The sequence below is a fragment of the Acartia tonsa genome, chromosome 9, assembly GCF_053477335.1.
Source record: "Acartia tonsa isolate MP-2025a chromosome 9, ASM5347733v1, whole genome shotgun sequence".
Classification (NCBI taxonomy): Eukaryota; Metazoa; Arthropoda; class Copepoda; order Calanoida; family Acartiidae; genus Acartia; species Acartia tonsa.
Genome location: NC_137268.1, coordinates 45748765 through 45886147, shown reverse-complemented (window position 1 = coordinate 45886147; position 137383 = coordinate 45748765). Strand labels below are relative to the sequence as shown.

General features: G+C 31.5%; 6 protein-coding genes and 1 long non-coding RNA gene across 8 annotated transcripts in view; 6 read left to right on the top strand and 1 right to left on the bottom strand.

The window, feature by feature from the left end:
* The first annotated feature begins 16426 nt into the window (after positions 1–16426).
* Positions 16427–35934, top strand: LOC145327909 (facilitated trehalose transporter Tret1-like). The gene is made up of 19 exons (XM_080171440.1): positions 16427–16467; positions 17164–17196; positions 17311–17367; positions 21782–21827; positions 22404–22473; positions 23250–23353; positions 23923–23994; positions 27573–27655; positions 28998–29083; positions 29495–29560; positions 29826–29921; positions 30799–30887; positions 31421–31502; positions 32454–32501; positions 32758–32857; positions 33260–33350; positions 33718–33826; positions 34226–34313; positions 35595–35934. The coding sequence occupies exons 1-19, from the start codon at positions 16435–16437 to the stop codon at positions 35682–35684; spliced, it is 1443 nt and encodes a 480-aa protein (XP_080027566.1). The 5' UTR covers positions 16427–16434; the 3' UTR covers positions 35685–35934.
* Positions 35935–40983: 5049 nt separating this feature from the next.
* On the top strand, positions 40984–68788 carry LOC145327578 (uncharacterized). The gene is made up of 37 exons (XM_080171117.1): positions 40984–41077; positions 41533–41618; positions 41970–42047; positions 42383–42468; positions 43242–43307; positions 43873–43952; positions 44373–44490; positions 45198–45248; positions 45553–45638; positions 46033–46107; positions 50109–50209; positions 50667–50731; positions 51320–51422; positions 52616–52709; positions 53078–53176; positions 53474–53553; positions 54102–54140; positions 54220–54324; positions 54812–54874; positions 55361–55413; positions 55817–55911; positions 56122–56224; positions 56347–56380; positions 56796–56857; positions 57473–57538; positions 61941–62009; positions 62801–62850; positions 63572–63651; positions 64364–64409; positions 64888–64992; positions 65264–65355; positions 65793–65870; positions 66165–66203; positions 67244–67348; positions 67825–67886; positions 68224–68318; positions 68649–68788. Exons 1-37 carry the CDS (start codon positions 41002–41004, stop codon positions 68786–68788), a joined length of 2925 nt encoding a protein of 974 aa, XP_080027243.1. The 5' UTR covers positions 40984–41001.
* Positions 68789–68924: 136 nt separating this feature from the next.
* Positions 68925–69919, top strand: LOC145327577 (uncharacterized). Its single transcript, XR_013882186.1, has 3 exons — positions 68925–68971; positions 69216–69296; positions 69842–69919. It is a non-coding gene; the product is annotated as an uncharacterized LOC145327577 (long non-coding RNA).
* A 156-nt stretch (positions 69920–70075) lies between these two features.
* Positions 70076–80908, top strand: LOC145327576 (uncharacterized). Its single transcript, XM_080171115.1, has 18 exons — positions 70076–70166; positions 70855–70951; positions 71508–71585; positions 72165–72240; positions 72607–72644; positions 73224–73280; positions 74148–74266; positions 74679–74749; positions 75519–75598; positions 75886–75959; positions 76459–76552; positions 77085–77179; positions 77533–77577; positions 78058–78174; positions 78884–78986; positions 79591–79710; positions 80108–80199; positions 80794–80908. The coding sequence occupies exons 1-18, from the start codon at positions 70138–70140 to the stop codon at positions 80906–80908; spliced, it is 1500 nt and encodes a 499-aa protein (XP_080027241.1). The 5' UTR covers positions 70076–70137.
* A 228-nt stretch (positions 80909–81136) lies between these two features.
* Positions 81137–91763, top strand: LOC145327908 (dedicator of cytokinesis protein 3-like). Its single transcript, XM_080171439.1, has 9 exons — positions 81137–81255; positions 82391–82502; positions 82795–82858; positions 83191–83299; positions 84012–84083; positions 87608–87672; positions 89899–89959; positions 90283–90351; positions 91581–91763. The coding sequence occupies exons 1-9, from the start codon at positions 81160–81162 to the stop codon at positions 91647–91649; spliced, it is 717 nt and encodes a 238-aa protein (XP_080027565.1). The 5' UTR covers positions 81137–81159; the 3' UTR covers positions 91650–91763.
* Positions 91764–102677: 10914 nt separating this feature from the next.
* LOC145327907 (uncharacterized) lies at positions 102678–107990 on the bottom strand. Of its 2 annotated transcripts, none has more exons than XM_080171436.1 (6): positions 107959–107990; positions 106133–106215; positions 105548–105623; positions 104349–104411; positions 103896–103967; positions 102678–103554 (listed from the first exon to the last, which is right to left on the bottom strand). In XM_080171436.1, the coding sequence occupies exons 2-6, from the start codon at positions 106186–106188 to the stop codon at positions 103426–103428; spliced, it is 396 nt and encodes a 131-aa protein (XP_080027562.1). In that variant the 5' UTR covers positions 106189–106215; positions 107959–107990; the 3' UTR covers positions 102678–103425. The 2 variants fall into 2 exon arrangements, with proteins under 2 accessions (XP_080027562.1, XP_080027564.1); XM_080171438.1 differs by lacking the exon at positions 107959–107990 and adding an exon at positions 106930–106949.
* A 29133-nt stretch (positions 107991–137123) lies between these two features.
* The window catches only part of LOC145327575 (uncharacterized), a 6099-nt gene continuing 5839 nt past the window's right edge, over positions 137124–137383 (top strand). Inside the window, exon 1 of the mRNA XM_080171114.1 lies at positions 137124–137212. The gene's annotated coding sequence lies outside the window, so the exon portion shown is untranslated. The remainder of the gene's footprint in view (positions 137213–137383) is intronic.

Sequence of the window (137383 nt, the reverse complement as noted above, 5' to 3'; positions counted from 1 at the left end):
TATTTCACCCTCCAAATAGAAATGAAAAAGTTTCATGATTAACTTAAGTTTTTTTTGCTGGACTTGGTTACTACAAAAATTTCATTTTATTTCACAGAATAATAACGAAAACACGTTGTTAAACAGGTATTCAAAGATATTTTAGGAAAGCATTCATTGCAAGAGACCAATTTTGATGATGTTTTTTTATTGACACACTAGCGGCTGCGCCCATACCATCTGTATTATAATGAAGAAAATATAACCTTAAACCATTTTAAGACTTAAATATGATTATAAGACAATTTTCATAAAGTGATTGACATTGCATTCAATATTTTAGGTTAGGTTGGGTTAGTTTAGGGTTCTTATGTCTAAAGTTCTTGGGCTGTGAATTATTGAATCTGCAAAGTTTTTCAAACACGTTTTCTCATTTGAAATAAAATTTTTAAGAACTTTTGTAAATTTTAGATTGTTGATACAAACTATGAATGTAATTTCTAGTGTTCAGTAATTTATTGACCGTCGTCTTATCCTTTAATACCCCTATAGATTAGAAATTACTATTCTTCTGCAGTTTTGATATTCTAATAGTTATTTTTCTATGTAAAATGTTCACGAATGGAGATAAAGAATCAATAGAAAAAGAAATTAAATAAATTACCATAGAATAACAAACACTGTATATTTTATATTTTATTTTTGATTGAGTCAAATTTAAGAACACCTTATCTAAATCTTTGTCTGCGCCGTTCAACCAATTATTTTTAAAATTCCATATCCCTATCCCTGTGGACAAGTAGTAGTGGAGAAGGTTTAATTAAAACTGACGACCGTAAATATTAGCAAATTAAATTTTGAATTCTCCTAGTGGTCGCTGAGACGTTGGGTATCAAGGTTATGTTTTCAGGTGTATATTTTGTGAGGAAAATATTGTCCAGTAAGGCTTCATCAGCACCAATTAAAATCTGCTGGATTAGAACTGGTTCTATTCGGCCACAATTAAAAATCATGTATCATATCGTATTTTATGATATTTTCTTCTTATAATAGTAAGGTTTAGAACCCTGGAGATTGAAGATCAATATAGTGACTTGAAATATATTTCTCGTATTCATTCGAAACCGATTATAATCTGGTGGATTAGAACTGGTTCTCAAAAACTATAAAAAAAAACTGGTTTTATTTTTATAATTGTACATTTATATTCATGGAAAGCTGTTTTTAATATGATGCAAGAAATGACTATTTGCCTCTCCAAAATTAAATTTAAATAAAGTATAGTTGACTGAAATCTTAGCATCAACAGTATTTTTTAACCAATCTCTTCATAAAGTCACCCAAAAAGAAGGCTCTTGAAATCTTGTAATTTCCGAGATTTTCTTGTGGATAGCAGAACTTTACCCAGACAACAAGGTGGGCTGTGAAGCTGGGTTTTGGTGAATAGATTACAAGTTATGCCTTTTCTCTGTGCCTTACATTGGGTCGATTCTTCCCATTTTCAGTTCTGGAATATATGACACGTCGATACGCTCCGTAACAATAGTAACCTGTATTTGTAACCTTGGTATGCGCGCACAGAGATTCAGCCGCCACAAGCCAGTTTAATTTTCAATTACAAAAATATTATTACGATCAATTTCCAATCTTTTTACTTGAAAATATACAAAGGACACCTAAAATTGCCAATAACAAAGCGTAAAGATATATCTAAAGTACTTTAAACTGAATTTGACCTATCTTACATCTTATATTATTAATTTTATTGTGAATTTGAAAGTAAAATAATTTTTTAGTGTATTTTAGATATATTTGAATACTCCTTAATTTTGACTTTTTTATACTGATGTTTTTAACCCATCAAATAATATTACTTTTTGTTTTACTAGCTGCTGCGCCTCTAGCATCTAGGGGCTCTGTATTCTGAGGAGTAAGCAAGCTAGGGTCATGCAATTAGATAGCATAATACTATCCCGGGACCTCTGTGAAGCTTTCCCAGAAAGGATAACTCGATCAAGCATATCACTAGTTATTGAGATCTTAAGGTTCAGATAAAAAAAAATCTTACTACTTTATATAATAGTTATATCTATTTTATAAAAAAAAACAGACGTACTGATTGCTGAAGAAGGCACGCGGATTTTAATTTGCTTATTTGCAAATATTTGTTAGTAGGCATTTTTGCATATTCTACTTAGACTAAAAATGAATCAAGGATGGCAACATCAATTAAATCGAAGCCCTGAAATCATATAATCATAATCCAAAGTTTAAAATTGATAGGACATTTTAACATGCCTAAATTAACGAAAATCACAAACGGCCGGAATGAACATACGTACGGCCCGACGTACATACCCTAAACATAGAAAAGCTTTGCTTTTAAGAATACTGTAAAAAGAAATATATTTAAACTTAAAGAAATACAATGCTTTTTTTCTGTTGAACAAAATATACGTGCAATGTTATATTATGTGCTAAACCACTTTAGTATTATAGATATTACTAGCGGCTACGCCCCTAGAGGCCTCTAGTGGCACTTAAAATGTTTTTTGTTTGTTAAAGTCTCTACGATACCTCTTTATTTTACGTTGAAGTCTCCTGTATTTAAAAAAAAATTCGATTTTTTTGTCATTTCTCTTGGGAGGGTGGTGGTACTCTCCCCCAAAATAGTTATAAACCTTCCCGGGAACCATGATAATCTACTCTGTTAAAGAGAACCCGATCGGTTCAGCGGTTAGCGAGATCCTTCGATACAGACACACAAACAAACATCCTGTTACTTTAGTATAAGGATAGATTATATATGCGCATTGCTTTAAAACATATTTCTGAAAAAAATATTTATATATACGTACAGACATAAGTTCGTATAGACTTGATCTTGAATCAAATAAAATCGTAGGTAAACCTATCTTTTCATAACCACAACTATTTCTCTGTCTGTCAATGTATTTTTAAATAAAACATTTGAAATAAATCTTCTAAAAAAATTTAAGTTAAGCGTCAATTAAAAGGTTTCGTGATTTTTATAGAAATTTCAAATTTGTTGATATTAACAAAATTACTTTTTCTATGACATAAAGTAGTAAAGTTATTTTTCTCAAATAAAATATCTCAAATATGACTGTGTTACTGTTGATTTGATAAATTTCTTTTATCCTATGTTTATAGAATTTTTTTTAAATGACTATATCCTTGGAAATTGTTATGGATTTATTTTTGTGTTCAAGACGACATTCAAAAAATCATCAAAATAAAAAATAAAAACTTAAAACACGGCGGTGTTACTTTGCATAGGGTAATTTTGTTTGGCAAAATTTAGGATTAATTTTTGCTATATATTTGGAATCCCGACTTTGACAAAAAAAATGTTTCTGGAAGGAATATTGATATCCGTGTTTCGCATCTGTGTTATTTGAAGATTTAAATTTTGGAATATGATATTTTAATCCAGTATATTATCTAAATTAGAATAACATCAAGTAACAGTGTTGCAATATTTTAGTTAAATAATTGGAAATTTATAGCACATAAAAGTTTACCATTTAGAGAATTTTAAAAAGAATTTTGTTGAATTTTGTTTTTGACGCAGCCCAAAATACATAACTTTTGCACCACGTCGTCTTCCTGTGACGTCATATTCTCTATTTCTTTGTTAGGGATTTTCTTTGCACAACTTCTCTCATCTCCCTTATTTTATGACGTCACAGAAAGACGACGTGGTGCAAAAGTTATGTATTTTGGGCTTCGTCATGACATCTTTAATAATACTATTAGTATAATTTCTACAGTATAAATATAAAATCCAGACAACTACATAGACCAAAAGGTGGTGACCTACTTTGTCTGCTAGCAAATTGCTTTCTGTTTTGAAGGGACTCGGCTGTGTTTAAATCTCCGACGCTATTAGCTATTAGGCCAAATACAAAATTAGGACTGCTGAATTTGTTGAGTTCTTTAATTATATGGAAGCTTTACAAAAGTCATGCGATGGTTTCTTCCCCTTCCAAATATCCATAATTAACTTTTGTTATTTACTTTTTTGGTTTTGGAGGAACAGCTACAATATGTTCCCAAAAAGTTCTTTATGGTATTGAGTGAGGAGAAATGAGTTGCTCACTTGTAAACTTTCAACAGGGGATATTAAAGGGATAGTGAAGTTTTTTTTATATTTAGTTTTTTAAAATGTTAAAAAAATAAGAAAAAAATTGCCTTGCCAACTTTATTCCAAAATTTACTAAAAAAAGACAAAAACGTTTATTTTTAACATATAATAAAGACAAAATAAATTTTTCCAGTAAAGTTTTATATTTAAAATTAGAATTAGAAATACTTACCCTTAACAATAAGAAATGAGGGAATTTTATCATAATTACAGAACTTCTCATCTCTCAACCATTTTAGGAGGTTTCAAAGTGTGTGTTTTTCGCACATTTTCTTTTACTTAATAAGAATAATTGTAGTTCAGATTTGAAAAAAAAATCAAATAGGGATATAGAATTACTACATAAAACATAATCTTAGAAAAGTTAGACTTAAAACCGCCAAAAACACAAAATTCAAACTTTTTTAGCTACTCTTTGATAACAAAAATAAGATAGAATGGCAGAAACTTTTGGTAAATAAAAAGAAATTATGTGAAAGAAACGAAGTTGCATGTTTCGTGATATTTTCACAGTAGCTTGTCTCCTATTTCTAGCCCCTGTGAGGGGCTCTAACCCTGCAGGGCCAATTGCCTAACCATGAGGGACAATCACCTAACCTAACCTAAATAACCTTTAAAAAGTTACAGTGAAAATACGACGAAACCCACAACTTTGTTTCCTTCACATGACCCAAAATTGTATTTTATTCTAAATTACAATCATTTTAATCTAAATTTTAAAGTTAAACCCGCTAGTCTTAGAAATGTCTACTTTTTTGGTTGGGGAATAGTAGTTTGAAACATATGAAATAGAGACTATACAGACTGCATCTGTTATCTTTAAACAGGAAAAGTACTTAAATTATAAAATAAAGAATAAATGAACTATTTGCTTCACTCCTAGCCTCTATGACTTACCGGTGTGGTCAGAAAATAGATTAAAACTAACCAAAGACATTTCCTTGGCTTCCCTGAAAGGTGCAACATATCAGGAATAAGGTATAACCAACAAGGGAATTAAATCTAAAATAATATTTGGGGGGCAAATGGACAGGTCGTCAATTTTACGATGTGTTGCCCCCCAACGACAGCTGAAAAACACGTATAGGTTTCGTGATTTTTTTCCGAATTAATTTCGTTATTGGCAACATATTCTTAACAGTATTTTTATAACTTAGATCTATGTTTATTTAGCATCTAGGGCTCTTTATTCCAGGGATCGGAAGCCTCACGTAAGCCGCGCATAATAGACTATAAAAGTTTTAAAGATTTTTAATCAATATAATAGATTTGAAATCTGCATAAAATTTTAAGGATTTTTTATAGAATTAGTTTTTTATATAATTCTTTATTTAAAGGCGCAAATACAAATTAAGTTAAATAATTTTGAGATCTGTGATTGGTGGATTGAAAACTATCTGCGCTCTGATTGGAGAAGCTTAAGTGACGTACATCATTCAACCAATTAGAGCGTAGGTAGTTTCCAATCCAGCTATCCTATTGGTCAAAATTTATTAACTTAAATCGTATTTGCGCCTTTAAATAAAGAATTATATAAAAAACGAATTTTATAAAAAATCCTTAAAATTTTATGCAGATTTCAAATCTATTATATTGATTAAAAATCTTTAAAACTTTTATAGTCTAGCGCATAAGCCTCAGTTTTAAACCTGCTTGTGTGCAGAAAAAAAAATTTAAGAAAGAAGGATTGTCTGATATAGAGCCGTTTTATACATCCAGCTGAATTTTATAGTGATAAAATCACGATTTCACTGAGGCTTACACGCGGCTTACGTGAGGCTTCCGATCTCTGCTTTATTCAAAGGGTATGAGGGGGGCAGAAAAATAGCCCAAAACCATGCTAATTATCTAATCTAAAACTAAAGTAAAGTAAAACCATCCCGATGAAGCTTCCTATAAAGGAGAACCCAATCATTTCAGTAGATATTGAAATCTTAAGCTTCAGAGAGAAAAAAAAACTTAGTACTTTATGGAATAGGACTATGAAGATAATGAAAGGATATACTACATATTTTTAAATCTAAAGGCTGGATCCTAGTCTCAGATGGAGTTTAACAACCAAGGATGACAACATCCAAAAAAAGCGAAGCACTGAAACGGTAGGACAAACGGACATTAACACTTGTATAGTGTCAGAACTGAATAATCATAATATAAATGTATAAGAGTCAAAGCAAAATTGTAAGTAAATTTGTTGAAAAACTGCTTGATTCAGGATAATGTTTATGGACATACTTACATTTTTAGGACTTGATTATAGAGTTGCTTCGCTTATTACATTATACTTTGTTGTCCCAGGAATCAATATACCAAAAATCAGATCAATCGGATGATTAGTTCACTTAAAAATTTGTTGTTAAAAAAGTAAAAAAGTAAAAATGTTTAAAATGGACGTACGGACATTTTGGTGATGATTATAGAGTTGCTACGCTTTCTAAATTGTACCTAACTATTAAAGAAATCACCATGCAAAATTTGAAATCGATAGGACAATTCTAACATGCCTAAATTAACGAGAAAAGCTATCCGTTACGGACGTACGGACGGACCGACCCTAATTATAGAAAAGCTTCGCTTTTAGAAATAAAAATACTTATATAAAACCTTTCAATAAGGGGATTGAGGATAATTTTCATAAAGATTGCCTATCTACCATTTGGAAGCAAAATTTTTCATACTGACATAAATCTACCATATCAAATAGGATAAACCACCCTTAGCGTAAAGTGTCACACGTCAATCGGTTGTCTTGGAGGAATAGGGTTCGATTTTCAGACATCAAACATCGTCTTAACTTAAGTCTTTGAATAGAGCATATTTTGTAGGTCTACTGCATATTTGTCATAAATGTGTCTTTTTGGAAAGATTTTTAGAATTTCTTGACGAAAAACATTTTCAATCTATATATTACAATGCTTTCAAAGAAAGGGCTCTTAAACAAGAAGTAGTTTGCATTATAAGAGCACACCATCACAGAAAAAAACAAAATATAGAAAATCATATTAAAAGGTAAAATAAACTATTTACTCCTAACCAACAGAATAGATTTGAAGACATAAAATATTGTTTATAATAAAAATTTAAAAATCTAAACTCAACGCCAGAATTTAAAAAAAAGTATTTTTTATAGATTTTTTAGCTGTCATATAAAATGAATTAATCAACTCGTAATAAACTTCTTGATGGTTTAATTTAGATAAGATTATATTTCATTTAGATATTCTTTTCACCGTATTTTGTTTCATTCAAATTTATTCTTTCACTATAGTTTGTTTCATAAAGGGAATTCGGCGAATTCCCTCAAAGTGGTTAGTCGAGCACAGAACCTCTCTTTTAATTTTGAAATAAATTAAAATTGAGTGGGGGGGGGGGGGGAGTTTTAATTTTATTATTTATTACTTTAGATAAGGTAAAGCTAGGTTTTATTGGGCACTGGGTAGCCCCGCATTGTTAGCGGCTTTGTCTCATCCTCTCGTGGCTCAGAACTAAAAGTTGAGGAAAAAAGCCTAAAACCTCTTGATGCCATGGTAAAAACCAACCCTGATAAAAAGTTCAAAACATCCATTTCCGAAATCTTTTACTTCCAACTTAAAAACCTTACCAAAGACAAGAAATAATTTGTTTGAAATTGATTGCTTTATTAATGGACAAAATAGAATTTAAGAAAGTCTAGGAATACTTTTATTCATTTTCAAATTTCTTTTAAATATGTGTTTAGCTGGATTTAAAGGATTTTTTCCAGATTAACTTGTACCTGGAGGTTTTATATAAATTTCAGGGAGGGAGAGGACAATGGTCGATAAAAGAATAAATACATTTCACTGTTGGACGAAGAATATGATAAGACAATGGAGTTTAATTCTATTGTAGATAAAAATCACTGGTTGAAAAGTATCGCCTATGCAAGTTAGGACTAACCAATCAAGCCTTGATAAAAGTACCCAAAGATTTTTAGCTAGCGATTGAAAGAGCTTGATTATTAAACTTTGGGTACCATAATAATTTACAGTACAATGTCCCCTCCGTCCCTGTTAAAATATACAAGGTTCAGCTACATAAATTTTATTATGGGTCTTTAGATTTTAAATATCAAGAAATGTGTTAGCCTAGGAAAGTTAACTCTTTTAAGTCTTCAAATAATATTTATTTCTTCTAATATAGATTTATAGTTTGTTTAGATTATACCAATTTACGACATGAATTCACATAAAGAATATCTTTCGACCACTAACATTTCTACACTTACATTAGTCTGTTTTCAAAGTATTTCATTTGGGGGAAGAGTAATCTTTTGGCGGGCCATTAATACATATAGCGTAGGTTTAAAACCCATATTTTTAAGAAAAAAATACTGATTTCATATAATTCCATATTATATAGTCGATGACCTAAACATCGTTTTGTTCCATTACATATAACAAACAGAATCGAATTAGAGTTAATTTTACTTTGAAAATATTTAGTATAAGACTATTACAATTACTGTAAAGGACGGGAGAAAATGACATACTAAAGGAATCAAATGTTATAGAGAATATATGTACCAAACAGAATAGCTAAAAATGTATAAAACCTGGGTGCTGAATATTCTCCCTGAATGAGTCAGACATCACTAACTCTAGCTCATGAATGTTAATAAGGGAATATTAAGGAATAAAGGTTGTTCATACAAAACATACAATATTACTCACTAAGAAAAATAGCAATTTAATCAAATATATCTAAAAAGAGTCGCTATTTAATTCTAAAGACAAAGAAATACTATTTTAGTAAAAGATTATTCATTTTAATTGAAGAACTAAGGTTTTGTCTATCCGTTAAGATCTCTCTAACTAATGAACCGATTGAGATCTCCATTATAGGGAAGCTTTACTAAGGTTTTAACTTTTGACGAATTTAACTTCTAACCCCCTAACTTCCCCTGCCCTCTTCATTCAAAAAGTATTTTCAAATGATAAATTTCGTTGTTTTGTGAGATCTTCAAAAAAAAGAAATAAGTGTGAAAATAACTTTGTTTTTTTCCTTTGATGGATTAGACATGCTGCCAAATTTGATGCACAGACTTTACGTAGGAATAAATGGATTATGGGTCCAATAAAGAGAGAGGGGACAAATGGCTGTTTATTACACTAGTCACCGAAGTTTTATTTTTAAAAAAATTTCTTATTCGTTAGCTTAACAACTTTGGGCACTTTGGTAGATTTTGGTTAGTTAACCTGAGTGTTTAAACTTTTAAACCACTTATTATAATCTACAGAAGAGGTGATTTTGTTCATCAACATACAGGATGTACATAAATCTATGGGCCATTGTCTTATCCAAGAAATTTAGCTTCAGACAAGAAACCTTACTACTTTAACTAACACTACTAGCATCTAGGACTCTTCCAAGGGGTAGGATATGGGTAGAAAATAGTCTAAAATCCAAAAGGCTTAAAACTAAAAATAAATTAGCCTGAACTAATCTTAGGACCTATGTAAAGCATCCCTAAAAGGGAGAAATCAATCAGTTCTGTAGTAATCGAAACCTTAAACGTCAGACAAAAAAAAACCTGCTACCTTATGTAATAGGACAGGATGATTCATGGTCCCTATATTCTGTACATCTCGAAGAGCGTTGAATAAACTGATAACATTTATATTTATAGAAATTGCCGGAAAAATATACAGGGTGGCAAAAAATCCTAAAATAAAAAATATCCATATTCCTTTTCCATCAAATTTTGCAAAAACTACTTTTCGTTTAAAGAGTTTGAGTAGGTAAAAAAAACATATAAATATATTTTTTGCTTTTTTGAAATTGAATCCAATAAATATTTTTAGTCACCCTGCACTGTATTTTTATAGACCATATAATATATCCCCGTTACTTAAAACGTAAAAGTTGGTTAAAACTTTTTTAGAACTCTACGTCAATATATGGTTCTTGGGAATTAATTGAAGAAGAAAAAACTCAAATTTTGTTGGCAGATTTTAATATTTTACTTTTAGATTTATTCTATTTTATCATTAAAAAACACTCTTTTTGAATAAAGAGAGACTGTCAACCGAAGATTAATTTTTGCCCTTTAATCGCAAGACTCTTTAAGACATCCATAAATTTAAAGATAATAAAAAAAATAAAGTTTTCATTGAAAGTGTGCTCTAAAGAATAAAGAATATCAAAAATGTTTTTCTTATTACATCTTTGTTTGAACAAAAATGTCAAATACAAAAGTTAAATAATTTTAAAAGTCTTTGATGTACAACAATTCATCTGGTATATATATTTATATGTTTACAGCCACCCAAAATGTCAAATTCAATTTTGCCAACCGTTAGCTACCCAGTTTTTTTTAGCCGTCCATTAAGCCTTAACCTCATAAGCAGCCCTCCGCAGCAACTTTTAGTATAGAAACGCGGCTTTAAAAAAAAAACTAGAGCTGCAAAACTTCATTCACAAAACACTTGATAGCTTTACTATCAGATAATATAATTATTCTTGTTCAATCTACTTTTCTTTATCCTGACACCATCTACACATTTCAATATAAATATGTAAATATATAACTAACATGTCCATAACAGAAAAGGGGAAAATCTTGATCCAAAATTTATTTATTATGTAATTTCCGTTCACTTAATTCAAAGGGCTAATAAATTGTAAATGTCCAATGATTGGATTTTTCAAATCAATTGAAATCCTTTTTTTCAATATCGTTCTTATAAGCCTATTTTAACATTAGAAACCCTTTTAACCTGATATTTACATAGACATAAACACTATGTTCAACAATAGTGAGTACCTAACCTAACATATAAAAGCATAAAAAAAAACTTTCTTTTAAAAAAGTTTGTGGTTCATATGCAAAAAGAGGGCAACTGCCAAGATTGATGCCCTATCATTATCTAGGCACTGATTCCCAACCTTGTACCCACAAAATAGCTCAAAACCTGCCACGAGCTATTATTGCCTGAAAATTACAAAACTATTGATCCAGTGAAATGATTACTAAGATCTTAAAAGACACAAAACCACAATATAAGCCGTACTTTACATTTCGCACATTCGAGTATTATCATCCTTGTTTAATAAAATTACTTGACAGTTATGTTGCCATTTTTATGATTAAAATTAAATAATTTTCGTGAAAGGTATGAAATTTAAACTTAGATAAAGAAATAACCTTATAATTATCATTTAAATACAAGGATGACAACACGCGTAGGTGATAACTTTAATGTACAATAGCTCTTTGATATCTTAGATCTTAAGGCTCTGTTTGTCATTAATTTTTAAAGAAAAGAAACCTTTGTCTGTAAGTTTTAATCTGTGCGTGGTAAAGACTTTGATTTTTGACTGGGAGTCGAACCTTATTACACTAGCGAACGCAAAATGATGAGGACAGGGTAACAATCTCACTAACTATGGTTTTCCAGGGATCTAAAGGGATAAGACATTAGACGATAAATCGAGATATTTCCCAAATCATGATAAATAAAGTTACCCCTCCTGTAGATTAAAATTATTGGTGAAATAGTATGGACATTGTTGATATGTGTGTAAATGAGACAATGCGTTAATAAACCAAAATATTTGTAATCCAACGTCCCCTCCCTGGCTGCTAATTACAGAATAGCTACGCTACCATGGTGTGTATAATTATGACCTTTTTAAAATAGTACAACGAATCAACATGACTACAAACAATGGCAGGGAGTTAATTTCGAAAAAAAACATTAGAGGTTCTTTAGATTAGATTAGATTAGATTTATTAATGTGCGAATTAGCCTATAGGGTAAATTGATTACCAAATTTATTTTGGCCACATTTCATCATTAAATACAAAAGAATGAACCTATATTATTGAAATGGTTAATAATAAAATATCTAGAGAATTTTTTGTCAATATAGGCTGCTAATACGAACCTCATTTATTGGTCAATTCTTTCATCCATTATAAAGGGAGGGGATAGGATAAAGGCGGTGGGTAGGAGTTACTGTTATTTTATCCAACAAGAAAGTGTCACTTTATTAGAATTAGTAAAAATCTTATGCAACATTTTATTAATTAATTGTAAGTAATTATATATCGTTGTATACTGTTCTGGAATATTTTTAATGACATATTAGATTAATTCAATTGTAGTGTGTTAGGGGCTAAAAATCTAATTCTTTTATAATAATGAGGGGGGGTTGTTGCTACTTCGTACAAGTAAGTAAAAACTCTTTTTTTACTTCATGAACTGATTTTTATAATACTTGTGCCTATCTATGTGCGTACGGTGAGCGTAAAAATCATCGTAGACACATTCATGTAAAATTGGACAAAAATATAATTTAAAAATATTTTCCAGTATGGCTTCGAAACCAATTATTATCCGCTGGATTAGAACCGGTTATGAGCCATACTAAAAAATCACGTGTCGTATTGTAGACATTTTTCTTCGAATAATAAAATTTTATTATCCACGGAATGCCCTTTTGCAATACATCTAATGAGTGTTTAAAGGACTATCAAAATCTAAGAAATGACAGAAAAGAAAGGTTTTGAACTTCACAGGGAAGCTATCCGTTAGTTAAAACTTAAAAGTACAAATATTTTCTGAGAAAGTTGGTTTAAACCCCACCAAGAAATTATGTTAACTGTTTGTTTGTTCGCAGTAAAACCTTTATTATAAGATTTTAATTTTCATTTTTTGTCCAATTTATTTATTTCTGACCCACTGTTGATTTAACATAATAAGAAACCAGCCTTTTCACGATCCTTTGTAACAATTTTAGTTTAAGAAAGTAAGCTACGGCTACTAGGGTGAAAATCTGATTATACAATCGTGAAATTTTTAGTTTTGTGTGTTTTTTTTATTCAATCATTATTAATCATTAGATGACAGTAACATATTTTATATTTTATAAAGAGAGAAATGGCAATGAAAGACAAAAAATAGTAAAATACCGCATCGTATTATAAACAGCTTTCCGTGGTTATAAAATGTACAATTATAAGTTTTTATATTCGTACACAACTGGATATATTACCGTGCTAGACATAGTTTTTTCGTATGCATGAGAACCGGTACTAATCCACTGGATATTAATCGGTTTTTGATGAATACGAGAAAATGTTTTCTCCAATATCACTGTAATTATTTTGTAATGGCTGATAAGTACAGAATTAGTTACATCTATTTCTACAGTGTGTTTTTTTTTTATGAGCACTTTTTTGAAAGCAATTTTACCCCACTCATAGTTATCAGAATTTAATGATTAATGGCTCATTTTCTTCGTTTTTTAAGGGAAATTATGAAACAACCAAAAAAAATTACAGTTTTTGTTGAAAAAGTACAGTAAAGTTGAAAATTAAAAACTTAGGTGTCAACATCTAAAAATGGTTTTAGCGCATTTTTCTTATGTTCAAATATTCTACCTTTTGCAAGAATGGCTGCAAAACGCTTCAAAGTTGAGATATAGAGCTATAAATTTATACAGATACTATTGGGGACATGTACTAGAATAGGTCAAAGTTTGAAGGCCATATCTCAATCAGGGAGAAAGTACTGGCCCCCCAAAGTCGACTACTGAAAATCCAATTTTGAGCATAAGAAAAATGCACTGAAACCATTTTTAGATGTTGTCACCCAAGTTTTTAATTTTCAACTTTACTGAACTTTTTCAACAAAAACTGTAATTTTTTTTGGTTGTTTCATAATTTCCCTTAAAAAACGAAGAAAATAAGCCATTAATCATTAAATTCTGATAACTATAAGTGGGGTAAAATTGCTTTCAAAAAAGTGCTCATAAAAAAAAAACACACTGTATAAGATCTATATGTCAATTATCCGCATGGATTCTAAGAGATAAAACAATAGATAAATTAATTGATGAAAAACAAAATTACCCCTTTTTTAGATTGGGTTTAATGGTTGAAAGTTTTGACACTGATAGTCCAAACCAAAAAAGTATGATTCAATAACAGTACTCAAAGTTTTCATAGACAACATAAGAGTAAAGTTTATAAGACTTTGGGTACCAGTATCATTTCAAGTTGATTGTCACACCCTCCACCATTTTATGCATTTTTAAAGAGCAGTAAATGACATAGAGAATGCCGAGCCCTGTATAAATGTTTATCATCTAAAATGCGTAAAGAACATTGCATTCTGACAAAGAAAAAAAATACATGAATGTTTTGATGCGTCAGTTTACGTAAAAAAAGTAGCCCCTCCTTTAATATTCACTTGCGGCTGCGCATCTGGGGACTCTGTATAAGAAAAATAAATTAGCCTTCAATTATTCCATAACTAATGTGAAGCTTCACTGAAATGGAGACCTCTATCGGTTTACAGATATAAAATGACGGATCATGGAAAGAAAACGAAGTTGCCGGTTTCATCGTATTTTCACAGTAGCTCTTATAGGGTTATTTTAGGTTAGGTTAGGTTAAGTAAATGTTAATGATAGCCCCGCAGGGTTAGTAAATATGCCCCGCAGGGCTAGAGCCCCCCCCCCCCCAGGGGCTAGAAATAGGAGAAAGGCTACTGTGAAAAAACGACGAAACTGGAAACTTCGTTTTCTTTCCATGAACTTATATAATAGGATTTGTCCGTTAGGTCTAAGGAATAGTTTGTTTCTTCATGCCTTGATGTTAGTCTGTCCGACCGTTCTTTTGGTTGAGCTTGGTTTTTATGAATGTTATCCTCCTTGTTAATTAATCAATTTTGACACAATATATGAAAAAGTAACATTGTATCTTTATAGCTATTTTTTACGCTTCTTGTATGTGAAAAAAGCATAAACATTAATTTAAAATCTATTAAATTGTTCTGTTTATTTTTATTTTGAGAAAATTTTTCACTTTCCTTGGCAAAAGCTTTCTTATCAAGGTTACATGGATAGGACAATGGCATTTGAATCACTCTCCCTTTAAAATTCATATTAGAGGAATATTGAGAGAAAAAATATTTAATTGTAGATTACTTTATTTTTCATTACCTTATACCTCCCAGCTTTCTTGTACTTTTAAAAAAAAAATTTTTTTAATCTACGAGTTTTTGATGTAAGTAACAAAGAAATTGTTTTAGTTTTAAATTGTATACAGTGACATTAAAATTTTAAAAGCAAACTTGTCTACTTAAAGTACTTCTTTTCGTCTGTGTGTTTAAATCGAAGATTAGGACCCACTGAAATTGACCTATCAATTTCAAACTTAGCATAAGATTTCTACAACTCATATAAGTAATTTCTGGAATCATAACCAAAAGACTATACGTCCATTCTTAATTTTCATAATTACGTACAGCTAAGTAGGTATGGCTTGATAATAATACTAAATAAGATTACATGAATATTTGTATATAGTACCTTTTACTTTACATATCATATCTTGAGATATTTATGTCTAATGTAAAGTATATCAATTCAATAAAAGTAAATTGAATCAAAGCAATCCAAAACAAAACCTATGGTAAAGAGCTTTGTTTTCTATTAACAGGCTATCTACCAAATAGCTATTATTACAATTATCATAATTGCATATGATCTTCTCGTCCTTGTTAATCCTTTGTTAACACTTAGTAACACATGAAATTCAGTACATGTGATTTGTGCAGTACGATATATTCTGCATGACGTAACTGTAGGTATGATCAATATTGGGAACTTAATATCTGTATATTTTATATATTTAGATTTTACTGTTTATCTTATGTTGGTCCTAATAAATAAAGTAGTAAGGATTTTTTGTGTGAGTCTAAAGATCTCAAAAATTGTTGAACCGATTGGGTTCTCTATTTTAGGTAAGCTTAACATAGGTCCTGTGATGGTTTTAGGCAATTTCAAATACAGATGCTTTTATGCTATTTTTCTGCAATATTCTTTACAATTTGAATACAGAACCCCCATATGCTAGGGGCGCAGCCGCTGGTATTAGTCATATAGTGATTGCGCTACCTATAGAATATAGAAACCTGACTATGAATTTAAGTTTAGAATGACCTAACAATTCAAATAGTTTTAATAAAAGACACAAACATTAGTTAGGTTTTGAGTACTCTAAGAGCTATCAAAGAGTTAAGTATTTTTTTACAAAGATAAGAAGAAACAAGAAAATAAGTATGTTTAAAATAGACGTACAGACTTTCTAAATCGTACCTAACTATTACAGGAATCATCTTGCAAAGTCAATAGTACAATTTATCATGCCTTAAATAATAAATTAACAATAAGAGCTAACCGCTACGGACCAACATGGTTGGATAGACCGACCCTAATTGTTGCAAAAATAGAAAAAATGTTTTTCAGATGTAATAATGGCCGCGAATAGTAGCAGAAAATCTATTCAGGTTCTTGTGAAAGCTTTTTGACTTTTCAAAAAATTGTTGTTAGGAAGGTGTCAAGTTCGAGTTTAGACCACAACGCATAATTAATAAGATATATTAAAAGCTTACTGCTGCTTTGTAGACAAGTGATATCTATAAGAGTAGAATAAGACTTTGCCCATAAACAGATGCAACTCATTACCATGTACTTTACATTCGGGTGTTAACGGAAAAGAAGTCATAGCTCCCCTTAGTTATGTGTGGTGGTAGAACCTGGCATTTCAGAGGAAAGTATGATAGTAACCTTTTGGCCTTAAAAATCTTGGTTGATACATACTAGAAATTATTTTTTTTCTTTTTCTGATGTAAAATTGTTAAGAGAACAATTAAGAACATATATGCAACTTCTGATGATACAGAAACAAGGGCTGTAAACCCAAGAAATGCCTTTTTTATGGGTCATGCTGTAATTTACTTGTTTGTCCTGTAAGATCTAAAAAAATCAGAATGCTACCATCCAACCCATGTATCCACAGTTTATTTAATCTTATCAAATTTCAGATGGGTGAGAATTGGAGAGTTATAAAATAAATCTTTTCAAATTACTTCTTTTCTCTGTCAATTTTACATTGAAGTAAAACAGTTTTAAACAAACATTAAAACTAATAGGTTGTCTCTTATTTGCAGACTTTATGTTTATTTTTTTTTTGTTTTCTATAGATTTTGGCAGCTGCGACGGCAAACTTATGTCAGGTAAGAAAAAATAATCTACCTAATACTTATTAATTTTAGAATTAATTGTTTTAAAAATATGTTTATATTTAAAACTTAAGGTATTAATTTTCTTATATTGATTTTTTATTTTAGATGACCTATGGCATTTCATATTCTTTATCCTCATTTGCTATTCCTCAACTTTTAATGGTAGATATTACTCTTGTTTGTCAGGCTTCTTATGGGTCCCCTGAATGGCCCATAGAATACAAAAAAGATACTTTTATAAAACTATATAAATTGAAAAAAAAGGTTCAAAAATTGGATCTATGGGCTTCTAGATTATTATATTCTTTAATAATATCTCCAGCATACAGTATGGCTACGAATCCTGTTATTATCCGCTGGATTTAGAAGTGGTTCTTAGCCATATTGATTAAAAAGATGACGGGTAAATAAAATCTGAAATATAAATTACGCAAGTGAGTACAAAATATATACGCATATTTTGGTCAATTTTGGTGTTTTTTTTAAAATGCAAAATATAATGATAACTATTAAAACAATTTTTAAGTATAACTTTTATCTTATTACGATAACAATTAAAAAAGAAAAATATTTTTACTATATGCAATTCGTGTTCAAACACCTAATTGAAAAAAATAATGCAAGATATAGCTTTTATTTTAAGATAGACTAGGGGCAACGCCCCCTAGAAGCCTTTAGGTATTATTAAAGTGGGAGGAGGATAAGTCAACCGCCTTTCTACTTTTTAATTTGAGTTTTATTAAAAAATATTATAAAAAAAATTTTAGGTAGGGGATTTGAAATTGGCGCATTTGTATAAACACCAGTTAATGCACAAAAATAAGGGGGGGGAACAAAACAAGTTTTAAAAAATCCGAGATTTCGAACTACTGTCATCATTAAAAATCATGTATGGTATCGTATTTTTCACAAATAATAAAATGAAAATTATAAGAAATCCCTTTTTCTTAGCCATATTGTTAAAAAAATATAAGAAATCCCTTTTATGTTGACCTTCGGGGCCAACAAAACTGAGATTAATCTTAATTTTATCTCACTATCCGCAGAAAAACTGTTTAGAATGATGGAAAGAGGATAAATAACTATTCTATTTTTGTCTTAACCTCTTTTCTAGGAAGCTTTGTGTTTATCAAGATCGAAATTAATTCCCTTATTCACAATTCCAATTCAGCGCAAATGTTGTCTTTGTTTGACTTTCCTTTCCTAAAGAGACGCGGCATGGAATGTTGTTTATGTTTTGATGTGTCCACATTCTTTACTTTTGAATGATATGTGAGTGGATGAAGATTTCGGAGAATAAAGTTGGGCCTATCATTGGTCTCATAGTGCGTGAACAACCCTAGTATACCAGGGGCTTTAAACCATAAGAACTTCAGGACTTTGAAATAGTTTGTATCAATAAATCTATACTCAAACCTGCTGTTGAAACTTGATGGTTCCTAGTATTGGGGGTTTTTGTCCGTCAAACTAAGATCTCTAGAACTTCCCGCAAATTCGGAAGTCACACTTAACCAAAGTGTCATGGTTAAGACAATTTTACATTCTAACATTGATCCGTGTAGCTATATACCTAATTATAATTCCAGTTTTAAAATGCATACAATAAACCCAAATATAGTTATAGATATTGTTAAAAAAATGGGAAATAAACAAAGTATGGACATTTTTGGCCTGTCAAATTCTTTTTTAAAGAAAATAATTTCTGTTATTGCCCTTCCTCTCTCTCATGTCATTAACCAAACTATTTTAACTGGAAAAATACCTTCTGAATTAAAAATCACAAAAGTTATACCTATTTTTAAGTTAAAAGGGAATAATTCTAATGAAAAAGCTGATCCATCAAACTATAGGCCGATAAGTTTATTAGCTATTTTCTCAAAAGTTTTAGAAAAAGTCATTTATCAACAACTGTCATGCTATTTGATTAGAAATAATATCATTTTTGAACATCAGTATAGATTTCAATCAAAAAAGTCTACAATACACCCCGTGATACACCTCTTAAATTATATAGCTGAAGCAAAAAATGATAATAAAACTGTAATTGGAGTCTTCTGTGATCTTGCAAAATGTTTTGATACAATTCCACACTCTATTTTGATTAAAAAGTTGTCAAAAATTGGCATTAATGGCGTTGAACTTGAATGGTTTAAAAATTATTTAAGTAATAGACAGCAATTTGTACATGTAAACAACACTAACTCAACAAAGCTGAACATAGATAGAGGTGTCCCACAGGGCTCTATTTTAGGACCAATTCTATTTTTAATCTACATAAATGATCTTAAAAACTGTACTGATTAATTTACCCTATTATTTGCTGATGACAGTAATTTTTTAATTTCTGGTAAAAACTTTACAGAGATAAAACTGAAATTAAACAATGAACTTAAAAAGATATCTGATTGGTTTAGGAGTAATCAAATGAGCTTAAATCCTGATAAAACCAAAATCATGATATTTAATAAAAATGAAAATACTATTGATTGGAATGCTCTTAATATTAAGCTAAACTTTAACAATGAAAATGAGTTTGATCCTGAGAAAATAAAAATCTTAAATTATGTCAATTCAAGTAGCAATATTCCTGCAATTAAATTCCTAGGTGTATTTATAGATCCTTCTTTAAATTTTAAATATCATGTAGAACATTTACGTAAAAAGATTTCTAGTTCCTTATTTCTTATAAATAGAGCTAAACATATACTGAATTTAGATAGCAAAAAAATGCTTTTTCACTCACTTATAAATAGTCATTTACTTTACTGTTTACCTGCCTGGAGTTGTGGTCTAAAATCTACTATGGACCCATTAATTAAATTGCAAAAAAAGGCAATAAGAATTGTTTTTAGTAAGAAACACATCTCACACACAATGCCTTTATTTAAAAAAATGAATGTCCTTCCTTTACATGAATCAGCTAATTATTTGAAATTATTATTTATGTATGATTTTATAAACAGTAAGCTACCAAGTTCCTTTCAAGGTACATGGCTTCGCCGTAATCAATTACATACCAGAAATCTTAGAAACTCTAATATGTTTGATGTTAAAAAACCGAAGTTTAAATCTATTGAAAGATTTCCTAAGTATCATTTCCAAGAATTATGGAATAACCATTGTAATAATGATTTATTAACCCACAATCAATCAAGAAAAAAATTTATAAAAAATCTAAAAGAATCTTTGTTATCAAGCTTAACTTTACTGATTAATTTACCCTATTATTTGCTGATGACAGTAATTTTTTAATTTCTGGTAAAAACTTTACAGAGATAAAACTGAAATTAAACAATGAACTTAAAAAGATATCTGATTGGTTTAGGAGTAATCAAATGAGCTTAAATCCTGATAAAACCAAAATCATGATATTTAATAAAAATGAAAATACTATTGATTGGAATGCTCTTAATATTAAGCTAAACTTTAACAATGAAAATGAGTTTGATCCTGAGAAAATAAAAATCTTAAATTATGTCAATTCAAGTAGCAATATTCCTGCAATTAAATTCCTAGGTGTATTTATAGATCCTTCTTTAAATTTTAAATATCATGTAGAACATTTACGTAAAAAGATTTCTAGTTCCTTATTTCTTATAAATAGAGCTAAACATATACTGAATTTAGATAGCAAAAAAATGCTTTTTCACTCACTTATAAATAGTCATTTACTTTACTGTTTACCTGCCTGGAGTTGTGGTCTAAAATCTACTATGGACCCATTAATTAAATTGCAAAAAAAGGCAATAAGAATTGTTTTTAGTAAGAAACACATCTCACACACAATGCCTTTATTTAAAAAAATGAATGTCCTTCCTTTACATGAATCAGCTAATTATTTGAAATTATTATTTATGTATGATTTTATAAACAGTAAGCTACCAAGTTCCTTTCAAGGTACATGGCTTCGCCGTAATCAATTACATACCAGAAATCTTAGAAACTCTAATATGTTTGATGTTAAAAAACCGAAGTTTAAATCTATTGAAAGATTTCCTAAGTATCATTTCCAAGAATTATGGAATAACCATTGTAATAATGATTTATTAACCCACAATCAATCAAGAAAAAAATTTATAAAAAATCTAAAAGAATCTTTGTTATCAAGCTTAACTTTAGTGTGTAACAACCCATTATGTCAAGAATGTGGATAAAATTATATTTCTTTTCAATATTGTTTGAAATCTGATAAATCAATCAAAATCTATTTGTTAAAATTTTTTTAAAATTTCTATTATTGCAATAATGGTGTGAGACTTGTATGTCCTAATCAATCCTTCCTATTATCATTCTTTCCTCTCCAATATGATTTTATTTATTGCTTATTATCTTTTTTTCTATTTTTTTGTCTTATTTATATGGCCTGTATGAAAACAATGTGTGAATACACATTACTGCATACTTCCTAGTTTTTAGGAAACTGCCATTTGGGAAGAAATTTTTTTTATAAATTAATCATATCAATAAAATTTGACTGTATATATAAATGTATATAATATTCATTTAATTCATTTATTATTTTGTTCTTTTTTTTCTATGTATAAATCTAATCTAATCTAATCTAATCATTATTCAGGGAGAAAATGGAATGAAAATGAGCGAAGTAGAAACATCATGGTTTGGTAATTATTTTCAATTTTTTTTTCTGATTTACTTTGTCTGTCAGTGTATCTATATCACTTGTATTAAAATACAAGTATATGCAACATATTTTATACTGATTTGATGCGATTATTTTTTTAAGCAAAAAAAGGAAAATTATTACCTAAAAAATCTTAATTATATCATTTTTAGTTCCATGTTATAGAATCATGGATACAATTCTAATTTATTTTTTGGTCAAATAACAACTATTGAGACAAAATATCAGTTCAGTTCAGGCGCGTCTCTCTTTTTGACTCTGTAGTCCAGGAGAATACGGCCACCCTATTCCTCCATGATGTCCTGTCCTTAGCATGTTTTTCAGCTTCTCCCCATGTTAATTTTAGATTAAAGAGGTCCTTTTCAATGCTCTGCCTCCAGGTCATTTTTGGTCGTCCCTGTTTACGTTTACCAGTGCAGTGGTGGGGTTCCATCTTAAGCTTAAGAGATAAAATATATTGATTTTTAATTAGTGGAAATTTTAAGGCAGAATACTTTAATTTGAGTACAAAAAAATTGTTTTCTTTTACAAATTAAAAAAAAGAACTTTATTCCAGCAAGCATAATGGCTTTGGGTACCATCACAGGAGCTTTGCATGGAGGCTTCTTTGCTGAGAAAATTGGCAGGTAATGTATCTAAATAACACAATGTATATAAAAATGTTTTTATATTTTTTCTTTTCATAACTGATTGTTTTAAAGAGAGAGTTGGTCAGTCTTATTACTGTTTAATACGTCTCAAAAAAGAAACATTGATGGCAGCGAGGTACATAAAATATGGATGAGCAAACAGACAAATCAGTTATGGAGTTGATTCAGATTCAGTATCGTAAAAAATAAATATTTTCCCAAATAGGGAAAAATCACGAAACCTATTTACATAAAATATATTTTAGTCTTTTGAAAAAACTTATATACTGAATGCTCATTGACAAAGAGATTCTATTTCAGCCATCTATCTTTAACAGTAGGCAAGAAATTCACGTTTCCACTATTGCCTCACTTACAGACAAACGAATATCTTGAATTATAGATTAACATCGCTTATTAAAAAATAAAAAGGGTTATTAAAAGCGAAGCTTTCTATAATTAGGCTCTATAACCGCTACCAGAAAGTCCTTGCGTCCATTTAAAATATGCTGATTTTTTAACTTTTTTGTATAAAATAATTATCCTAAGCATCTTATTTTTGGAATACTGATTCTTAGGACACCAAGGTAAAGTATTTCAAGCGGGGCAACCCTATAATCAACCCTAAAAATAAAAGTATTTATGTACAATTTCGTTCAGACTAAGAAATGTTCTGCTTATCAAGTTCTGACACTCAAAAGTTATTGTTCGTCTGTCCTTCCTTCTAATTTTAGAGCTTCACTTTTATGGTTGTTGTCAACCTTGTTTTTCAGAAAGAATTCTCTACTGATGGACTGTGTTGGACTTGTTTTGAGTTATTGTCTCATGAGTTTCGTAGAATATTTTCCCATTGTTCTTGTTGGACGATATTTATCAGGTTAGCAATATGAAGGTAGCCTGAAGATTCTTTAACTGTGGATAAGTCTAAATCAATAACTACACAGAGTTCTTCATATCAACGAAATTGAAAAAAAATGACGTCATACAATACAAATGACCAATGATAGGTTAATTTCCAGACTAAATTACCAATAGCAGGCCAGTATACATTTTAATTGACCAATAGTATGCCAGTATGACGTCATTTTTTGCAGGCACTATGAAAAGCTTCTAAAAATGTACATACTTTATAATGGGAATTTCCGAACCAAAAACACTGTAACCTCCAATTTCCAATCAAAGTAACAACTACCTTTCGAGAGATGTGCAGTTAAATAGTTATGTTGTACTATGCATATTCAATTGCTTTTGAGAGGGGAGGCGATGGGGTAAAGAGGGTGGATTGGGCACGGGGGCGGTCGTTATTTTGGCCAGCATAAGAATAACTTTTTAGAGTAATCAAATGTAAGTTCCAAGTAATAGTAATAACTCAATTCCTTTAATAATTTTACATAGAGAAGTTTAAATGAATTAACAAAAGAAATATGTAAATGTTTTTGATTGTAGGTCATTTTGCTGGAAGTAGTATGGTAGGAACTTCTATGTTTGTCAGTGAAACTTCTCATCCTGATATTAGAGGTAATGTCTGTCTATATAACTGTCTACCTATCTGTCGGGTTGTCTGTTTAGAGGAAGTATGGTAGGAGTTTTAATGTTTGTCAGTGAAACTTCTCATCCTGATATCAGAGGTAATGTCTGTCTATATAACTGTCTACCTATCTGTCGGGTTGTCTGTCTGGAGGAAGTATGGTAGGAACTTCAATGTTTGTCAGGGAAACTTCTCATCCTGATATCAGAGGTAATGTCTGTCTATATATATGTCTACCTATCTGTCGGGTTGTCTGTCTGTCTAGAGGAAGTATGGTAGGAACTTCAATGTTTGTCAGTGAAACTTCTCATCCTGATATTAGAGGTAAAGTCTGTCTATATAACTGTCTACCTATCTGTCGATTTGTCTGTCTAGAGGAAGTATGGTAGGAACTTCTATGTTTGTCAGTGAAACTTCTCATCCTGATATTAGAGGTAATGTCTGTCCAAAATCTGTCTACCTATCTGTCGGTTTATCTGTCTGTTTGTCTGTCTGTCTAGAGGAAGTATGGTAGGAACTTTATTGTTTGTCAGTGAAACTTCTCATCCTGATATCAGAGGTAATGTCTGTCTATATATATATGTCTACCTATCTGTCGATTTGTCTGTCTAGAGGAAGTATGGTAGGAACTTCAATGTTTGTCAGGGAAACTTCTCATCCTGATATCAGAGGTGGTGCCTGTCTGTCTGTCTCTCTGTCTGTATAAATATATGTCTGTCTGTTTGGTTGTCTATTGGTCTGTATTTCTATATGTCTGTCTGTTTGGCTGTCTATCAGTCTATCTGTCTGACGAAAGTATGGTAGAAACTTCAATGTTTGTCAATGAAACTTCTCATCCTGATATCAGAGGTAATGTCTGTCTATATAACTGTCTACCTTTCTGTCGATTTGTCTGTCTAGAGGAAGTATGGTAGGAACTTCAATGTTTGTTAGTTAAACTTCTCATCCTGATATCAGAGGTAATGTCTGTCTAAAATCTGTCTACCTATCTGTCGGTTTATCTGTCTGTTTGTCAGTCTGCATAGAGAAAGTATGGTAGGAACTTCAATGTTTGTTAGTGAAACTTCTTATCCTGATATCAGAGGTAATGTCTGTCTAAAATCTGTCTACATATCTGTCGGTTTATCTGTCTGTCTATCAGTCTATCTGTCTGACGAAAGTATGGTAGGAACTTCAATGTTTGTCAGTGAAACTTCTCATCCTGATATCAGAGGTAATGTCTGTCTATATATTTGTCTACCTTTCTGTCTACCTATCTGTCTACTTATCTGTCTACCTATCTGTCGGTTTATCTGTCGATTTGTCTGTCTGGAGGAAGTATGGTAGGAACTTCAAAGTTTGTCAATGAAATTCTCATCCTGATATTAGAGGTAATGTCTGTCTATATAACTGTCTACCTATCTGTCGGGTTGTCTGTTTAGAGGAAGTATGGTAGGAGTTTTAATGTTTGTCAGTGAAACTTCTCATCCTGATATCAGAGGTAATGTCTGTCTATATAACTGTCTACCTATCTGTCGGGTTGTCTGTCTGGAGGAAGTATGGTAGGAACTTCAATGTTTGTCAGGGAAACTTCTCATCCTGATATCAGAGGTAATGTCTGTCTATATATATGTCTACCTATCTGTCGGGTTGTCTGTCTGTCTAGAGGAAGTATGGTAGGAACTTCAATGTTTGTCAGTGAAACTTCTCATCCTGATATTAGAGGTAAAGTCTGTCTATATAACTGTCTACCTATCTGTCGATTTGTCTGTCTAGAGGAAGTATGGTAGGAACTTCTATGTTTGTCAGTGAAACTTCTCATCCTGATATTAGAGGTAATGTCTGTCCAAAATCTGTCTACCTATCTGTCGGTTTATCTGTCTGTTTGTCTGTCTGTCTAGAGGAAGTATGGTAGGAACTTTATTGTTTGTCAGTGAAACTTCTCATCCTGATATCAGAGGTAATGTCTGTCTATATATATATGTCTACCTATCTGTCGATTTGTCTGTCTAGAGGAAGTATGGTAGGAACTTCAATGTTTGTCAGGGAAACTTCTCATCCTGATATCAGAGGTGGTGCCTGTCTGTCTGTCTCTCTGTCTGTATAAATATATGTCTGTCTGTTTGGTTGTCTATTGGTCTGTATTTCTATATGTCTGTCTGTTTGGCTGTCTATCAGTCTATCTGTCTGACGAAAGTATGGTAGAAACTTCAATGTTTGTCAATGAAACTTCTCATCCTGATATCAGAGGTAATGTCTGTCTATATAACTGTCTACCTTTCTGTCGATTTGTCTGTCTAGAGGAAGTATGGTAGGAACTTCAATGTTTGTTAGTTAAACTTCTCATCCTGATATCAGAGGTAATGTCTGTCTAAAATCTGTCTACCTATCTGTCGGTTTATCTGTCTGTTTGTCAGTCTGCATAGAGAAAGTATGGTAGGAACTTCAATGTTTGTTAGTGAAACTTCTTATCCTGATATCAGAGGTAATGTCTGTCTAAAATCTGTCTACATATCTGTCGGTTTATCTGTCTGTCTATCAGTCTATCTGTCTGACGAAAGTATGGTAGGAACTTCAATGTTTGTCAGTGAAACTTCTCATCCTGATATCAGAGGTAATGTCTGTCTATATATTTGTCTACCTTTCTGTCTACCTATCTGTCTACTTATCTGTCTACCTATCTGTCGGTTTATCTGTCGATTTGTCTGTCTGGAGGAAGTATGGTAGGAACTTCAAAGTTTGTCAATGAAATTCTCATCCTGATATCAGAGGTAATGTCTGTCTATATAACTGTCTACCTATCTGTCGGGTTGTCTGTCTGTATGTCAACCTGTGTGTAAGAAGTATGGTAGGAACTTCAATGTTTGTCAGTGACACTTCTCATCCTGATATTAGAGGTGATGCCTGTCTGTGTGTCTCTCCGTCTGTATAGATATATGTCTGTCTGTTTGGTTGTCTATCAGTCTGTATTTCTATATGTCTGTTTGGCTGTCTATCAATTTATCGGTCTGACTGTAGTATTGTAGAAACTTCTATGTTTGTCAGTGAAACTTCTCATCCTGATATCAGAGGTAATGTCTGTCTATATAACTGTCTACCTTTCTATCGATTTATCCGTCTGTTTGCCTTTCTGTCTAGAGGAAGTATGGTAGGAACTTCAATTTTTGTCAGTGAAACTTCTCATCTTGATATCAAGGGTAATATCTGTCTGTTTGTTTGTCTGCCTATTTTTCTGTATGTCTTCTACCTATCTTCCTGTTTATCTATCAGCCTATTTAAAAGAAGTATAGCCTAGGAACTTCTTTGTTTGTTAGTGAAACTTCTCATTCTAATATCAGAAGTAATGTCTGTCTATCTGTCTTTTTGTTTATTTTTATGCTAATCTATATCAATCTAACTACCTATACAATTCTATCCATATGGCTTTCTGTTTTTCACTGTGTCTTTATCTATCTGATTTTAGTAATGTTTACTTTTACATTTATCTATGTAATTAACAATTGATATATCTACTATCCCTCTCTTTGTTAATATTCTATCCTTCTATTTATATAATCTCACAAATATTATTATTTTAATTATTTTCTAGGGTTTACTGGGACACTGTTTGTCATAGAATATGGGACTGGTTTTACTTTGTCTATGTTGTTAGGTGCTATTTTTCCATGGAAGGTTAGTAATTGTTGATAATAGTTAATACAAGGTAGCTTACAGAAATAGAATATAGTACAGGTTTTACTTTTCTATGTTGTTAGGTGCTATTTTTCCATGGAAGGTTAGTAATTGTTGATAAGAGTTAATACAAGGTAGCTTACAGAAATAGAATATAGTTCAGGTTTTACTTTTCTATGTTGTTAGGTGCTATTTTTCCATAGAAGCTTAGTAATCATTGATAAGGGTTTATACAAGAATAAACGTCCAAGGGGGGGGGGGGGTAATGGGGCGATTACCCCCACCAAACGATTGTTTTTATTTTACCCCCCCCCCCCAATCAAATTTTACCCCCGGGGTAAAAATTTTGGGGGGGGTAAAAAAAATTCCGGCGCGTATACAAGGTAGCTTATTTTAATAGAATATGGGACTTTCTCAATATTATCTATGTTGTTTGGTGCTATTTTTCTATGGAAGATTAGTAATCAATGATAAGAGTTGATAATACAAGGTAGCTTATTTTAATAGAATATGAGACTTTCTCAATATTTTCTATGTTATTAGGTGCTATTTTTCCATGGAAGGTTAGTAATTGTTGATAAGAGTTAATACAAGGTAGCTTACAGAAATAGAATATAGTTCAGGTTTTACTTTTCTATGTTGTTAGGTGTTATTTTTACATGGAAGGTTAGTAATTGTTGATAAGAGTTAACACAAGGTAGCTTACAGAAATAGAATATAGAACAGGTTTTACTTTTCTATGTTTTCTATGTCTAGGTGCTATTTTTTCATAGAAGCTTAGTAATCCTTGATATAGTTGTTAATACAAGGTAACTTATCTAAATATAATATTATCTATGTTGTTTGGTTATATTTTTCCATGGATGGTTAGTAATCATTGATTCGAGTTGTTACAAGGTAGTTTATTTTAATAGAATATGGTATTAGTTTTACTTTGTCTATGTTTTTATGTGCTATTTTTCCAAGGAATGTTAGTAATTATTGATAAGAGTTGATACAAGGTAGCTTATTTTAATAGAATATGGTATTAGTTTTACTTTGTGCTATTTTTCCAAGGAATGTTAGTAATTATTGATAAGAGTTGATACAAGGTAGCTTATCTTGATAGAATATAGTATTATTTCACTTTGTCTAGGGGATTTACATTTTTCACATTTCTAGGGGAAAACAAGGAATGATAACCAAATTTTTCTCATTCATTGGCTAGACATTTTTAGTCACTTTCGTTAGATATTGCTAATATCAAGCAATAATTTTGATCTATGGTATATGAATGTAATTGTATATGCTTGACCTAAACACAGATTAACTTTGCTACTGATAGTTTTATTTTATATTTCAGACAGTTGTCCGTATAGCCATCAGTATTCCTACCCTGGCATTTATTATCATATTATTTCTTAAGGAATCGCCATCATGGCTGATAAGGTGATTGTATGGCTTTAAAACCAATTAATATCCGCATTTCCCATTTTTACATCAGCGGTAAGCTGTCTATAATATGATGCGATAGATAACTATCATTGCATTTTGCTACGTAAATAAAAAAAAGTTATTTATATGTATTTTGCCTGAGATGGTATTGTTAATTTCTTTTGCAGCATTAGCGTTTGCGCCTCTTGTTTCTATAGACTCTAGGGTCGAGTATAGGAAAGTAGCCTAATGCCATCCTCATACTCATTTTTTTTTATATGAGCCAAACACAAGATTGGAACCTATGTGAAGCCCCCCTGATATCAAGGCTCTGTTAGCGATATCCTAACGGACATACAAAAAAAATTTACTTACTCCTATATATCATAGAAAAGGTGTTGGCTCTTACATTTTTTTGTACTTCAGGCATAATAAAGAGGAAGAAGCAATGAAATGTTTGACATTCTACAGAGGTGATCCAGGGGTTGTTAGGTAAATTAGTTAGTTTGAGCAGTGTAGTGTGTTGTTCTATTTTATGCAAAATTTGGGTGCTTTTCCTCAAAGTACAGAAATCAATTCTTTGTTTGGAGAGCCGTAACCTTGCGGGGTTACCCTGTCTCAATATAACATAACCAACCAAGGCCTAAATAACTGACCAATAAATTAGTTCCATGTTGCAACCCAATTGAAGACAATTTTTCCTTTTTCATAATATCCACATATATTCAGTATCTATGTCTCAATCTAACTGTTTCAGTGAGGAAATAGCAAGAATAAAGTTGAGTGCGAGCCTAGCCACTGAAAATGAAGTTGAAGATATAAAAGAAATTGATAAAATAACAAGAAAATTAAGGTATTTTTTGTAGCAAACGTGCTCTTTAAATTGGTGTTCAAAGTCTGTAACTTTTTTTCTCGTATTCATTCGAATCCGATGGATAGGAACCGGTTCTCATCCATACGAAAAAACTATGTCTAGCATCGTATTATATCCAGCTTTCTACGAATACTTTCTATATTCGCGGAAAGCCGTTATAATACGATGCGAGAAATAACTATTCCAGTATGGCTTTGAAACCGATTAATATCCGCTGGATTAGACTCGGTTCTCAGACATACTGAAATATCATGCATATTTACAGACAAGTATCCAAGAATATTAAAATAAAAAATCATTATATTAAAACCAGTTTTGTTTGCACCGATGGGCCGAAGGTGATAAATAACTACTATGGATTTTGATTATGCTACATATAAGTATCCTATGTCTGTAAAACTTAAATAATTAATAATTACTAATGATTATTATTTTTTAAGGAATCTTTAAATTAATTTTGTCTTTAATACAAAGTAGAACGATGTCTGTCTGTTTGTTTGTAACGAAGGATCTCGCTAACTGCTGTACCGATCGGGTTCTCCTTTACAGGGTAGCTTCTCATAGGTCCCGGGAAGGTTTATAACTATTTTCTCGGGGGGTGGGACACCCCAACCCCCCCCCCCAAAAAAAAAAAAAAAAAATAATTTTTGTTTTAAAATTTAAAATCAAAATAGTGGTCGACTACCCCCCCCCAAAAAAAAAAAAAAAACCCCAAAAAAATAATTTTTTTTCTTTTTTATTTTAAATCTAAAATACGAAAAATTGGTTTGATCAAACCTCTTGGGGCAAAGCCCCTAGAGGCTAGGGGCGAAGCCGCTAGTTGTTTAAATTCTATTAATTTTTTTTATTTATTTAGACGGTTAACAGACATGGCATTTCTACGTCCGTTTATTCTGCTAAATTTAATGAGAATTGGAATTGAATGGGGAGGCTTCCCTGCGCTAGGTAACAAAAAAACTTTGGGAATAGTCCCTTTCGTGACAACGCCCCTTAAGGGGCGATTTGTCGTATTTTTTAAATGGATTTTGATAGGTTAGGTTAGGTTATGTTGGGTTAGGTGAATGCCCCACAGGGTTAGGTAATTGGTCCCGCAGGTTTAGAGCCCCCCGCAGGTGCTAGAAATAGGAGAAAAGCTACTGTGAAAAAAACGAAGAAACACCCCTTAAGGAGCGTTACCACGAAAGGGACTATACCTAAAACTTTTATAAGCGAATTAAGCTACTCTAGAGTTCCTTAATGTTAGTTTGTCATGTTTGTATATAAGCATTCTGTAAAACTAAATTACATAAGAATGACATTATTTCTGGGTATAATAATATTAATTGGAATTTTTTTTAAAAAGCTTAACTAATAACCTTAGCAAAAACAGCAATTATAAATCAATATATCGTTATCTATTGAGACAGACAGACAAATGCATAGCAAACATAATATATAGCATAACTGAGCTAATATGAATAACAAATTATATTTTTCAGCTTTTTACATGCACACCATATTAGCAAACCTGAAGATACCTTTCAATCCATACTGGATGGCTGTTATTATAGCTGCATTTAGGTACAATTTTAGAATCCAGGACAAATGTAGGAGAGACAAACGCAGGAGTGTCGAAAATCTTAAATTAACTATGTATTTCTTTACAGGTTAAGTTAGGTATATACAAATAAAAATAACCCCCGCAGTGGGTAGATGTTTAAGATGGACTAAAATAGGTTAGGTTAGGTTAAGTTTCCACTCCGACGTTTGTCAATCCTGCGTTTGTCCTGGGACCTAATTTTATTATTTTTAACGTTTAAAAGCAACTGGATGTTTGTCAGTCTGTGAATAAATTTCAATCCAATTGAATTCACTTGGATGTCTGTTATCATAGTTGCATTTAGGTATCATTTTAGTATTTTAAACGTTTAAAAGTAATAGGATGTTTGTCTCTCTGTTGATAATTCTCAATTCATACTGGATAGCTGCATTTAGGTACAATTTTCAATTCAAGGACAAACGAAGGAGTGTCAAACGTCGGAGTGGACAAACGCTGGAGTGTAAGGGTCAAAAATTAGGTTAGGTTAAGATATGGATATACAAAAAACGGAGTGGCTAGACATTAAAAAAAAACTGTATGATGGTTAAAAATAGGTTATGTTAGGTTAAACGTTATGGTGGCAAACGTCGGAGTGTTTGTACACTCCGACGTTTTCCACTCTTGAGTTTGTCCTAAGAACTAATTTTAGTATTATTAACGTTTAGAGTAATAGGATGTTTGTTTGACTGTACTTTTTGATTACTATAGATGTTTCTATGTAAGTGTTGCTGTTGTACTTGGACAATTGCCGGGCTGAAGAATTAGCTGAATCATAATTAGTTGGCTTGGGCTGACGTTTATTCTGTGGCTTACGTAAACTGTTCGACAGAATTCAACTAAGATTGCAGTTGCGAAATCTGTAATCAGTGCATATGAATGCAACTAATACTAATATCTTTTACAATTAAAAATAATCCTATTGTATTTTTTAGATCTGTGATATGTATTATTTTGTCTTTCATACTCATTAAAACACCAAGGTACTATTATTTTATTTTAAAATCAAATTCTATCAGTTTAAAGGTATAAAGCTTTAATTCTTCTATTGTATTTTCTAATTAAATTAACAATCATTAATATATTTTACTTAAATTTTATTTATCTTTCATAATTTCAAATTACGCAATCTTCAAAAAGATAATAATGATTTTTAAAACATAATTAAAAGATTTTTTCATTAAATTTTAGGAGATTTTTCTACATGTTTATTCATTTCTATATTTTTATATTGTGTAGAAGAACCATGTACCTATTATCTGGAGGACTGGTGGCCATAGCTCTGTTCTGCCAGGCGGGATATGCTTGGATTAATCCCTATATTCCAGAATATTATATGGTAGGCTAGATTGATGGATAGATAGATAGAAATATTGATAAATATATGTATAGATAGATATATTCTTGGATATTAATCTTTATATTCCAGAATAAAAGAAGGTAGAGGGATAAATACATAGATAGAAGTATTGATATATATATAAATATTTATATTCTTAGATATCAATCTTGATTTTCTAGAATATTACATAGTATACTAGATGGATGGATGAATAGATAGAAACATTGAAAAATATATAGATAGTATGTACTTAGATATCAATCTTGATAGGCATATATAATTAAAAATAATTCAGACTAAGAGAGATAGACATATAGGCAATACAAACAGATCGATGTACAATACATATAAACAGACAGACATATAGATAGATTGAATTAATGTATGTATTTGATTTAGGAATATACCAAATGGATCCCACTGATCTCAATATTCGTCCATTATTTGGGATATGGTCTTGGATGGGGGGCCATCACGTATATGCTACAAGGTAAATAACCACTGTGCAATAAATGGTAATTTATAATTTGTAATTCATTGCGATAGATAACTATTATTCCACAGTGCCCCCTGGTGTTTTTGTGGGATAAAGAGGGGTATCAACAACCCCCTAAAATTGAATTTAAGAAGACCTTCCCAAACCTCCCCCCCCCCTTCCCTTTAATGGTTTCACACACCAATGGTTAAAAAACACAATTGGCGGTTCCCCTAAAAGTATCTTATCGAGCACAAAACCGTCCTCCCTAGTCTGCCTCTTCTTTTGAAATAAATTATAGCTATTTATCTTTTGAATTAAAAAAATTGAATAGCGAATAATTTTAAAAACCTGCATGGTGCATTTAGAAAGCTTCTTTTAGGTGAAATTTTACCATCTGATATGAGAAGCTTTGGTGGTGGACTTATTGGTATTATGGGAAATGTTTATCTTTTTCTGGCTGTCAAAACATTACCTTCATTATTAGAAAGGTAAAGTTTTTATTAATTAAATTCAAATACTACTCTGACTACTTAGACTTTTTGATGAATATTATACCATTAATACAAAACTGGATCTTTTTTTCAATGGATTAATATTACTTGGAGTATACCAGATTATCATGTTCTCTAAGAAAGTAAAACTCGTAGATGGCTACAATAACGATTTTCCCTCAGCATCCCCTCCCCTCTTACTGTATGAATGCACTAACCAATAAATGAGGTCCATGTTATCAACCAAAATTTACGACAATATTTCCCCTGTCTTAATATCCACGAATATTCTATGTCCATTGATGTTATTTAGTTTGATGTATTCCCCTGAAATATTTCACAAATTTGTTCTAAACACTTCGCTGCTTTTTAACGTTACCATCCTTGTTTATCTAGTGTTGGAGTAGGAGGGACGTTCAGTATTTATTGTGGAGTATCTCTGCTGGTTCTAACTTCATGTTTCTTTGCTATGCCAGAGACTAAGGTATATTGATAGATAGATAGATAGGTATATGTTCTCAGAGACAAGGAATGGTTCAGTATTTATTGTGGAGTATCTCTGCTAGTTCTAACTTCATGTTTCTTTGCTATGCCAGAGACTAAGGTATATAGATAGATATATAGGTATATGTTCTCAGAGACAAGGAATGGTTCAGTATCTATTGTGGAGTATCTCTGCTAGTTCTAACTTCATGTTTCTTTGCTATGCCAGAGACTAAGGTATATAGATAGATATATAGATAGATAGGTATATGTTCTCAGAGACAAGGAATGGTTCAGTATCTATTGTGGAGTATCTCTGCTGGTTCTAACTTCATGTTTCTTTGCTATGCCAGAGACTAAGGTATATAGATAGATAGATAGGTATATGTTCTCAGAGACAAGGAATGTTTCAGTATCTATAAAAGAAGTATCTGTGCTAGTTCTAACTTCATGTTTCTTTGCTATGCCAGAGACTAAGGTATATAGTTAGATAGATAGATATATGTTATCTGAGACATGGAATGGTTCAGTATCTATTGTGGAGTATCTCTGCTAGTTCTAACTTCATGTTTCTTTGCTATGCCAGAGACTAAGGTATATAGATAGATAGATAGGTATATGTTCTCAGAGACAAGGAATGGTTCAGTATCTATTGTGGAGTATCTCTGCTAGTTCTAACTTCATGTTTCTTTGCTATGCCAGAGACTAAGGTATATAGATAGATAGATAGGTATATGTTCTCAGAGACAAGGGGGGGTTTAGTATCTATTGTGGAGTATCTCTGCTGGTTCTAACTTCATGTTTCTTTGCTATGCCAGAGACTAATTGCTCTTTTCTCCACTTTAAAAAACAGAGCCCATGTAGGCTAGGGGCGCACACGCTAATATAATATCAAGTAGAAAAAATGGATAGATCTGTCAACTTTCAACAATTCCCTCCTGTGAAGCAATTTAATCAATACAAAACCTTCTAAACGTAATCGACCACAGGATATAAGTAAAACAATAGAGGTGGGTAAAGATTAAATAACTGTATGTCCCAACCCTTGGACCATGTGCCGACTTTTAAATGGGTCTTTAAATATCAGCCAATAGCGTAGGAAATATTAACACAGTCAAGTCGCTACAAAAGGGCAGAGGAAAAAGATCCCGAACACTAGTTCCAGGTAGTTGATTTGTATACTTATAGATTTATTGCCACACCTTAAAACTCGGCTGTAGTTTTTTCGCCTTTTGCGTTTAGAATTATCAACGTTCCTTCAAAAGAGATTATTTTTTTTCAGGGAATGAGTTTAGAAGATATTGAAGATTATTATTCAAATAAAAATAAGAAACAATCAAGAAAGAAAATGAAAGATGCCGAAGCTTTGTAATAAGATTAGCTACCTTCTTACAGAAGCAGACATGCGTGAAAATTTAGGTATATAATAAATACTTATTGGTCAAGAATATTGTTTCAATTAATTTCAAACTATTAAGACAGATAGACGGGCGGAAAAATTTAGTTACATAGTACCTTTTTAAAGGACTACTAAACTTGAATTTCCCATTATTAATATATTAGAGGCATTTAAAATTGTATGTATCAAATTAAATTATTAAAATATATATTTAAGGAGGCTATTTTTTGTTATTTCATTATATGATTTTATTTGATATATTTTTGGCTTAGAATAAAGAAATATCAGAAAAATCTTTTACCTCCAAACTGAAACAATTTCTTCAAAAATGCCACTTTATATCAAATGTTTTATTTGGGTCAAAGTGATATTTATTTAGTTTTATTGAATTGAAAGTAAACCTTAATGAAATTAAATTTTTTCCGTATTTTAGTGATAAAATGATTAAACATCATTATATATTTAGATATTATAAATTTAAAAAGATTTTAATAATTACTTACCGCATATCTTACCAATTAAGATTCCAGTTTTGTTTGCCAAGGCCTGATACATGATTTTTCAGTATGGCTAAAAAACGGTCCTAATCCAGCTGATATTAATAAGCTTCTAAGCTGTATAACGGAAAAAAATATGTTATAACTACGCCAGATTTTTTTATCCTGGATCTCTATAAAACGAAGGATAACAAAATTGATAAATATGTTTCAGAATTGTAAAATAGGAAGGGGGATTAAACTAGCTTTACTAAAATATGCTGGACTTTAAGCACCCAAGGGACCTTTACATGGGATAATATTTCATAGATAGATAGATAGATAGATAGATAGATAGATAGATAGATAGATAGATAGATAGATAGATAGATAGATAGATAGATAGATAGATAGATAGATAGATAGATAGATAGATAGATAGATAGATAGATAGATAGATAGATAGATAGATAGATAGATAGATAGATAGATAGATAGATAGATAGATAGATAGATAGATATGTAGATAGATAGATAGATAGATAGATAGATAGATAGATAGATAGATAGATAGATAGATAGATAGATAGATAGATAGATAGATAGATAGATAGATAGATAGATAGATAGATAGATAGATAGATAGATAGATAGATAGATAGATAGATAGATAGATAGATAGATAGATAGATAGATAGATAGATAGATAGATAGATATGAAGATAGATAGATAGATAGATAGATAGATAGATAGATAGATAGATAGATAGATAGATAGATAGATAGACAGATAGGTAGGTAGATAGATAGGTAGATAGATAGATAGATAGATAGATAGATAGATATATAGATAAATAAATAGATAGATAGATAGATAGATAGATAATTGCTGGACCGAGTGCCCCAAGAGACTTGTCTCTTTGATAATATATCAGGGTTATCAAAGATAGAGTTAAGTATTATCTAAAACTAAAAGATTTTAAAATGATATGTGAATATTCACCATTTTTTTCAACATTCCCACTCTTTTTTTAACGTTTATCTTACATAGCAGCTGATTAAGTTTAATTCTCTTTACAATTAAATAAATTAAGTAGATACAAAAGAATTAACAATAATGTTTTAATTAAATTTTTATAGTATTAGTGGTAGTGCGAATGGGGCGCTTGTCCAATATTATGGTATGGAGATCGCTCTTCTATGAGTACTACTTAAAATCCTACTTTTACTACAATACACATAGACATTCTCATCGTCGGTTCGTCAGTTTAGAATGCTTTTCCCTTTACTCCCACAAGTATAATACGAATTTGGTTGAGCCCGTGGTAGCTCAACAAAGACCACGTGAGGTGTTATATTGCTTTAAACTAAGAATAAATGGCTGGTTATGGTGTTCGATCTATATCATATAAGTATATTAAGCACTTAAGAAGGAAGATGGTTTTATAAAGTGTATTTACATTACAAGTGAATAAGTTAAGTAGGAAAATATTTACAGGATAAGTGATAATAAACTTTAGGTCCCTCAGTACTTAGCATGAATTGTGCTTGGGTCTTATGTTAGAGATCTAACACTTAGCACAATTCAATGCTTTGGACTTAGGGCATTTTCTGTCCTACACTACTTATGTTTATTATCACTTATCCTGTAAATATTTTCATACTTAAATAACCTAACCTAACCTACAATAACCTATCAAAATCCATTTTAAAAATACGACCAATCGCCCCTTAAGGGGCATTGCCACATGGGACTATAATCTTTTTATGTCTACTATTCTTCAAAGACAGGCCTATCCTATTAGGATATAACGGTGATGTTATCACTCTCTGCACATGAGTTTCACAGGGATGATAGAATGCATTGTTTTAAGTCAAGGAAATTATAATTTCATTGCCCACTACCGGCTTCACTCCCACTATCTAGGGGCTCCTGCAATCTTCAGCTTCAGACAAAATACCTTACTTCTTTTTACTTTACTATTGGCCACGCCCCTAGAAGCCTCTAGGGTCGATCTTGAAGTGGGCGGTGGTGGGGGGGGGGAGTCGAACCACCCACTTTCAATTTTAGTTCTTAAGTTTTGGGGTAATTACTTTTGAGAGGGTGGTGGTAAGTAACCTCTCCCAATAAAGATGCACTTATCCTGTTACTTCAATAAGGGAGGATATACCTGTGCCATGTCGCCCTGAAATTATTATTATTCCAATCAAGTACTAAATTAAGTGTTTTTAGAAAATTGTTAAAAAGTAGAAAAATTTAAGCCAAATGTTTTGAAGATTTGTTTCAATTCTTATTTCTCTGTTTGTATTGTGACTTTTCCTCTAGTAAAAAATGTTTAGATTATAGTGTTTCTTCTTTCTCTCTAGGTATTCAAAAACATAGCATTGTAAATTAATTATATTTTTAAAAACCAGCGAAAAATTAGCTATTTTGTGCGCACTGAATGTAGAAATATTGTATATTTTTATATTCAGTGCGCGAGACAATTTTCCAAGAGACAAAAGGGATTTACTTTTTGGGTGACTCATTTTTAATCAGTTTTTTTAAAAAAATTTCAAGGAGAAAATTAATCTTTTTAATTAAAATCAGTAGCGTGCGGAATGAAGGTATCTAGATTTTTTAATACCCTTTAAAATACAATTTTTTTATTCTTGCTTTAATGGTAATTAACAAAGAAAATGTTCAAATAAACGGTTATATCTTAAGAGCATGAATAAATGAAAAGAAAAACATTTTGAATAACGTTGAGGAATACTTGATTCTTTTTATATATGAATAATTTAGACCCTGCGGGTGGTGAGGATTGTCCTCTCGCCAAATAACCTAAAACCTTTCTTTTCAGCAGTTTATAAGATCTTCCAGGACATACACAATACATATAAGTAAAACTTATTACTTTATAAAGTAGAAATTTTTTTTATTCTGAACTGAAATTTGTTTTTTTTATTTTAAAAAAAAGGTAAATATGTTTAAAAACTGAAATATGAAAGGGAATAAAACAACAAGTAATTTGTTATTCTACGTAATTAAACTGTTATAACACATTCACCTTAAAATATTTGAAAAATTAGGCTTGTTCCAAAGTTTTCAAATAAGAAAAACTAATCAACCTGTTGTTGAAATGTTCTAAAAGTACACTTACCATTTTTTATTGAAAGGAAAGAAACCAACTTTAAAAATAAAGAATGGGGAATGGTAGTTTGATGGTCAAGGTTTGAGTTAAAATTAAATTGGACGAAGAGAGGGGGCACGAGCTATATGTAACTCATCTAACGGGGTAGGGACTCTTTGCCGACTTTCAATTGTGTCTTTTAATATCTACCAATAGCTTTGGAAATATTAACTCATCCAAGTTGAAGGAACAGAAAGTAATTAGCTAGAGCAGACGAAAACGTTTCCCACCACTTGGGCCAGGTAGTTGTTTGGGTTATACAACTATACCCATACATTTATTAAGTGAAAGCAACAGCTATTTCTATTGTTCAAGCTTTTGTAATTTAATGATACTTTTCTGTAACTGGATCAATCAAATGACTTCTCCAAACAATAAATGATAATCATTGCCCTTTATATAACAAAATACTATCTGTTCATTTAAGTAAAGATAAACAAATTTTGTCAGAACCCTATTATTTTAAAAAAAAGGATATTGTATCCCAAAGGATAATTCCTTGAAAATTAATGATCCAACAAATTGGAATATTCTGGAATAATTTTGAATAAATTACACAAATATTAAACATTTATTTGAATTTTTACGAAATTTGACAATTTGACAAATTAAGCCTCAATTAATTTTAGAAAAGGATATATTATTCGAATATTAAAATAAGAATGACAATATCTATGAAAGCGAAACTCATTAAAAACAGTCATATAAGAAAAATAGAGTAACAGAACCAAGTGTGCCAAAATGGCCGCCAGCAAGACCCTTCGTATTAAGCTGATATTAACCAAAAAGATGAAGTAGAATCTCCCCCATCCCTCAGTGAACCTGGATGAAGCTGAACAACAAGATCCGCTACAATGCCAAGAGTCGTCACTGGCGTAGAACCAAGCTCGGCCAGTAAATTCGATGTCTTACCTGGATTTTCTGGATATTAAAGCTTGTTGTTTATTTTAAAATATTGAAGTATAATGATGTATTCTGTAATAAAAAATCTGAACAAAGAATTTGTAAAAAAAAGATATAAAAATCATCATAAAAATGAACTTACGGGTTGATGCATGTTATGTGAATTTTTGAGAGTAATTTTTTTAGCACAGCTACTTTACAATAAAATAAGCCAAATCCCATATAATTTTGTAGGCTTAAAGTTATGGGTTCCTTAGACTTGCATTGATATTATGGTTAAGTAAGACTAGGGTACCCTAATTACAAGGCTTGCCTAATAAATTCTATAGGATCAACCTAAATGGCAAAGTATAAGGTGAACATTTAAAACTTACAATGTACCTTCTTTATATGCTTATTTTTGTGTTTCGCCAATATATCATGATATCAAGAAAATAACAGGAAACCAAATTTTAGTTGATAAGAAAATAGGTTTCAGTATTAATTATATTAGTAAGAGTAGTTAATAAGTTGATACATAAATAACTAGATTAATTTTATTTAATTTTCAATACATTTTGATTCAATATAAGCAAAATCAAAGTATATATTTAAACAAAAGGTTTCGTGATTTCTGGAAATTAACTTTTCTTGTTAAATTTATGGGTTTTTTTCATTAGTAGGCCTTTTAAGGAGTCATATTTTTATAGATAATATCAGACTTGTTTTAATATTAGTTTTAGAAGTAATCATAGAAAAATGGTGGATAAAAAGTTACTGAAGCTATGTGATAAGAACAAAAATAATTGTATGGTGGTCAAATTTCTTTTTCAGGGTAAATCCTTGTATAGAAGTAACATGATGTTTGTCTGTCTTTGTGTCTTTTTGTCAATACCGAATAATATCGCTAACTGCTGTACCAATCTGGCTCTTGTTTTTAAATGAAGCTTCTCATTGGTCTAAGGAAATACTATAACTATAATGAGGTATATTACCCCTACCCCTTTCCGCCACGTGCCCTAGGAGGCCTCTAGGTGTGTAACCGCTAATATTTTTATATTAAACTAATATAATGAATCTAGTGTGTAATTTTATGAGTAACATTTTAATTAGTAATTGCTAGTTATTTCTTTTTTGAGAATTTACAAGGATAACTATTTATTATCTTCCAAAATTGCTTTTGTTATGCATAGCCCCTGCCCTCTAAGAAACCAACCAAAATAATAGGATGGTATTTTCTTTGCTCGACTAGGCTTCTTGAAGGAAACCGACCTCCAACACTGTTTTTAGATGTATCTGGAGTGAATGGTAAAAGACCTGGGGACCCGTATTTCCTACCTGGCGACAAGGTGGCGGTTCTCAAAACTGTCAATAAGGTACAATCCTTGTATAAAAGTAACATGATATTGTTCTGTCTGTCTGTTTGAGTGTAACTTTGAATCTTCCTGACCATACAGATATGAATTTCTTTTCCTTTCTTATAGGTCCTGGAAAGGTATTAAACTATTTTTGGAGGATTTTTTAAATTCAAAAAAAATAATGTTGAAGTGTTTTTGTTTATTTACAAATGTTTATATGGTGAAGATTAAGAAATGTAAATTGGCCACCCTTGTAGTATACAGAGTGGAGGATAGACATACAAGAACACTTAAAATGAAATTTCGCCACTATATTTTCTCCCATTTGATTTTCTATTATAATACAAAATCTTCTAATTTAAAATTTAGGATTGGTGTTATGTAGAAAAGTTTACAACAGGATTTAGAGGTTATATTCCATCCGACTATTTACACCCTCTTAAAAAGGTATTGTTTATTTTTTTCATTATTTTTTAATGGCAGGCTTTTCATAGTAATAGTATTAGAGTTAAACAATATAGGGGGAAAGGGTTAAATAAATGTGTGTCCTCGTGGACCCTACGCCGACTTTCGATTTGGTCTTTGAATATCAGCCAATAATGTTGGGAATATTAACACAGCAAAGTCATTACAAAAGAGATTAAATCGAAGTGCTAGCATATGAAAAAATTCCCCAACACTGGATCTAGGTAGTTGTCTGTATTTATTGTAATAGTTCTATTTTTTAATTCCCACAAATTTCTTTAATACAAAGACGACATTTGACTATCTTTAAATTTTAGGAAGAAGACGACATAGAGAAGAACCTTGCTCAAACTTTAGCGGAGTTAAACAAGGACTTTCAACATTATTATGTCAATACTTTGAGGTAAGACTGGATGTAGAATATACGTGCATGTTATAACAGAGGAAAATCGTTGTCAATTTAGGTTCCTAACATGGACATCACATATTGGTCAGGAGGGTAGGGGATTGGGTAAAGGAGGTGGATGAGAGGATCATTATATTTGTCAGCTACAAGTTTCACTTTATTAGAGTACATGATAAAGGAATAATAAATTAATTAAGGTAATCACATTATTTGCATTGGCTTAATTTGCATTAAAAATCATCAAAATAAATTTCAGCAGCCTATCATTTGTTGTAAAGATATTTACGGACAAAAGACTTGGAGTTATTGCTCATTGGTTATAAGATTCTTTATAGGTCCAACTTACAAAGCCACCAGGAAAATCAAAGTTACAATTTAGCATGAGAATTTTATTTCACTTCAGCTTTATAAACGCACATTATCCTTATTTGCTGCGTCCCTATCATATAGGGGCGGAAGAGGAGTAAAATAGCCCCAAACAATCCAAAGATATATATTCAAAAATAGAATAGCCTTGAACCATATCATGATCTGTGTGATTCTTTCCTAAAATGAATATTCTAATAGGTTCTGTACACTAACAAATAAACCTTACTACTTTTATATATTACTAGCGACTACCTCTCTAGAGAAGCCTCCTAAAATTTACATGGGCAAATAAGAAGCTACGCTGTTAAGGAGAACCATTTGAATCTAGCAATGAGCTCACATACAGACACATTGATACACAGACATCCTGGTACTTTTTAAAAAGGAAGATTATTATTTAGGCCTGATGAGAACAACTTTTTGCTTGAGTTTCAAGAGTCTTGGGAAAGTCTGGCTAAATTTCATTTGTAAGTTTCTTAAACATAACTATAAATCTACTCTATCATTCACAATGTCTGTCCGTTCATTTTCCAGTATGATATACTATAAATTTAAGGGCAAGTAATGTGAATTGAATATAATTGAAGATTTTGATAATCTTCAGGGGCTGCTATTCAGCCATCTAATTCCAATTGAATTTGATATTTTGTTGGGGTAAAGTTGGAATATAACTGGTTTTGACGTAACTAAAAGGGAGTGGGTAAGAAGGGCCGGGTAGAAAAAAAGAAAAATGGGTTGTGAGGAAATTTTCCTGTAGAATTGTTTGCAAGAATCAAACTCCCTTTTCTTTGTGAGCTATGTTAGTTATGGATGTTTGTATTCTTGTTTCAAACACAGTTCGTTTTATTTTTTTCTCAATATGGAAAGGTTTCGTGATTTTAAATGTAATAAAATGTACTGCAAAACATAATACTGTAGGAATAAAACCAAATTTCATCGATTTAAGAACCCTATGTATTAAGCGCTATATAATTATACAGATCTTAAAAAAAGGAAACATTTTATAATTTTTTACTTTGATATCTAATTTAGGGGAAGGCCAAAGTTGTTGAACAAGGTATCTACAAGAGACAAGAGCCTACTTAATGATCAAGTTTTGCTTAAAACTTATGGTAATTATCAAAATAAATGTTTTTTTTCTGAAGATTAATTTCACTTGGAATACATTTTAATTAGATTATATGGAGTATGTACTATTTATTTATAGTGAGATTATTGATTTCCTTTTTTAACATCTAATGTGATTCAGGCCTTAATGTCAACAATAGAATCAAATAGCCAAACGGTAATCCAGTGTAATTATAGGGAAGAGAGGACATTTGAAAAATAAAATATCTTGATACAAAAAGTATTATAAACACCATCTCTTCGCTTTAAATGAGGAGTCATTACAAAAATTAAATTTGGCTTTAAAACCCTTTAATTTCCAAAACTTGTCAACAAATAATTGAAATACAGGGACAATTCAATCAATTGTATTAATTGGATTAGTTCATCAATTTATCGCATATTGTTTTATCCCTTAATTTTAGACTTCCCTGCCAACTGGAGGGACTCTGCAGTTTTGAACGAGCATGGTCAACTTATAGATGCTTATAACCTGAACTTCTTTGATCTTCTCAAAATTTATGAAACACCAGACCAATTGAGGTATTGTTAGTTAGGGGCGTTGTATCTCAGTGGTAACACACTGAGCTGCAATGGTGAGAATAATGAGTTCAATTGTGTTGACTCAAATTTTTCTTTGCAATGATAATCATCCAACTTCCCCTGGTTGTGTAAGAAGGGGATTATTGATTAAGTTAGGATACTCAATAGTCATGTACATAATATCAGTACTACCTTTATCCCAGGCTCCTCTGCAAAGAGCATCATTCATTACGGTGACTTAATTTGGGACACTTGCTATACTCAGTGAGATTAAGGTAATAAAGAGTAGCTCTCTTGAGTTAGGGTCAAGTCATAATTTGCTAGAACGTGGAGCATGATAGCCCTTGTGGCTTTACAAAAGTGTCTCAGTCTACTCCATGACTACTTATGTCCAAACCCCAAGAAACTATGGCTAATCAATCAATCAATTAAGGTATTGTTAATTAATTATGTGCACAGAATACTAATGATGGTTATCTGAAAAAGGGCATCTTTATCCTCACCCGATAATTAATTGGTTGCAAAGCTAAAACCATATGGAAACCAAAAATGTAAGATAAAAGAGAAAACCACCCTAATTGTACAGATAGAAGGACAGACAGACATATAGAGAAGCATCATCGTTATTCCGTTTGACTCATTATTCACTAACCATAATTGTGAATACCTAGCATCTTAAGCATCTTAATTTCCATTTTTATTTCTAGAAATCTTCCAGAAGAAGATAAAGGAAGTTTGTACCATTGTCTCAATTTTGCGTAAGTAGTTTTACTTTTCGTTAGATTAAACTTATTGGTTGAGAAGTTTGTACAAAACTTTGTTAGATTGAACCAGGAATTTGAAAAGATAAGATTTTATCTCCCCCCCCCCCCCTAGGGTTTTTGCATTTTCTACAAGAAATTTGTGTTTTATTTTCACTTGAAATTTCAATTTTATTTCTCAATAAAAGCCGAAAAAATTACATTTCCCCCACAGTGTTACGACTGACTAACGGACAGACATAGCGAAATATTGGATAGCATAATTTGTGAATATTTCTCTTGGCAAATGTTTGTATTTCAGTGGAAGTGAAGTAAAGCTCCATTTTCCTGAAGGGAATGTGAACATGCACCTCGCTCTTTTCAGGGAAGCTGAAGGATTTGTTTCAGGTAAAAAGATATTTCAGGATTTTCTTAATTAGGAAAATATTAGCATAACACGATGCTTGAATAATCCTACCACAATATTGACAAGAAAATGTTTACATTTTGACGGGAAAGTCAGAAAATGTTAAATTTCTTTAGATAAAGCTTTCCTTTGGGAAATTCTATCGTCAAAAAATGTCATCTCTTGTTTCATGAAATTGAACTATGTATTATTAAATATCTCAGCAGACGCGCGTTTTCCAAGACTAAGCTTCAGTTTGATTTTTTTTTAAAGAGGGATCGTTAAATATTCAGACTTCAATCTGATTTTTTTAAATTGTAAAGGATGCCGAACCCTGTTAAATATTTAATCATTGGAAATCAACATTTTTATAAGAAATATAAATTATATTTTCAGAGTTTTACACTTACAGTAGATTTCAACTAGCAGCTGGACATAATCTATTTGCCAAAAAGAAAATTCTTTTTCCAAGTAAGATCTTTTTTGATGCGTAGTATCTCTTAAAGATTTTAAAGTTTTAAGTATGCAGGAATCGCATTCTTCTAAAGGGATGAGACAATGGCCGATAAATGTCCATCCCCTATGATGATACACTCAATTATCCCTTATGTACATTAAAATTAGTAGTTAAAAGGTTTGAACACTCAATTTAAGAAATCAAAATTCACTAAAATCCCCAAAGTTGTTAAGCTAATAAATAAGAAAGCATTTTTTTATAAAACTTTGGGTCTAATGTAATAAACAGCCCATTGTCCTCGCTCTCTTTCTCTGCAAGAATGGTATATAATTTGTGTCCTTTTGATTTTAACCTAGTGTTTAATGCCACACAAATGACAAATTATAGTGTACTTGGCATGTTTTTATCAAAGAAGGCAAAAAAAAACATTTGTTAGTACGTTTGTCTATTAACCCTTACAGATCGGGGGGGGGGGGGGGCTCAAAGAGCCCCCCCCTCTAGTTTTTTCAATCTCATTTTTTTGTAGGTAAGATGGAGAGCTGTAACTTCATGACTTTTTAAGTTTAGTAATTATACGTCGGCAAGAGTTGATTTTATTAGGATATCTGGTCTGTGTCGGTCGTGGTGTCCGGTCAAAGTCGGTTGGGTAGCAAAAAAAATTTGAAAAAATTCTAAATAAATCTTAATTTCTACATTATGACTTTTGTGTATAAGGTAGAAACCTAAAATTTTTTTGGTGAATACTTAGATATCAATGACCATCTGAGAAAAGTGGTGTTATGACCGTTTGACCGCTCCCTGACCGACTTTATGACCAATTTTTGTCCGGCTTTTACTACAGACATATATCATGAATATCGTGGCTTCTATTACAGCTAGAGACCTATAATTTTTTTTTGTAAATCCTTGAGCAATAATAAACAGATAAAAATATTAATTTGCGCCGCCAACCACCGTTTTACCGCCGTAACTGCCGAAAATGGCGGTTTCCGTTATTTGCCGTTTTTCGGCGATGATCAGAAAAAGTAATTTTTTTGTTATGAAAAATAAAAGTTCGTCCTAAAATTTGGTCATCCTAGCTGCAAAATTGGCCGCTCTACAGCTGTTTTAAAATTTAGCGGCTGGCCGCTAAAAAGCGGCTAAGGAGCGGTCTGACTGCTATGACTAGAAAAAGTAATTTTCTCTAAAAATACACATGAACCACAAGAAAAAAATTTTACGTCTTTATCTGTACCACACTAGTCGCTGGAAGGAAAAAGCAGTTTTTTGAAACAGGCTCTCTGAGATTATTACACATTCTGATATATACATATATAGACTAATGAAAAATGCAAAAAACGAAATCAAAAGCGTTCCTTCTTGGGAGAAAATCCGAGAAAAAGATTTTAGCTATTTTTAACCTAAAATTCACATTGGCAAGCCTGCATAGAAATATACAGATATTTTAAACATGTCATTGCTCAGCACCTAGAAGTGGTAGAAAAATGCTACACATACCATTGGAAAGCTTATAACCTCTAGTTTTCATATTGGTATATAACGTTTTTGTACTATTATTATTTTTGGAGATTGGAGCTATCCTCTGAAGTACACACAAGTTTAATAAATGCAGTTTTTTCTTGAATTTTAAGTTTGACACTTGTTACACAAACCTTTTAAAAATTCTTTAGCACCTAGAAGTTATTATATAGGTATATCTGTATATTTTGGGCGCATTCAATTTTAGCTTAATTAAAAATAGTCTTTGAAATGTGTGTGGTTTGACATTGTAGTAAGAGTCAAGGAGGGAGGGGGGGTGGGGAGTTTATACACTTATAGGCAATGAAATTAAGTATAAAATAAAAGTATAAAATGGATGTTTTTGGGTTTGTTGTTAATTGTTATAGATATTTACCTGATTCTCTTATATGATTAAATCTACCAGTAAAAATATTTGAAATTGAATTTTGGCACTATCCTTCTAGGGGCTAGTGGGGTAAAACAGCTCCAAAACACTAACATCTAAAGTCTGAACTTATTTTTAGAAATATCAAGCAAAATTTTTGAACTTATTTTTTTTTTGCATATTTGAGCTAATTAGCCACTAAAGATTTCATTTTGGCACTTTCCTTCTTGGGGCTAGCAGTTCATAACAGCCCCTCAAAACACTAAAATTATAAGTTATGAGCCTATTTTTAAAGATATCAAGATGATTATTTTAATTTAAAATTTATTCACATAATTGAGATACATAGCCACTAATCTTTCTAGGAGCTAGTGTGGTGAAACTGCCCCCAAAACTACTAAAACTTTAAGTTCTGGGCTTTTAAAAAAAAATAGTGGGATGATTTTGTTAAATAACTGAACTAAATAATCATTCATTAAAGTTCAACATGATATCTTTGAAAATAAGCTCAAAACTCACAATATTTGTATTTGGGGGATGTTTTACCCCACTAGACTCTAGAAGAAAAGTGCTAAATTGAAATCTGTAATAGCTACTTAGTTCAATTATGTGAAAAATGTTTACATTAGAAATATTAGCTTGATATCTTTTAAAATAATCTCATAGCTTATAATTTTAGTGTTTTATTGGCTTTTTACCCCACAAGCCCCTAGAAGGAAAGAGCCAAAAATAAAATTTTTAAAGTTTTACAGGTAGATACAATCATATAAGAAAATTTAAAAAAAAAAATCATTTGATAACTATAACAACAAGTCCAAACAGCCAGGGCAAAATCTTTAGTGGCTATGTATCTCAATTATAAGAATAAATTTTAAATCAAAAAAATCATCTTGATAGGCTCATAACTTATAATATTTGTGTTTTGGGGGGTGTTAAAACCCACTAGTACCAAGAAGGAAAGTGGCAATATTAAATCTTTATTAACTACTTAGCTTAATTATGCAAAACAAAGTTTACAAAAAATTAGTTTGATATCTCTAAAAATAAGTTCAGACCTTAGATGTTAGTGTTTTGAAGCTGAATTACCCCACTAGCCCCTAGAAAGATAGTGCCAAAATTCAATTTTTAATATTTATTCTGGTAGATTTAATCATATAAGAGATCTTACATAAAGAATCATGTTAATATCTATTAACAACAAGCCCAAAAACATCCAGAGCAAAATTTTATACTGAATTTCATTGCCAAAAAGTGTATAAACTCCCCCCCCCCCCCCCCACCTCCCTCCTTGGTTCTTACTACAAACTATACACATTTCAAAGACTATTTTTAATTAAGCTAAAATTGAAAGCACCAAAAATATATAAATATACCTATATAAAATAATTATATAACTCCTAGGTGCTAAGCAATACAATTTTAAAAAGGTTTGTGTAACAAGTATCAAACTTAAAATTCAAAAAAAAATTGCATTTATTAAACTTGTGTATATTTCAGAGGATAGCTCCAAAAATAATAATAGTACAAAAACGTTATATACCAATATGAAAACTAGAGGTTATGAGCTTTCCAATGGTATGCGTAGCATTTTTCTACCACTTCTTGGTGCTGAGCAATGACATGTTTGAAATGTCTGTATATTTCTTTGCAGGCTTGACATTGTGAATTTTAGGTTAAAAATAGCTAAAATCTTTTTCCCGGATTTTCTCCCAAGAAGGAACGCTTTTGATTTCGTTTTTTGCATTTTTCATTAGTCTATATATGTATATATCAGAATCTGTAATAATCTCAGAGAGCCTGTTTCAAAAAACTGCTTTTCCCTTCCGGCGACCAGTGACCAGGAGCCGAGATAGAGGGGGGGCTCTTTGAGCCCCCCCCCCCCCCCGATCTATTAAGGTGGGAATTGGGGCCCAATCTGTAAGGGTTAAGATCTCGCTAACCATGAAACAGATTTTTTTTCTGGGGTCTAAGACATCAAGTGAAAAACAACCCTTCCTTGAAAAAAAATTTAATGAAGTCAAGGACCAGTTCATGTAAATTAATAGACTCCCCAACCCTCAATCCTATCTTTAGAGGCGAAGCCACAAGTAGTCCATATAGAAAAAAAAACATATACATATAATTTTTTAGCCACCGAAGATGGACATCTCGTTGTTTTGATAGTTGTGGAAGACATTGTTTCTAAATGTAACAAATGCTATGCTTTTGGTCACATCAGGATTCAAGATCTGGTAGGTTTTGTATAAACAAAGATGTTCGAAATTGCCAAAAATAAATATTTATATTTATCCACAACGAACCTAGCAACAGTAGCTGACTCAGATTATGACGTCAGAAAAAAATAACCAATGAGAGGCCAGTATACACTGTAATTGATCAATGATAAAATTTATAGTGGCCTCTCATTGGTTAATTTTTTGACTTCTTAATCTGAGTCAATTTTAATAGGTTCCACCTTAAAGATAGAAATTGAACTTTTAAAGACATCATTAACTAGTATTCATCTTACATGGTATGTCGGTCAAGTTACAAAAGGCATATTGATTAGTTGTTTTTAAAGATTTTTTCTCTCTCACTTTCCTTTCCTTTTATATGGCCACTGAAAATCTGCTCTACAAATCAATTTGTAATTATATCCAATATTTCGTGCTTTGCAACTTATGTTGTCATCCTTGTTTATTATTTTAGGATGAAAGCAAGAAAAGTAATTATATTTACATACATCCATACAAGGATCAAGCTGTGTCTCTCAGGTAATCTTGATACCAATCATTATTGCCCAGCTGACATCTCTTACAATGAAATTTCATTAACAATAGTTTACATTAAAACTTGTTGTTCGATCCGGAGTGCTTTGATTTTTGATAACTTATCAATATATTATTTATCAGATAACTTGAATAACGTTTTGATTCCTTGAAATTTCATTGTAACAAATGTAAGCTGGATGATCAAAAAGTTGATCAAAGTTTATAGAAATATTGAGATATTACAATTTAATTAACTTGTTGATTACACGACCTTTGTCTGGGAGTCCTAACTATGCATAGTAATAAGTTGCGCCTGTTTTGGGCAAAATCATTCCCCCTATTCTAACTATTAGTGTCGTGCACCGGCCTTAGCAGTAATATTTTAAACTCCTTTAGTTATGACGTGGTGTCAAGCATAGATTCGAACCTGTCACCTACCCAATAACGACCGGATGTGCTATGTGTTGCGCCATGGTAGTGGTTTAATAAGTGGGGGTTCATTCATATCTTATTATATACCAGAAAAATGAGTCAAAGTATTCATAGTTTTCATAATTGAATATATCAACAATTAACAGTAATTATTTTCAGGGAGTACATAAAAAGACATCTTGAATTCGGCCACAAGGATAATAAACATGAAGATCATGCTATGATTTTCAAATATAAGAAAATTAAGCAATCAATGATTGAGGTATTGTTATTATTCTGTTTTTTAGTCTAACTAGTATTTAGACAGTCAACTATAAGATTATGATTAGCTTTCCAGTATTGCTTCGGAACAGATTAATATCCACCGTAATATAACCGGTTTTCAGTCATACTAAAAAATCATATACATATAGCATCGTATTACAGACAATGTTCCACGAATACAAAAAAGAAATAATACCAGTTAAGTTCTGTTAGCCTGGGGCCCTCAAAGCTAACTATACTGGTTTTAATCAGTCTTTAATAAGATAAGATAAATAACTATTGTTTGCTCAATATATTTTATTAAATACCATTATGAAATTTTCTGGGTTTTTTACGTTTTCTTTCAAACTTTTACTAAATGTTGTTCTTAATTATTACAATTTCATTTATATATATATACATTTGGAAATAGTTAAAAACAGTTCGACTTAATAAGAGCATTTGACTAAAACCCAACTCTACGGGAAATACGCGAAATATGACCCCCTTTCTTTTATTAACTACAAATATTTTATATACATTTAGAATGATGATTATGTGATGAGAAAGAATGACCCAGTCCATATCTCTGAACATACAAATAGATTGTATACATTTAGAATGATGATTATGTGATGAGAAAGAATGACGCAGTCCATATCTCTGAACATACAAATAGATTGTATACATTTAGAATGATGATTATGTGATGTGAAAGAATGACCCAGTCCATATCTCTGAACATACTAATAGATTGTATACATTTAGAATGATGATTATGTGATGTGAAAGAATGACCCAGTCCATATCTCTGAACATATTAATAGATTGTATACATTTAGAATGATGAATATGTGATGAGAAAGAATGACCCAGTCCATATCTCTGAACATACTAATAGATTGTATACATTTAGAATGATGATTATGTGATGAGAAAGAATGACCCAGTCCATATCTCTGAACATACTAATAGATTGTATACATTTAGAATGATGATTATGTGATGTGAAAGAATGACCCAGTCCATATCTCTGAACATATTAATAGATTGTATACATTTAGAATGATGATTATGTGATGAGAAAGAATGACCCAGTCCATATCTCTGAACATACTAATAGATTGTATACATTTAGAATGATGATTATGTGATGAGAAAGAATGAGCCAGTCCATATCTCTGAATATACTAATAGATTGTATACATTTAGAATGATGATTATGTGATGAGAAAGAATGACCCAGTCCATATCTCTGAACATACCAATAGATTGTATGTCACTATCCTCAAGGGAAAAATTTCAGGTATTTTATTTTAAGAATCTAAATATTTAAACCCTATTGACTCATGAGGTTCACCTTCTTAATAAAATTAGATTAAGTAACAATTTTCATTTGAGTAGAGGGACTTTGATGTAGTCAATATTTCAATCATTAACTCTAAATTTCATCAACTATTGCCTTAAATCGTCTGTCCCAATATAGGTCCTTGCCAATTTTAGTATTGCAGTTGTCCCCAATACAGTGAGCTTATTATATGATGTTCCCTGAAAAGGATCTTGAACTTTGTTGTACTATTTAGTAGTGATAACATTCACAGTCATAAGCATTAAAGTTAAACACAGAATGTTTCAAAATGACCTAATGGAGAATTAGTTTCTTTTTTTATCCAGAGAACTTCAGTGTATTCGGGGACACTGGTGATATGGGGATCGAGGCATATGTTTTTATGAAAGATGGCACCTACCTACCTTCAGCAATTGATTTAGCAGGTTACACTAATTATGTTTGAAAACAAGATGCCTAATTTCTTTTAATATTGTTGCCAATTTAATTGCAACATCAGGAATCCTACAACCGTTCAAACTTTTTACCCTAAACAAGAAACAATTGATCCTTGGATTGCATATTTATTAGTTTGCATTAGTTTGCTTGTTTTATATATATTTACACCCTACACCTCATGATACATGTATTGGTGACATATTATTTAATTGTATTATTTTACAAATGTTTAAGTTTCATGTTTAAGTTAAAGATAGAAATTGATATTAATCATCTGTATAAAGGAAGTGTAACTGGTCATTACACAACAAATAGCTTGTCACAGACAGATTGGACTGAAACATTTATTGTTCATATTCCTGAGGTGAATATATATTATTTAATTTATACCTATGGTAATCATATTGGCACAATAAACCCAGGGCCAGATGTTTCATTGGTTCATTAAATTCAACCATTCTACTTTTATTTTAAATCTATTTTACATGTGGTGCAGTAGTTGGTTTTTAAACTCAGGGTTTATTACTGACATTAAAACCAATTGCAATCCAATCGTTATTTGTAAAATTTATGCTTTTTTTTCGTCAGTGATCAGTAAGATGGATTTGATAAAGAGAGTAATTATTTTTGTGGAATTCCGTTAAGTTTGCTATTGGGTTTTAGTCAAATACTCTAATTAGGTCAAATTGTTCTTAATTTTAACCAATTAAATGTATATAAATGACATGATTCATAATTAAGAACAGTTTGACTTAATAAGAGCATTTAACTACAACCCAACATCCAACTTTACAGAATTACGCAAAAAAAATAACCCTCAAACCTAAAATTAGTCGAACAAACCTTTTTTTAACTCCTCAATTTATAGTTATGCTAAACTGCACTGGTTAAATAATTCTATATTTTATTTAGTACTGGAAAGAATGTCACTTTGTTTTCAAGATCTATAAGGTAGGTAGTTTTTTTTTTAATCTTATTTCATATAATAAATAAACAGCATTTGAGCATTTTGATTTTTTTCATATTTCAGTATGAAGAAAAGAAAAAGGGTAAACTTGTTGCATTTGCTTTTCTACCTCTGATCAATACAGATTCAGAAGGAAACGAAACTATACTAAGAGATGATATAAGAAAGGTAAGTAATCTTAAATTTTAAGAAAAGTTCAGTTAGAAATCTTTCTCAACCCAATTTAAAAGTACAAAGTCAACTGTATCATTCCGAAATATATTTTAAATAAAAAATACTCATTATTAGTCTTTATTGTTTGAAAAAAAATAGGTTCTATAAATCCACTATTAAAAAATATGCATGCCTCTACTTCAAGGTACTTGTACAAAGATTTAAAGGGTAATATTTATTACATACACAGATTTAGATTTTGTATGTTTATTGGAAATCTCTGATTACCCAATAGATTTTTAGTGTCTTAACTCTGTAAATTCTTTCTGCCTTTCGGTGTAGGCATACAAATTGCTCCTGAATGAATTGGTATGATACATAATTTTCAAAAAATCATTGTGTGAGTTTTCCAAATTAATTTCAGACATATTTATGTTTAGGTCTTAATTACAATTTTTTATTTAGCTTGTTTCTGGGTACTCATTAAAAACTTTAAATTTAGCTTGTTGTTTATGGATTATCTGGTGGCAAGGAACCCGATGCTGATGATTATCTTCCTCTTGAGGTAACAACAAAAGGAGATAATCTTTGTGGTTAATTCAGTTAAATGAAAATCCAAACATATCACCTTAGATAGTTGATCAGTGATTATTGTTTGTAGATTAATCATTAACACATTAATAACCTAGTATGTCAGAATATTGTTTTTTACCTTAATATCCTTATGATAAAGTGAAATGATCTCTATCTGTCTGTCCCAAAGTATCCCACTAACCGCTGAACCGATACTGTTCTCCTTTATTATGTAGCTGTAGCCTAGGTCTTCTGAGGGTTTATAGCTATTTGAGGGAAGGTTACCACTACCCTCCCAAGAAAAATCACCAAAAAAATATAAAGAACCAATTATATTGGTAATTATTGGTATTATTGGATATTTTTGGTAAACAGCTGATCATTACATAGATAGGGACATAGCCGCATCATATATTAGATTGTAAAATATGGAAAGTAGTGAGTTGATTATTGAAATGTTGATTTTTTTTATATTTAGTATATGATCAGTGATCAAATTGTAGAAAAGACAAAAGAAAAGTCAAATAAAAGGTAAACTTTGAATATTGAGCTGGGTCTTTAAATCATTTAGTACTGCCACTGCCAATGCCAATGCCACTACCACTGCCACTGCCAATGCCACTACCACTGCCACTGCCACTGCTAATGCCACTGCCATTGCTACCAATACAACAGGGATCTTTAAATCAAAATGGCAGTTGTGAGCTTGGAAACACTTTAAAAACACCCACTGGCTCACTGGCATTGCAAACTGACTACTACCACTGAGTTGGTAGGTGTTTCCAAAGTGTTTCACTCCTTACTACTGTCATTTTGATTTGAAGGTCAGCAGTGTCATTGCTGAGATTTAAATATTCATCTCTGCCTTTTCCATCTTTTTTAACAGTGTAGCTATATGCTGTTTTATTTAACTGAACCTTTGAAATTCCTTTAGAGATTCAGCCAAAAGACGCATATCAAATAAAGGAAAGAAAAAGAAAGATCTTTACAAAGGAGCCAAGTTTGAGAGAAAGAAAGATGATTTTCTAGGTAATGATTTTAGATTCAATGTTTTATATTAAATTTTATATTTGTTTTTTTGCTTTTTTTTAATAAAGATTTTCTTTACTAAGACAATCTAAAAACTTTCCCCTCTTAATATGTCAGTCTGTAAAGAATACTCTTAATGCAGAAATTTCTTGTGCAGATTTGCTTAACTTTATATACCCACTTTCATATGAAGAGAGAAAAATATTTTAGAGGTTCAAACCAAACTGAGATCCACCCAGCTGACAGAAGACGTTGCCATCTCACAACTTATGAATGTTGATCTCAACCAAGTTGATGAAGCTGACATTGAAATGTAAGAAAGTATAAGTATATTACATGGATAATAAATTGTAATTAACACAAAAGACAAGCTCAAAAAGAGAAGGAAAACTTAGCACTTGAATTCTGATCTTTAAACATAAGATTTTTTTTCAGGATTTTGGAGAATTTTGTAACTTTTAGAGAACAGGTATCCTATTATAAAAAGTAGTAAGTTTTTTTTTGTCTGTTGCTTATGATTGCGGAACTTGTGGACTAAGTTCTCCATTTTAGGGAAGCTTCACATAGCTGTATGCAATTTCTTGCAATGGAATGTACTTCCCTGCTCCTTATACAGAGCCTCTAGATGCTACGGGGTCAGCTGCTAGCACATAAGGATTTAAAATCATAAATTTCTAATAAAGTCCCCATCCGAAAATTAGAAGCAGCTTTCAGAGCCGAATAAAATGACGTCATACAATACAAATGACCAATGATAGGCCAACATACATTTTAATTGACTAATGGAAAAATGCATACTGTTCTATCATTGGTCATTTGTATTGAATGACATAATTTTTTTATTGGAAACTATAAGCTGGTCCTAAAAGTGATTATGTTTATAGGACTCGAACAAGAAACTGTTATTCCTACCCACATTACTTGACAAACTTTGGTTAATACTAAAGTAAGAATATAAAAAATCTTTAATATCAGCTAAAGGGATAAGACAATAGTCGATAAATTGATGTGCATCCCCAATGATGATACAAAACCCCTTCTACAGATTACAATTAGCCAACAATTATTGGTTAAAACGTTTGGACATTCAATTTAATGAACCATTCATTCAAAGTTCAATAAAAGTCCCCAAAGTTATTAACTAACCAAATATGAAAACGTTATAATTAAACTTTAGGGACTAGTGTAATAAACAGCCCAATGTTCTTTACCTCTCTGCTTCAATATGCTTTAGCATACATGTTAATAAGACCAAGGAAATATTAGATTTCACAATATTGCCTAAAGTTGTTTGTAAAATTCCATTCAAAGGCGATTATTAAGTCTAACTGTTCTAAATGTGGACCAAAAGCATAATATAATTAGACTAATATTTAAGAACAGTTCGCCTTTGACTGAAATCTTTTTCACAACTTTACGCAATATTGTGAAATATACTATTCCCTTTGTCATACAATTGATACATTACTTATTTTAAATAAAAATGTTACAGATATAACCTTTTATTTATGTTACCTTTTTCATTATCTATTTCTTATTAACTGCATCTATTAATTTTTAGAACCTATCCTACACAAGCTAGTTGGGTCTTCCTATGTTTCTTTGAGGCTACCTACCGTTTGGCTATGAAAGTTTTTTTCTTTATTTTTAACATCAAAACTCTTTTCGTTAATTTAGATATTTTAGTATTTTCCTATTGATTTCAAATTTTGCAGGATGATTCCAATAAAAGATGGGTAAGATTTCGAAAGCGTAGCAACACATAATTGTTACCAAAAAATCCGTACATCCATTAAAAATATGCTGATTTTTACTTTTTCACAAAAAATTTTGTTTGATATAATTATCTTATATATCTGATTTTTGGAATACTGATTGAGAGAACAACAAGGTACAAAAGTATGAGCGAAGCATGTACACATGTAGGTATGTCCTTAAACCGAATACTGAATTTACGTACTTTTCAACAAGTTCATCAATATTTTATATACCTGATTTTACACTCTTCAAAAGTTATTGTTGTTTGTTTCGTCTGATTTTAGAGCTTAGCTTTTATGGATGTTGTCACCCTTGTTTGTAAGAACCTCTGTTTGACAGGGATAAGGGATAGGAAACCTGGCCATTAATTAGGTCCCGGCCTAGATTCTAAAGGGATATTGCAACTATTACAAATTCCCATCAAACTGGCGGACGCTCCCAAGTAGCTATCGCTCTAAACCAATAAGAATCGGCCTGTTTTTAACAACCAATCACCAATTGGAGGAAATTTTAGAAGCAGACAATTCTAGAATAAATAATGATTTCGTCTGCTACTAAAAAATAAATATAAATGGTGTTAGATCACATTAGCTTAATTATTAAATCTGCTTAGAGTTAAACATTAGAAAAGGGCCATTTAGAAAAAAAAAAAATAACGGGATTACTTTTTGGAAAGAAGGTAGCTATGAATTTTCGGATCATGGAAAGAAAACAAAGTCATTCCTAATTAGGACAGAAGTCACTGAAAATTGGTCTAAGGAAGGCTACTTATGTCCTTCATCTAACAAAATCTAACTTAAGGGAGGTGACTTATGTCCTTTGTCTGACAAATTCTTACATTAGGAAGGCTGCTTATGTCCTTCAAGTTGCAAAACTTAGCTTTTCTGTCCTTCACATAGCAAAACCTCACAAAACATAGCATTTCTGTCATTCACATAGCAAATTCTTGCAAAACATAGCATTTATGTCCTTCACATAGCAAATTCTTGCAAAACATAGCAAATTCTTGCAAAACATAGCATTTATGTCCTTCACATAGCAAATTCTTGCAAAACATAGCATTTATGTCCTTCACATAGCAAATTCTTGCAAAACATAGCAAATTCTTGCAAAACATAGCATTTATGTCCTTCACATAGCAAATTCTTGCAAAACATAGCAAATTCTTGCAAAACATAGCAAATTCTTGCAAAACATAGCAAATTCTTGCAAAACATAGCATTTATGTCCTTCACATAGCAAATTCTTGCAAAACATAGCAAATTCTTGCAAAACATAGCAAATTCTTGCAAAACATAGCATTTATGTCCTTCACATAGCAAATTCTTGCAAAACATAGCAAATTCTTGCAAAACATAGCATTTATGTCCTTCACATAGCAAATTCTTGCAAAACATAGCAAATTCTTGGAAAACTTAGCATTTATGTCCTTAACATAGCATTTTGGTCCTTCACATAGCAAAATCTCACAAAACATAGGTTTTTCTGACCTTTTTCTACCAGGAGATCAGAACTAAATCAGAACACACATAACAAGAGTTTTACATAATTTAACTCTGCATAAATTATGATAATTCATTATTATTACCCCTTCCCCCCCCCCCCCTATTTAAAATTTACCCCTGCATAAATTATGATAATTCTTTATTATTACCCCTCCCCCCCCCCCTATTTAAAATTTACCCCTGCATAAATTATGATAATTTATGCTGAGTTAAATGTACTGTTTGAACTTCTATCTAACAGGATATGAGAACTTTATCAGAACACACATAACAAGAGTGTTTACATAGTACATTCAGATTAACAATTATTCAATTGGCCCCTTTCCAGTCCATCATATGACATGGGAAGGAGGTTGAGGAGCATTTTATGCAGCCTAAATTCCACTATGCTATGCCACTTTTCCTAAAAGGCGTCATAGCTGGCCTCTTTTGTGTCCATCATATGACATGGGAGGTGGTGCCATGTAGGAAAAGTGGCATTGCATTCTTGGTAATTTAGACTGCATAAAATGCTCCTCAACCTCCTTCCCATGTCATATGATGGACTGAAAAGGGGCCAGCTATGACGCCTTTTAGGCCCTAGAATGCAATGCCACTTTTCCTACATGGCACCATAGCTGGCCTCTTTTGTGTCACAACCTCCCAGTTCTCATATCCTGTTAGATAGAAGTTCAAACAGTACATTTAACTCAGCATAAATTATCATAATTTATGCAGGGGTAAATTTTAAATAGGGGGGGGGGAGGGGTAATAATAAAGAATTATCATAATTTATGCAGGGGTAAATTTTAAATAGGGGGGGGGGGGGCAATAATAATGAATTATCATAATTTATGCAGGGGTAAATTATGTAAAACTCTTGTTATGTGTGTTCTGATTTAGTTCTGATCTCCTGGTAGAAAAAGGTCAGAAAAACCTATGTTTTGTGAGATTTTGCTATGTGAAGGACCAAAATGCTATGTTAAGGACATAAATGCTAAGTTTTCCAAGAATTTGCTATGTTTTGCAAGAATTTGCTATGTGAAGGACATAAATGCTATGTTTTGCAAGAATTTGCTATGTTTTGCAAGAATTTGCTATGTGAAGGACATAAATGCTATGTTTTGCAAGAATTTGCCATGTTTTGCAAGAATTTGCTATGTTTTGCAAGAATTTGCTATGTGAAGGACATAAATGATATGTTTTGCAAGAATTTGCTATGTTTTGCAAGAATTTGCTATGTTTTGCAAGAATTTGCTATGTTTTGCAAGAATTTGCTATGTGAAGGACATAAATGCTATGTTTTGCAAGAATTTGCCATGTTTTGCAAGAATTTGCTATGTTTTGCAAGAATTTGCTATTTTTTGCAAGAATTTGCTATGTTTTGCAAGAATTTGCTATGTTTTGCAAGAATTTGCTATGTGAAGGACATAAATGCTATGTTTTGCAAGAATTTGCTATGTTTTGCAAGAATTTGCTATGTGAAGGACATAAATGCTATGTTTTGCAAGAATTTGCTATGATTTGCAAGAATTTGCTATGTTTTGCAAGAATTTGCTATGTGAAGGACATAAATGCTATGTTTTGCAAGAATTTGCTATGTGAAGGACAGATAAACTATTTTATGCAAGATTTTGCTATGTGAAGGACCAAAAAGCTAGGTTTTGTGTGGTGAAGGGAGGCTACTTATGTCCTTCATCTTGCAAAATCTTTGTTAAGGGAGACAAGTTATGCCCTTCATCTAACAAATTCTCACATAAGGGAAGCTACTTATGTCCTTCCTAGGAAGGTGACTTCTGTCCTAATTAAGGAATGACTTTGTTTTCTTTCCATGATCCGAATTTTCATTTGGTAGTTTATAAATTAGATGTTGTATTTTGAATTTTAAAAAATTTAATACGGAATTGATACAACACCTTAACCCTAATATATGTACAATACAACACAGTACAAATATATCACTACATAATAGTATCCAAAGAACTTGATGGAATGTTAACCAAGTGCATATTAATTTATTTATTTTGAATTTTAATTAGCAATGAAATTTTCAAATCAAATTTTTACTCATTAATAAAAATGCAAATAATACAAACTAAAATCTGTCTGAGGGAAACCCAACGATAGCTTTCTGACAGTTCAAATTACCAAAGTAAAAGATAAAAAAATTTTGGAAGAGAAAAAACTTCATTTTAACAAAAGCAATTAATATATAGGTTTATAAAAAGTTATGTTTTTTACTTTAAACTAGCTACCTGAATTTGATTCTATACTTTATCTACACACACACACAGCTTTTTCATTAGTGTTTTATACGAACGACTGCGCCATCCCAAAACTGGTTTATTAGGCTAGAAATAGGCCTAGGCTTGAAATTGGCCTGAAATAATATTTTCCTACGTTTCCCATCCCTTATGCCTGCTGTTTGATGAAAGATATCTTTGATCATATTAGCTGATTATGGACGTTTTACATTAGTTTTACATTGGTCCAATGAAAGAAACAATTAAGCCCCTTAAAAAGGACAAAATTTTGCACAATATATTGAGGGGAGGTTATTTTGTCTTCCATTAATAATTAAGAAGCTCTGTATAGTGCCTATAAAAAAATGACGTCATAAAATACAAATGACCAATGATAGACCGATACTCAGACTAAATTACCAATGGTAGGCCAGTATACATTTTAGATAAACACTATAAAAGCTAAAATAATTAGCTACATAAAAATCAAGCTTCCCCTCCCGGCAAAAATAAATTTTTAAGACTTAAACTTTTTGCTTGGCAGAACTTCTAAAGGGGAATTTGAGGACCTGCGCCAGACTTTGTATGACTACCTGGAAACTAGATTTGCAAGGTGAACTAAAGTTTTGCCGGATTATGGAAAGAAAACGTAGCGGGTTTAGTCGTATTTTCACAATAGATTTGTAGGTTATTTTAGGTAAGGTAAATGTTAATGATTGCCCTGTAGGGAAAGGAGAAAAGCTACTGTGAAAAACGACGAAACCCGCTACTTCGTTTTCTTTCCATGAACCGCTTTGCCTACTTTATGTTTGAAAAGCAAATTAACATATGATCAGACAACTAACATTTGATTGAAAAACTTTTGTTAAAATGCTCTATTCGTTTATCTATTTCATAAAGACCCCTGCCGTTTTCCCGCCGACCGCTGACTGCGGCGGATGGCAGCTGCCAAATACAGCTGCGGTTGCTGAAATTCATATTTTGTTATTTCTAATATAAAATTTACACAAAGATAAACATTTTCTGCAAAATAATTGCTCTTCTAGCTTCAAAAATAAGAAAATTACAGCCGTTTGAAATTTTTAAGTAAGAAAGGACCTAAAAACAAAGGTTTTTAAATAAAATGGTGAAGGAAGCGAAAATTGAATTTGACTTACTTAAGGTCGGAAATTCATTATCAAACAGGGGACTTGCACAAAAAGTTTCAGCCCTCTAGCTAGCTCTAATAGGAACTGAGATAATAGGGGGAAGGCGTTGAACGCCCCCCCCCCCCCCCTCCAACCGATTAAGGTGCGGCTAGGGCCCGACTGTTAAGGGTTAAGATTGATAATACATACAACAAGGGAAGACTTGACTTAATGTGTAGAAATCAATAAATTAATTTAACTTTGATTTCTTTTTTAGTCAAGAATTTTACACCTTGATGCCTGCTGAAATGATCAACTTTTTAGCAGGTAAAAAAAAACTTTTAAAATCCTTTCATTCGTAATTGTAGAATTTTGATCAAATAAACCTGTAAATTTTAGGTTAGAACAGAATATTTAAATTGTTTTGTTAATTCTTGTTAATAATCCATGCATCAGAAATAGTTAGTATAATTTTTTTAAGTTCAATAATTGAGATAATCTAGATGTACACTCTCTTAATCAGCCAATAGGAAAAGTTTGAAGGAACAACCTGGTCTTACTATTGGTTAGAAAGTATAAACATTTTAGTGATAGTGGTGGTTATTTATTTCATTTCGGTAATAAAAGATTGATTAAAAGCTGTTTAGAGTGCAAATGATTTCTAAACAGGGAATGAGGAATACGTCATTTGACGATAAATAATCATACTCCTGCAGTGCTGTGTGAAAATTCATAATACTTTTTCTCGTATTCATTTGAATCCGGTGGATAGGAACCGGTTCTCATCCATACGAAAAAACTATGTCTAGCATCGTATTATATCCAGCTTTCTACGAATATAGAAATGTACAATCATAAGATTAAAACCAGTTTTTTTAGCCGGTGCCTTCGGCACCACGGGACTAAAAAAACTAGTTTTATTCTCATAATTGTACTTTCTATATCCGCGGAAAACCGTTTATAATACGATGCGAGAAATAACTATTCCAGTTTGGCTTTGAAACCGATTAACATCCGCTGGATTAGAACGAGTTCTTTTATAATATAGGAAACGAGAGAAGCCGAATAAATGAAATTGTTCAAACACTAACAAAATCTCCCACAATTTTTATCATAAAATCATTTCAGGTAAAAGATAGAATTAGAATAGTTTCTTATTTATATAGAATTATAGACAGCTTTCCGCGGATAATAAACAGAAAAATTATAAGATTAAACACAGTTTTGTTATCTCTGAGATGATTTTATAAATCTGTAAAATTGTCTATTATACGATGTTGTACATGATTTTTCAGTATGGCTAAGAACCAGTTCTGATTCAGTGGATATTAATCGATTTGGAAGCCATAGTTTCCGACAATATTCTACTCAATAAATATATAAATATTTTTGTCAGTTCGTTGATATGATATTCTGCCTTTAGGTTTTTTATCCCAATAACGAAATTAATTCGATAAAAATCACGAAACCTGTACGTTATTTTCAGCTGTCGTTGGGGGGGGGGGGGGCAACATCGACGACCTCTCAATTTACCCCCCAATTATAATTTAAGATTTATTTCATTTATTGGTTATACCTTTTACATGATTATATCCTTCCAATGAATGAGTTTAGTTTAGTTAATGATCTCCAAAACTACTTGGAATATCTTAACGTGTCTTGGGATGGTTTAAATCTATTTTTAATACAGAAATACTTGAAGAGCGTTACAATTCATTAGAAACAATAGAAGGCAGCCACCTTTAAGCCTCGGCCGGGAAATGAACCTTTTACAATTTTAAACATCAACTGGATGTCAAAACCGGACCCAAAATCTGACTTTCCTTGCTTTTTTTTATAGATTTTTCTTGAATTTACCGAGAGAAGCTATATGAAATATAAATCAGGAACATTACAAATTTAATTAATATTTGTTAGTTGCGCTACTAAAGGTCACAGGCTATTAAAGGAACCCTGCAAGAAATATACCGCTTTAAAAACTTAAAGACTGCCACGAATAGACACAATAACCAAAATTTGAAGCCTCCAGCTTCAATAACAAAAAAGTTACAGACATTTCAAAATGATTTTTTTAGTACAATGAAAATTTTGAAAGATTTTCATGGCTCATGATGGAAATTTCAATATTATTTTGTATATATCTTGCAGGGTTCCTTTAACAATTTTCTGAAATTATTTTGTTTTTGTGTTTTGATTCGTCGAATTTTACCCAGAATTGTACTGTTATTCATTTTAACATTTTTAAAGCAATACAGAGTTGTTTGTTACTTTACCATCTTCTTCAAGGTTTATCCAACTTCGCAAACTTTGAGCACGACCCTGTCTGTAACCCTTTATTAAAACCTAATTTTGTGATACTAATAGATGAAAATGGGACCATTTTTCTGCAACTAACCCAGCAAATTGTCCAGTATTTGCAAAGATCTGAATCTGATTTGAGCATGGACAAAAAAATGAAGACGAATCAAGGTAATTAGAGGATGAAAATAGGCAGTGTGGATCTAAAGGCCTATTTAGCTTTAAATTTCATTGTTATTCCATCACTATGCAAAATGAGATAATTTTAATAGATGTATAATATTATAGACAATTATATTGGCTTTTGGAAGCTTACACTCTGCTTTTTTTAATTAAAGGTTTCGTGATTTATTTTATCAAGTCCAATGATTATTTAATATTTATATGACACTGCTCTAGAGTATTTTTTTCGCTACTTATGTATGTTGTCATCCTTGTTAAGGCTACCTCTACCAAGAGCTAGAAAAGACCTCATGCCTGAAGATCTTGAAAAACATGATAGATGAACAACAGTTTGCTAACCTTATTATACAGGTGCTACTCTTTTTATCAAATATAAACTTTTGTTAGAGTTATAAAATATATTTGGTCTGATCAGAATGACCCATCATGGTCCACCACATTACCAATATATACCTATAATTTTTAAAGCCCAATTGGTTCTGCAATAACTTTGTGCTTACAAAATATATTTGGGGGGAGGGGGTTATTTTTTCTTTTTAAGGGGGATTGGGGTTGTGCCCCCCCCCCCCAAAAAAAAAAAAGTTATAAAAGCTTAAAACCACTATAGGAACAGTAGCGGTGATTAGAGCAGTTACCGAGATCTTAAGCTTCATACGAACAGACTGACAGACAGATAGCCTTCTGTATTTTAAGCACAAGAAATGAGATAGTAATAAAACGTAAATGTGGGTTGGGGGTTATTTTGCATAACCTTATACCATTCCTTTGTAATTTTTTATCTATTTCAGTTTATGAGCTTAGAAAGACTAATGGAAAAAGGAATAAATTTGATAATGGATATGGCTATGAGTATCTTCAATCCATCGGTAAATATCTATATAATTCATCGTTTTATGACAATTTAAAAAATTTAGAAATCTAACGCTAAAAATCCAAAATGTAATTTTAATGTTTAATACCTAAGTTAGATAATAATAGTTATTTATCGCATGGGCCGGGCTAACAAAACTTGAATAAATTTTATGATTTTTATATATATGAGAAAAATTGTCTGTATTACAATGCTATACATGATTTTTCAGTATTGTTTAGAACCAGTATATTCCAGTTTATTATTAATGGGTTTCAATGCCATACTAGAATATATTTTACTTTTTTAGGAGCTCATTCCAAAACAGCAATGGCCTAAAATATTCAAGGTATTATTCAACTTTTTTTTGAGCTTTGCTGGAGTTAATCGTATATGTTGATTAACTACGTCAAAGTTTGTAGTAGCAAAGCTACTCTATAATTCACTTTTTAGTAGCGAAGCTACTCTATAATTCACTTTGTCTGCCAGTCCGTCCGTAACGCTATGGGGGAAATGGAATTTACTCAGCTCCTATAAAAGATAGAAAGCTGAAATATTTTGACAACATTCCCATCATTAAGGAGCATAATTAATTATAAAACATCAATGGCGGTCGGACGGCCATAATATTCAAAATTCAAAATTTTTTCAGCTAGATATATCAAAATTAAATTTTCCGTCGTTTGGAGAACCAACAATGACGGTCAGACTGCCTTTTTGTTTATGGACCGATTTTCAAAATTTTTTCAGTTAAAGATATCAAAATTAAATTTCCGGTCATTTGAAATCAACAATGACGGTCAGACTGCCTTTTGCAGGTTTTTGGCTATTTTTATATTTTTTACATTTTCCCCCATATCTTTGGTGTTTATTAATCGATTTTCAAAAAAATTTCAGTTTGAGATATCAAAATTAAATTTCCCGTCGTTTGAAGAGAACAACAATGACCGTCAGTCCCATCCACGAAATTTTGTGCTTCGCTACTTATGGATGTTGTCACCCTTGTTTTTATTCTGAGGGGGTAAATTAAAGGATTTTAAAAATTTGAGTTAAATCTAATGTATCTTTTTAACACGTTTTCTCATTGCTTATTGATTTGCATGATTCATACAATCAACTTTTTGATTGTAAGATCCTTTTCTGGAAGTCCTAACTGTGCAATTACATGGTAATGAGTTGCGCCTGTATTGGGCTTAGGTATTTCCCCTATGAAGCAGTGTCTAATAAAAAATGACGTTAAACAATACAAATGACTAATGATATTTTAAGATTGGTCAATTAAAATGTATAATGGTCAATCATTTATCATTTATATTGTATGACGTCATTTTTAATAGGCACTATAAGCTGTCCGATTGAACATCTATAATAATAAATCTATTTGTTCAGGGAATTGTAGAGTTGCTGAAGGAAGGGAAAGCCAATGGGAAAACAAAAATAATTGAAAAAGTAAACGAGGTTCTCAAATTGACCATACAATATTGCCTTGATAATGTAAGTAATGATTGCGAAGCTATACACTTTGTTGGCAAAATTTTAGTCATACAATAGTTAAAAATCTTAATTTTTTATAGAACTTATTAATACTTAAAAAAAAAATTTCTTTTAAGTCGTTTCCCTGGCCTCTAGGGGCTTCACCCATCACGGAAATAGGGAAAATCCCACTATTTATTTCCTTTTTATGCAGAGGATTTTTTTTCTGAAACATAACCCAGACTCCAAATTCCCAAAAATACCTGGACCAATAATGTAAACGATTTGGTCAAGCCGTTTTTGAGATCTTAGCATACAGACTAGAAGAAAAACATAATTTTTGTATACAATTTCTTCGCTGTTGTTTTTACGGTGACGTAAATGAAAAAAGTTGTAGGTTTGATTTTTGTTTCTGTTATTTTAAAACTGGTTTACTTTTGGGTGAAAAAAATTATTTCTGGGCTGTAAGGCAAAATATTTTTAAAGATTATGTTTAGGATTTAAGAACATACAAAGAAGAATTGACGTATATTTTCATGAAATACATTACAGATCAGAGGTAAAATATAATTCATTTCGATAAAAAAATTATACAAATATTTAATTTTGTTTTAATTTATAACACGCAGCGCTTTTCCTGTCTGTCTGTCTGAAGCTTCAGATATCTGTAACTGCTGGTCCTGTGATGATTTGGGCTATTTAGCTTTTTTTTTTTGGGGGGGGGGGGGGGGTGGTACAGACTGAAAAATATCTCTTTTAGCGCTATGAACGATTTATATTTCCTCTTGGGGCAAAGCTCCTAGAGGCTAGGGGCTAAACCGCTAGTACATGGTTAAAGCAGACAGTCAAGTCAGCAAATTTGGAGCTAAAATCGGAGGCAAAATTTTATTTTTCAGGATAGATCCAATCGGAAAAGTTGAGGATGAAAAAGAGGAATTGATTTGTACAATATTTCTCAGCATGTTAGATGACGTACAGATGCAGACCATTGGTATGAAAAGCGTAGCTGCGAATGTTTCCCCTATTTGTCTGTTTTGTTACATAGTTGCCAGGTCACTAAATGTCAAAAAATGGATGTAGTAGAATATACGTGGATATTATGACAGGGGAAAAATTATCGTCAATTTTCTTTGCTATCTCCCCTTGTGGTCAGTTCATTCATCTAGTAAGAGGGAAGAGGATGAGATAAAGGGAGTGGAAGGATTGGATCGTTAACTTAGCTAGCTACTTAATTAGAGAACTTGAAATCTGGTATAAGATCCAAGTAATAATAAATCTATTGCTTCAAATACACATAAAAAATATTAACTTTTTTATTTAGGTGATTTCGAAGACAGTATACTGTTAAAAGTGTTGGAAAAAATTCAAATTATTATTACATTGAACAGATACCAAATTATCACAATAAGGGATATAATGATTTTTTTGTTTTCTTATTCGTTGCTTTCCCGCATAACTTAACATTTAATAAGGTGTATTCATTTTAAAATCATTTTATTTTCATAGAAATATTATACAATATTAAAATAAAAATAAGATATAAAAAAAAGAATTTAAAAAGCATAACAAAATCATTGTATTCAATTGAAATAAAGGAGTCTTAAGATAAAGATGTTCTGTATCATAGAAAGCTTCCTTGCAAAGGTAAAAGCATTTTTAAAGCAAAAATGTTTTGAAAAGTTTTTTTTATCAAAATATTTATCTTTCATCATTTTTAGTTGGTTGCTTCTAAGCAACTTTTATATTTCATTTAAAATTGTAAATATAATTATATTTTTAACCAGAAGACAAAAAGTTTTTCTAGTTTATTTATTTTTGGTGAAATTTTATTTTTCTGATTTCGGCGATCGTGGTCCAATTTATAATTAAATGATTATTAATTTTTTAGTTGAGTGTTCAAATGTTAAACAGACCAAAGAACACAAAATTGTATGCTCAGTACGTTCTTACTGTTACAAGTGTTTTAAAGGTAATATTCATTTATTGAGGAGCTTTGCTGGTTTTAATATAACATGTATGCTTCTAAATATCATGCATTAGGATTCAGATGCAAATGTAGATTGGAAGGGAGGATCCTTTTGCCAATCCTAGATTTTTAAACTTCGCACACACTTATAATTTTTACATATTACATTTCAAGCTGACTCGCAATTCTCGTGGAAGATACCCAATCAATTGTTAGATATTCCTAGCCTTTGAGTGGCACTCTCATAGGAATAACGAGCATGGATGAGGGAAATCATGATATAATTTGCTTGATTTGTAGGGTCTTAACAACCTTCAAATCTCCCTTCTTAAATCCAAGAGGAGTCATTCATAGAGAAGATTGCGTGATAATATTTTAAAACAAATTCCGAATTAAGTCTGTAAGAATATTGAACTCAAATGATTTTAACCACAGCGTAGTGAATTATAAAACTACTACAGTATGGGGCCCCTCTACAGTAGTGACATAGAGTAACATTTCGACATCAAAAGTTGTTTATTTGTCTAGCTACTCAGTTCCTAATCTAGGATGATGATTTCCAAAGTTCAAAGCTGAATAAGAACAAACAAGATCAAACCCTAGGAAATTACTGCATTATTTCTTAATAAACGAACGGCAAATGTAGAATATTTGATTGTCCTTTAATAACGTCCATTAAATTAATCAATTTTTAAGAAAACAAAACAAAAAAATTATCTTTTAGGAAAATCTTAGAAAATCTATGCCTAGCCCTACTTAACCCCCCCCCCCCCCCCCTATATGAAAAATATTGTTCTTTTTTTGGTGAAAATGCACTAATAAAATAGAGAACACAAAATTCTCAATGCTTGAAAAATTGGAAGCTTTTGTTGGGTATGTATTTCAAATCGTTTGAATCAGTTTATATTATACTAGCGGCTTCGCCCCTAGCCTCTAGGGGCTTAGCTCCAAGAGGTTTGATCAACTTACTTTTGTGTTATTTAAATTTAAAAAGAAAATATTTTTTTTTGGGGGGGGGCGGGGGGGTTGGGGATGTCCCACCCCCCAAGAAAATAGCTTAAAACTATCACAGGACCAGTAGGTATATTCCCTGAAGAGTAGAGCCTAATCGGTTCAGTGGTTACTGAGATCTTAAGCTTCAGACAGACAGACAGACGGACAGACAGATAGACGGACAGACAGACAGACGGACAGACAAACATCGCACTACTTTGTATTATAGATTATGTTTGCTTTTTTCTTTCAATTGAAAGTGAGAAGGGCAGAGATTAATTTATTTGATAATGACTGTATTAATTATTAGCTTGATCGCCTCTGGAGACACTTGATTGAAGGGTGAGACAACCCCCTACTTCAAATTTCAGTTTTGTAAGGAAAAAGGAAACCTTTTGTGGGGTATTTAAATCTGGTGGCGATTTCTCGTGGGAAGGTGGATGAACACTTCTTCAAAATAGTTATAATTATAATTTGCTTAAAGGTTACTTTTATATACAGATTTTGGAGAGTAAGGTCATTAACTGTCAAATAAAACTGTCCACTAACAGACCAATTCAAAATTTAGAAAACTGGAAGATCCTGTAAAGCTTGAGTTGGCCAAGCATGGTGGCCGACAGAATGAAGATTTGATTGATAATATTCTCAATACAAGTCTTATGCCTGTAAGATTTTTAAATCATGGAAAGAAAACGTAGTAGAGGGTTTCATCGTATTTTCACGGTAGCTTTTGATTACTATTGGTCAGGTTAGGTTAGTTAAATGTCGATGGTTAGAGTCCCTTGCAGGGGCTAGAAATTGGAGAAAAGCTACTGGGAAAATATGACACAAATTCGTTTTCTTTCCGTGATCCCTTTTTTCAGTAGCGCTGCTAATTTTTAATTAGGTTCTGTCCACGACTTACAAAATCTTCATGCATTTTTGAAGCCTGTCATTTTACTTATATCTAAGGATGCTTTCAATTTTAAAATTGTTATTTTCTCTATAATTTGTGTTTCTTTGACTTTAACAAAGTTGTTGATAATTTAACGAAGCCCTTTATAGTTCCTATAAAAAGGGGATAGATTCAAAAACTTTTAGCCAAATAGTCCATTATTCTAATATGACGTCATTCGGTTAAAAGTTTTGTTTCTTTTTTATAGGAACTATAAAGAGCTTCAATTAAAACTTTAAAAAGTGTAGATTTTTTGTGTTCGCTATCTTTAAACATAAATGTTTTAGTGTGATAGTTTACAACAAAGTCTGATAAGAATTGTGACTGACTTTTTTATGGCTGAATTCAATGTCTCCCCAAAACAGGTAATGAACGGGGGAGTATAGTATTTGTCTTTAGTAAGTGGGACAGTGGGGATATAATTTCGATATAAGTACCCAAGGCACTGACTTAAATGGATAAATATGTTTCAGCTTATTAACTGTACAAAATTAATATCATTTTTTTAAAATTATATGTGTAATTTAACTAAAGTTAAAAATCTTTAAAATAATTATCTTATTAAAAAATGTCAAATTAGTAGAATAGATTTTTAAAGTCATACTTGTAAAGTTGGTCTTTAGGTCAGTTTCAATAATTCTTTGGATGAAATAAAAAAATGGTCAAGAAACAATTAGAAAAAGGTCTTTATAGTGCCTATAAAAAAGGGGGATACATTTTAAAACTTTTGGTCTAAACAACCCGAATGATGTCATTTTAGAATAGTCCAATATTCTAATATGACTTCATTCGGGATACATCAGCCAAAAGTTTTTGAATTTATGCCCTTTTATATAGGCACTATAAAATGCTATGATTTAGTAACTTATAGTTTTTTTGCGTATGAAAAATTGGGCGAAAAAATTCATTGGCAGATTAGAGAAAAGCATTCTTTTTTAATTCAGACCATGTATGAGATGTATGGAAGAGTAATTGGAACTCTAATCAAATATTACCCAAACAAATCCCTACCAATCGAGGAAGGATATAAAATATTTAAAACCTTTGTGTCCAAAAATTTGTCTTATTTTTATTTGACATTACCCTACTTGTAATAATAGTTCAAAAATGCCACACTTACTGTATCATAGACAACCCAGGTATATAAAGGAAAAAGTCCCAAAAGTTGTCAAGCCAACAAATAAGAAAACATTATTATAAAACTTTGGGGACTAGTGTAATAAACAGCCCAATGTCCCCTTCCTCCCTGAGACAAATTGAAAAGGTTAGGCAAGGTTAAAAATTACAAATTGACAAACATACATATATACATACATCTAGTAATTTATTGTATAGAAGTTTTACTTTGAGTTTTTTTATTTAAATTAATATCCCTAATTCTACAGGGTGAAGCATTGAAGAGTGCCTATGTTGCAAAATACAGGGATTATAAGCCACTTTTTAAAAGCGAATCTTTTCTATAATTAGGGTCGGTCCGTCCGTACGTTATATTCTGATTATTAAGTTCTGACACTATACAAGTGTTAATGTCCGTTCGTCCTACCGTTTCAGTGCTTCGCTTTTATGGATTTTGTCATCCTTGTTAAATAATAAATCTATAAATATAGATGTATAACCAGACAACTACCTGGATCCACCTGTTGGGGATCTTTATCGTCTGCTAGCAAATTGCTCACTGCTCTTTTGTAGCGAATTGACTATGTTAATATTCCCAACGCTATTGGTTGATTTTCAAAGACCCAATTGAAAGTCGGCACAGGGTCCTCGGGGGGTGAAGACATACAGTTATTCAACCCCTTTCCCCTCTATTGTTTTACTTTCATTTTAAATTACAATCGATAAAAAACGGAAATTTGAAATATGCAATTTTATCCATTTTTACAATTCAATAATTGTTATAATTGTTACAGGGTAAAATAATTTGTTTTTGCTTACTTTTGATTTGATTTCAGTGGATTAATTAATTTGATTTATGGCATCTTAAAATTGGCTTTGATCTTAGGAAAGCAGTTGATGATTTTTTCTTGACAAAAAATATAAATTGCAGCATTGATCCCAAGGTATTTAATTTTGAGAAAAGTTAACAAATATTTTGTAAATAAAAACAAATCCAATCCCAGTGGCGTGCGAAGCACTTTGTCTAGGGGGGGGGGCATTTTGAAGATTTTGTAAAATTTTGGCAAAATCTATATAAGGAGTAATTTTGTGTATCATCATTGGGGATGTACAAAATTTCTTTGGTAAAAAGTTTATATTATACAAAATAAAATACTTCCTATTACCTGGTTTGTTATGTTCAGTGAATTAAAGATTATAACCTAATTTCTACACTAATTAAAAAATTTGGTAAGGTTAAATGAATAGTAACTGTCTGTTTGGCGCGAAGCGCCAAAAATTTTTTTTGGAGTATTTCTTGATCTTTTTTTTGGAAATTGGGATAGTTTTGCTAAATAGGGTAGGGGGCAAAAAGGGGCATTTTTGTTGACCAGGGGGGGGCAAAATGGGGCATTTTTCAACATTTAGGGGGGGGGGGCAGGGGGGGCGGTGGCTAGGGGGGGGCAGGGGGGGCGTTTTGGTCGCTTGGGGGGGGGGGGGGGGGGCGATTGCCCCAAATGCCCCCTTCGGTTCGCACGCCACTGTGACAATCCCCTTTAAAATCTTATTACTAATTTAGAATGATGAAATATTATTAAGATTAAAATTATTTCTCCTTTTTTTAGACAATTAGAAAATCTATTAAGAAAGCTTTTGGAAAAATATTTCACCATTCTAAGGGACAACCCAAAAAAATTTCTAAGGTCATTCTTTATGCTTTAAATTAAGGTATTACTTTTTTTACAGTGAAAATAAATTGTAGATTTTTCGTTTAGTTAATATTTCCAAATTATACATTTATAATCAATAAATTTATACTTTTTTAACTTTAGGATGCTAAGAAAGATTTCTGTTACAAATATGAGAAGGTTATAGACACAATTGGAAAGATTTTAAATGTTATTGTGGATACATCTAATATCAGACAGTTCTATACTAAATCAAAATCAAGGCAATGCAATATTTAGATCAATTCTACTTATCCTATTAATTAAGTACTTTGTTTAATAAAACTCATTTTGGTTTGTCGCTCATAAGAGAAGCTCTTTATGGTGCCTATAAAAAAGGCGGATAAATTGAAAAAATTTTTGGCTGAAGAATGACGTCTTATTACACTAATCCATTACTCTTTTATAGGCCGTATAAATAGCTTCCTCATGGTAGTCAGGTTTCCATTGATAATAAAACGAAAATTATGATATTTATTCCACTTTCCTTGGTTTATGGGGCCAATAAACTGGTATTAAATGTATGGTCTTTCGTATTATTTTCGGAAAATTGTCTGTATTACAATACTATGCATGATCTTTCTGTTTGACTGTAGGACCGGATCTATTGAATTAAGAATATTGTTATTGATTTAGTGATCCAAATAAAGGACCAGGATTTGACAGTCTGGAACCTGAAAACTATTATTTTGCTCTGGTGACTGCAGGTTTAATATTTTTGTAATTATTTTCAGTTTTCAGTTTTTAGTAAAGCTAATATTTGTTATGGTTAAGTTTGTCTATTCTAGCTTTATAGAAATCTCTTCATGATATTTACTTTGAGTCATAACTTAAGGTCTTATTTAGTATTAATAACAACGTCAATCAAGTCCCTAAGTAGCACAGCACTATTTAATAATAAATTAATAACAATAAATTTGGTAGGCGGTTTTACAAGGTTAAAATTTGAGAAAATGCTGTAGAAATATATTATACTAGCGGCTTCGCCCCTAGCCTCTAGGGGCTTTGCCCCTAGAGGTGATAAAAAAAATTAAGGTGAAATTCGTTAAAGGACCAAGGAAATCTTCAGCAAAAAAAAAATGGGGGGGGGGATTTTTTTGTTTTTTGGGGGTTGGGGGTGTCCCACCCCCCAAGAAAATAGCTTAAAACCACCACAGGACCAATAGGTATATACCCTGAAGAGTAGAATCCGATCGGTTCAGTGGTTACCGAGATCTTAAGGGACAGACAGACGGACAGACAGACATCGTTCTCCTTTGTAATATAGATAAACTGTGTATAAAATGTAAACAATTTGGGTAGCTACCATGGCCATCATTTATTGGTCAATTCCTTAATCCTCTAGAAGGGGAGGGGATTTAATTAAGGAGAGAAGCTAGGGGGGATCATTATTATTGCCAGCTATAAGATTCACCTTATTAGAGTTCATGATAATCTGGTGTAAGTATAATAAAAAATCCAATATTATTCTATTAGAGTATAGACTATATGAGACGCTGAAGGAAATAGAAGAAATGGCAAAACAAAATGGATTAATGGAAACTAATAACAAGGAACAATAATAAGTTTAAAATAACCATATTTAATAATAAAAATGAAATTTGCTTTTTTGATTTAGTAATTCCAACTTTGTTGGCCCTGAGGGGCTGAATACCCAAGCCAATAAAACCAGCAGTGATTTTAATAACTCTGTAAATCCTACGTGGAAAATTATCTTTTTTATTCGAATTAATAGTTGCTTTTTCAGTATGGCTCTGACTTAGTTTTAATCCAGCGGAAATTAATCGGATTCGAAGCCATACTGAAAAGTACAATTTTAAATTAACTTTTTATTGTATAGGAAACTGGACAATTATCCATCTTATTTGATACCTACAAAGAAATTCTATTCTATCTCTACAAAAAGTTTGACTCCAGGTAAGCTAAAGAATTATTAAATATTTTTGAGCTGAGAGGCCTAGGCACAAAATACCTAGAAAAAATATAATACAAAATTGGACAAATGGACAAAAGGCAAAAAGAAAAAGACCTAATGGACAAAAGACACAATGTACAAAAGACCTAATGGCAATTGATCTTTTAAATTTTATGTTTTTTGTACTCTGTACGATTAATGCTAAAAAAGTTTTAAATCCAATGATAATGAATAGTAGGCATTGAGAGTAAGATTCCAGTCAATTGCGCTTAATAGTTCAAACTGTTTTTGAATTTTGCGGTTAATTATACTATGCGTTTGGTCAACATTAAGAACAGTTTGATTTAATAAGCGCATTTGAGTGGAAGCTTGCTCACAATTTTACGGAATATTGCGAAAGCTACTATTCCCTTTATGTACAGTACATATTCCCCTGCAAAACCTTTCACTTTACTACAAAATACAAAACTGAGATTACTTTTATACAATTATATATCACAGGGGCAACTATTTGAACTGTGCATTCACACTACAAGAGTTCGAATCCCTGCTACCCTGGTGTACTAAGAAAATTGAACATAACAAAGATGCGCAGGTATGCAGGGATCTACAGGGATAAGACAATTTCCGATAAATTTCTGCACATACCCAAGGATGATACACAAAATTACCCCTTCTATAGATTAGTGGATGAAAATTTTCTAAATGAATAGATCAATTAAATTCAATTGAAGTCCTAAAGGTTGTTCAGACAACGAATAAGAAAACGTTATTTTAAAACTTTGGGGACTAGTGTACTAAACAGCCCAATGTCCCTGTGTGTGTAGAGTAGCTAAATTATTAATTAATAATTTAAGAAGAATTGAAGAATTGTATACTTTATATCTTACAGACAAAGAGACCAGCTCATACCAATAACGAAATTAATTCGGAAGAAAATCACGAAACCTATGCATGTTTTTCAGCTGTCGTTGGGGGGCAACACATCGTAAAATTGACGACCTCTCCATTTGCCCCCCAAATATTATTTTAGATTTAATTTGCTTGTTGGTTATACCTCATTCCTGCAAAGAGACACCCAGTTACAATATTATTATTTTTATCAAAACTATGTTTTTATATTGCAGCAAAAAATAATTGAATGGTGGTATGGTGAGATGAAGAAAGATCCTTCGCTAAAAGAAAAATTCAAAAAATCCATCAAAGCTCTAGAGAATAAGGAATGGAAACAAACACTTTAAAAATTTTAATAAAAGCTACTTCTAAAATTTTGCACTTCTTAATATTTCAATCAAGTCAAGTTACTTATCCCATATCCATTGTAGTGTCTATCTATTATTAGGCGGTTGAACTGCAGTTGTTGATTTTTAATGTTTAGGTGATTATCATTTTGAAGGTTGGGTAGCCATCTGGAGCCAGCTGAATACAATTTTATGGCATTTCTTGTAACTTTGAAACATTCATGTATTCATTACTTATAAGGAGCTTTTGATCATTCTCTTTCAAGTTAACAATATTGTGGCTTTTTTACTTACTTAATAATTATAAAACTATGAAAGTGTTTGGTTGTAAGGATGACATTGAAAATGACATGGATAAATTAGTAATGAATCCAAACAGGTATACTTATTGGTTGACAAAAGTTATAAAAATAAATCACGAAACCTAACATAAAATGTTCTAAAAGAACTTTAATTATGATTTTTCTTGTCCACAAATCTCATTTTGTTAATAAGCATGGTTTAATATGGAACATAAATCTGCCAAAACCCATTGAAAACCAGAGAATTTAGTGTAAGAGAAGCTTACTAAGGTTTATATCTTCCACTCCCCATGTGCATCTGAATTCTAACTGCAAATAATAAAGGCTAAACACACTATCTTCCATCAAATCTACTTAAACATAAGAAAACTTTGATATTTCTTGACATTATTAGGCCAAATCTTATAATATTTATAATCCTCAGCTATCCTAAAAATTTTTCCTTAACCTTAACTAGAAATATGTAAGACTTAGTAACCCTAACACTTAAGGGGGCTTGAGATTCATGGGATTTTCCTCATTGTCTTTTTAACATTACCATGCCTTATTTTATTCAGCTTAAATATAACCTGGACAGAGTATAAGGAGATTGTTCAAAAGTTGGCTATAATCAAATTCGACCAGGCATGTGGATATGAAGCTTCCATTGAACTCATGGAGGCTTTAGTAAACAGGTATTAGCCAGGGGATAGCGTATAAAAGCAACAAGATGTCTGCCTGTCTTTGTGTTTGCAACTATTTTAAGTTCGGCTTAACCACTGAACTGATATGGATCTCTTTTTTTACTTCTTACATATATAAATCTTATTACCTTTGATTTAAGGTTTAAAACAATAAGTATAGATTTCCAAAAGCTCTTGATCTCGCTAAATATATAATAATTTTCAATGTTTCATGACGTATAGCCAACAAATTGTTAAATTATTATGGCATATTCCCTTTAAGTTGTAAAACAGTAGTGGTGAGTAGATATAGACTCCCACAAGCTCTCAGTTGTTTTAAAAAGCATGCTATTATTCATTATTCATATCATAGATATTACTTTAGTCAGTAAAATAAAATTTATTGATTATTGTAATTGGTGCACATTCCCTTTAAGATATAAAACAGTGGATATAGACTTCCATAAGCTCTCAGTTGTTTTACATAATCTTGCTGATATCTATATCAAAAACGTTGCTGCTAATTTTCAATGTTTTATGATTTATAACCTTAAAAAAATTTTAATTGTTGTTGTCTATTCCCTTTAAGGTATAAAACAGTAGATAGAGACTTCCACAAGCTCTCAATTATTTTACATAAAGTTGTTCATGTCCATATCATAAATATTTCTTTACTCAAGAAAATCAAATTTATTAATTATTGGTGCCCATTCCCTTTAAGGTATAAAACAGTGGATATAGACTTCCACAAACTCTCGGTTGTTTTACATAATCTTGCTGATATCTATGAGGCCCAAGCTGACTTCAAAACCTTAATGAGTGAGGTAATTACGTTATACTTTAGCAGTAGAGCTACTCTATAACTAGAGTATGTTTAAATTGAAGTACACGAATTACAATTTCAAATAGAGTCTTTGATAAGTATCTTTCTGCAAGTAAACCCCTTCGTACAAAAACAACTTACAAATAATAATATGTAATTAATCATAACTTCATTGTTGTCTTGTTGCCCCTCAATGTTTCTTAAGAATCTATATATTATTCTTTGTCAAAGTTAAACAAGGAAGTCTAATCACACTAAAAGTATTTGTATATGTCTGTTCTTCCAATTTTTATAATAACAAAATATAAGTATTTGTAAAAAAAAAAAAGGGCGTCACTCAAAGCTCTATTTTGAATAGTGTACTATATGATGAACAAAATACAGGTAGGGGAATCCACTCTTTTTTTCCTTTAATTGTATACATTTTAAATCTATCTCTGCTAAAGTTTTCTGTAACTTTTTAAAAACTATATGTTTTCTATTTCTTATTTCTTACACCCTTATACACATATTTTACTTATTATTGCAAACAGTTTTGTTATAATTGGCCGTTCCTTGTTAAGGCTTGTCATTGCTTAGTTTCTTATGCACTGATTCTTTGTTAGGTATCATCAGCAAAGAAGCATGAGAGAGAAGTACAGCGCAGGGACATAATGCTACCTGAATATTTCAAAATTGATTTTGTCCATGCAAAAAATGTTTTCTCATTTCTTCATGGTAAAAAGGTATATATTATTTATTAATTCAACAAATAACAAACAGCTTTTGCAATGAAGTTAGACTTAAATTTTTTGTATGATTTTGTCCATGAAAAAGGGTATTTTTGTTTTAGAATGTATTCAGTTACTGGCAACCTAGCTTTCTGCTGAAAATTAGCTTTTAATATTTTTTCTATGCAACGTAATAAATAACATTTCTAAATTTCTATCATTAGGTGTCGAGAACTTTCAAAATTTTCATATACCTAAAATGTCATTTTCAAATGGCTTTAACTTTTTTGTTATTAAAGCTGGAGGCTTCAAATTTTGGGTATTGGGTCTACTTGTGACAGACTTTTAGCAATAAGAGCGGCTTCCTTTAATGTCTTCCTTAAAGCTTTTTAATCCTTATTTTTTATTTTAGTTTATCTGTAGAGAGAAAGGCTACTCTAAAAGTGATGATTTGATGGAAAATCTACTAAAATGGTTTCCAGGAGCTCATGTTGTCTTTAATAAGTAAGTTTCATTATTATAATTGCGTTATAAAGTAATTTCATATAAATCAGACCCAATATACTTAGAAAGGATTAAGTGGCTATTGTAAAATAAATCATAAAATATTTAGAAACTACTTATCAAGTACTTTATGTGTATTACTAGCGGCTACGCCCCTAGCCTCTAGGGGCTTTGCCCTAAGAGGTTTGATCAAACCAATTTTTCGTATTTTAGATTTAAAATAAAAAAGATAAAAAAAAATTTTTTGGGGGGGGGATTTTTTTTTTGGGTGAGGGGGTAGTCGACCCCACTATTTTAATTTTAGTTTTAAAAAGAAAAAAAAAAATTTTTGGGGGGGTATTTTTCATTTTGGGGGGGGTTAGGGGTGTCCCACCTCCCAAGAAAATAGTTATAAACCTTCCCGGGAACTATGAGAAGCTACCCTGTAAAGGAGAACCCGATCGGTTCAGCGGTTGGCGAGATTCTTCGCTACAAACAAACAGACAAACAAACACACAAACAAACAGACAGACATCGTTCTACTTTGTATTATAGATGAGTCATGCTTCTATTTTTCAAACAGAAAGTTTTTGTAACTGGTTTTATTTTTTTCAGAGCAGCTTTGAAGAATTTTCAGGCTCTCACTAAAGAATATTCAGGAACCTGCTATGTTTTGGTTGATTTTGTATTCAAAAAAGAAAAGAAAAATGTAGTACAGCTACGAAAGTAAGAATAGTAAAGGGATAAGCCACAAAAGAGTGATAATTTAATTTTTGCTTACTTTAACCTTTCCCTCCTATAAAAAATAATCATTTTGAAACAAATAATCCCTAATCGTTTTTATCATGGAATTGGCAGGCCATTTGTATCATGAAGACGTTATCTAATTTATTGGCATTAAACCTTGGGTGGCTTTAACAGCAAATTGAACCTTTTTTTTAAAGTTATATTTAGTACATCCTAAATGAAATCACCAAAAATATGGCAGCTATTAATTCAGTAATCATCTTTTTGCAAAAAGTGACGCCTGCCATGACAAATATGGAGTGTTTTGAGAGGCTTGTCATACCTTTCCAGGTAAAAACATTGACAGACACTGACCGTCGAAGTTACGAAAAGTTTCATGAGTAAAGTCATAAAATTCGTCTAAATCTTTTTCATTTTTAGGGTCTTTTTGTCACTTTTCCTCTCATCCTTTCCTTTTAGATGTATCTTTATGACATCACACATGAAACTTTCAGTAACTCTCTGACCGTCAAACAGAACGAAAACCGGAGACAAGGAAACTAAGAGACAAACTGTTGAAGACAAATAGATAACAGGATGACAACAAAACAGGGATGACAACAACCATAAATATGAAGCTCTAAAACGGTAGGCCAAACGAACAATAACAATTGTAAAGCATCGGAATTCAATTAGTAGATATAGATGTTAAAGTTTAAACATTACTAAATTAATACAAAAAAAATTTGCGGCTACGGCGGTAAAACGGCGGTTGGCAGCGCCGATTAATATTTTTATATGTTTATTGTTGCTCAAGGATTTACCCAAAAAAATTATATGTCTGTAGTAAAAGCCGGACAAAAATCGGTCATAAATTTGGTCAGTGAGCGGTCAAACGGTCATAACACCACTTTTCTTAGAAGGTCATAGATATCTAAGTATTCACAAAAAAAATTAGGTTTCTACCTTATACACAAAAGTCATAATGTAGAAATTACGATTTATCTAGAATTTTTTCTAATTTTGATGCTACCCAACCGACTTTGACCGGACACCACGACCGACACAGACCAGATATCCTAATAAAATCAACTCTTGCCGACGTATAATTACTAAACTTAAAAAATCATGAAGTCAAAGCTCTCCATCTTACCTACCAAAAAAAATGAGATTGAAAAAACTAGAGGGGGGGCTCTTGGAGTCCCCCCCCCCCCCCCGATCTGTAAGGGTTAAGATCTCTCTAACCAATGAACCCATACAGTTTTTCTTTATATATGGGCTTTGTGTAGGTTCAGGAAAGTTGATAACTAGTTTGGGATGGGTACCTCCAATCTCCCAGGCAAAAAAGCCCCTATAGATAAAAATGACAAAATTTTGTTTTGCTCCACTTCAAAAAATTAAAATTCAAGAAGGAGGATAGGCTTCCCCCTACTTTTAGGTGCCCCTAAATAACAAATAAAACTTTGAATTAACGATATAATTTTAGGTGTTACAATATAAGACAAGAAATGTGACCAACTTATTTGTTTACACTGATCAGATTAATAAGCAGGAGGATGTGAAAGTTCAGCTGAACATCTGTTCCTTTGAACTGCCAGGTAAAAAAGTATATGATCATATAATTTCATGTCAGTGATATTTCCTCCCCATCTTATTTTTGAAATTAATTTCAAAATAAGGGGAAGGGTAATTTTTTGGCCTATGTTGACCTTATCCAACTAAGCTCTTATTTATTATTTATTTCAAAAATAAAGGAGGTGGTGTTATCAAGAAACTAAACAAGAAACTTTGTGTGAAAGCGCTTTTCAGTCTCTAAGCTAGATTCTAGGTTAGAATCTTCATGTATTGCTATTGAAACAAAGGCTTTAGTTTTCTTTTGCTTTACTTCAGGAATTTTAAGCTGGACGGAGATTATTACTGATCAAGTCAGCTACATTGCTCCAGCAATTGTCAGGTATAATAGTATGAACAAGGACGACAACATCCATAATTTGCAAAGCACAAAAAATCAAGATTGGCAAAGGGACAAAGCGAATCGTTGACCAAATTTTCAGTGCTGATAAAAAAGAGAAAAACAACTAAATTAAGTTAGGAAAGGTAGAAAATCACGAAACTTTTAAATATGTCTTTTACTGTATGACTGAGGAATTGAAAGACAAAGTAATCTTAAATTGCAGCCAAGTTAATTACCTTTCCCTATTTCGTTTCAAAGTGAATTAAAGAGTAGAGGTTTAGTGCTTGATAGGCCTTTGAAGGGAAAACATCTATTAATCTTTATTTATTTAGTCACTTGACCAACTTACAGCAAAAAAATATGGAGCTCCAATCCTTTTTGGAAAGATTACAAGTGGACATAAATTCTGTGTCTATGACATTACTTTGCCAATCTATACAGGTTTTATCAATGTTAAAAAGTAAATTGTGTTCTAAATGTCTTAGTTCCCCTAGATTTTTACTAAATCCTTTTTTAAGAATTTTTAGACCATTGATCGATGAATACTATATGTTAATGACATTTCTTAGTTAATATATGTGTTTTTTTATCTATAAAAGTATACTTGTTCTAAAATCAAATTCTTGGTGTACATTAGTAAGTCAAATTAAAAATTGTGTTCTATAAGCCCTAGCTCCCCTAGTTTGTCTATTTGTTGTCTATTTTTAAATTCTTAATTTGTTTCTATATGCAAAATAATTATTAATGTTTTAGATGCTTATTTTTTGGAACAATTAATGGATAAAAATTGTATGTCTATGGTTCTAAGCAGCTTATACCAATAACGAAATTAATTTGGAAAAGATCAAAAAACTATACGTGTTTTTCAGCTGTCGTTGGGGGGCAACACATCGTAAAATTGACGACCTCTCCATTTGCCCCCCAAATATTATTTTAGATTTTTTCGCTTGTTGGTTATACCTTATACCTGGGTCCTAAGGAACAAGACAATGAACAATAAATTATACTCTAGAAAGTCAACCCTTCTCCAGATTTAAAATAATTGTGGAAAAGTAGTTTAATTTCTCGGCATTTCCATTTAGTTATGCTTATACTTTGCCTTATATTGGCCACGATTTGTACAATTTTAACATATTTTTTTGTTTATTTTTAGGGAGTCATATTGGCAGCAGTTAATGGAGGTATTCCAGCATTAAAAAGTCGGTTCATCAATGCAAAATATCAGGTTCAAACATTTTAAAATTAAGGGGCAAATTAATAATTATATTCACGCAACCTCCCAATTTTTAGAGACTTTGTTAAAAGTCAGTGGCGTGCGAACCGAAGGGGGCATTTGGGGCAATCGCCCCCCCCTAGCGACCAAAACGCCCCCCCTGCCCCCCCTAGCCACCGCCCCCCCTGTCCCCCCCTAAATGTTGAAAATTGCCCCATTTTGCCCCCCCCTGGTCAACAAAAATGCCCCTTTCTGCCCCCTACCCTACAAAAAGCAAAACTATCCCAGTTTCCAAAAAAAAGATCAAGAAATACTCAAAAAAAAAATTTTCAAACAGACAGTTACTATTTATTTAACCTTACCAAATTTTTTAATTAGTGTAGAAATTAGGTTATAATCTTTTTTCACTGAACATAACAAACCAGGTAATAGGAAGTATATTATTTGGTAAAATATAAACTTTTTACCAAAGAAATTTTGTACATCCCCAATGATGATACACAAAATTACCCCTTATATATATTACAATTAGTGGATGAAATGTATGGAAACTTGACTTAATTAACCAACCAATCAAAATTCCATTAAAGTCCCCAAAGTTGTTGAACCAACGAATAAGAAAATTTTATATGAATTAGTTGGGATGAGTGTAATAAATAGCCCAAAAACCCCTCCTTCCCTGCATATTTGAAGAAAAAAAATTGCGCTTCGCACACTTCCAAATGGTTTCTGCTTTTTATCACATGCATTGTATATTTTGTTTTTATTTCTATAAAAACATTTGTAAACAACAAATATTTAATCAAAAAGTTATTTTATATAAAAAAGAAACAGCGTTGATATTTATCTAAGCCTTTTTCTCAACACTGTATGTCTGTCTAAATGAATAACTATATATGATGTCATATTATTTTCAGGATAAGTTTATCATTTTTTTTTGTTTACATACCCTTACAAAAAGACATGTTTTTTTAATGGCAATTTTCATTAAAAACCCTTAAAACTAACTACACTCTATATTAGGCTATAAAAGTTTTCCGGAATTTTAATAAATATAATAGATTTGAAATCTGCATAAAATTTTAAGGAATTTTTATAAAATTCGTTTTTTGTATAATTCTTTATCTATAAGCGCAAATACAAATTAAGTTAAATAATTTTGACATCTGTGATTGGTGGATTTAAAACTATCTGCGCTCTGATTGGAGAAGCTTAAGTGACGTACATCATTCAACCAATTAGAGCGCAGGTAGTTTCCAATCCACCTATCCTATTGGTCAAAATTTATTAACTAAAATTGGATTTGCGCTTTTAAATAATGAATTATATAAAAAACGAATTTTATAAAAAATCCTTAAAATTTTATGCAGATTTCAAATCTATTATATTTATTAAAATTCCGGAAAACTTTTATAGCCTACTCTATATTCCTAACTTGATAAAATACGCCACTCTTGTTGTCTTTAATTGATTTTAGTTCAAAGGGGGAGTAAATATTTTTAGGTGCGCTTCACGCACCGCCCTTATAAATCCTTGGAAACACCACTTAATGAAAAGGGGGAAATATGATTTTTTCAACTGCAAAGATAGAAGGCTAAAACTTAATGTTAACATTCTCATCATTATGGAGTATAATTAACTATTAAAAATTCATGGATGTCGGACTGCTTTTCAGGACGTTTTTGGCTATTTTTGTATCTTTTAAATTTTGGGTATAGTCCCTTTTGTGACATTGCCTCATAAGGTGCATTTCGTCGTATTTTCACAGTAGCTTTTCCCCTATTTATAGCTCCGGCGGGGCCAATTCCCTAACCCTAACTAGAATAACCTATTAAAAGCTACTATGAAAATACGACGAAATGCCCCTTGCCACAAAAGAGACTATACTCCAAAGTTTTCCATATTTCTAAGAGATTTTTATATCTGTAGATGAAAAGACAAGTAATTTTTTTTTATTTTTTACATAGTTCTTTATATCTTTGTTTTTTTATGGTACGATAAATTTTTTTGTGGATTATAATATTAAAAAAATTAAAATTTCACGCTGTTTCGAGCATCCAGTATGTAATTTACTTTGACTGTCATCACACAATATGCATGAAAAAGAATTTGTGACTTTTTCTACCTAAAATATATATTTATTTCAACAGATGCTCTTTAAATCTACTTGTCTGTATTCTTATTAATGATTTTTTGTGCTTTGCTACTTAAAAATGTTGTTGTAAAAATATCTAAAATCAGTTTTACATATTAGGTTAAATTTTGGTAAATTATTTCCAAAATGAGTGTTTTTATCTCCTCCCCCCCCAAAAAAATTTTTTTAATGGGGTTATTCATCCTTCCTGCTGAGATTTTATAACATCCCCTTCCACCCATAAAAAAATGTTTTGTGGTGGGGGGAGGGGGAGGTTAAATTATATTCTGTACTTTTTTTTCGAAGATGCTTTCTAGCTCCCTTCCCTTCGGTCATTGCAGGGTGGGGAGAAGGGATGGGGGAGAAGAGATGGGGGGGGGAAGAGAAAGGGGATATAAACGGGAAATAGGGATGGGGAAGAAGGGATAAGGACTAGAAGGCCCATAATCAAATAATCCCACCCCTTAAAACGCCCTTATTTAAAATTAGTATATGCAATCAAAATGCCCCCCCCCCCTAAAGCAAAGTGCCCCCCCGGGGCACTTTGATTTAGGGGGGGGCAAAATTTTACAAAATCTTCAAAATGCCCCCCCCTAGACAAAGTGCTTCGCACGCCACTGTTAAAAGTCGTCTTTAATTCAAGAAAATATTTAGCCTTAGTTTAAAATATATTTCAAAATTACTTTGTGAATTAATTCTCAATGATATGTCCGTATGTCCATTATATATCAAAAATTTGATTATCATTTTTAATTGATGGCTTCTAGCAGTCCTAGCATCTAGTATATTTTTTTGAAAGAGTGTGCCCCATACCCCATTAAATATCTTATTAAAAGCGAAGCTTTTCTATAATTAGGGTTGGTCCGTCCGTACGTCTGTCCGTCCGTAACGGATAGCTTTTTTCGTTAATTTAGGCATGTTAGAATTGTCCTATCGATTTCAAATTTTGAATGGTGATTCCTTTAGTAGTTAGGTACGATTTAGAAAGCGTAGCAACTCTATAATCATTACCAAAATTTCCGTACGTCCATTTTAAACATGTTAATTTTTTTACTTTTTTAACAACAAATTTTTTGTGATCTAATCATCCGATTGATCTAATTTTTGGTATATTGATTCCTGGGACAACAAAATTTAATTTTATAAGCGAAGCAACTCTATAATCAAGTCCTAAATATGTAAGTATGTCCATAAACATTAATCTGTATAAAGCAGTTTTTCAACAAATTTACTTACAATTTTATATTCTGATTATTCAGTTCTGACACTAAGTGTTCATGTCCGTTTGTCCTACCGTTTCAGTGCTTCGCTTTTATGGATGTTGTCATCTATATACCCTCTAAAGTAAAGCAGTTAAGCAGTTACTGAGATCTTAACTTTCAGACATATAATTTATTTACAGGAAGAAAATCCGTCCCATGTGAAATATGTTAGAGAATTAGAAAATGAAATATACAGACAAAATGTGTAAGTTATTTTAGCAGCTTTGCTGTTCTACAAGTCAGTCACAGCTTGTCGGTCTGTTTTTCTTTGTTTTTGGGCATAAATCTTTACCTTGGCAAAAAACGTACATTTTGAAGTCAGTGATTTTAGCTGTTGTCTGAATGAAACCATTAATGACATGTCTGTCTTACTGAATTGTGTCCTTCTGTCTGCCTGTAATGTTATGGTGTTTTTCTTTTTTTAATTGAAAGTACAGATAGTTCACATTCCCATCACTTAACTGTCCTTCGCTTACCCATCCATTTTACTTCTCCTCCACTCTTCGTCACAACTGTCCATGTTTTTACTAGTAGCGAATTTACTCTGTTATTTGAAATGTACTTTCCGTCCGTCTGGGTGGAAACGTTAAATTCTCAGCTGCTATTTAAGATAGAGAACTGATATGTTTGATGTATATTCCCTAGATACTAATGAGTATGATGCTGTACGTATTGGTGCAAAAAATAGGGACAAATTTCAAATTGTTTTGGCGTGTGACGTCATACCCCCATCTCTTTTCTAGGGGGTTTCTTTCCTCCTTCCCTTTTCTTTCCCCTTACTTGTGACGTAAATAAACAGCCCCGTCAAATCAATTTAAAAATTGTCCCCATTTTTTGCACCAATACGTACAGCATCGAAAAGTTTATTTAGTCCACTGCTATTTTATAGAGAGGGCTGAATTATTGGGTATAGTCCTTTTCACGACATCCCTCCATAAGGAGCGATTCTTCGTATTTTTAAAATGGCTTTTATAGGTTATTTTAGGTTAGGTTAGGTTATATTGTGTTAGGTGATTGCCCCACAGGGTTAGGTAATTGGCCCCGCAGGGTTAGAGCCCCCCGCAGGGGCTAGAAATAGGAGAAAAGCTACTGTGAAAAATACGAAGAATCGCTCCTTATGGAGGGATGTCGTGGAAAGGACTATACCCGAATTATTTTGTGAGGATCTATTCTATACCTTGCTTTGTCTGTCGATCTCTCTGTAACGCTAGATATATGTGGTTTATCCTTTGCTATTTAAAATTGAACGGCGATTTATACAGTAAAGATTTTTCTGACCAATGCGCATCTTCTCTATAAATAATTTGATGTGTCGTCGGTTTGGTAGTTCTTCCTGTTTTATATACATATGGATGTTTTTATAGTTGTTAAATTAATATTTTTTGGGGCATAAAAAAACCTTAACGTAATTGACTAAATTGTTAAATCCTTATAATATTTGCTTTATAAATCAATATTGGCCGGTTGGTACAGGCAGCCGCGAGTCAGCTGCCTGTAAGCCTAAGTGACATCAACCTTTTACCACTTTAAAAACCTGACCCAAATATGACAATCCATCTTTTGAAGATAATTTCAAAATATCCAATTATCTATATTTGAGGCTTAAACGCGGCTAACGTGCGGCTGCCGAGCCCTGGTGGGTACGAGGGCACACAATTTGACACTAAATAAACAATATAAAGAAAGTATAATGTTTGTTTTGCCTTAATAAAAACCATTCCAGTATGGCTTCAAAACCGATTAATATACGCTAGATTAGAACTTCTTCTCAGTCATATTAAAAAAAAAGTATGTATAGCATCGTATTACAGACAATTGTCTTCGAATATTAAACTAAATTGTAGGCCAGGGCCTAACAAATTTGTTTTAATCTTATGATCTTTTATTTTGATATCCGCGGAAAGCTGTCTATAATACGATGCCATAAATAACTGTTAAAACATTATTGAATGTAATCAATTAAATGGGGCCTTTAAAAAGCAATGCAACGTTATTCAAGAACGAATAAGCACAAAATATTTTTTTATATTGTTAATCATTATTGTTTTTTTCTGTAAACAATTTTTATGTATTGGTTTATTTTCATTTGTGAATTCTGAGAAAATGTAGTCTATTTCCGCAAAACTAGATAATAATAAAATAAAGCAATCTCAACCTAACCTATACTACCTAATGTTTTTTTGTTAAGGCCTCTAGGGGCCTTTAAAGGATCTTGACGTGAGAGGGGGAGGAGGCCACCGCTGCCACTTTCTTTTATACGTGTAATTTTGTAGGTGCGATTTTTCCGAGGTACCCTCCCCAAAAATAGTTATCATCCTTTTCAGGACCTATGAGAATCTGCACTGTAAAGAAGGACTACATCGATTAAGCGGTTAGCACAAACAGACAAAAACAGCTTCTATTGATAAGATAAAGTTTATTTAAATTTCAGTTATCTTGAAGGATTGTTAAAGATTCATGGCGAACAAAATAAACAGATGGAAGGACTCCAGGTTAGTATTTGTTTGCTAAGATCTCGTAAACAGCTTGGTTCATCTATCCAGGGCATTTGACGGAGGAGTTACAGTTAGTTCAACTCGGAGAGACGTAAGAAATTAGAAAATAAAAATCTACTAAAACTATAAATTTACTTTCTTAATGTCAGCAAGGAAAATAAGATTTCTCCCATTAAATAGCCATACCCGCCACTATAAAATAGACGGATAGATGTGAAATTATAAAGAATTGATGTTCAGGTTTAGGGCACTTTTTCAGCTTAGGTTATGTCAACTTCTCAATATATAAGTATCTGTATAAGAATCTTGGTTTTTTTTAGCAAGAAATGGAGAAAGAGTTTGAGATTAGAAAGAGGGAGTCTCTGGGAAATGGAGATCTTACCTTTAAGGTAGTTTTTCATCTAGAATTATCAATTGTGAAAATGTTGGTTCCAATATGAACTTTTTAATTTATCAAATGCAATGTTCTAAGGTCCTATCAACAAGTTGTTTCAAAAAATATTTTTGCTATATGGTAATTTTTCTGATTTCAGGATGCTTTAGTCATTTTAAATTTTATTATTATTATTAAATTTCTGTTACTTAATTGATTTCTCATTCGTTGGCTTGGATAATTAGTTTATTAAATCTTGATTGGGTGGTTAAAACTAGCAGTGAAATTTAGTTTATCCTAATTTGGTGTGTGCAACAATGGATTTATCATTACTTGGATTTACTAAAGTTAAACTTGCAGCTGGAAAAACAACATTAATTACAATGGGCTGTATGTATATTAAACTAGTCCCCAAAGACTTATAATAACGTTTTCTTATTCGTTGGCTAAAAAAATTGGATACTTCTGATAATTCTGATTGGTTAATTAATTAAGTTGAGTGTTCAAACGTTTCAACCACTTATTTGCATTTACATAATAGGGTGGGCCCATTTCCCCCTTTTTTTAGATTTTACTGTTATCATAAGTTGCGGAAGTCATATATATGTATGATAAGCCCCATTCAAGTTTCAAAAGTGACTTGGCTCTTATCGCTGCCGGCGCGCGGGGGGTATAAAAAGTGCCCACCCCCTTATAAAACCATAAATTCCTTCAAACACAGGCATGTTGCATATTAAAATGACCGCATTGAAATGCTGATTACGAATCTGAAAACCGTTTTGAAAAATATTGCTCCTAGTTCGAATAAGATCTCATTAAGTACCTAAAAACAGCTGATTTAGTCAAAAATGTTCATTTTGGTAGGTTATTTGAAAATTTTTTCAGACTGAATCAATATTTTTCAAAACGGTTTTCAGATCTGTAATCAGCATTTCAATGCGGTCATTTTGATATGCAACTTGCCTGTGTTTGAAGGTATTTTAATTTTTGGTTTTATAAGGGGGCGGGCACATTTTACACCCCCCGCGCGCCCGTTGTTTTTGGATGAAAAAACCTCTTTCAAGTTTCACAGGGTTTTATATTGGCCCAGTAACCCTTGCCAATGTCTACTAATGTGAAATTCCAAAATCGACCCACCATATTACATAAGGGGAAATTTGTTTATCTTCATTGTGGATGTATATCAATTTATCTTATCCCTTTAGATCCCTGAATTCAATAATGATAAAACTTTTATTTATTTAGGTGCCTGCCCTTGACCGTCAGTCAATAATAGAGGCCAAGAATAACAACTATAAAACCTGCTTTCATTAGCATTTTTCACAAAAAAATATATACATATATCCTGGTCTTTGAAAAATTAGGGTAGGGCTTCTATGTGAAACATCCTTATACTAAAGTAACAGGATGTCTGTGTGTTTGTGTGTTTGTACCGAAGGAATTCGCTTACTGCTGAACCGATCGGGTTCTCCTTAACAGGGTAGCTTCTCATAAGTTCTGGGAAGGTTTTTAACTATTTTGGGGGAGGGTACCGCCACCCTCTCAGGAGAAATCGCCCCTAGAAAAAAATTACCCCTCCAGTAAAAGAGACTTGAACGAAACATAAACCAATTATTTCTGTAATTAGATATTTTAAATAAAAAAAACATTCAAAGTGCCCCTAGAGGCCTCTAGGGGCGTAGCCGCTAGTAAAAAAAATAGAAGAATATTTACAGTATGGCTTCAAAACCGATAAATATCCGCTTGATTAAAACCAGTTTTAAGCAATACTGAAAATTCGTGATCGTATTGTATTATAGACAATTTTCTAAGAATAATAAAATAAAAGTAGAATTAAATGCGTAACTTTAATTATTACTATACTCGGAATGCTGTCTATAATACGATGATATAAATAACTATTTTCATTTGTTTTTTATGTTCATTGTGTAAACTTATCAATCAAAATTAATAAAATTTATAAAATTATGATCGATTTATAAAATACTTGTACGTAAATCGAATACTTATAGATTAGCTTCGCTATTGTTTTTAACGTACTATCATGTATAATATTTGTTTTTAGATTTCCTAGAAATATATAATTGCTGTAATAACAAGTTTGTATTTTGTGGTAGAAAAGCTACTCTATAAGTGTCTATGTCTTTCTCTGTGTAAATTCGCTCTGGACATATGGACATATAAGAAACTTTACTTTAAATAATAATCATATTGGTTCATTGTTTTGCTACAAAAAGACAACCTTTTACTTCATGTAAGAATTATTAATCTTTTGGAAAAGTAAAATTTATTTTCTCGTATTCATTTGAATCCGGTGGATAGGAACCGGTTCTCATGAATACGAAAAAACTATGTCTAGCATCGTATTATATCCAGTTTTCTACGAATATAGAAATGTACAATTATAAGATTAAAACTAGTTTTTTTAGCCCCGTGGTGCCGAATTCTATATCCGCGGAAAGCCGTTTATAATACGATACGAGAAATAACTATTCTAGAAATAAAAATAGTAGTTTATTTAATAGAAATATTATTTGTAAGTTGATTTTTATAACCACGGCTTATAGAAATTAGAAACCTGCAGCCCACAGTGAAAGAGGGGACAAATATATATGGACGTGCCGACATTCAATTATCAAGAGTAGCTGCGCCACAAAAAAATTAGAAACTTGAAGGGTAGAGTAATAGAGGACAAAAAAAGACGTACGTGAATGCCCTAATTATAAGGTAGCTGCGCTACCGAAAATTAGAAACCTGCAGCCTAGAGTGAAAAGGGGGACAAAAAGTGATTGGGTTCATTAATGTATTCAGTTTAATTTACACACTCTAAAAACGTCCATACATTATCTCAAAAGTTATTTTAGCAACTAAAAAAACTTTAGTAGTGAGACATCGCAAAATGGCACCAAAAAAATAACGTCATCCGATAAAATAACCAATGACAGGCGAGTATATATTTTACCATTGGTCAATTACAATGGGTACTGGCCTCTCATTGGACAAATTTATTGTATGACGTCATTTTTTGGTGCCATTTACGCTGTATCTTTAGTAGTCCGACTACTCTATATACTCTACGTTTGTTTGTCAGTTCATCTGAATCAGGCAATGATTTCTTGCTTATTTATTGGCACATTTTAGTTTTAAGTTAGGCTTATACAGAAAATACCTGTCCAAAAAATATTGTTAATAACCAAAAAATTTGCAAAATTAGTAAAAAAAAAAGGTTAAAACAGCAAACTTTCCTAGAAATTATAGATCTACTAAGAATAGGCATAACAAAAGAGAAACTTACATTTTGGCCCAATTGCAAAAACGTTTGTTATAAGGTGTAAAAAGAAAAATCATGATGAAAATAGGGCCACTTTTTAGCATCCTATACCTTGGTATGCGGTGTTTTTACAATACATCAGATAGATAGATAGATAGATAGATAGATAGATAGTTAGATAGCTAGATAGATAGATAGATAGATAGATAGATAGATAGATAGATAGATAGATAGATAGATAGATAGATAGATAGATAGATAGATAGATAGATAGATTGATAGATAGATAGATAGATAGATAGATAGATAGAAAGATAGATAGATAGATAGATAGATAGATAGATAGATAGATAGATAGATAGATAGATAGATAGATAGATAGATAGATAAATAGATAGAATAGCTAACTTAAAGTTTCATTGCCATTTTAGAAACACTCTTATCAATAATGATGACCACAAAAAATATTGTAAATGAAAAGAATCTTTTATCAAATTGTTTAAGGGGGTTGAATTATAAATAACGACCAAAAAACAACAATAAAAATAGTGAAAAAGAACAGTATCTTACTAAAAAATTATTAAGATTGTATTGTTTGTCAGTTAAAATCTCTCTCCCCTTCGATTACAGTGCCAGTTTAAAACTAAAATTGAAGGTGAAGGTTTGACTTTCCTCCATCTATTTTCTCCCCTCAAGACCTCTAGGGGCGCAGCCGCTAGTATATGTTATACTAGCGGCTTCGCCCCTAGCCTCTAGGGGCTTTGCCCCAAGAGGTTTGATCAAACCAATTTTTTCGTATTTTAGATTTAAAATAAAAAAGAAAAATTTTTTTTTTTTGGGGGGGGGATTTTTCATTTTCGGGGGGGTTAGGGGTGTCCCACCCCCCAAGAAAATAGTTAAAAACCTTCCCGGGAACTATGAGAAGCTACCTTGTAAAGGAGAACCCGATCGGTTCAGCGGTTAGCGAGATCCTTCGCTACAAACAGACAAACACACAAACAGACAGACATCGTTCTACTTTGTATTATAGATGTATCCTATTATATAATTTAGTAAGTTCTTTTGTTGTCTGTAGTTTACGATTTCGATAACTATTGAACCGATTAAGTTCTTCATTTTATGGAAGCTTCTTTTGAGGTAGGGGGATAAAGTCACTCAAAATCAGACACGTGACGTCATAAAAATGAGGGAGATGAGAGGAGAAGTGGGAAAGAAAACCCCTAAAAAAAGAGATGTAAAATCCCTCTTTTTTATGACGTCACGTGGCTGATTCTGAGCTACTTTCTCTCCCTACTTCTTTTAGATACCTAGATGGCTTTAGGCTATTTTTCTACTTTACTTGCTACTTTGATTACAAAGCTCCTAGATGCTAGGAGCGCAGTCACTAGTTTGTATATAACAATAGCAACAATGGAAAATATTCGAGAAAAAAATATCGACAAATATTATAATTAATTTTTGAACATTAATAAATTTTGTATGACGTAAACTAAGGTCATATATTTAACAATTAATTTTCCAGTGGGGCTTTGAAACCGATTAATTTCAGCTGGAGTCACAGCCGCTTATAAGGCATACTGAAAAATAATGTACTCATATAATAGACAATATTCCACGAATCAAAAACATAAAAATCAGAACTAAATCTCGGTTTTATTTAGTAATTTTTAGTACTAATATACAAACACACTGTGTTTTTTAAAGGAACTAGTGGTTGCATCCCTATTATATATAGTAAGATATATAAGTTTTCCGGAATTTTAAAGTTAGGGGGAGATTTGAAATCTGCATCAAATTTTGAGGATTTTTTATAAAATTCGTTTTTTCTCTAATTCTTTATCTAAAAGCGGAAATGCAATTTAAGTTAATTAATTTTGGCATCTGAGATTGGTGGATTTAAAAAATCTGCGCTCTGATTAGATGGCGTACATCATTCAACCAATTAGAGCGCAGGTAGTTTAAAATCCACCTATCCTATTGGTCAAAATTAATCAACTTAAAATGCATTTCCGCTTTTAGATAAAGAATTATACAAAAAACGAATTTTATAAAAAAATCCTTAAAATTTGATGCAGATTTCAAACCTCCCCCTAACATTAAAATTCCGAAAAACTTATATATCTTAATATATAGGCTCTAGGGGGCCTAATTACGAGGAAAACATGGTCAAGCTTCCCAGAAAAGGCTAACTTAGACCAACAGTTCCTTTCTGAGATTCTTTGCTTAAAAAAATACTTTTATATATATTCTAAAATACAAAAAAATACGTATAACCTATGCAAATAACTATAATTCTATAATCATAGAGCGACCATTCATAGCAAATAAAAAGAATCATTTTTCATCAAAGAAAAATCAATGTTATACTGTTATACATACAGTTTTATAAAATATAGCGTAGCAGGGGATGGTAGAATATTTTTATTTATTGCATAGTAGCATAAACAGCTTTCCGTGGATATATAAATGTACAATTATAAGTTTAAAACCAGTTTTTTTAGCCACAAGATGACGAAGGCACTGGCTAACAAAACTGGTAATAATTTTATGACTGTACAATTTTATATTCGTAGAAAACTGGATATAATAGATACGATACATGATTTTTCAGTATGGCTTAGTATGTTTAATCCAGCGGATATTATTTAGAACCCATACTACAATAGTTATTTCTCGTATCGTATTATAAACGGCTTTCCGCGGATATAGAATGTACAATTATAAGATTAAAACTAGTTTTTTAGCCCCGAGTTGCCGTAGGCATGGCTAAAAAAACTGTTTTTAATCTTATGATTGTACATTTTTATATCCGCGGAAAGCTGGATATAATACGATGCTAGACATAGTTTTTTCGTATGGATGAGAACCGGTTCCTATCCACCGGATTCGAATGAATACGAGAATAATATTTCTAAAATTACTTTTTCTTTCCCCAGAAGGGTTACAAACCCCCGAAATTAGTTTTAAGACGTATTCATCAATGAATTCTTCTTTTTCGTATTCATTCGAATCCGGTGGATAGGAACCGGTTCTCATCCATACGAAAAACTATGTCTAGCATCGTATTATAACCAGCTTTCTACGAATATAAGCCTCGAGGTGCCGAAGGCACGGGCTAAAAAACTAGTTTTAATCTTATAATTGTACATTCTATATCCGCGGAAAGCCGTTTATATTACGATGCGAGAAATAACTATTCTTAAATTCCTTTTTTCTCCAGGGATCTTCAGGGGTAGGACAATGGACGATTCATAATTGTACACTTCAATTATTGAAAACAAAATTACTCCTAATGTACAAATTATTGGCGGAAATATTAGATCACAAGCACTTGGTACAGACGAATCATTAAAAACCTTTGCTGTTTTTAAACCAGCGTATGGTAGAACCTATTTAAGAACTTTGGGGGTCAGTATAATTTTCATTCCCCTCCCTGACTGAATTTCTCTTTCTTTTTTGCTTCTCTAATTAAAATGAATCTAAGACTGTAACAAGGATGACAACATCCATAAGTAGCGAAGCACAAACAATTAAATAAGAATTTAGATATTAGTTGTCAAAAGCATGTATTAGGAAAAAAATCACGAAACCTTTTCAACATTTGTTTTTAATTTCTTAATATTTATATTTCAGTACTATGACTAACAGACTGACGGTCAAAGTAAACTACATACTGGATGCTCAAAGCAACGGGAAATTGAATTTTGATATTTTTAACTACAAAAATTTTTACAAACGGACCATAAACACCAAAGATATGAGGAAAAATATAAAAAATATAAAAATAGCCAAAAACCTGCAAAAAGGAAGTCTGACCACCAATGATGTTTTCTTGAAACGATAGAAAATTTAATTTTGATTTATATAAATGAAAAACTTTGGAAATCGGGCCATAAACACCAAAGGTAAGGAGAAAAATGTGAAAAATACAAAAATAGCCTAAAACCTGCTTAAAGGCAGTCTGACCGTCATAGTTGTTTTATTGAAACGACAGGAAATTTAATTTTGATACTATAACTGAAAAAATTTTGGAAATCGGACCATAAACACTAAAGATATGGAGAAAAATGTGAAAAATACAAAAATAGCCTAAAACCGGCTAAAAAGCGGTCCTACTGCAATTGATGTTTTATAGTTAATTGTGCTCCTTAATACTGGGAATGTTGTCAAAAAATTTCAGCCTTTTATCTTTTATAGGAGCCGAGAAAATCACGTTTCCCCCAAACTAAGACGGACAGACGGACAGACGGACATACGGACAGACGGACAGACGGACATTTCAAATTATAGAGTAGCTTCGCTACTAAAAACATTGGAACATAAATAAGTATAAGGAAAAAACATTTGACCTATCGTTTACTTTTAAATGGCACACCCTTTAAGTGGTCAGAACTGACTTATTATCGATATAAGGTGAAAAAAGCTAAATGTAATACAACAAGAAAAAGTAGAATTTTTTATTAGTAGCGAAGCTACTCTATAATTTGAAATGTCCGTCTGTCCGTCTGTCCGTCTGTCCGTCTGTCCGTATGTCCGTCTGTCCGTCTGTCCGTCTTAGTTTGGGGGAAACGTGATTTTCTCGGCTCCTATAAAAGATAAAAGGCTGAAATTTTTTGACAACATTCCCATTATCAAGGAGCACAATTAACTATAAAACATCAATGGCGATAGGACCGCTTTTTAGCAGGTTTTAGGCTATTTTTGTATTTTTCACATTTTTATCCATATCTTTGGTGTTTATGGTCCGATTTCCAAAATTTTTTCAGTTATAGAATCAAAATTAAATTTCCTGTCGTTTCAAGAAAACAACTATGACGGCCAGACTGCCTTTAAGCAGGTTTTAGGCTATTTTTGTATTTTTCACATTTTTCTCCATACCTTTGGTGTTTATGGCCCAATTTCCAAAGTTTTTCAGTTATAGATATCAAAATTAAAATTCCTTCCGTTTCAAGAACACATCAATGGCGGTCAAACTGCCTTTTTGCAGGTTTTTGGCTATTTTTATATTTTTTACATTTTTCTTCATATCTTTGGTGTTTATGGTCCGTTTTTTTAAATTTTTGTAGTTAAAAATATTAAAATTAAATTTCCCGTTGTTTTGAGCATCCAGTATGTAATTTACTTTGACCGTCAGTCTGTTAGTCATAGTACTGAAATATAAATAAATATTAAGAAATTAAAAACAAATGTTGAAAAGGTTTCGTGATTTTTTCCTAATATACATGCTTTTGTCAACTAATATCTAAATTCTTATTTAATTGTTTATGCTTCGCTACTTATGGATGTTGTCATCCTTGTTTTATTTTTATGTCTACTTTTAAAACAAGGCTGACAACATCCATAAGTAGCGAAGCACAAACAATCAAATAAGAATTTAGATTTTAGTTGTCCAAAGCATGTATATTAGGAAAAAAATCACGGAACCTTTTCAACATTTGTTTTTAATATTTATATTTCAATACTATGACTAACAGACTGACGGTCAAAGTAAATTACATACTGGATGCTCAAAACAACAGGAAATTTAATTTTGATATTTTTAACTACAAAAATTTAAAAAAAAACGGACCATAAACACCAAAGATATGAGGAAAAATGTGAAAAATATAAAAATAGCCAAAAATCTGCAAAAGGGCAGTCTGACCGCCATTGATGTTTTCTTGAAACGACAGGAAATTTAAATTTGATATCTATAACTAAAAATCTTCGGAAATCGGGCCATAAACACCAAAGGTATAGAGAAAAATGTGAAAAATACAAAAATAGCCTGAAACCTGCTTAAAGGCAGTCTGACCGTCATAGTTGTTTTCTTGAAACGACAAGAAATTTAATTTTGATACTATAACTGAAAAATTTTTGAAAATCGGACCATAAACACCAAAGATATGGAGAAAAATGTGAAAAATACAAAAATAGCCTAAAACCTACTAAAAAGCGGTCCTACTGCCATTGATGTTTTATAGTTAATTGTGCTCCTTAATAATGGGAATGATGTCAAAAAATTTCAGTCTTTTATCTTTTATAGTAGCCGAGAAAATCACGTTTCCCCCAAACTAAGACGGACAGACGGACATTTCAAATTATAGAGTAGCTTCGCTACTAAAAACATAAAGGTTTTTACTCCAAATATTAAAAATATCTTAATGCTTTCTTATTATTTTTTAGTTTGAACCAGGCTATAATTGATTGATTGAACCAGGCTATCAAAATTTTACCCAAAGTTTTTAACCAATGAATCAGACCCAAACTTTGTACACCGTTAAAAAATATTTCAATTAATGTCTCCCCCCCCCCCTTCATGGGATTTCTAGAACCAAACTATAAATTCAACAAGGATGCCAACATCCATAAAAGCGAAGCACAGAAACGGTAGGACAAACGAACATTAATACTTGTAGTGTCAGAACTGAATAATCAGAATATAAATGTGGAAGAGTCAAAGCAAAATTGTAAGTAAATTTGTTGAAAACAGCTTGATTCAGGATAATGTTTATAAACATACTAACATTTTTAGAACTTGATTATAGAGTTGCTTCGCTTATTAGATTATACTTTGTTGTCCCAGGAATCAATATACCAAAAATCAGATCAATCGGATGATTAAATCACATAAAAATTTGTTCTTAAAAAAGTAAAAAAATCAACTTGTTTAAAATGGACGTACGGACATTTAAGTGATGATTATAGAGTTGCTACGCTTTCTAAATCGTACCTAACTATTAAAGGAATCACCATGCAAAATTTGAAATCGATAGGACAATTCTAACATGCCTAAATTAACGAAAAAAGCTATACGTTACGGACGTACGGACGTTCGGACGTACGGACGGACCGACCCTAATTATAGAAAAGCTTCGCTTTTAAAAAGACACATTCTGATTTAAATCAATTTAAATCCTAGAATGTTTGTGCCTTTTGGTGGGTGTAAATGTATTAATGAGATATAATTAAACAAAAGTGTTGTATCAGATTTAGTGTTCTTACAGAAACGTACATATTTTATCCTCATAATAAAGTAAAAGGATCTCTATCTGTCTCTCTATTTGTACCGAGGGATCTCGCTAATCAATGAACAATGTAGCTTTTTATAGGTCCTGGTAAGGGTTATAGCTATTTTGAGAGAAGATCGCCGTCTCAAGAGAATCGTCATAAATCTAAGTGCACCCTAGCGGATTTTTTGGTAAACAGCTCATCTTAACATAGTTTGAAAAGAAATGATAGTATTTATTTTTGCTATTTACTTTTTTGCTGTTTTGATCGACAAATAGTTGAATGACCTATTCAATTTTATGTATAGCAATCAGAGACACAGGTACTGGAATATGATAGTTGATATAATCGACAACTCTTTCATCCCTTCTATAATTTGAGGTACCCCAGGCAGAGTTTTACGCCTGAATATTATGAGAAGCATTAAATATCGTACGTTCCTATCAAATGACGTCCAATTAACAATTTTTTTTGGGGGGGAGACGTATAAAAATTTTTTTCCTCCCTAAAATTTTTATTACCCATGGGTTAAAATTTATAAATATTTTGGGTTTTAAATATTAATACCTCCCCCAAATCTGTTGGTGGTGCCTTTTATTGTAAATTTTAATGTTGGGGGGGGGGGGGGTATGTTAGAACCTTGGACGTCCATGTTCAATTCCTTAAATCCCTGAAAACAAACCAACGTTTTTATTTAATTTATATTTGAATTCATTAATTATTTCGACTGTTTGATCTTTTGATTGTTTAATTTTACATGGTAATTATAATCCAGGGTCATTTAAATGGGGGAGGGGAGGGGGTGGACAGGACACTCAGTATAAAAAATGAGAAAGGCTTTTAACTTCAGACAAGAGTAGAAAAATATTTGGGTATAATGTCAACAAGTAAATATTAGGCAAATATGCTTAAACTTGAATTTAAAAAAATATTGATATAAAATCAAAAAAAATATATATTCGTTCAAAATTTAAAATGCGTCATGCATAATTAATGCAAATGACAAAAGTAATAAAGTTTGACAAATTTCTATAACATTTGGGTTATATTATGTTAGTATGGTATGGAAAACCCCCCAAAAAATTAGTAAAATTCATAATAAAAAGTTAAAAGTATCCAGTGAGTACATAACCCCTATTGTCAACCCTTTTTATATTTTTAAATTAAAAATAAATGGGAGGGGTGGGGGTACTAGTAGTTTACTAATCCTGCGTGGTGTCCTAATCTTGTAGCGTTACCTAACTTGACCAGGCTTAAAGTAAAAAACAGTCGAAAAACTCCTCCTTTGTCCCCTCTATTTTCAACTTACATCAAAATTTAAGTGATATCGCCAAGGAGGTCATGAAGTTTGATAAAAAAATTTCACTACTTTGAAAAACATTGACTTTTTTCAGTTTTATTTGAAGTTCTTATTATGTGTAATTTAAATACATAATAAAAAATTCATAGGGTAATTTCGTAAAAACTAAATCATTTTTTTAGCTATAAATTTTTAATTTAGATATGTAACTACTAATATTACTTATTTTAGCTTTCTAACTATACGCTATGATTTAATGGTTTATTTAATAACAAGGATGATAACATTTATGAAAGTGTAGCTCTAAATTCAGATGGTAGGACAAACGAACACCGACTCTTGTAGAGTGTCCAAACTTAAAAAGCTGAATATCAATTTGAAAGTTTAAAAAAATTAAAATATTTTTTTGCAAATACAATTTATCAAATCCTGTTTAAGGAAAAACTTACATTTTTTAACCCTTAATTATAGAGATGCCTCACTTGAAATATTGTACCTTGTTGTCCTAGGTATCATTGTTCCAAAATTCAAATAAAGAGGTTAATAGTACTGTTACAGGAATCATTATGCAAAGTTCAAATCTACAGGACAATTATAACATGCCTAAATAAACGAAAAGAGCTATCCCTTAAGTAATGAAAAACGTAAAAAACGCTAATTTAAAGTTCCTCGACTTTTATATAAATAACTACCGCAAAAATAATAATAGAAATAAATTTACATTTAGACAAAGTCGAACATACCCTCTTTATAGATTAGTTCTCATACCATTAAAATAAAATTTAAGTTTCAAATATTTATTAGTAAAAGTTTATTTAAAGTTAAGAAATTTTATTTATTTTTGACACATAAATTTAAAAAATATTTTTAAAGAAATTTATTGATATTTTTCTCAAATTAAAACAGTTATTAAACTAGTAAATTTGTAATAATATTTTAAAAACATGTAATAAAACACATAGATTTACAAAATTTACAAAGATATAAGCATTAATTAAAATCTTTAAACACATATTTATAGTTTTTCATCTATTGTTTTTTTCATAAGAATTGAATGAGAATATTGATTGAAAAAAGGTTAGGTATTTCTTTTAACTATGTCTGTTTTGAAAAAGGAATTTAGCTCTTGGGGGTACTTAGATAAATAAAAATATTAGTTGGCGATTTGGTAAATAAAAGCTGCCATAAATAGAGATATCAAATGGTAGCTTTGTAGAAAATGGCTGCTAAATCAAGAATTTTGCTTAGCTGCTAGTTTTTTTTTAGATAATCTGTGTTTAATAGCAGTCAGAATAAAGTCAAAAGTATAAGCTTTTGGTATTGATAGGCAGCTGAATGGCCAAAAGCTGCTTGAAAAAAATGCTTGAAGCAAACAAAGCAAGTATTGTAAAAATGTAAATTTGTGGCTAGCTGATAGATACTACAATATATGGCTGCTTAAGTCAACGAATAAGAAAACGTTATTTTAAAACTTTGGGGCCTAGTGTAATAAACAGCCCATTGTCCCCTCTCCCTTTCTCTGGCCAGAATTAGAAATATTGGTTGGCCGCCAGGTATCCTGTAGCTGCCAGGACCAGCAGGATGTGCGCCAGTCCAGGTAGACCACTCTTGTTGCAGTAATCACCAGCGCACACCATCTTTGCCCAGTTACTGCGTCCCTGAAAAGACAAATGTCTGTGTTACTTTCTGTCTTCGATACGAATGGAATTGGAGCATTCTCAGCTCAATGTTCAATGTCAATGGTTTTTGTCGACTGTATGGCATTGATTAAAAGTGGCAATGACTGACATGTGATCGACATGACAAATATATGAGATAGATCCTATCCTTTTATATAAAGTAGTAAGATTTTTTGTCTGTAGCGAAGTGTCTTGATAACCGCTGAACAGATATAGATGAAAGTACCTATATACCCTAAAGTGCATTGCAAAGCATTGAGTTCACCATTTGAGAGTATATTTACTGTAGGTTGTGTTTTTGTTAAAAGTTATTTGCTTACTATTTTTGTTGTGTTCAAGGCCATAAGAGCTTCAGCTGCGCATCCCATTTGGAACATTCGCTGACGATTTACCTGAAAACAAGTATGACAACATCAATAAAAGCGTTGCCAAATTTAAAAAAAAAACAGGATTCTGTTTAGGGACATTTTTCAGACTTTATCAAAGAGATGCTTCGCTAAAAATATTGTACCTTGTTGTTCTAGGAATTATTCCAAAACTTGTTGTCAAAAAGAAAAAGATCAGCATGTTTTAAATGGATGTACGGACTTTCTGGTAACAACTATAGAGTTGCTACGTTTTCTAAATCGTAACCAACTACTTTGTTTTCTTTCCCTGACCCAAAACGTCTACCCCTTTAGCAACAAACAATTAATCAAATAATTCAAGTCGGATTGATATTACAGGACATGGCGTACAAGCCCAGATTATACAAAGGCGTTTTTAGTGCTTACATTGTACATTTGTGCGAAGCATCTAGCACCAGACGCAGTACATGTCCTTGGACGCACAGCTCCCTAAAATAAGAATAATTTAAAGTCAATTTCCGTTTGTAAATTAGACTGATTGTATGTATGTCAATCTATTTGTTACTCTGTCTGTATGTCTGTATCTATGTTTGTTTGGTTTTCTGATTGTTTGTTTTTCTGTCTGTCTGTATGTTTGTCTTTCTGCCTGTCTGTTTGTTTGTCAGTCTGTCCGTTTGTCTGTCTATTTGTATGTCTGTTTGTTTATACAGTGTGTTTTTTTTATGAGAATTTTTTTGAAAGCAATTTTCCCCACTTATAGTTATCAGAATTTAATGATTAATGGCTTATTTTTTTTGTTTTTTAAGGCAATTAATAGAAGAACAAAAAAATATTTAAGTTTTTATTTGAAAAGTACGGTAAAATCTAAATTTCAAAACTTAGGTGTCAACATATAAAAATGGTTTTAGCGCATTTTTCTTTAAAAAACGGATTTTCTGTAGTCGACTTTGGGGGGCCAGTACTCCCTCCCTGGTTGAGATATGACCTTCAAACTTTGATTTGTTCTAGTATATGTCCCTAATAGTATCTGTATACATTTTTAGCTCTATATCTCAACTTTGAAGTGTTTAGCAGCCATTCTTGCAAAAGTTTAATTATTTGAGCATAAGAAAAATGCGCTAAAACCATTTTAAGATGTTGACACCTAAGTTTTGAATTTTAAATTTTACTGTACTTTTTAAATAAAAACTGAAATGTTTTTTGTTGTTCTATTAATTGCCTTAAAAAACGAAGAAAATAAGCCATCAATCATTAAATTCTGATAACTATAAGTGGGGTAAAATCGCTTTCAAAAAAGTTCTCATAAAAAAACACACTGTATGATTGTATTTATGCTTGTATGTCTGTTTTTATGTATGTTTGTATGTCTGCTTGTAAATTTTTATTTGTCTGTTTGTCAATCTATTTGTTAGTCTATATTTATGTGTTTTGCTGTATGATTGTTTGTTTGTCTTTTTGTTTGTATGTATGTCAATTTTATGTTAGTCCATTTGTCTGTCTGTTTGTCATTCTTCACCAATCGATGATATAATCGTACCTATAATTCAAGTACGTAACTTTTCTGCATTCAGTCTGTCTGTATGTCCTTCTTGACTGTGAGTGGTCTGTTAGTTAGTAATTCTTACCGCAGTCTCTTCATTGTAGACAAGGGCCACTTCAGTATCATTGTTGGAATTAGTTTGCCAGCAGATAATGCCCTGATAATATTCCATTACTTTTCATATGAACCCAGGGATCAAAAGAGATAAGACAATGGTCGATAAATTATAATGCATCCCCAAAGATGACAAACAAAATTAGATAGCGGTTGAAACGTTTGGACACACAACTTATTGAAACAACCAATCACACTTCAATAAAAGTCCCCAAAGTTGTTGAGCCAATGAATTAGAAATCATTATTATAAAACTTTGGGGACTAGTGTATTTTGAACTGTTTCTTACACTAAGTGAAATAAACAGCTCAATATCCCCTCTCTCCCTGATATGAACCCCTCTGATAAGCCTCTATAAAACTGCCAAGACATAAATAAGTCACACACACCCCTAAATTCAAAGGTTGCTTTTTGGACTTTTGAGAATAGTGATCATGTAGAGGTAGATAACTAGAAGCGTGTTTCCACCCCCCCCCCCCCCCTCCATCCTAACACAAAATTAACAACCCTCTAATTGTCTAGTTTCTGTTCATAAATAACAGTAATGAATTCCTGAGAAAAGTTTATGAAGAAACTCAGAATAAAAATGAAGATGGTTAAAGTTTTCATCATTTTTCCACAGATTTTTCCACAAAATTCCTAAATGAAGTAAAGATGTATTAACTTTCGAAGAAATTAAACGATACTTTCAAAAGTCGATCAAGTTAAAAGAAAAGGGCTCATTTTTGGTTGATTTGTGGGGGGGGGGTGGTTGATGAGGAGGTATTCCTGTTTGAGAAGTTTAAAAAAACAGACACAAGGGGATTCTCCACTTGAAATCTATTTGCATATGGACCACACAAAAGGGTATAGTCCCTTTCGTAGCAACGCCCCTTATGGAGCGATCCTTCGTATTTTTAGAGTAGCATTTCTCCTATTTCTAGCCGTAGCAATCATCCAACCCAATATAACCTAACCTAACCTAAAATAACCTAATAAAAGCCAATTTAAAAATACGACGAATCGCCCCTAAAGGAGCGTTGCCACGAAAGACTAATTTAAGATTAGGTTATTTGAAGGTTAAAAGTGTTCCATAGGGCTAGGGCCCCTCAGGATTAGATTTTTTAGGACAACTTTTAAAAGGGAGAAGGGGTTTACGGTGATTAAAAATAAGTTTTGAGTTAAAGTATCAGATAGGATTTAAAGTTTATCCTCATAAGATAATTTTCGGACAAGTAGACAAAGTGAACTATAAAGTAAAGAATCATAAATCATGAGAATCTACAAATAGAAGAATTATATTAATATAACTAATATCTATATTGCTAATAAACAGAACAAAACTTAATTTTGTATTTCTAATTAAAACCCAACCTTTCTATCCAATGGCTTCTAGCAAATTACGAGGTTTTACGAAAAATTATTACGTATTTTCAACCTGCCCCCCCCCCCCCCCTTCCAAACCTCACATTTGTGGTCCCGTAAACCAACAACAATTTTGATTCAAATATAATCATACAGCACCCGATTTCTCTCCGATTTTTTTTGTATCAAATAAAAGAAAATAATACATTTCCAAAAGATATTTGGAGGCAATTTTTCTTTCAAGGGCTAAATCCTTATCTTTGGTAATAATAATATTAAAAATTTTTACAAAATACCTTTATAATATTTCCTTTAACTATATGTGTGTGTGTGAGTATGTGTGTGTGTGTGTGTGTGTGTGTGTGTGTGTGTGTTAAATTAAGGTTTGTGTAACTGTAAAGGTAATATGTTTCTACCTTCCAGTTATAAATTATTGAAAAGTATTTAGCTATTAAAGTAAAAGAATAGAGGAGTATTAACCAATAGCGTCGGAAATATTAACACATATTAAACAAATATTTAAAGGTCCCGACCACTTAAGACACTTATACATATATTATTTTGCTTGCCATAATGAAATCCCGATAAACATATATTTATTTAATTTTTCAATCAGAAATTAAATCTAAGATTTGTTTTTTTTTATTAGCATTAAACTTAATTTCTAAGTCTTGCATATTTTATAGGATTTGGACAACTATCATTTATAGAATAACCTTTGAAAGACAATAAAATAAAGGACGTGTCTTTCTATGCGGACAAACGTACTACAGACAACCAATCTTTTGATTGTCCGACCTTTGTCTCGAAGTCCTAACTTTACATTTTACTTTAATAAGTTAGGCCTGTTTTGAGCCAGGACTTTTCCCTACTGCAACAACCTATTTCGCGTACATAGCAGATGTAAGGATCATTCTTAACGTCTTTGTGTTTGACGCGGTGTTGGGCCGAAATTCGAACACATCACCAATAACACTGTATCAAAAATTTCCTAGCTGCTTTTTTACCGCTTTGTAAAAACACACTAGCATATAAGACCTGATAATTTTTGGGCTTTCCACATTACATTTTTATTGTTATCTACAAAAAAAGACAATACTATTTAATTATATTAATATCAAAATAAAACATTTTTTTTTATAATAAGAATATTTATATGTATTATATCAAATACTAAAATAATATAAATATTAATAATTTAAAACAATTATTATTAATATTTCTAAAATTTAAATAAAATTTATAGTTTTCAGAATTCCTTTTCCAGTATAAATTTGAAACCGATGGTTATCCACTCGATCAGAACCAGTTCTCAGCCATACTGAAAAACCATGAATAGCACCGTATTACAAACAATTTTCTGCGAATATTAAGTTAAAAAACATCAGAAAAATGACATTTTTGTCAACACAGGCCTTCAGCCTCTCGGGGCTAACAAAACTGGTTAATCATTTAGATATCTGCGGAAATGACTATAATACGTTGTGATAAATAACTAATAATCCATCAAAAACTTATAAGATATAAATAGATAGTTATATAAATTCCTTTTAATATTAAAAAAAATTTAAAAATTATATTAGTACAGTCTTTTTATAAAACCTTTCTTGAAAGCACTAGTAAATTGTATCTAATAAGTCAAAATTGGTAAAAAAATTGCATATAAATAATAAATTACATATAGGCATTAATGCTATTTTTATATGGATGGTATGTTTTTTACATTATTCAACAATAACTACAAAAAAAACAGTATAAAACGAGACGAAAAATAATATATGTTATATTAATGCTTTTTTGACTTAAGAAAGGCATTTGATGTAACAAGTTATAAATCTATCACTAATAAAAATCAATTAATTTTTAAAAAGAAAAAATCTATAGTAAGTATCTATTTAATAAGGCTTAATTGTGTGTATACATTAGGATGTGTGTATGTGTGTGTGTGTGTGTAAGCGTGTGTGTGTGTGTATGTGTAAGTGTGTGTGTGTGTTAGTGTTTAGAATAAACCCACTTACCTTTTTGTAACCATGGAATCAAAATAGTAGTAGGTACTTTTTTTTGTAGCCTTACAATACCCATAAAAAATCAACGAAAAAATAGCATTACTTTCACCTATTGGGTTCTTTTTAACAGGGTAGCTTCTCATAGGTCCCGGGAAGGTTTATGACTAAATTTTAAAAATATTTTCGTAGAGACTTGAATGCAACATAGAAAAATTAAATAAAAATTGGGTTTGGCATTCAACTCCCCCCTCCTCAAGTGCCTCTAGAGGCCTCTAGGGGCGTAGCCGTTAGTATCATATAAATAGTATGGTGGATATTACTACATGAAACCTAAAATCACCACAAAAATGTAAATAAACTCCTCTCATAACGTGTCAAATCAACCAGATATACTAAAATTTGGATGTACTTCGCAACTACCACCCCCACCCCCCCACCCCCCCAACCCCCAAGCAAAAATCTGTGCATGTTGATAAAAATTAGTAAATATGGTTTACGGTGACAATAAATGCATAATATAGATCTATAATCCATACAACGACAACCCAAGTTGCAGGGACCTTTTTCGTCTGCTAGCAAATTGCTTTGTGTTCTTTTGTAGCGACTTGGCTGTGTTTATACTTCCGACGCTATTGGCTGATATTCAAAGACCCAGGTTCCCCAACCCGTGTACAAAGTTATACATAGCTCGTGTCCCCTCTATTTTTTTACTTTACTAAGTTGACAGTTATTTCAAAATGACTGCATTATAAAAACACCACACTATACTTTACCAAGAAATCGTACTTAAAAATGAAATAACAAGGATAGATAGATACAAAAGAGAGAGGTTCAAATTAACATAAAATAGATCTTTAACAATTTCTAATGATAAAATGAAATTTAAAATTCTTCTTAATGTGGAATACTTAACTATTTTTTATGTGGTTTTCTTGCCTTTAACATAATGCCTGATCGCCCCAAGAATCTTTTTTTTAATAGCAACTAATAAGTTAATAAACTATTTTCAGCATAATTTTCAAATAGATAAAAAAATCATGTTTTTTTTAAATGCTTGTATGGACTTTCTGGTAATGATTATAGAGTTACTATGCTTTACAAATTCTACCCATTCTACTATAATCAAGAAATTTCGGTTATTTCGGACAGACGGACAAACGACAAAAGTATAAAAGCTTTGATTTTTATAAAATAATTGGTTTCATATTTGAATAATAACTTTACTCCGCCCTCAAATTTGTTTTATTTTACATTATGCAAAAGATTTAACCAAATTTTCATATTAACAAAATGACAACATTTATAAAAGCGAAGCTCTGAAACAGTAGGATAAACAAACTGCGAAACTAAATAAATACAGGATACTGTAAAGGACATATTTACATTTTAAGGACTTGATTATAGAGATGCTTCTCTTATTATATTGCACTTTGTTTGTCCTATGAATCAGAATTTGCTTTTAAAAAGTAAAGCTTATCTACATTTTAGTTTGACCGTCTGTCAGGCAGCAACGGATTATCCTCAGTTAAAAGATAAGATGTTTAAGTCAGAGTTATAAAGAAATAATACAATGTCCGATAAATTGATGTACATTCCCAATGATGACACATAATTATACCTTTTGTTGCGTAAAATTATTGTTTGAAACGTTTGTACACTCTAATAACCCAACCAATCAAAAGTCCCAAAAGTTGTTGAGTCAACAAATAATCCAACGTTATTATAAAACTTTGGGGACTAGTATAGTAAACAGCCCATTGTCCCCTCTCTCTCTCTGTGTTTAAGTGCTATGTTTAACTTCCTATAAGTTCTTCCTTATATAAAAGAAACAGGATGTCTTTCTGTGCGTCTGTATTAAAGGATCTCGCAAACCAATGATCCAATATGACATACAGACAGACATCCTACGTCTTTTACATATAGTTTCTTATTGCTTTCTCCTGACCTAATTTAAAGAAATATGTATGTAATATTTCATTGTTATAAAAATATACTTTGCTTACCATTTTTATAAAGGGAAGGGACAATGGTAGAAATACTGATATTCCTTCCTTTCGCATATAGAGGAAATATTTGATACATTAATGAAATGTGGTATAGCCTTCGATGGTATAAGTTGCTCCTCTTTTCAGCAATTTTTAACGTTTTTAGATATGACGTGGTTTCGAACCTGTCACCTTCCTGTCAACATTCGCGGCTGTGAATTGGGGAATAGATTAATTAATTGGTCATTGTCATATCACTTTTTCCCTGTTTTATATATGACATTCTTTTTAAAAATATGTATGTTCTATATTATATTATATTTATAACATTATTAATAGCAATAATTTAAACAATTGTTTTCTATTGGTTAGAAATCTTTAATAGGATTTAAAACTGTCTGTGATCGTTATGTGCATGTATGTTCAAAAAAATCTTGTAAACAGCAGGACCAGTCGGTTCAAAATTTCCAGTTTTTATTGGACAAGGCCAGGTTTTAGGCTTATTAAGTAATTGCTCCTCCAAAATTATTTCTTTTCTTTAAATAAAGAAAGATAATTTGGGAGGTAGGCACCCCCCCCCCCCTCCCTACTAATAAATCATTTTTCAAACATCTGAACCTATTATTGTCTACATTATTTTGTTATTCCTTTGTTATTTTTGCATAGAACGTCCAAGCTTTTTATTTTAAAGGATGGAAAATGAGGGTTTCAAAGGTTTTAGGGGATAATCTAATGTATTTTTTTAATTTGAGAGGCAAACATTATGTTTCTAAAGGTTCGAGGGGATAAACAAAAATGTATTTCCCCCACCTTAGGTTGTCTATGATTGCTGCGCTGCTTAAGTACAATGTATTGTAAGTTTCCTTGTTAATTAAACTAAGAATATATGATTCATGGAATAATTACAATAAAATCAATACTTAAACACCATGTAATATTTTTATAGCTATACAATATTTTAATTGAGCAGTATTTAAAAGCGAAGCTTTTCTATTATTTGGATTGACCTGTCCGCCAATCCGTATAGGATAGCTCTTATCGTTTAACTATGCATGTTAGAATTTTCCTATCGATTTAAATCTTTGCATGCTGATTCCTTTAATAGTAAGGTAGCTGCTCTAAAATCGTTACCAGAAAGTACATACGTCCATTTAAAACATGGTGATTTGTAATTTAATTGTAATTGTCCTAATTATCTAACTTTTGGGACAAAGATTCTTAGGACAACAAGGTAGATCACATTCTAACCTAATCAAGTTATGAAAAATATAAGTATGTCCTTAAACGTATCCTGTATTAATGTCAATCACTCTTACACAAAAGTAAAAACAATTGGTTTTCTACTTAAAAAGATTATTGAATAAAGTTCAATTGTTCAAATGACAACATCCATAAAAGCGAAGCACTGAAACGGTAGGACAAACGGACGTTAACACTTGTATAGTTTCAGAACTGAATAATCATAATATAAATGTATAAGAGTCAAAGCAAAATTGTGAGTAAATTTGTTAAAAAACTGCTTGATACAGGATAATGTTTATGGACATACTTACATTTTTAGGACTTGATTATAGAGTTGCTTCGTTTATTACAATATACTTTGTTGTCCCAGGAATTAATATACCAAAAATCAGATCAATCGGATAATTATATCACATAAAAATTTGATGTTAAAAAAGTAAAAAAATCATCATGTTTAAAATGGACGTACGGACATTTTGGTAATGATTATAGAGTTGCTACGCTTTCTAAATCGTACCTAACTGCTAAAGGAATCACCATGCAAAATATGAAATCGATAGGACAATTCTAAAATGCCTTAATTAACGATAAAAGCTATTTAAAAAAGTAAAAAAAATCAACATGTTTAAAATGGACGTACGGACATTTTGGTAATGATTATAGAGTTGCTACGCTTTCTAAATCGTACCTAACTGCTAAAGGAATCACCATGCAAAATTTGAAATCGATAGGACAATTCTAACATGCCTAAATTAACGAAAAAAGCTATCTGTTACGGACGGACGTACGGACGGACGGACGGACGGACCCTAATTATAGAAAAGCTTCGCTTTTAAAAATACGGATGACATTTTTTAACTAGACACTTGAAAGTTAAACTATTCGTTTAAATTGGTTCCATGGAATTATAAAGGTTTCAATAGATATATAAAAACAAGGATGACAACATCCATAAAAGCGAAGCTCTGAAACGATAGGACACACGGACATTAACACTTGTATAGTGTCAGAACTGAATAATTAGATCACATAAAAATTTTTGTTAAAAAAGTAAAAAATCAACATGTTTAAAATGGACCTACGGACATTCTGGTAATAATTATAGAGTTGCTGCGCTTTCTAAATCATACCTAACTACTACAGGAATCACCATGCAAAGTTTGAAATCGATAGGACAATTCTAACATGCCTAAATTAACGAAAAAAAACTATCTGTCTCAGACGTACGGACGAACGGACGTACGGACCGACCTTAATTATGGAAAAGCTTCGCTTTTAAAAAGGTTAAATTAAAAAATTATGTTGATACAAAATGCATTTATTTGTTTGTTTCACTATAAGTAAGTAGCGGCTACGCCCCTAGAACTTTCTGGTGGTAATGGAGGTGGGGGGGGGGGGGTAGGTAGCTTAACTACCCTCCCACTTTAGTTCATCTTTGTATACCCTCCTCAAAAATAGTTATAAACCTTCCATTGACTTATAATAAGCTTCACTGTAAAGGAGAACTATATCGGTTGAGCGGTTATCCAGATTCTTAGCTACAAACAAAAAGCTTACTTCTTTATAAAATACTAGCGGCTTCGCCCCTAGCCTCTAAAGGTTTTGCCCCAAGAGGTGATAAAAAAATTAAGGCGAAATTCGTTAAAGGACCAAAGAAATCTTCTACAAAACATAAAGGACCAAGGAAATCTTAAGCAAAAAAGAAAAAAATTGGGGGGGGAATTTTTTTGTTTTTGGGGGGGTTGGGTGTGTCCCACCCCCCAAGAAAATAGCTTAAAACCACCACAGGACCAATAGGTAAAGGGTGTTTAAAAAAAAACCAATCGCTCACAATTTGAACCATTATAAGTACTTCAAATCTTGGAGATAGACCCCATAACGTTTAAAGTTTTTGATGGGGCATGTAAAAACCTTTCTTTAGACACCTTAAACAGGATTCTACCTCAATCCTAGCCGATTTGGGATAAAAAAGGCAGACCCAGCCAACATTGAGGCATGGCGGCTCTGTTTAAATCTAGTTCTTGATGTTTGTCAGGTCTTTCTTTTTGATGCCAAATTGGCTAGGATTATGTTAGAAACCTTGTTAAGGTGTCTAGAGAAACGTCTTTACATGCCCCATCAAAAACTCCAAACATTATGGGGTCTATCTACAAGATTTCAAGTACTTAAGACGGTTTGTTCTTTTTTTAAAGAGACAAATTTGTCTTAATTTTATTATAAAATATGCACTTTCGGCGTAGGGCAAATTTCTCTGTAAGGGCTAGGTTTCGAGCTCTAGTGCTCTGGAAGGGTGAGTAGATTTTAAATTCAATATTGTTTTATTATTGTCATTGCTTGGGCATGAATTGTACTATTTTTTATTAGTTTTGGACTAAAACTGTAAGGTTTATAGTGAAAAAAGTGAAGCGATTGGTTTTTATTTAAACACCCTTTATATACCCTGAAGAGCAGAATTCGATTGGTTCAGTTGTTACCGAGATCTTCAGACGGACGGACGGACGGACGGACAGACAGACATCAAGCTACTTTATAAAATATAGGTTATAGCTTGGGGACAAAGGATGCGACCTTGGGTTGTTTATTAAACTACAAAGTTTTAATAATGTTTTATTATTTGTTGGCTTAACAACTTTGACGACTATTATCTAATTTTTGAGTGGATGGTTTATTAATTTGAGTTTACTAACGTTTCATCCAATAGTTTGTAATTTGTGTATCATTATTGGGGATGTAAATCATTTTATCGGCTATTGTTTTATTCCTTTAGATCCCTGATAAAAAAAAATTGGTCCAGGGACCTATTGGGAGGGGGGTAAATCATTTTGGGAGGTATAACCACCCCAAACATACAACCTCACTCAAAAATTTTAATTATTATTTATGTTTAAAACAGTTTAAGGTTCGATTTAGTTTAACAAAGTTACTTGTAAATTTCTCGATATCAAATTCCAATAATTCCGATAATTTGTTCAATAGGTATGGTAGTGTGGTTTTTAAATAAATTTTCTATTGGTATGTTCCCTTTAACTGTACATGGACCACTTACATGGCTTATTAAAAAAATATAAAAAGCAAGGATGACAATATCCACAAGTGGAGAAGCACCAGAAAAAAAGGATTAACAAACGGACATGAAAGTAAGTTCATATAAAGTATTTTTCATATAAAACATTTGACATAGAGTGGTAATTAATAAACAGAAAATTAACAAAAACTTTATCATGATAATGATTAAATTGAAATTTAATTATGTTACTGTGGTAATACGGCAGCAGACGGACGGGTAGTTTACAGAGTTGCTACGCAGTGGCTTATCACGTCAAGCCTTCTGCACTAATCCTATTATATCACCATTCACCTCATGACCGCAGATGACCCCGTTGCGCAGCGGTCAGATTGGACTGGCTAAATAGGGGAGGGGCACGGACACCTAGCAACCCCGCGCCCCTCAGGCAACAATACAACCGGGAGATGGTGCCTTCCCTTTTACTACAGCTTACCCCACAGAATGTCTACCGCCGCGGGCTACGCCCTTGTCTCCCACATCCCCTTCAAACCTAACCTATTGTTATAATCTATCTTGTATATATATAATAACCACCCATTGTAAATGTATTCAGTTAAATATAATTTCTGTATGAGTAAATCCTGCTAGTTTGTTTTGGTAGAATACTTCAAGGCTAGGGGCTCGTTGGATTCGAACTCGCAACCGGTGAGCTGAAACGCTTCGGCTTACCACATTACGTTAGTCAATATTAGACCTGTTACTCAAAGTACACATTTTCGAATTTAATTCTTCTGTTGACCTAATGAACAAAATTTCATCTCTCTATCTCTACTGGCTACCTAGCGGATAACAGTTGCAGATAACGGGACACATTACAATCTTTCCCGATTTTGTATTACTTTTGCGGAACATGATTCCAGTTACGTCATATTTTTCTTTCCCGAAAAAGGGAAGGGGGGAAGAAAAAAAGAGATGGGAGAAAAGGGGGTTTTCCCCATCTCTTTTGAAGAGATTTTCTTCCCCCCTTTCCTTTTTCGGGAAAGAAAAATATGACGTAACTGGAATCATGTTCCGCAAAAGTAATACAAAATCGGGAAAGATTGTAATGTGTCGATAACGGTAGCACGGCAGTTTTTACACTATCTCAGCAATGTGCAGGTTTTTAGCTCTTCTGCATATTTCAACTTAAACATATAAGGACAAAGATATGATGTCCAAAAAATCTTTTGTCAAAGTTTAATCTTCAACTAGCGCCAGTCAGATTAAAAAAAATACTGAAAAATGTTAAAAAACAGACATTGCCAGCGCTAGACACGATTCAAAGAAAGCACAGCACACTTTTGACACAACAATCCTAATCGCATTTTATAATTAAAAAAATATGCAGAACATCTAAATTAATCTCCAAGTCATAATTCTCCTATTCATTTGAAATTTTTGTATGAAATAATTCAAAAATGGCCTTTTTTAGAGGCCTGGCGCTAGGGAGCCAGCAGAGATAGAGAGATAAAATTTTGTACAGTTATTTCTTGGCTCCTAAAGTAACTTTTCAGGTTAGCAGAAGAATTTAATTCGAAAAAGTATATTTTGAATACGAGGTCTAGTCAATATAATCTTAATTCATACCATACATGTTTTATATTTACTATATGCACATTGATAAGGGGAACCTGCCATAAAATTCCGCCGTCTATCTTAAATATGAGCAGAGAAAATAACGTTTCACTCTCAACCTTATTTATAGAAAGAGAGAGTATTAAAGCTGCTAAAAAATCTGTTTGTTTAAGCTTGTTATCAATATTTGTTGGTCTTTTCTTTTTAGCTTCTCTTCAATGGATGTTGTTAACCTTGTTTATTTCTATAGAATTATTTCTTACCCGCCACTTAAGGTAATAATTGCCCTTTGCCCTTGTTTTCCTTTGACCATTTTAACCAGGGAAGAAGGGAACATTGATCATAGAATACACTTGTATTCAAATTATTATAAACAAATAAACAAGTAATCTTATTTTTTGGGTAGTTTTACTAAATTTTATTGCTCGTTCCAAACTAGTGTTTCCAAACTTTTCAACTAACCATTTAATCTACAGAAGGGTAATTTATTTATCATTAATGGGGGTGTATAATAATTTGTTTTACAATGTCTTATCCCTTAAAATCCCTGATTTTACTCTAGTTATTTTGGTCATTGCAACTTAAAGTGTTATTTTTCCTATTTTACATTCCTTGTTAAACCTTGAAATAATCATTGACATACACTTTCTCGTATTCATTCGAATCCGGAGGATAGGAACCGGTTCTCATCCATACGAAAAAAAACTATGTCTAGCATCGTATTATATCCAGCTTTCTACGAATATAAATATGTACAATCATAAGATTAAAACCAGTTTTTTTAGCCCCGAGGTGCCGAAGGCACAGGCTAAATAATTGTACATTCTATATCCGCGGAAAGCTGTTTATAATACGATGCGAGAAAAAACTATGGATCATGGAAAGAAAACAAAGTCATTCCTAATAAGGACAGAAGTCACTGGAAATTGGTCTAAGGAAGGCTACTTATGTCCTTCATCTAACAAAATCTAACTTAAGGGAGGTGACTTATGTCCTTTGTCTAACAAATTCTTACATTAGGAAGGCTGCTTATGTCCTTCATCTTGCAAAACATAGCTTCTCTTTCCTTCACATAGCAAAACCTCACAAAACATAGCATTTTTGTCCTTCACATAGCAAATTCTTGCAAAACATAGCAAATTCTTGCAAAACATAGCAAATTCTTGCAAAACATAGCAAATTCTTGCAAAACATAGCAAATTCTTGCAAAACATAGCAAATTCTTGCAAAACATAGCAAATTCTTGCAAAACATAGCATATTCTTGGAAAACTTAGCTTTTTTGTCCTTCACATAGCAAATTCTTGCAAAACATAGCAAATTCTTGGAAAACTTAGCTTTTTTGTCCTTCACATAGCAAATTCTTGCAAAACATAGCAAATTCTTGGAAAACTTAGCTTTTCTGTCCTTCACATAGCAAATTCTTGCAAAACATAGCAAATTCTTGCAAAACATAGCAAATTCTTGCAAAACATAGCAAATTCTTGCAAAACATAGCAAATTCTTGGTAAACTTAGCTTTTCTGTCCTTCACATAGCAAATTCTTGCAAAACATAGCAAATTCTTGCAAAACATAGCAAATTCTTGCAAAACATAGCAAATTATTGGAAAACTTAGCTTTTTTGTCCTTCACATAGCAAATTCTTGCAAAACATAGCATTTATGTCCTTTACATAGCTAAATCTTTCAAAATGCAGCTTTTCTGTCCTAAACATAGCTAAATGTTGCAAAATGTAGCATATTCTTGCTATTTAGACCACCCATTCCTGGGATCTTAAGCTTCAGACAGGAAAACCTTTCTGTTTGGTTATTGAATTGATAGGATTTCAGAACAATGATATTAATTTTGATGTTTTATAACTCTGAATTTTTTCATCCATTTAAAATAGCCAGCTTTTTGTTAATAAATGTGAAAACTAAAAATGCTTTTAAATTTAATGATCAACTAACTGCTATGCTATAGACATATTAATGGAAAGAGGGGAAAGTCTCCCCACCCTAATTTTTATTTCATTTTTCTAGGGCAATTTCTCTTAAGAATGTGGTAGTACTCTTCCCCCAAATAGCTTTAAAGCTTTATTGGTCTCATACGAAGATAAATTGTAAAAGAACCATACAATTACTATAATAGCATAGTAAAAAAATATATTTTTTTAAAAGGTAGCTTTTTATAATAAAGAAATAAGTAAAAAAAAACTGTTTGGCTAGGTGGCTAGTTGGGCGTTTACGGCATGGGTCGGAACACACACAAAGACCATAGACTATGTATGCTTAGATTTGTAAGAATTTTGATTTATTGTTGCCTGTTGGTGTTTTATTTTAAACTATTGGCTACGCTCCTAGAGGTCTCCAGGGGTACTTGAGGTGGATGTGGTTTGGATTTAACCCTTCCATTTTTATATTATTTTTAAAATGAAAAAGTAAAAAACAAATTACTCCTCCCCCATTTTTCATTCGATTTTTTAAAGGGTTATTTTTTCAAGGAACGGTTTATCTTAGGAGGACGGTGGTACCCTTCCCTAGAATAGCAATAAACCTACCAATGTCCTGTAAGAAGCTACACTATGAAAGTGAACCATATCGGTTCAGCGGTCCCTGATTATTTTTTTTCTTAAAATCTTTTATATTACACTAACGGCTTCGCCCCTAGCCTCTAGGGGCTTGGGCACCAAGAGGTTTGATCAAACCAAAATTTCGTATTTAAGATTTAAAAAAACTTTAGATAAAACTTTGGGTACTGTGTAATAATCCAAGGAGTGAGTGTACATTGAGCTGCTTATTACACTGGTCTCCAAAGTTTTATAGTAACGTTTTCTTATTCGTTGGCTTAATCTTAGGGAAATATAATTGAATTTTTATTGGTTGGTACATTAAAATGAGTGTCTTGTCCATTAACGATTCAACCACTAATCATAACTTATAGAAGGGATAACTTTATGTTTAATCATTGAGGATTTACATCAACTTATTGACAATTAAATATCATTTTAGATCCCTGTTAATAGTAAACGATTCAACCACTAATTATAACTTACAGAAGGGATGATTTTATGTTTAATCATTGAGGATTTACATCAACTTATCGGCAATTGTCTTATCCCTTTAGATCCCTGTAAATAGTACGTTTTGCGAAATGGACATTATAAATACTATATGGGGGGATGACCAATAACAGAGCTAAAGAAATGTTAATTTTCGGAATTTTTTACAATTAAATATGTTAAATAATATATGTTGAAAAGTTATAAGGGATTATAAATTTTCTTAGTATTCATATTAATTAATACCAAAAAAATAAATTAGAATATTTCTTAATTTCAAAACTTTGTGTGATTAGATTTTAGTATTGGTAATTAACCAACCCCAGGTCGTGTTGGGTCAAAAGTCATAAGGATGGCTCAATTTTGGAATTGATAAGCACGCTATCTTATTGACATAGAATTACATAGAAAAGTTGTCGCCAAATTAAGTTGCTAAGTTCTGTATTTATTCACGTTGATATTATAACAGGAGAAAATTTTGGTTGCAATTTCTCTTCGATTTTATTTTGTGGGCCATTTATCCAGTAAGAGAAGAGGGAATAGGTTAAAAGAATTGGGTGGGGGAGATCGTTATTTTAGCCCACTAGAGAGTTCACTTTATTATAGAACATGCAAATCTCGTGTAAGATCCAAGTAATAATAAATCCATTGTGATGAATTAAAAATTAAAAAAAAAACTTTGAAAATTGACCCACTCTAATCTTCATAGACCATACTTCGCGACAGCGGACGGCATGATGTGTCAAGTTTTTTCTTCTTATTTTGAAAAGCTAGCTTTTACACAAGAACATATATTTTACTATCCTTATAATAAAAGTAACAGGATCTGTGTCTGTCTATCTGTATGTATATCTCGTTAACTTCTGAACTTATAGGGTTCTGTACTTAGTTTAGCTTCTTATTAGTTCTGGGATAGGTTATAGGTATAGGTACCACCCTCCCAGGAGAATTCACCCCTAGTAAAAATTAACCAACCCCCCCCCCCCCCCAAAAAAAAAAGGTCTCTAGGGGCAGAGCAGCTAGTAGATCATTAAATTTAAAAGCATTTTTAGTTTTCACATTTATTAACAAAAAGCTGGCTATTTTAAATGGATGAAAAAATTCAGAGTTATAAAACATCAAAATTAATATCATTGTTCTGAAATCCTATCAATTCAATAACCAAACAGTAAGGTTTTCTTGTTTGAAGCTTAAGATCCCAGGAATGGGTGGTCTAAATAGCAAGAATATGCTACATTTTGCAACATTTAGCTATGTATAGGACAGAAAAGCTGCATTTTGAAAGATTTAGCTATGTAAAGGACATAAATGCTATGTTTTGCAAGAATTTGCTATGTGAAGGACAAAAAAGCTAAGTTTTCCAATAATTTGCTATGTTTTGCAAGAATTTGCTATGTTTTGCAAGAATTTGCTATGTTTTGCAAGAATTTGCTATGAATTGTAAGAATTTGCTATGTTTTGCAAGAATTTGCTATGTTTTGCAAGAATTTGCTATGTTTTGCAAGAATTTGCTATGTTTTGCAAGAATTTGCTATGTTTTGCAAGAATTTGCTATGTTTTGCAAGAATTTGCTATGTTTTGCAAGAATTTGCTATGTTTTGCAAGAATTTGCTATGTTTTGCAAGAATTTGCTATGTTTTGCAAGAATTTGCTATGTTTTGCAAGAATTTGCTATGTGAAGGACAGAAAAGCTAAGTTTACCAAGAATTTGCTATGTTTTGCAAGAATTTGCTATGTTTTGCAAGAATTTGCTATGTTTTGCAAGAATTTGCTATGTTTTGCAAGAATTTGCTAAGTTTTGCAAGAATTTGCTATGTTTTGCAAGAATTTGCTATGTTTTGCAAGAATTTGCTATGTTTTGCAAGAATTTGCTATGTTTTGCAAGAATTTGCTATGTGAAGGACAGAATAGCTAAGTTTTCCAAGAATTTGCTATGTTTTGCAAGATTTTGCTATGTTTTGCAAGAATTTGCTATGTGAAGGACAGAAAAGCTAAGTTTTGCAATGTTTTGCTATGTGATGGACCAAAAAGCTATTTTATGCAAGATTTTGCTATGTGAAGGACTAAAAAGCTATGTTTTGCAATATTTTGCTATAATAAGGACAGAAAAGCTAAGTTTTGCAATATTTTGCTATGTGATGGACCAAAAACCAATTTTATGCAAGATTTTGCTATGTGAAGGACCAAAAAGCTAGGTTTTGTTAGGTGAAGGGAGGCTACTTATGTCCTCAATCTTGCAAAAATGACTTTGTTTTCTTTCCATGATCCAAAACTATTAAATGATTTATGTCGACTATTTGGTATTACTAACAAATCATCGTCATAAGTATGTGGTCATAAAAATTTCAATAATTATGTCGATGATATGTCATTTAATTACCACTTTTACTATTATATCATATAACAATGATGAAATCCTATTATATGAAAGTAACAGGATCTCAGTGTGTCTGTCTCTCTCTAACCGCTGAACCAATTTGGTTGTTCATTATATTGTAGCTTTTTATTGATCCTGGGAAAGTTTATAACTATTTAAAGAAATGGTACCATCACCCTCCCAAGAGAAATCGCAAATGAAAAAAATTACCTTCCCCTCTAAAAAAAAAAATCACCACTAAAAAAATCCTCCAACCAATTTTTTTTTACTTTTCTTTTTAAATTTAAAATAAAAAATGGTTTATTGAATAAAAAAAACCTCAGAGTTCCCCTAGTAAAAAAGTAAAGTAAAAATAGAGGGGGCATAAGCAATATGTATCTCTGTCCACAGGGCGGGGACCCTGTCCTGATTTTGTACTGGAAATATAAAAACGTCGATTCCCTACAAAGGAACAGAAAGCAATTTACAAGCAGACGAAAAGAGTCTCTTTCACTTTAATTGTCTAGATTATACATTTATTACTTACACAATTAAAATATCGACAGCTGTTAGCTTTCACTGGACAGTCTAACAATTTTAAAAAATTATTTGGTCATTTCAACTAAAGATGCTATTTTGCTTATTTTTGCATTATTTTGACCATTTCTCTACAGTAATGTGTTTTCTAGTTTAAAATTATACATAATTTACATTTCAATTTACTAACATTCAATTTTTACTTTAGAGGGCACAATTGTCTCAAAACGGCCAAAATGTTCTTTAAATTTTTATTTTTTAAAATTGTATATAGAGCATAAAATGGAACTTTTAAGCGATAAGTAATTTCGTCGGTATTTATCTTAATATCAAGCATTCCTACAAGAAATAATAATTACTACTTAACACTATTTCAATAATTTGTCTTCGTACCATTTTAGCCCGTAGTTTAGTTAATATGCCGAGTAGTGTAAAAAAAAAGGGTACAAATTTCATTTTCGCGCCTACTGCTTTCATCAATGTTTCAAAAGACTGCCGTTTAAAAAATTATTTACATTGATCAGGAGAAAATACAAAGATGTAACCGCGCCAGAATTAGAGTAAATGATACCATGCCTGTTTGCTGGGCTTTAGTCGCCTGGTCCACGCAATGTCATATTAGATGGGAAGTTGAAAATGTTATCTGCTGCTGCTATGTCTAGCACGTGACGTGAAATACTGTATAAGTTAGGTACAATTCATTTCTGAACTAGTGTAAAAAAGTTTTATAATGTTTAAGCTGAACATAGCAAACCAGGAAAATTCTTTATATAAATTTTTGAAATTTTAATATTTTGCTGTTATTTCATCAAAAGATCAAATACTTTTTTTCCCAAATAACTTACCTTTTCTTGATTTTTAATAGAAGTAAGTCACTTGTAGTTATAATTAGTTATAATTCAAATTAAGTTAAATTATTATTTTGCTGTCAATACTTTTTTCTATTTGGACATTTTTTTGGTTAACAACAAAGCATGAAATTTTTAGGTGTTTTAAAAATTAGGGGAGGGGGTAAATGCCCCTTCAGTTAGCACGCCATTGAAGCCAAAGTATCATATTGTCAAAGGATGCAGTACTCTAATTCCCATTGATATTAGTTTAAGTAACATCCAACAAACAAACAATTATTTGATTGTTCAACCTTTGGTTGGAAGTCCAAACTGTGCATGGTAATGAGATAGAACTTGAATTGTACAAAATTTACCATTATGAAATATAGATATACTCTAAGCATATTTCTAAATTAAATTTTACCAAACTTGTTAACAATTTCAATATAACAAATCTCTGAAAAAACCACTTCAGTTATATGGTTAGAATTTTGAATTAGTCTCATAAAACTTATGGTGGACTAAACAACTAAATAAATTTGTTAATATTATTTTGTCAGTTGAGATTCATCTTTTTTATGGTAAAACCTTAAAAGGTTTAATGAGAGTGGAAGAATCCATTTTTTTTTTGGGGGGGGGGGGGATTATTGATTAATAATCTAACCAGTGTATGAAGAATTACTTTGATTTTCAAAAGAAAGTTTACATAAATTAATAAATTTAATGCTATTCTATATATAATAAAAAATATAAAATCGCAATTTTGATATATTGAATATCCTTCTTTTTCCGACTTTGTTGCGCCACTGTTTTGGATTTTTTTCTAACTTCAAAATTTGTTAAGACAGTCCTTTTCTCTTAGTAAAAATTAATTTGAGGCAAAGTGGCATCAAGTAGATTTAAATAACCCTTTTTGCGTTTTCAAAACAGGGTTTCTTCAACATGACCAATTTTTACCAAATACATATTAACAAGGACAATAATTTTCATCCATAAAAAGCATGGTATCAGCGAGATATTACATATTTGTCATACCTATGTCAGAAAACTTTAACATCTATTTCAGCTAAGATACTTCATACATAGATTATTTATTTTACAAGAAATCTTTAAAATTTATTGTTAATGTGTAAACACCACAAATAACCCAGTTAACCCCTTCCCCTATTTCTTCCTGTTTTAAACAGTAAGTAGTTAGTGTTCATATAAAATAGTATATTATATCATTTAACAAATCTTGGCATCTTAAAAGTTAACTTCTACTAGAATGTTATTGTATTTGAGTAAACAAAAGTGATCATGGCTTACATATTATCCCCATAACATTATTCTAATAGTATTTTATTTACAGCATGTTTATATTTACAAAATTTGGTTTAAATCAGGGATCTAAAGGGACAAGACATTGGCCAATAAATTGATGTACAACCCCAATAATTGTACAAAAAAAATCACCTTAAGATTAAAGATTAAATAAGTGGTTGAAACATTTGAACAGTCAACTTAATGAATAAACCAATCAAAGTTCACGAAAGTTCCTAAAGTTGGTAAGCCAATGAATAAGAAAAAGTTATTATAAAACTTTATCCCTCTCTCTCTGGTTTAATTTCTTAAACACTTGAGACAACAATTTCTTTTCTTTATTTAGTTTTTAAACTATTTCGTATGCACATCAATTTAGACCCTAGTACTTTTAGAGCCTCTAATTATAGGGCTTGAAAAAGATTTAATACCGACCTAAAGTAGATGAGGACTTGTTTAAATGAGTAGCTACTCTATAATTTACTCTTTTATTTGATCATCAGTAAAGCCTACATTGTGTAATAGAGGCCTAATTACTTACATATTGCTTTATGTCTATGTAATCCTAAGGAATCCCTAGCTCGTAGGATAGCCTATAAAAGTTTATAGGAATTGGCCTAATGAGAACTTTAAATTTTTAGTAGCGCTGCTACTTTATAAATCAAAATTTACATTTGACTTGTATCTCGTTTGCAAGTTTACCTGAGGAGAAAACAAAATTTGATTGAAACCAAAAGTAGATAAAGCCAAACATAGACGTCCAAGGGGGGGGGGATGGGGTGATTACCCCCCGGCCCCCCCCCCCCAAACAAATTTGGGGGTGCTGTAGGCAAAACATAGCAAATTCTTGCAAAAACATAGCAAATTCTTGCAAAACATAGCAAATTCTTGCAAAACCTAGCAAATTCTTGCAAAACATAGCATTTCTGTCCTTCACATAGCAAATTCTTGCAAAACATAGCAAATTCTTGCAAAACCAATTTCCAGTGACTTTTATCCTAATTAGGAATGACTTTGTTTTCTTTCCATGATCCGACTTTTTAAATATGGGTATGACACATAACTTAGATTGATTTTTTTGAATATCTCCGTCCTGGTGGGCACAGGATGCCAGCAACCCTAGCATGGTCATTTAAAGCAGTATTTACAAGTTATCTTTGTACTTTGAGAACTTACTTATTTTGGTCTGCTGTATGTCTGCCATCAAAAATGATAAATGATATTTTATGAGAAAAAAAACATCGAATGAGAGCTGGTTATTCTACCGAATATTAATTGGTTTCCAATGAATACTAGAACAAACAATCTAATATATTTTTTGTAAGCTTAGATTTTAATGATTTCGGCCGAAGGTTTTTGAATCCCATTATCCAATTGCTTTTATATCCAAATAAAAATAAGAATTTTTATGTATTAGGTTTGGTAATGTGTTACATTTCATTCACAGTAAATATGGTTATTAATAAAATTTTATAAAATAAACTTGTAATAAAGAATTTTATTCGAAACTTTTGTTCAAAAATATTTAAGTAGGTAATGGATTCATTATTACTTGGATCTGGCACCATAGTGTCGTGTACATACTATAATAAAGTAAAACTTGTAGCTGGCTAAAATACCCCCCCCCCCCCCATCCAGAAATTTTATCCCATCCTATTAGCAACCTTAATTGACGACAATTTTCCCCTGTTATAATATCCACGTATATTGTATATCCAATAATTATAGGTATGTATTATTTCTGTAGAAAACTTGTAAAAAAAATGAAACGGATATGTCTGGTCCTTTCTATTGGTACTTTTATAGTCATGTCAACAGGTTTAATTTAATATACATCCTTCTATTTAAATAGTAAGGTTTTTGTCTGTAGCTTAAGATTTCAATAACTACTGAACCGATTGAGATCTCCATTTTAGGAAAGCTTTACAGAGGTCCAATGTTGGTTTTAGGCTATTTTAGTTTGAGAATTGTTTCTTTGGATGGTTTTAGGCTATTTTTCTGTCTGTCTCTCTGTTTTTAATAATGTTTGACTGATGGTTTTAACTTATTAGGAAGAATAAACCCGGTGAATTTTCAAAAGTAGAGCAGCCCTTAATAACTAACAAATGACTTCCTCCCAATTTAAAAAATAAATATAAATAAAATCCATGGTTACCTTTTTTCATTTTAATTCAGATTAATGTATATTTTTTTGACTCTATTACTGCGTTTTTAAGTACAAAGTTGGTCTACTTCTAATATTCGTAAATTATTTTAGAAATGATTTTACTTAGGTATCTTTTTTGTTAACTGTGGAGCTTACTATCATTAATGTCCATGTTTTAGAATTACCATTTGTACCTCTAGTGTACACAGCCATAGTGGATGTTATTGCTCTTAGTCTTTCCCTGACTAGCACAATTTTTGTATACAGGTACAAATTTACTAAATCTAATTATCATAACAATAACATGCCTAAAAATAGTTTGTATTAGTCCAGAGCAGTAATTAAGAAAATTGATTGCATATAGTTTTGTGCTGTAAATAAAGGAAAGTGGGTAAGAAGGGGAGGAAAAGATGGAAGTGGGGAAATTTTTACTCTGAATCATTTGACAGAATCCTGATCCCTTGTCCCTGTTATAAGTGAACAGAGCTGGATCTTTAAATTGTTTTGATGGTGATCTGAATTGGGGAGATTCAGAGGTGAACCAGAGGTGCGCTGATGGTGCACCACAGCCACTGCTATAAAACATGGTTCTTTGAAAAGATTTTCGGCAAGGTGTTGCTAGATCGCTGGCGACACTCAATAACACATCCATACGTGCCGGTACAATTTATAACTTAAACCGGGTCAGTACGGTGTTTTATATAAAAAATATATATAATTTATCTTAAAAATAACTATAAAAATGTTTTCATGATAGTTTTGCAATAAAATATTAAACTAATTAAAAAAAAACATTTATTTTTAAATATGATTTGCCCCGATTTGGCACGGCACTGCCACTAGTTGAGTACCATTGCCGCGCCGATACCGCGCAACTGACCGCACATCTGACTGAATCGCCCATGCCATTTTGATTTAAAGATTGGTATTATTAATCTGATGGTGCGCTGAAATGGATCGCCCCGGTTCAGCGCACCTATAAACGATTTAAAGATCAAGCTCAGGTAAAACCTAGTAAATGTTCCTTTGTTAAAACGACTTGTTTCTAAATATAGGTAAGAGTCACATGATCTTTTCTTTGAAAAATTATTCCTGGTTTTATGAGTTGATTAAAATTAACTAAGTCTTAAACTTAGCATTTTCATTTTACCAGGTACTATGGATCACTAATGGACACACAGAAGACTTTAATAACATTCTTGATGCGGGTGTTGATGGTGACAGTGGGAGTTGTAGTGACTTGGTATATGATTTTGCACCACATTCCAACTTTTTTTCAAGAACAGGTAGAAACAACAATATGTAACTTTGTAATTTAGTACATATACAAATATTGTCCAAAAAAAAGCAAAGCGACACCAGGCTTATTAACAGTAAAAAAAAGAAGGAAATTGTAATACAATGTGTATATAAAATCTTTTATTGAATTTAGTGATTTTCAGACAAAAATAGTATTATGGACCCATAATAAATTCATTAGATTCTGTAAAAATCTGTATTTGATTTTAATTTCTTATTTTTTTAGGAGGCTTACTGGTACCAAAAGCAGCCACAGATTGCATGTTCAGTCCTATCAACTCTTTTACCATCTATTACTTTCCTAACAACTCTTTTCTGTATCTTATGTGTCAAGGCAATATAAAATTTATCTTTAAAATTGTTTCTCGTATTCATTCAAATCCTGTGGTGGATAAGAACCGGTGATCATCCATACAAAAAAACTATGTCTAGCATCGTATTATATCCAGCTTTCTATAAATATAAAAAGATTAAAACCAGTATTTTAGCCTGTGCCTTCGGCAGTTCAAGGCTGAAAAAACTGATTTTAATCTTATAATTGTTCCTTCTATATCCGCGGAAAGCTGTTCATAATACGATGCAAGAAATAACTATTATCAGATCTTACAACTCTTAACACAAGTTGGGACTTGTAGACAATTATTGTATATTATTCTTTTAATCAAATGTTAACTTACTTCACCTATTTAGATACTATACATTTAATCTTTAGGTACTTTTACTGACTATATTCTCTATTGTATTTTTGTTATAAAAATGGTAAAAATCTTTAATAGAAATTTAATTCTAGGGATATATGATGACAAATCCAATGGAGTATTTAAGTCTGGATCATGACTGGCTATCCAAAATTGCCTTATTTTTAATTGTAACCTCAATAACAACTGAAGTTACAACTTTGTTTATAGTTTATGGAACTCTTTGTACTAAAGTGAGGTAAGTCTGAAAAACGAGATATTAAACATTACTTTTCAGCAAAATCTTCAAGAGAAATTAAAGTAAAAATAATTTTAAGAAAATTTTGATCCTTGTCACCTGATGTCAAGAAAATTAAACATAAAAATTTATCCACTTTTTTTTGAATATATGAACATTAAACAACACCATTTGATTTCTTGACATGGTTGTGTCAAAATCTACACAAAGTCCCATCACAATAGTTTCAAACTCATTTACCATGAAGGAGTGAGCAGTGCTACAAAAAATTTTTGATTCCAATCTATAAAACATATTCTCTTTTAGATTGGAAGCAATTAAGTCAGAAGGAGTTTTTGAAATATCTGATACAATGACAAACACTCCACCAATAGCTACAATCCATCTTCTCTTACTTTTGATTCCTGAAATATTTTTCAAGATCTTTGCTTTAGCCAAATCAAGAAACCAAGCAAGGTACCTAACATCATATAATTCTATTAATAAGGTAACAGGGTTTGTGTGTGTCTTTCTGTGTGTACTGAAGGATCTTGCTAACAACTGGACAGAATTGCTAACAACTGGACAGAATTGCTATTCCTTTATAGGGTAGCTTCTCATAGGACCTGGGAAGGTTTATTACTATTTTGGGGGAGGGATACCACCACCCTCCCAGAAGGAAATTGCCCAAGAGGCCCATAGGGGCATAACTGTTAGTATATACTTTTGTAGTAATTAAGATGCAAAAACAGTCTTATTTAGACAAAACATGTAGTTTTTTCTTTTAGTAGGTATACATTTCTATCACTAAAGGATATCTAGAAATTATTCAGAAATTGTCTTTAAACTCTTATCTTAATTTAAATTATTGTTTAAATAATTTCAAAGCTGGTTATTGTAAGAATTATATTTCTAGGATAGAACCAATGCCTTTGACCAATGTTCTTGTTGTAAACCAAAACAATGCATCTGAAATAAATAAACCAAGGATTGATGTTCAACCACCTAGTCCTCACACAGAAACTTTTTCTGATTCCCAAAAAGAAAATTGTGAAATTAAAACAAATAATGTGAAAGAAATGTCTCACCCTCTAAATTTGTCAGAAATAAGAGAATATGAGCTAAAATCAAAAACAAATCATCTTACTAAAAATGAGCCAAAAGCTGAATCAAGAATTCCATCCATTTCCAACAATACTTTACTGGTTAAGAATAAACAACCTTCTAATACTGTAGATAAATTGAAGTTAGACAATATATCAAATGATATAAGTAGTTCAACTACTGCCAAAGATACAAAAAATTCTACTCCTCTCCAAATCTCCTCCCAAAAGCTGATTGCCAGAAAAACAAATCTTGTTGTTAGATTTTCATTTTTAATAGGTAAGTTAATTTAAAATCAACTTAATAAGAACAAGATAAAAATTATCTGAGCAATACAAAATTATTAATTTATTAAATGTTTATCTTGTTAGGTGTTCTGGCTTTGATATTATTAGCATCAAATGCACAGGTAAAGCCTTATAATTTATTTGTTATGTAGGTACTCAAAATTGATTTTTTTAACCAGTGTTAAGGCATTATAATTATAGCACTTCAAGTCAAATTTTTACCCTATCTTAAACTCAAATAATCTATAATACAAAGTAGCTTGATGTCTGTCCGTCCGTCTGTCGGTCTGAAGCTTAAGATCTTGGTAACCACTGAACCGATTGGATTCTACTCTTCAGGGTATATACCTGTTGGTCCTGTAGTGATTTTAAGCTTTTTTCTTGGGGGTGGGACACCCCAAACCCCCCCAAAAATGAAAATTCCCCCCCCCCCAAAAAAAAAATTTTCATATCTTTTCTAATTTTAATGTTTTTTTAAAGTTTTTATATAATTTTATACACGGTGTTTCAGAAAAAACTGCATTTTCCGTTTTTCTGACACAACCAGAAGGAATACAGAAAAAACGATTATATGTCCTTATTCTCTGTAAAAAAGTACATCAAATTTATAACAGGTGTTTTTCATTATCTCTAAAAATACGGCCTCTATGATAGGTACATAGTTTCCAAAAATGCTTTATGTGAAAAATGTTGTGCAAGAAAAATTAAAATAACTCTTATACTCTATTATGTATACAAAATCGATGAATTTCAATATTAATTTAGAAAAAGGTATAAGAAAAGTACCTTAATGAGTTTTAAAGGTGAAATGCTTTTTAGCTCCTCACAAAAGCATTTTTAAGAAACTGCAATTTGTCATTTTTTCACATTTCTTGATTGTGATGCATTTGCTGTAAAAGAATCTTCTTTAATAACGTAGGTTATAGTAAAAAGAAAAAAACTCTTTTTTATTTGACAAAAAATCTCTAAAGACAAAAAAGTTATTGAAGTTTGAATTTTTTTATTAAAGCATTTAATTACAAATTATGGATAAATTATTAGTTTATATCTTAACCTGTAAATCAAATTAAAAGATTATAGGAATAAATGAGGGTTAGGGATTTACGAACATGAGCAATTTTTATAGTCATGTTTCTTAAGTATACAAAAAGAAAAACTGAATATTTGTTTTCAGTGAGGGAATTTTAAATGAAATTTTTAGTGTAATTGGTATAAAATTGTATTGGCCGTATTAAAATGTTGTTTTCAAGTGAATAAATTTTTGAAAACCAACCTTAAGGCACAAAATTCTACCAGAAAAAAAGCATCATACGCATCTTTTAAAATATTTATGCTATTAAATGCGCCGTTATTTTCAAAGATATTAAAAAACACCTGTAACAATTTCGATGCATATATTTATAGAGAATATTGACATATAATTATTTTTTTTGTACTCCTAATGGTTAATTCGCAAATTTGGAAAACGCAGTTTTTCTTAAACGCCCTGTATATGTTTTATATTTTTTTTCTTCATTTTAAATTTCTTTTCTTCTTTTAAACTTTGTTTTTTCAAATTCAAAAAGATTGTGAAACATTCCTTCTCCTGTAAGGGCGAAGCCCAAAAAAGGCTAATGGCAAAGAAATTTTTAAAAACATTAAAAAAGAGAAAAAATTCGAAGAGTTTGTAAAATATAAATTGATATAAATAAATATAACAGTTATAAAATGTTATAAAGAGTTATAAAAAGTTTTAAAAATACAGAAAATATCTAAAAAAATGTAAACATTTTTTTAAAATTCTCCTCTGAACCTTTAGGGAAAAAGCCCCTAGAGGCTAGGAGCGAATCCGCTAGTGGTCAATATTTTGAAGGGGTAGATTAAATCAACATAATTTTTACAAGAGTTAAGGATGGTATTAACTTTCCTATTTAAAGGGACTGTAAATGTAAATTTTTCTCATCTTAATATCAAATCTTTACATTACCTCATTCATAATATCTCACAGATAGAGCAAAACGCGCTTTTGTTTGCTGAAAAAACGGCTTTCTCCGACGATTTTTATAAGGTAAAGGAAGAAATTTTCCGTATTATATAAAATGTGCATTAAATTGCTTTTTTCTTCCATTATAGCTAAAATTAAACTTTTTCACATAGTTCTTGATTTTTCCTATTGGTTAAGCAGACTTTTAACATAATCCTTGCTTTAAATCAATGTTTAGTTACTTAGAAATTGATAAAATAATCAATATTTTTTATTGAAAACCAAATACAATAACAAAGCTAGAAACAGGTTTTTTCATTAGTATCCAATTAACTTTAGATGACCCATCTCTCGCCCACCTTTAATTACAGATTTGTAAATTATAAAGATGCAATATTTCTTCTAAACAGTCTGATAAAAGTGTAAACTAATTCTCCAAAGTGGGTTATTTATTGTCCAACACAATAAAAAAGGATATTTTTATTTTAAATAACCTATGAGATTCAACTCTTTGTAGACAGTGAGGTATTTTTTTGTCAATAATACGAATTTAAAATATTACTACGTTATAAAAAAACTAATTGGCAATTTTATATCATAAAATAAATCCTTAACAATAAGTAAATTGTTTCAACTATATAAATAAAGGTACTAAGAAAGAGAGAGAATGTCTGATTGAGCCAATAGGAGAATCGCATCGGTACATACATTTAATTTCATTGGTTGAAATTTTGTACACATCTTGTTACGAATGCATGTTTTTTTTCATTTCATACATAGATAAAAGTCAGCTGTAAGCAGTATATTTTCTTAGTAGAAAGCTTTGCGGAATCAGAACTAATTGCCCAAAAATTTTGTTTAAATTTGAAAACTTAGTAACCAAGTGGATTCTTTAAAAAAAAGTTAGGCTGGCTACTTGCTGGTGAGGCAAAATTATTTTTGTGAAAAATCCTCCAAAATCAAAAAAAAAATTTACAAAAATTAAATATATCTTAAAAGGGTTATTACATATTATTTTGTTTAATTTTTGTAGATTTTTAATGTGCTTTTGGATGATTTTTCACAAATATAATTTTGCCTCACTATCGAGTAGCGAGTCTATAATTTCTTAAGAATCCACATCAGCTTGAGTCGAAAGTAAACAATACTTTTGTCTGCTAGAAATGTTCCTTCTTAGATTTAACGAAAAAGGGTTCAGAATATGCTTCTATTCTTCTATTTCTATTACTATATATGACAAGTTAAATATCCCTACAAACATTAGAAACAAAAACGTTCAGATTTTCCCTGTTTTTTTCTTTTTCCCTCCCAAAATAACATAAAATCAAGGCATTATTCCTGGATATTTTTGGTAATAGGACGTTTTTGGTTGATCAGTGTAGTGTAATGTGCTAAGAAAATGTTAAGATTTGATAATCAGATGAGAAATTTTTACGTTCACACTCCCTTTAAACTGTGCTATCATATTTTTGAAAATGAAACTAAAGTTCCCAGGTGAAATGAGTATTACCAACCTAATGCATAAAATAAAATTTTAAGTTAAAAGAAGTTCTGAACAAGACATTGCAGATTCTCGGAAAAGTAGCTGTTTTAATGATGCCACATGCATGGATACTCAGGAAAAGATACTGAAATCTTAATTATATTGAAATAGATCAAAAACATTGTATTTCTGATTTGGTTTTTTTCAAAGCTTAGAATAATTTTTTTCTTTCAATTGGTATTAGGTGTCTTGCATAAGGCTGCATGCACAGGATGTAGGTGGGTCTTACCAAATTCTATTTTAAAGAGGTTGTTAACCCCACCCCCCCCCCCTCTCCTCCCCTCAATGCACTTCTTATGTACACTTATGCGTTGATGTGATTATCTCTCCGTAGAAACATAAATATTTGATAAAAATTACTCTGTTAAATCTCGCTTTTCCTTTTAAAATAAAAATTTTCTTTTGCTAGAATATTTAAAATACCCTGGGTATAGTGTTATTTTGCTACACCTTGCCATGCTTTGTAAACATTGATGGTCTGAAATATTGCAATAAGGTTTAAAAGGTCTGAAAAAAGATGGTTTTTTGAGTTTCGAATTACTAATTTTAGTAACTTTAATTTATTAGATCTCAAGAGATAACCAACTATGTTGAGAGAAAAATTCAGGCTTTCTGTCAAAAATATATTAAATTGTAAATGTTTTGTGCTTTGTAAATAATTATAAAATATTAATTTTTAATTGTATGTTAATTATAAGATTAAAACCGGTTTTGTTAGCCCCGAGGGGCCAAAATTCCGGGCTAACAAATTTTTTTTGTAGAGGTGATTCACTATAATAAATTATTTATCTCTACTTTCTATCTCATTTTCTGTGTGTGAATGATAGAAGGCTAAAACTTTTAAAAACTTTTTATAGATGTGTGATACATAACTGAGGGATGGATTTTTTTTGAATATCTTCATTCTGGCGGGCACAGAATGCCAGCAACCCTGGCAGGGTCATCCAGGTAAAAAGCAACAATATTTTCTGGACTTAAACAAAGCAAGGGGCCCGACTGTTAAGGGTTAATAAAATCTATTGAACCCAGAGATTGTTAAAAGCAAATATAGATCAAATTTTTAAAGCAGTATTTAGAAGTTATCTTTGTACTTTGAGAACTTAGTTATTTTGGTCTGTTGTATGTCTGCCATCGAAAATAATAAACGATATCTTATTAAAGAAAAATCATTTTAGTATGGATGAGAGCCAGTTGTAATCAGGGAAAAGGAAATGATATTCTGACAAACAACTCTAAGACTCCCACTCTTCTTCAGTTACATGACAAAAATAAAATATACCACCGGATACTTAATAAGTTTTTGTGATTTTTTGTAGAATTGTTGGTTAGAATAGCTACCCCTGGGTTGTAATCCACCGTACATTAATTGGTTTTGAATTAATGCAAGAAATAATTATTTTGTAAGCACAGATTGTAATGATTTTGTCTGAAACTTTTTGATCACAACTGTTCAATTGCTTTTACATTTAAAGTAAAATCAATATTATGTATTAAACTGTTTTTAACCTATTTTTGAATGGGGGGTCAAAAATATACTAAGACACCTATAGAATCAGACTGCAGAGCCCAAATTTGAATTAAGTCCCCAATAAACTTTTTTTGGGGGATTTAAAAATTAATTTTTAGTGTTGCTGTAATCATTTTGACCGAAGCAAAAGCTCTTTTTTTACTTCGGGTAATATTGTGGCTTACAGAACATTTTTATATAATTCACTTTATATTGATACAATAAAAAAAAACATTACTCTGTTCATTGGAAATAATTTTTTTTCCCAAAACAATTAATTTCATTGAAAAATCTAACATTTACAATAAAACAAATAATTCTGAAATCTAACCAATAAGAAGTCTTGTTTTATTTCAATTCCTAACAATTCAAAAAAAGAGTGTTTTAACAAATTGTGACTTATTTCCAATGTAGTTAAATAATTTTTATTTAATTAAAATGAAAAGAATGAAAACCATACACATAAAAGATACATTCTTTTTAAAATTATTTTAAAAAATAAGTTTGAATAATCTTATTCTATAACGTATTTGTATATGTGACAAAAATAAATTTGTTGTATTGCATAAACATTTGTTGTCATTTAACCCTTTACAGCTATTTTTTATGTTTTTAAAATAAGTGAGAGAACACAAACATGTTAATGTTAATTTGTTGATATATTATAAAGAATTAACTTTTTAGTGAATTTTTATAGTAAAATCATAAGGCCTAATTTTACTCTATACCAGAATACAATATTTATGAAGCAAAACACTCTAAAAGCTACGAATTTTACCCAAATAAAAAAAAACCTTTTGCTTCAAAATGATCACGGCAACAGTAAAAATAAATATTTAAATCCCCCCAAAAAAGTTTATTGGGGATTTAATTCAAATTTAGGCTCTGCAGTCTGATTCTACTGGTGTCATATTATATTTTTTATATACGTTTTAAAAATAGGTTAAAAACAGTTTAAGTTTAGTTATGTGTTACATTTTATTCACAGTAATTATGGTTTTTGATAAAATATTATAAAATGAATCTGTTATGAGGAAATTTATTCAAAACATTTATTTAAAATTATAAAAATAAATGTATTAAATATTTTTGTAGAAACTTGTAAAAAAAATGAAATGGAAATGTTTGGTCCTTCCTATTGGTACTTTTATAGTGGTGTCAACAGGTTCCATTACATTCAATTAACTTGCAATTGACAGGATATTTTTCTGTCTCTGTGTTTGTAAGATCTTGCTAACCGCTGAACCGATTAGGGTTCTCCTTCACATTAAGCTTCTCATAGGTCCACATAAGGCTAGTAATTACTATGGGCTTGTAATTACTTTTTAGCGAATATACCCAATGGATTTTCTAAAGTAGTGCAAATCTCAATAATTAAAAAATGAATTCCCTTCAAACAGAAACCTTGGTTACCTTTTTCATTTTAACTAAAAAATTTTATCATGTCTTTTACTTATATACAAAATTTGTTTTGTAATTTTGTTACTGTGAATCTTATTAAGATTAATGCCCATGTTTTAGAATTACCATTTGTACCTCTAGTGTACACAGCCATAGTGGATGTTATTGCTCTTAGTTTTTCCCTGACAAGCACAATTTTTGTATACAGGTACAAATTTACTAAATCTAAACATCATAACAATAACATGCCTAAAAATAGTTTGTATTAGTCCAAAGCAGTAATTAAGAAAATTGATTGCATATTGTTTTGTGCTGTAAATAAAGGAAAGTGGGTAAGAAGGGGAGGAAAAGATGGAAGTGGGGAAATTTTTACTCTGAA

What these genes read in the sequence shown, in the direction of transcription:
- LOC145327909 (XM_080171440.1), top strand. Translation starts at nt 16,435, where the DNA reads ATGGCCGCGAATAGTAGCAGAAAATCTATTCAG. An exon ending in CTATTCCTCAACTTTTAATG is followed by an intron (nt 17,368 to 21,781) that starts GTAGATATTACT and finishes ATCATTATTCAG; the next exon opens with GGAGAAAATGGAATGAAAAT. An exon ending in AGTAGAAACATCATGGTTTG is followed by an intron (nt 21,828 to 22,403) that starts GTAATTATTTTC and finishes ACTTTATTCCAG; the next exon opens with CAAGCATAATGGCTTTGGGT.
- LOC145327578 (XM_080171117.1), top strand. Translation starts at nt 41,002, where the DNA reads ATGGTGGATAAAAAGTTACTGAAGCTATGTGATAAGAACAAAAATAAT. An exon ending in CCTCAAGGGAAAAATTTCAG is followed by an intron (nt 52,710 to 53,077) that starts GTATTTTATTTT and finishes TTTTTTATCCAG; the next exon opens with AGAACTTCAGTGTATTCGGG. An exon ending in AAATACATTACAGATCAGAG is followed by an intron (nt 67,887 to 68,223) that starts GTAAAATATAAT and finishes TTTATTTTTCAG; the next exon opens with GATAGATCCAATCGGAAAAG.
- LOC145327576 (XM_080171115.1), top strand. Translation starts at nt 70,138, where the DNA reads ATGCTTGAAAAATTGGAAGCTTTTGTTGG. An exon ending in TTAGTAATGAATCCAAACAG is followed by an intron (nt 77,578 to 78,057) that starts GTATACTTATTG and finishes TATTTTATTCAG; the next exon opens with CTTAAATATAACCTGGACAG. An exon ending in TCAAAACCTTAATGAGTGAG is followed by an intron (nt 78,987 to 79,590) that starts GTAATTACGTTA and finishes ATTCTTTGTTAG; the next exon opens with GTATCATCAGCAAAGAAGCA.
- LOC145327908 (XM_080171439.1), top strand. Translation starts at nt 81,160, where the DNA reads ATGGCAGCTATTAATTCAGTAATCATCTTTTTGCAAAAAGTGACGCCT. An exon ending in GAAATATACAGACAAAATGT is followed by an intron (nt 87,673 to 89,898) that starts GTAAGTTATTTT and finishes TTTAAATTTCAG; the next exon opens with TTATCTTGAAGGATTGTTAA. An exon ending in ATGGAGATCTTACCTTTAAG is followed by an intron (nt 90,352 to 91,580) that starts GTAGTTTTTCAT and finishes TTATTTATTTAG; the next exon opens with GTGCCTGCCCTTGACCGTCA.
- LOC145327907 (XM_080171436.1), bottom strand. Translation starts at nt 106,188, where the DNA reads ATGATGAAAACTTTAACCATCTTCATTTTTATTCTGAGTTTCTTCATA. An exon ending in TCTACAATGAAGAGACTGCG is followed by an intron (nt 104,412 to 105,547) that starts GTAAGAATTACT and finishes TTCTTATTTTAG; the next exon opens with GGAGCTGTGCGTCCAAGGAC. An exon ending in CCTTGAACACAACAAAAATA is followed by an intron (nt 103,555 to 103,895) that starts GTAAGCAAATAA and finishes TTGTCTTTTCAG; the next exon opens with GGACGCAGTAACTGGGCAAA.